Source organism: Psittacula echo (assembly GCF_963264785.1).
Source record: "Psittacula echo genome assembly, chromosome: 4".
In the NCBI taxonomy this organism is placed as follows: domain Eukaryota; kingdom Metazoa; phylum Chordata; class Aves; order Psittaciformes; family Psittacidae; genus Psittacula; species Psittacula echo.
This window is the reverse complement of record NC_137738.1, coordinates 47,068,711-47,192,200: the sequence shown is the minus strand read 5'-3', so window position 1 is coordinate 47,192,200 and position 123,490 is coordinate 47,068,711. Positions and strand designations below refer to the sequence as shown.

Genomic DNA, 123,490 nt, shown 5'->3' with positions numbered 1-123,490 from the left:
CACCTTCCTCCTGCAAGCCTCTTTCAGCTACAGCAGACTAAAATATTCAGCACGCCACACAAGAGGAGAAAATATGATACGCTGCTGTTAACAGTTGCCCTGACAACACTGACACATCCTAATCAAAGAGGGTCTATGAGTGTTGTCTCCTCAGCTGCAGCAAGCTGGCCTTGGGAAAGCCAGCTCCTGCACGCTTGCAGGGAGCTGGAAGCACCTCGGCAGCAGGAGCTGCTCATTCCTCCTCACAAGGCAGCAGGAGGATGGAACTGTGCTTGCACAAGCAGATGAGCACTGAGTGAAAAGAAGCCTGGAAGGCTCCAGGCATGAACCTGCGTTTTGCCAGCTGCTCTGTTTATTCATGTTTAGAAATATTAGCCTACTCTAAAACTAAAACAATGAGGATGAGTCGTCATCTTCTGTATACGCATGTATTGGGTGTTTCCCCTCACTTAGCTCGATCACCTTCTTATGCAGTGCATACCTTCTGCATTAGGAATGCATACGCCCACAATTACAGGCAGGTGTTGGAACATTCTTTTCCATGTGTGAAAACTTAAAAAATCAGGATTTCTAGCTTGTACAGACAAAAAAAAGGACTTTTAAAGTGAATATTCTGTACCACACCATTAATTTTATAGCACCAAACATAAACATTCACTTTGCAAAATGAACAAAACGCAAACAGCCTGGGTGGTTTTAATTAGTTGGATTTCCTTCATATGCTAGATTCTGGATTTTCTTTAAACCACTTACAACGCAGCAGTTACTCACAAGTTTTGCAATCTGTAAGTTCCATCCTTCACAGCTCCAAATGCCACTATGCAACATGCTGGATGTTTTACCTGTGAGACCTTAAACTTCATCCACTTCCACTTGTCTAATTCAGTGTGTGCTCACCATTTAAAATGCTACTGAAGAAAAACTGCAAGCTAAAACATTCCTATAATGTTAAAACCCCAAGATTTTCCACCATTATTTTTTTTTAAGAGAATCTTGATGTAACCTGATCAGCCACCACAAGATGGCACATACATTAGTAGGCAAGTCTGCAGGTGCCTCGTTGAAAATACAAGATTATACAGATGTATATGATCGCCTCAACAGCATGGGTAACAATACTTAAGAAGGGTCAGAGTTAAAACAGTCAACGTGCTATGTACCACAGTGCCCTGGGATGCTCTTTACAAAGGAGTCCTGGATCATGCTCAGCTGGCAGGATAGCCCTGTTGTCACATACCTCAGGCTCATCAGCCAGGAACTCAGTGGATGCAGAAGAACAAAGCACCACCTGAAGGCTCAGTGGACTATTTTTTCTTCTTCTTCAGCATGGGCACAAAACACCCAACTAAAACAGAAATATTCTGCAGGAGGGCATCAGTTCTGAACCAAGCCCACAGTCCACTTCCAGTATGTATTTCCTCCTGGCTACTTCCTGCCACTTGGTTACACCTTGGACTCCGGGTGTACGTGGAAGCTATACACGATGACGTTTCTTTACAGTTAAAGACACTTTGTACTAAAGGGCATAGATTGTAAACATCAAAGAGTAAGTGGAAAAAAAAACCCAACCAAACAAAAGCTCCAATACAAGCTGTTCTTTAGTTCAGTAATTTGCATTTTGGGGTTTAGAGAGACTACTACGTTGTCCTGTAAGAGAAACAGCACTACCCACTTAATGCGGACAACAAATACTACAGAGCAATACACACATAGCCACAAATAGAGGGCAGTAGTTGGTACCATTAATACTTTTCATGCATGCCCAAGACTGTTGTCAAAAGAACAAAGGTAACAGAAAACAACACTTATATGGCAGTTTAGTTAAATATCACTCTGCACCCTTTCAGTGTTTTAAGTCATTAAGAAAGGATTCCTGCCCTTTAAAACATTATGTTCAATCAATTGAACATTTTAATTGCTAAACTATTTCAGTAGGCATTTTAAATCACATAACAAGTGTCTACCAAAAATACACCTGACTGGAGTGGCTTCTGAAGAGGTTTTCATACTTAAAGTATGACACTTTTTTCAGTGTCTCCATATCTTTATTATCTGAGGAGTCATGGAGAACAACTGCAAGACTGAGAATGCCTTCCTCCTGCAATCATAAGAGTGACCTGCTCTGAGTACAATACATGACTGAGTTTGATGCTCCAGAGGCTGGTGAAGATGAATTTTGGTTATGACACACAGACAACAAGGCGTTGGTGCACATTTCTTTCTGCTTCCTAATGCAGAGGTGAATTCTGACAGAGAAAAAGGATCAACAGCACATTCCGCTTACGCAGCCTGATTTTATTTCGAGGTCTCTGTGGTTAAAAACCATACCAGCCCACATGTTTCCAAATGCCTAATAAAATGGCACCCTAGCCACCTGCAACCTATTACAAGTAAAAAACATCTATTACACTAGAACATACCACAGAACTTTAGGTACTTAAGTTTAAAAAAAAAAAAAAAAAAACAACCAACAAAAAAACACAACAAAAAAAACCCCAAACAACAAACAAAATCCAAAACCAAAACAGACCCCAACAACCAACTTCCTAATAACACTATTAAACATGCATAAAATGTACCAATCCTGCATACAACCAGACAGTACTGATAAATACCTTCCTCAATCCATTGGTTTAGGGAAGAAAAAGAAATTCCTAAGGTACCCCTAGTGGGAAAGTTTTGCTTATTTCAGCCTTGCCTCAGCTATGCAGGAGCTTCTATACGAAAACTGGAATGAAAGCAACATTCCCTTGAGGGAATGCTTGAGGAACATGGTGGATAATTTTAGTAGCAAGGCTGCTAAATTCTTAAAAAAAAAAATATTAAGAGATTAGCTTACATAGCCCCTATTAGTGATTTCCCACACCCAATCCCCCCCCCCCAACCCATGGTTTGTATGGATATTGGTACTGAGTACCAATACAATCACAGTTCAGCTGTTACTCATGGGGTCAGACTCTCTTAAGACATGAGGGCAACTCTATCTCGAGGGCACTGGGTAATTTTTGAGTTTTCCTTTTTACAACAATTTCAAACTCATTATCAGTTAAACCACTACACTTAAACACACCCACTTTCACCCACTGGATTCTACAGGTGTAATTACCTGCACAATCTGATATGCAGCAGTCTTAATCAGCAGTTCGAACAGACTATCAGGATAATTATATTGTGATCTGGGAAATGTAAATATTTATAACAACGTGCTAATTGATGTTTCTGCTTTAACATCAGGTATTAAGGCTTGATACCTCTACCTAAGAAATTGAAAGCAAGTTGAAGCCAGTCACCAGAACAGTCACCTACATACAGTCTGCTGTGGGTAATCTGATGATTTTCAGTGGCTGAACTCTAGATTTGTCATCTTCTTTCATTCACAGGATTGTTTCAGTCCCTGTAAACTATCCAGACACTACGTGAAGCTCATTACTGTGATTTAGCATATAATGAGTTGCACACGATAAGCGCATGTTCTACAGCAACTGCCTTGCAAAGCACTCTGCCAGTCTGAGCTTACTGAACTGAACCTTTTTGCTCTTTCACAGGGAGGAGTGAAGACAAAAGGCAGTATTCAACACAAGTTAGCTAACTAACAGAAAGGAAAACTATCTTGTCTTTGCAAGGCTTTATGTCTTTCATAAGAGCTGGCAGGCTGTGCTAACTAGGACTGTATGTTTTCAAGAAAAAAAACTCAAACACTTGATAAAAGATGGCTTCCAACTGGTGTTATATCCCTGGGCATGTAAGGTTATATTACAGAAAACCAAGCCAACTGAACACAGGCTCATATACTATTGCAAAAACGACAAAAGAAATTTATAGACAAATTGCCTATGAAAAGCCCTGCAAGCACAAGCACTCATAAGACATTGCTGAATCACAGTATATAGATTTCTCCCTCCCGCTCCATGAGACACCCCTATGTTTATCAAGGAATTGATAGGAATTTCATGGTTTTCTCCTGCTATTTCCTTTGCATAAGAGCAGTTAAAATACTGTTTCAAAAGAATATCATACCCAAAGAGCAAGCAACCAAGAAGTCAGAGTTTGACAGGGGAGCCAACCCTTCCCCCTCTCCCCTCCTAAAAAAAAAAAAATCCCCAATAAACAAAATCCCTCAAAACAACAACAACAACCCCAAAAAGGCAAGAAAAACCCAACCTCTCAACAATTTCAGGCCTCACAAGCTGTCAATCATAACACACAAAAATCTACTGTCTGCCATTATTGTGAAACCCAGCTATGCCCATCCATTGGAGAGATTGCTCCAGCCTTCAAGGTCCCCTTCCTCCCTGCTACCAGCCAGAGGGATTAAAAACTAATAAAGTTCAAGGCACAAATGCATCAAGCCAGCTTCAGAAGTCAGAGCAGCTTGTTCACCACTGCTCGCTCTTCTGACACTTAAGCACTCCAAAGCCTGAGGTAAGTTATAATCTCCAGCCTCAGTTTCTCCAGTTATAAGATGAAACAAAACCTTCAGAAGAATTCTTCTGAAAGAACTAATTGATTCTTGTAAAATACTTTTCTATTTTAAAATACTTCGTATGACCTTACTGTTAGAAGAGCTACCCAGCAACTTACTCAACTACTGAAACAATAGAGAAAAGAAAAGTTCAGACTGTGAAAACCACAAGCTGAATAGAGAAGTCACAAATGGTGCTTCAGTGCTTTCAGAGCATTATTCACAATCCTGTTCTTGAGTTTTATCAAAATCTGCTAACAGCTGAAGATCATTTTCTTGTAGGGTATAAAACCAAAACAAAGACAAAAAAAGCAACCATTAAAGAAAAAATCATAAACTTGAGACGGGTCTGGGTCACAGAATTTGTAAAGCAAAATAAACATTGTTTTACTTCTGTTCTTGGATGTTGATTTAAGGCTTCTCCTCAACTTAAATGCATTCTATATCACAAATTAGATCAAGTCAATATATTAACGTATGCTCCTTTCAGAGTGCCAGTATTTAATTGTTATTTCTGATTTTCTTAGTACTGAGATGTTCAGGACAAGGTAGGTATCTATCTTATATAGTGACATCAGGAAAGAATATGGCATTTTGCATTTATAGACATGTTTTCCTAGCATGAAAAAGTAAGGCTCTAGATGTTTTTTCTTGGGAAGAAAGATCAGGAAAATCAAGGTATAGTTAAAAGATTCCATCTCATTCTGCAAAAAAAGTACACAAAAAACTTTCAAGGTACCTACGCATCAAAACACACAATCATATTTTGCACGAACATGTTCAAGATCAACCATCTATGTCAAAAGTTTTTTTAAAAAACTCATTTAAAAATACATAATATGGGCAGTGTTGGATCATTGAATAACTTGAATTGGAAGGGACCCATATGTCCAACTCCTTGCACGACAATGTTGGAATATATGGACACTAAACTCCAAGCTCAATCTCTCCCTAATTTCCTTCAGGAGACTCATCTCTTTGCATTTACTTTCTGCTTCAGTAGGTTTTAAATCAGGCCAAAAGAACAGAGAAAGTAGAGGCTTTTCTTTTTTATTTGATTCATGTGAGAAACAGCTATTTACTCACCATCAAATGACTACAAACTTTCTTTTCAATGCCAATTAAATCTAGGACAGAACAAAATAACCTTAAGAAGCCAGACAGGATTCTATTTAAAAAAATAAAAAAATAAAGAAGGTTGGAAATTGCAAAAATAGCCACTATATGAAAAAAAATACTTGCTTCCATCAAGCCAACCACTATCTCAAACATGACACACACCTGAGTTTTTCTACTGCTGCTCTTCCTTCTACCTCTTATTGTCAAAAAAATGACAGAATAACCTTGTCTTTACAGAGGTTTCTAAGTCTCTCTTCAAAGATATCTCTAAGGCCTCGCTTTTATATACAAGATAATAAAGGACTAGCAGATTATTTTTACAGCAGTACATTCATTTTTTTAACAACTTTAATATTTAGTGTAAACATTATTTGGATTGATTTCTTCTTTCCACCTTCTTGGAAGTAAAAAAGACCCTTTGCATTAATCAGTAAGATTGCACATAAAATGCTAGAGAATAAGAAGGGGAACCTTCATCTTTTTGGCTAATGAGAATTCTGCTGTCAGGAGTATAGATGCACTCTGAATAGCTTTAAATAAGCAATGAGTCAACTCCCTTCTAAAAGTCAAGGCCATAAAACCACAGTAGCTTCATGAACTTATTCTTCACTCATCCATGAATTAGGTGCTTCAGCTCAAAAAACAGCAGAATCATTCAGGCTTTCTAAGCAAGCACACATTTAAATATGTGATGAGGAAAAAGGAGAGAGCAGTAGTGGATTATTAAGATTCTCCAGAAAGGCAGGTTCAGCTCTTTTCACCTTTCTCTCCAAGTCTGAACATACATGTCTTTATCCTAGTCTCATATCTCAGTATCTCCCTTTCCAGTAAATTGAATTCAGAATTATTATCCACCTCTGCATAAGAGATGGTTAATTTTAAATAAGCAAGGTCTGGAAACAAGCAGCAGACACCAGGTCTTCATTTTCCTAGTAACTATCCTGACTACTTTGGCTTTTTTTAGCTTACCCATCTGTTTATGGGACCATCATACATGTTACAAAGACTGTGCACATTCTATACTACTTTTATCAAAACAGCAAGACAATGTATTCCTCAGCTGGAGAACTGTAGGTGCTAAAAGCAGCCATGGCAATCCTCTCACATGATGTGAGAGACTTGCTCCTTCATCCCTACCCACCACAGGTCTGGTGAATCATAGACAGGCAGCAGGCCAGCAGCAGGGCTGCCTACAAGACCCTGAAGCAGGAGGCAGATCCACCAGGACACACACCTCCACACACACATGCTCAGGCACGGAAGGCTTTCTTGGAGGTGACCTCTTCCCAGTTTCAGCTCTCCTTGTTATATGTGCAGTTCCACACTATTAAGAGCTCCTCAGAAGTGACTAGACAGAACGTGTTAACTGTCTTCCCTTCTGACAATTAAACCTGCGTGCATTTCCATGCATAGGAAAAATCGAGGAGACTGGGAGCCCTGCCCTATTCTGACTCAATCTCACTCATTAGAGCAAGAGATACATGAACATGGAGATGAAAGTTTCATCATCCACAAATACTTCGAACGTATACACACCAATAAAATAATCAAATATAAGATGTACATTAACAAGCCTTGTTTCATTTCTTAATTAAATGGATTTGCATAGTATGACTAATAGTCAAAATTGCACAACACATAACATAGTGAATGAAAACATATTCAATCATTCTTAGCCAACACTATTTATATGTAACAATGATATTGGATCAGGCCCCATAGTAAAACATGTTCTGTAACTTCAGCCCATGATCAGTTAAATAAGGAAAGGTAGCAAGGAACCTCATAGGGCAGTAGGAAACAGGAATTCAGTAGAAAACAGAAATCATCACCGCTAATTACCCTACTGGGGAGCATTTCTACTGCTTGTATTTGTTAAAAAACAGTTTATTTTTTAAATACATAGTTTGTATATATGTTAAGAGAACCAAGCGCTTGTAAAGCTCTCAAAATTAAGAGTGCTTATGTTTGTACTAAGCTTTTTGCTAGAAATGTGAATATACTTCAAAGAAAAAAGCACTACGTTTTATCCTAAAAATGTGAACATACTTGAAAGAAAAGGCAATATGCCAAGAACAAATTAAAATTGCCTCCACTGTTGTATTACTGACAGTAACCGATGGATAGAATCCTGTGAACTATTTTGTGGTGTGTTCATCACCAGTGCTCTCCTAACATTTCACTTGCCAGCATGTTTCATAAAAGCGGACCAAGAAGTCTGGACTTTGGGATTCCATTAACTTTAAGGGAGTACACCTTAGGGTATCAGACACAGACATGAGAGATACTTGGGAGGCATCAGTACTTCATTTCTCCCCTCCATAATCTAGTCTTACTAGTGACTATGTCTGGGGCATAAATCATGCCATCACTTGTAACTCTGAAGAATCTCAAAGTCAACATGAGTCAGGGTTGCTAACTCCATCCATTTAAATAGTGAGGCCACCTACCCCCTATCTGTCATCTTAACAGACAAGTTAAGGTCATTTTCCTGGAACTGACAGATCTCCTAGTATACATATCTTCAATAGTTTTCTCCAAAGACACAAAGGGTATAAATATACTTTCTACTTATTTTAATGAAAGCAAAGATTGATTTTAATGAAAACAAATGTATATGACTCCAGAATCAATACTAAGGAACAGCTGTAGAATTAAATCTGAACCAGTTTAACGAATGCACCATCTTCTCATAGTCTTTTTCAGCTTAAACATGTATCATATGTCTGTCCTGCCACAGTTCCTAGCAGTCCACTGCATTTGTTTAAGTCACATATAGGAGTTCTCCTTCCTGGAGGAAAGGCAGGTGTGCAGTTACCACAACAAAACTAGCAGCATGCTGTGGCTTGTATTGTGGGTCTAGGCTTAAGCACATTTTTTCAAGTGGAAAAGAAAATGTGTTACTAGATTATACAGTACTTACATAACTGAGGCAATTATTGCACTGATGATATTTAATTACCTTTAATACCACAAATAATTTTCAGCTGTAAAGTACTAAACTTGTTTATCTGTGATAGTAATAAACCAGCCATCAATCAGAATGAACTCTGATCAGTGTAAACTTACGATTTTTACAGTTTGAAATAGCACCTACAAAATAACATCCATCTTGAATATGAAGCCCAAGTAAAATGACGATGCATACTACTTGAGCAAGACTTTAGAAGCTCTCTTCCTGTAGGGGAAGTAGCACTTATACCAACTGCTTCAGCATCATTAAACAGGCTTGATATCTCATGAACTATGGAGGCGTTTTGTGACAGTTTGGGGTTTTGCTTGTTTTTGTTTGGTTTGTTGTTGTGATTTTGTTTTTGGCGGTGGTGATGGTTGTTTTTATGTTTTATCTTTCCTTTTCTTGTGTTTTTATCTTTCCTTCCTCCCTGCCCCTTTTTTACACTAGTAGTTACAGGAGTAGGCAAGTGGAGAGAGCCTGATTTAACAATACACAATATACACATCAAAAAGCTCGTTCCACAGTGTGTAATCCTTACACAAACGTTACTTGACCAGTGATAGAATCCAAGAGACAGTACTTTAGTAGACTCCTACAGCTAAGGGATGGCATTTTAAGGATTTTAACCTTCTCATCCACACTTTTAAATTTAATTTAGTTGTAGCATTTTAACTCAACAAGCTACTGATAAATCTAAGTCTATGCACCTACAGCAAGACCTACAGTACTGATTCAGGAAAACATTAAAATTAACATAGGGCAAATTAAAGAATTGTAAAATCTGGTACAGAATTGCAAAGTTTGAATAGGTTTTAATCAGGGAGGGATGGCAATAGAACAATTACAGATCCTCAATTTATTAAAAGACAGGAAACATTCACAACAGTGCTGACATTTAAATTATTATGGATGGAAATTAAGAGTGCTCGGAGACGCTTCCAACACTTTTGCCATCAGTAAGTATACAGTATTTCCATGTTGCTGCAAGCCCCCGTTCCTCCGTAGAGCTCTGTTGTCTGGCCTCCAAGATCCGAGCAGAGAGCAGCTCTCGAAGCAGCATCTTACTCGGGTCGTGCACCGCCCGGAACGGGGAGGCTCGTCTGGCCACCCCTCTTGGTGGCGGCAGCCGCGCATACGCCGCGCTGAGGGCGGCACCCGCAGGCGAAGGCGAGTCTCACCGCCCCCGACAGGAGAACCCTGACACCGGTTCCCTGTGCCCGGCGGAGCCGCAGCTCCCCTCGCACGGCATTCGAACGTGTGCCAAAAAACCCTTTAAATTCCCTCGAGGGAAGAAGCCGCCGGAAGCCGGATGGCGTTTTAAGCTCCCACCTATTGTACCCCTGTACCCTTGTGGTTCCCCCCATGATCTATCCGTTAAACAAACAAACAAACAAGCAAACACCGCACCAAAACTCCACAGTAAGCTAAAACGTGATTTATTCTCAGATAGAGAAGTCACAAGGATATAGCAGCAACAGATGAAAAGTCTCCCCAGCTGTTAAGAAGAGACCACCTCAGTGTTTGGCTTTTAATAAGCTGCCTGGTACCGACACCACTGAAAGCAGTGACCTGCTTTCCTGCAGAAAGAACAGAATAATATTAAACTCACTTAGAAGAGAATACCAGCTAGAAGAGTATGCAAATCATTCAAGATTTTTGGAATAAGCCAAGCACCTAAGCAAGCCATCATCCATGCACGGAGCTGGCCCGGAGCATGCATGGGGAGCTCCCTCACACAGAGGCACACCAATGGTTGTGGGTGGGTAGCCCGGAAATTAGGTGCCTTAGAAGCTTCTCTGCTTGATATTCCCCACAAGACCCCTCTCATCTCGGGAATCACTGAAAAGCTTGTCAGCACTACAAGATGCTCAAGGAGCTATGATTAAAAAATTCCAACTGGTGTAAGTTAGTGTATCCCCTTAGCACTGCACCCCTTTTGCTATGTGTGCATTTATGAACAGCAGAGTAAAAAAAAAAAACCACCTCACCATGGTAATGAAACCACTCACCTGAAGAAAGCTAGTTAAGTGCAGCAGACCACCTACCCAGCAGCAGAGAGATCTACTACTTGTAACATCTCTCTGCCAAGTCCATGGTGCTGTTAAAGCTTTCCCCACCATCAGATTTGGAAGTTTGTCTATCTAGCCACAGGAGGGAGGAAAAAAAAATACTAAATACATCACAGCACACATACAGCTATTTACCTGGTTTGTTTTGCCTTTTAAACAGGAAAAATAAGTCAACCAGTAGGTGATTTCACCAAACCAGGATGGGAGGTTGACCTTCCTGAGGAGCTGGATCCAGACATGGGCATTTCACTTGCAAAGCAGACCACAGCTGAAGCCATCCACCTGGCCCTCCCTGGGCACAGACATCTGATGGCTAACAGACAGGCCAAACAGCCAAGGAGCAACTCCCCATCATGCTAAGAGGGTGTTCCTGTTTATGAACACCCAGAAAGTGGCTCCTGTGGTAACTCAGAAGAACCTCAACAGACAAGAAAGAACTTCACAGTATAAGTTTAACTTTGGTACTTCACACATGAAGAAGTTCCGAATGAACTTTGACAGCACAAAACAATTTAAACTCAAAATAGTCAACAAGTCATGCAAGCAGATCCACCTCCTGTCTACAAATATGTCCTAATGAGTAAAAGTTCAACTCAGTAACATAAGATGAAACCAAAAACCAAACTCGGGATAAATCTAGGCAGGTAAGTGCTTTTAAAGCCATGCATATGTAAAATATGTATCACTTGGCAGTTAGCCTCCAGTTTTGGTAAATTATGAAGAAAAGACTTACAATATGGATTTTAAAAAACTAAATCACATCAACAATGTAAGGTAGAGAAATTGAAAAGAGTTTGTTAAACATGGCCTTAAAAATATATACTGACAGCCAGTTTTTCCTGTGGAAAGTGAAGTTAATGTAGTTACAAACTGAAACACACAGGATGACAGATGCACATCCTTTCCAAAGCTGAACTTTAGAGTGACAGCTGGGAGTGATTTGTAAACAAGCTTCCTAAGCAAAAGCACTGCATTTCTAACTTTATTCAAGACAGCATGTGGATGGGTCTGCCCACAGTTGTTGCTTGTGACTGCATGCCCACATTATACAAAATATGTATTAACAATATTATACTGTGGAAACAGTTAATAAACCAACAGCCATATGGCCTATTCATATGTTGTTTTGACGAAAAACCTCACTCTGAGTCAGAGATAAACTTGGATGCATGTTAGAGAAGTGACGGACTGGCAAAGGGCAAGTGGAATTGTACTGTGGAAGGAGGAAAAGGAGGAAGGAAAGGACCAAAAGCTGGAGTCAGACTTCACAGTCCAGCAAGCAGCACTCCCAGTGAACATGCCAGAAAGGCAACCCCTCCACTGCCTGCAAAAGCAAACAGCATCTGTGCCTACAACAGTGATACAGCACTCGATCTGCTTGCGTAAGCCAAACTCTCCTCCCTTCACCCTCCTTGCCCTTAGGACAAAATAAATGCATCCGAAAACGCTCTTTCAACATACACCCCTCTTTAGAAGGGATGCAAGGACGACTCACTGCTTTCCTTATAGGAAATACGGGCTTGCAGAAGCCCGTCGCTTTGAAGGAGCAATCAAACTGCCGGGCTCCCGCAGACCAGGCGGCCCTACCGCGGGGCGCAGCCACAGGCCTGGCTCAGAGAGGCAGCGCGGCTGCAGGGCACCCTAACTCCACCGAGACATCCCTCCTCCCACGCCAGGGGAAGGCTTTCCTCGTCCCCGTTAGCTGGATGTTCTTCACCTTAACGGCGGGATTCCCGCTACCTCGAGTCCCTTTCGAAACACACTGCGCCGCACAGCCCGGACTCCCGCGCCCCGGCACCCTTGTGTTAGCCCCGCCGCAGTGTCGGCGCCCCGCAGCACACCGAGCCCTAAATGCCAAAGGTTTCAGAACAACAAGCGGTGTCCCCGGCACGACGGCGCGCACCCACTGCGGTAGGAGCCCCGCCGTTACGGCAGGGCTTGGGCCGGACGCGCCGCCCCCACCGGCACAGCACGACTCGGCTCGAGCACGGCCGCAGCGCCCGTGTGTGGGGCCGCCCCTGCCGCTGGCCCCGGGCTGGGTCTCCGAGCAGCGGTTCGCGGCGAGGGACACCGGAGGAAGAGAGGAAAGCCGCTCGCACCCGGCGCACGGCGGGCACGGTCAGCCGCGGGGCGCCCCCGCACCTGTTGCGGGAGAAGGAGGAGGCCGCTGCAGGGCCCCGCCGCGCTCCCTCGCCTCGCGGCCGGGTACACAGAGGCGCCCCCAGCCGCCGCTCCACGCCGCTCTCCGTCACCCCCCGCCACCCCAACCGCAGGCAGTGCCTCACCTGCGGGGCGCCGGCTCCTGCCCGCGGCCTCCGCCATGTCTTCTCCGAGCCGAGCGCGGCTGCTCCGCCCCGCGGATCCGCGGCCCCGGGCAGGTGAGAACGCCACGTCCCCGCTCCCCCGCTGGCGGCCGCAGGAGCAGGTGAGGGCGGGCCCGGCGCCCGCGGAGAATAACGGCCGCCCTTCGCGGGTACGAGCCCCCGCCGCCCACAGCGGCTGTTACGAGGCGGCGGGTGGTCCGCAAAGGGCCCGCCGAGCTGGTGCAGCCGTGCTTCCCCAGGTGTGTTTGTTTGCTGTTCCTCGGAGGGGCTCCCGCTGCACTGGCAGAGCTCATAAGGTACAGTAGGTTTGGGGATGGTTACCAACTCGCCGCTGGTGTCTCAACAGTAGGTGGGAGGAGTGGTGGGCAACTCACAAGCCTAAGCGGTGCAGTGCATCATTTGGAAGAAAACTGTGCTGCTGCAGTCTCGTTTTTGTAGCACGTGCTCTTAAACAGCCGGGTATGTATCCCAAGCTGCCTGCAGTGGCTGGCTTCTAAGAAGTGGCTCTGTGAAGAGTGGTCTTTTCTGTAAAGTGTATGGTCTTGTGACCTGAACTTGCCTGATACTGCTTTCTAGGGCATAAGTGTTACTCACAAAAGCATTCCAGGCCTGGATTAAAGCATCATTTCATTTTGCATCTGCTTGCTGGTAGTACCAATCATCAGAACTACAGCTGAAGGGTGAAGGAGTTGATACACAGCTGCAGCATGCATTATGCATTCAGCTAAGCAAATAGCGAGATGCAGCTCTCTTTGCCCGGCACACTGGACAAAGCAAGCTTCTATCACTGCGCAGTTGTCCTGGGTTCAGCAGTAGCAGTCAGTTTTTCTCCTTTTTAGTAGCTGTTGCAGCACTGTGTTTTTGACTTTCAGCCTCGGAACAAAGCTGATAACAGTGATGTTTAGACTGACCAAAGACTTTGTGAGTCTCATGCTCTGCCAGGGAGGAGGAGGGGCCGGGGGGAAGCAGGGACAGGACGCCTGACCCAAACTAGCCAAAGAGGTATTCCATACCACAGCACGTCATGCCCGGGGATGTAACTGGGAGCTACCCGGAAGGGCACGTCCTCTTTTCGGTCGGGCTCTTTTCCGGCGAGCGGTATCATATTTTCTTCCCTTGTTATTTCTCTTATCATTATTATTATTGGTGGCAGCAGTAGTGATTTGTGTTATACCTGAGTTACTGGACTGTTCTTATCTCAACCCGTGGGAGTTACATTCTTTCGATTCTCCTCCCCATCCCTCTGGGGAGTGTGGGGGGGGAAGTAGACTGCGTGGTTCTAATTTACGGCCTGGGCTTAAACCACGACAGCAGTACATCCTCCTTTCACAAGACAGCCAAGCTCAGGGAGTGAGACTTTCTAAGGGAAAGGAGGGTAAATGTTTTGGTGCACCAGGAGCCATTTGTGCTCTAAAACAGAAAGAGCTGGGGCTTAGGTGATAAATGTGCCCTGTGGTTTGTCGGCAGGAATGTGTATGTGTGTGGTACAAAAACAGGCTGGGCTCTACACTAAAAGGCTCAAGAGACTCCAAAATCAGAACTGCCTTGGCCAAGTTTTCACTTCTGCATTCTGCCTGGCTCTCTTAATGGAGGTGGAAAGGTGTCTCCCTGTCAGCCTGAGCCCTGGATTACTACAGCACTACTCATGGCTCAAGAGGCCATCCATGCTCAAAGTGAATGGTATGCCCTATAGTCAAAAGGTTGCCTTCAGCAATGTTCTGCACTAAAACATAATTTCAAATCCCTCGCTTGTGGCCCCTGTAAGTACCTATCAACATATTCAGGAAGCCAGGCTAAGCAGATCCCAGGCTGAGTTGCTTGATGCATTCTTTCTCAAAATCTTTCTTCATGTTCTGTCAGAGGATATAAAAAGTAATGTGTCTGGCACAATGTATATGAAATGGCCTAAAGTGGAGAGATTACATAAGCTTTTGTGCATAGATCTAGTACAGCGATGGATAAACCGTGCTGTTCAGGGAACCGTATTCAGACCAGTTCATGATCTTCCCAATAACATATACGTGGCCAAGCCTAGGCATGGATCAGACTTGATATAGTCTTACCATGGAGCATTCAGAACTGATTGCTGAGCAGCTCTGCAGAACCCACCTTGCATTTGGAGAAGCCAGCAGCAAGCTACAAGAATTAATTCCCAGCTGGTGCCAAGCTAGGTCTAATGGAGACATTAAATTGATTCCTCGATCACTCTACTTTCTTTTACAAATAGCTGGTATTACTGAGTCAGAGAGAACAGGCTGCAGGCTTTCAAAGAAACAACACACACATAAAACAATGCAATTACATTCTGGTCTATCCCTGCTGTATGAAATAAGAAGGTTTCAAACTGTAGTCATGGACTTATAAGGGATCATGTTTTACACAAAAAATCAAATCAGAGGACTTGATTGTCCAAGGGTCTTTTCCATGGGTGAGTTTTACAAGTCATTCTCCACTACTGGTCTTTCAAGTGCTGAAAAACTACCTTGAAAATGTACTTTTCTGCTGTAATAGCAGTAGAAATTGTTAAAACAGTAGCTATGTTTCTCCTGAAGCATAGTTTACATTTTTGGAATGAGTTGAATCTAGCTGTGCCCAAACATCAGTGGAACCATCTTCAGAGTAAAAATATCTGACTAAATTTATTTAATCTGCTGTTCTTTGTTCAGCTTATTCTTTTTATACATAATTGTTGGGGTTTAAGCAGCAAAAATTATTACATGCATGTTAAAACAACATGTTTGTGTTTAGAAAAAATATTTAATTTTCTTTGAAAATACTTGCTAGACCAGAAAAATTCAGGGCATAAGCTCTTCACTGATTACCAAGGCTTATGAAGAAAGAAGGAAGTTCTTGTCCAGGCAAGTCTTACTCACAGTGGAAGTTTTTACAGCTGCCCCATAGGATCTGATGATAACCCATGCTAGAATGCTGGATGGACAGGGAATATCCACCATCCTTTTTCATTATACATGAGGAAAACATATCGCATAAACAAAAGCAGAAGAAAGCAACAGGCCACAATGACTGTTTAATGCATGGAGGCAAGACATTCATTTCTCAAGTCGAGTAGATCACTCAGAGAAGAATTTTGTTCAGCCCTGGATTGTGAGTTAAGACAGAATAGGAAAATATTCAATGCCATGATTATCAAACTCCAAACTTTAACATGTGTCAGAAAGGTTCCCCTGATAATCAAATATGACTTTTTCCTCTTTTTTTATTCCAGTATTTTCCAGTTCTACACCTTTATTAATTTAAAGTAAAAAAAAAAAAAAAAAAAAAAAAGGAAAAAGTAAGTCTTAGGTTCTTTTTATTTTCAACCGTGTATGTCAGAGATAGCTTTAGAACAAGCTAACATTACTGTGGTTCAGGTGTATACAACTGGTACAGTTCAGTAGTACATAAACAGCTCTAAAACAAATGCACCATAGAACTTAAATTACCAAAAATAAACAATATTAAACTATGTGGGGTAGTAGGTAAAAACAATTACCATTAGGTCTTGCACACTAAAAGAAAAATACCTAATTATGATTGAAATTATGAAGTTCTACTACAGATTATAGAGATATATTGCAAAGAAAGAGAAACTTGAGAAGTTGTTGTCACATTTTGGTTTTGTTCCAGTGATGTATAGTCACATGAAATCTTACATCAGTTTTTCATGAAATTAACATCTGGTTACTTTAACTACAATATTTCATGAGTTTATTATGGTGGGGTTTATTTATTTATTTTAGTTTTCGAAAAACTTGCATGTAAAAACATCTGAAGTAAAATAATGTTGCTGGTTGTTTACAGATTCCTTATGGATTATAGGAGTAAAAGCAGTCAGGAAGCTGCAGTGTTTTTAACATTGGTAAACAAATACTGGATTAAAGTGCAACAGTCCTTCTGACAGCACACCTGCCCTGTGCTGAAAGGAAACCACCTCCTTTCTGCAGAGAAGTGAAGAAAAATTTCAGTGTCAGGCATGTTTCCCTCGAAAGTCTGTGATGGCCTTCCAGAGCGTGCATAGCATTCCTCCTCTGTAAAGGAAAATCATAAAGATGCTCAGGAACAAAGATATTCTCTAGCCTGGAAGCATTCCAGTTTAGCTGCCTTCTGATTTTCTTGCTCTGGTTTTGACCAATTATATTCAGTGGGAAGGCCGATCAAAGGTAAAATTCAACATGCAATACTCAAATAGAGAACAGAGTCCTTTTCTGATTATAGTACGGGGCAATCTTTCCACTTGTCAGATGCCCACTTTCTGGAATTCAGACTTCTGGGCCAAAGGTCCTGCATAACCCACAGCAGACTTCCAACATTATGAAAAAATCTCAGCACTTGCCATATTTTTTAATTATTATTTTTATTTCGTTGTTTATTTTTAAACTGACTGGGACCACACAGAGTGTTTGATAGCTTCTATTATTTCTACTTAAACTTGGTTCTGCAGTTACCCACACACTTGGCATGATTAGGGGAAGTCTAGTGTTAGTTGCAGTCCATGATTAGTATTTCTGAAGTTTGATGATGAACTACAGAAGTTTTGCTCTCTCTACTTTTTTAAATAAGCGAAAGACTCTGATGGGTTTTCCTGTCTCTCCAGGCATAAGGTAAAAGCTTTACTTTAAAATTCTCTCTTTGCTGTCCTTTAACAGAAAAGCTTATTTTAAACTAATTTAAACAGTATCAGCTGTCATCGGGACTGCATCAGTATACAAAGACATACTGGAAAGTGTTCCTTATTTTAAATGAACACTGCACAATACAACAAATAGAGACTTAGTATCACTTATTTTCTCTTGTAACAAAACGCAACTCCTGCTCAGCACAGTTCATTTAACTGTGAAGACTTACCTCAGTCTCAAACATTTCAGATCATCTCGTGTAACATAGCAGAGAACATCCATTAATGTGTAGTCTTCAGCTAAGAACTGCAAAAAGAAGTTTAAATGAACAATTTGTTAGAATTATAATTAACTTTCTATGCTTTATATACCACCTGCCCTTAAAATTAGAAGCTTAGAAGAAACATAAAATTGGGCCAAAATGTGGTATATGTAACAGATTCATCCATATTATTTCTAGAAATACATTGAAACTACTTATTTTTTGTATTGTATACATTGGCATAACAGGCACAACTTGTCATGCTTTTACAGCTACTTAAAACTTTTGTCAGCTGGCATTTCTGCTGTTAACACTGCTACCTCAGTGTCATAGACTTGAAAAAACACCGATTAGAGCATAATTAATACCACATTTCACCCATGAGGAAATTGAAAACAACAGTTAAGACCTACCTTTTCAAAAGTGGCCATCTAAATTTGATATATTTGAGTTTCAAGGAACCTTTGATCTGATCTGTAGGCGTGATAACTACATGCAGGTTTTCTGAAGTCAGCCAAAATTCTGCTCAACATCTCTAAGATTATGTAATTTGTTGCAGAGCAGACCAATCTACTTTAGGAAATCTCATCTTAACACAGTTAGCTGAGGGTGAACATGTACCCTATATCTAGGGTATAATCAGCAGGAACTGCTGCAATGTGTAAAAACGCTGAAAAATTATGAACCAAGGAAATTCTTCACTGTGAAGGTGGTGAGTCACTGGAACAGGTTGCCCAGAGAAGCTGTGGGTGCCCTGTCTCTGGAAGTGTTGAAGGCAAGGTTTGATGGGGCTTTGAGCAACCTGCTCTAGTGGAAGACTAGAACCCCCATGGTAGGGGGGGTTGCAACTAGATGATCTCCAAGGTCCTTTCCAACCCAAACCATCTTATGATTCTATAACAAAGCTATACTGTCATTTTATTCCCTTATTCCAAATCAGATATAGGAATTATTAACAGTATTCTATTTTTATGAAGGCCTCCATATTCATGGCTTTCTTCTATTCTCTGAAAACAAATTAGCCTCTCCATGTGCTGAAGTAATCAAAAAGGTTTGATATCATCTTGCATCAAGTCACAACACAGTACTGTAACTGTAAAAGACTTAACAGAACCATTGCTACCTTGTTTATCGTGGCCTCATCAGCTCCTTGAACAGTCAGCCAGCTTATGAGATCAGGGTCTTCGGTCCTTGTGCCAGTGGAATGACGATGACAGAGAGACAATCCAGGAATATCTAGAATAAGCATTTAAAAAAAAAGGGTTTTGTGTTGCCAAAGCAACCTCTTGTCATTTTTGACTGCTGAAGCACTTTCTTCAGTGAGCTTTCCCTTCAAGCTTAAAATACCAGTATCCCCATAAATTAAGATAAATGTCAATTCCCAAGGCACACACTTAATTACAGTTTATAGACAGTTATGCACCAATTACTCTACTTGGTTAGAGGTACAGTTAAAATAGTGTGAGCATTGACACAGATCAGGTTTTTCTGTCCTCTTCAGAAAATTATTTTACCTGTACAAAGCACATCAATCACACTGTAACTATTTCTACACTAACGTTGCTGCATCAATTTATCTGAAGTGTTCAGCATTAACTCATACAATTGGTGTGTAGGCAATGCCCTAGATCAGCTGCTTTCGGAAAACACTCCTTTGAAGCATATTACATGGAAACACTAGCACTTCCATCTTCTTCAGGGCAGATATGTATCAAAAAACTTTCCTCAGTAAGTCTTAAGTAGTATTTACATCTCGCCAATTAAATCCTCTTGAACTTTCAGTGTAACAATTGGAACAGTCTGTAATTCAAAGAACATACACCTAAACATACTTGATTATCCTCTTTAGAAACAGTATTTACTCTGTAGGATATAAGCCTTGTACTCTTCCATATAATCACAATCAAAAATATTTATATCATTCCTTGTACTGTGATTAACAAATTCAGTAATTTGTTTCTACGCTGTACATTCTTACTTCAAAGCAAACCCTACCAGCAGCAGCATAATAAAGCAGCTTTGCTGGGACTAGCTCAATAAAAAGACCAGTTGAGCTGCCACTGTCTTCATCTGCAGTCAGTATGAAATTTTTCCTTGAAAATTCTTCTCACTTACCTATTGGCTGTGACCTAAGCCGTAGGTTTCTGATCTCTTGATCCTTTTCTTCTATAGCTTGATGTAAGAGGACTTGAAATTCTCTCTCTTTTTGAACCAACTCCTCCAATAACCTATGAAATAATGGAAAGGAAGCACACATCTCCTTAAATAGTTTCAAATTTTCAGGAAAGTGAAGTTCTTAATACACTTATCTGGAAACCTTCTTGACAGAGACAAGGACAGACTTCTTCAACTTTCATAGGAGTTTTGTCTCACTATAAATTTATTATGACCTATAGCAAGACATAAACATTCACTGGTTCTTAAAGCTACAGCTCTTTAAAAAGGAAAACAAAACAAAAAGCCCCAAACACACCAGCCTCCATATACTCATCCACCCACTAAACAGGTGGCATGGTACAGAGAAATTTCAGAGAAATTTCTACAGCCAGCATTCTGTTTTAAACAAAACCGTAATTGATAAGAACAAATATTGAAGTGTTTCATAAACCAAGGGCTAAACTTTGTGACGTAATCTTTGGTACAGAAAAATGCCAGTTTCACATCTCTCCAGCAGACATTTTCAAAGGTGTGGCAAGGCTGGAGCTGTGATGAAAATGTGCTGAAAACCTGTGGTTTCATTTCTTAAATTGGGGAAATATATTCTCATGCACACAAGGGCTGTCCCTCACATACCAGGTACTTAGTGCCTACCCTTCTATGTTATATGAAGAGTGAGAAAAGAGGAGGCAAAATACCTTGTGTCCTCCCTTAAGCAATTACTTTTGAGAATGTCCAGCAGAAATAAGCACTGCAATTTTTCTGGGACACTGAAAAGTGGAGACATTCTGGAATTCAGCTAGAGAACGTGCCACAAAAACACCTTACCTGTATCTGCACAGAAGTAAACTCCATCCCATATGATTGCTTGTAAAAACATCAAGCCCTGCTTTTAGCTCGCATACAGGCCCAGCAGCAGCATAGTTATATTTGAGTGCTTCCACACCTGAGCTAACAGTTCTTAACAAGTCCACAGAGCCGCTTTGTGCCTCTACACACACCCACAGCTCAGTTAATCTCAGTGCAGATTGAAATTCTGTCCAGACAGGTGTGCAGTCACTCCTCTGCTAATTTTTGCCTCTATCCATTCTGGCTAAAAAAAGGCCTTTGGGGCCAACAAAGTATCCCACTATTTTCTCTTGAGAACTGCTTGCTGATTATGCCAATAAAGCTTTAATTAATACTTAAACAATTGCTCATATATTTACCTCAAAATTTCTGTATGAATGACAGGGTGTGATTATTTGGCCAAAAGCTTTGCATTCAATAAATTTACAAAAGCAAAGCATGAGAAAATCCTCTACAAATGGATCACTTCTGATGCAACTTCCATCATGAACTTGGGAAGTGAACCAATCTAAATTATTTCTGTGTTTATTTCAGTGTATCAATAAGGCAATCAAAATATCTCCCACAAGCAAAATATTAATTGTAACATAAAAAAATCAAAAATACCGATACTTTACTAAGAACAATACAGTCTAATGAATTACTCTAATTATGGCAAAATTCTTAGGCATATTTAAAAGTAAAGTGCAATTTAACATTTTAATTCAAATTGGAACAGTAACTACAAAGAACATTCCAGAAGCATAAGAACTGTCTTATTGAAGACATGTTCTTTTTCTATCAAGGTCATATTCAAAATATACTGAGGTCAGTAGGAAATCCAGTGCCATAAATGGGATACTGCAAAAGCTAAAGTATCTACTTCAAACAGACTATCTGGGATATTTTAGTGAAAATAAAATATATAAAAGATTATTTGGGTAAAAGAATGGAGAAAAATTTGTCTCTGACATTACTTAAGCAAAAAGCCCAAAATAACCACTTCTCAGGAACCACTTCTCAGGTTTAAAGTGGAATATGTGTATTTCTAGGGAAAAAAAAGAATAAAAAAATTAATATCCAAACTTCTGGCTTCTTTCTCTTTTTTTAAACAACACACCTGATTTTCCCCATTCTTCTGAAAAGAATTAAAAACAAAATAAAATAAAAAGGTAAAATTCACTGCTGCAGTGAGTGCTGTGCATAAAAGCAAGCCTGCAGTAGTTTCCTGGTAGAGTTCATATGTGGCTGTCAAGTAGCTTGAGTTCATTCCCCAAGAGTAACTATAGAAAAGAACAGCAAGTTCTGCCTTAATGGAAAGAAAACATAATACCATTCATCAGCCTCACACAGCATACAAAGGAGAGAAAAAGCAGAAGCTCAGCAGCAAGCTCAGTTTTTTCAAACCTTTCTTGAAAGGCACCTGAAATCAAGACTGACCTTAACTTGCATCACTATTGTTTTGAAATGAATAAAACTAGTAGAAGTGATCAGTCACAGCTAAACAGTGACCACCATTTAAATGAACAACTTGCAGTAGTATAGAACTTTGATACTGTCACTAGAATTCTAGCACATATATTTTAAACGCTAAGCAAACACATTGTCACATTGTCCTGATGTCCAGATTTACCTGTTTGTCTCTAATTTTAGCCTGCCCAGCTGGACACTCAGTGATCTGTGAGCAGCCTGGGACTCATGCGAAACCGTAGAGCTGAGTGTGCTTACACCTGAGGTAGCTACTGCATCTTCCATAACAATGCAAGGCTGTTGGATAGTTTGATTCTGAGGCTGCTCATCTTGATCTTCAACTTCTACATCATCTTGATCTGCTGTATCACTTTCAGATGCAAGGCTAAAATGTGGCCTCAGTTCTATTAGTAACATGAAAATACAAATGAAAGAAAAAAAAAATTAAGGATGCTAAACATTACTTAAACATTAAAACAAAAGTGGGCCTAAGTGACTATATAACAAATCATCCTACAGCTTTGGATGAAATTTCTGTAGCAAGAGGACAGATGAGACTTTCTACAGGTGTAAGGCCACTCAGACCATAACAGCATCTTGGTTCACACTGGTTATTATTCAGCCTATCAAATGTTTGAAAGCTATAAACCCCTCCAAAAAAATCTGGATGAATAGGATTCCAGATTTGGCTAGCATTTCACAACAAATTGTGCTGAAGTACTATGTGAAGCAGAGGTACTTTCTTTTGCTTAATTCCATTCTCAGTGGTTTGTGATTTCTCACGTGTCTGACCTGAAATGTTTTATTAAACAAATAACCATTATTTCCTTTATATCCAGCTATTCCTGTTGTTGCTATTCCGGCATGTGTAGCGTTCTCCCATTACAAGAATTCTGTATTTACCAAAAATGGTTTCCAAAAATATAGAGAGGAAATAACAAACAGACCCCTCTACCAAAAACTATATGTAGCACACTTCCCTTCTACTTATAAGAGAGAATGTTGCTTATATTGAAATGATGTACATCCACAAAACTGTGGACACAAAGCTGTATGTGTGCTCTGGCTTCTGTATTCCCTATTTAGCCTATTTACCAGAGCTTACCAGGTATGCAAGATATGTACACAAGAACTTACACTCCTACATAACCTATTACTGCAACAACACCTGTTTGTTAATTCTAACCATTTAATATAAATCTTCCTTCCTTCCTTCAATTGTGGCTTCTTACTGCTGAGCACTCCCTTTAGTCTCCTCATCAAAATACTTTTTGTTCCATGAATCACACTTGTTTTTTGTCCTTCCTGCTGCAGAACTAACAAGTACATTTCTCTTCTTTAGAAAAGGGACATTTTTTCCTTGATCCATTAATCTCTTCGTTTCAATGCTACATAACTATTTCAATACTGAACATACTAAGATCAAGACAGTTATGCTTCTAAATTAAAGAAAGCAGATGTATTATATAGCAGTTACCCAAATATTGCTAGGCAAATATGTCTGAATTTGCTTTGAAATTCTGCATCATGCTAATAAGAACAAGCTCATTTTGCCGTTGTTTACCACTAAGCAGGCAGTATAACTGTACATCTGCTTCATATCATTCCTAAAACATCCCATAATTTTTAGAAGTGTTAAGGCCAGAGATAAATTTTCATATCATTCATGGAGGGTGGGAGGGAAGAGTAAGGAAAGGCAAGGAGAAGCAATCATAGGTAGGGTAAAGCAATTAGGGAAGAGGCAGATGATCAGTGCTTGAAAGCTACTAGGGCACAGAAGCTTTTGTTTAAGCTTGACCATGTACATCTAATGGTGATACTGAGATGTATGGGGAAGAAGAGTCTATTAACGCGGAATTCTACAGCACTCTTATTATACAGCAGTAAAGTACATGCCTGTTAAAGGTGCTTGGCAGTCTAACCAAAAGACAGGTTTTCCTTATGACTCGAAACTAACACAGAAACCCTATTTATGCCTTGCTGGTTGTGCTGCTGATACGTCAAATATTAATGAGAACAGGAAGAGCTGCAACTTTTGTTGGAATTTTCAGATCCTACTGTTGATAACTGAAGACAACCCACTGCAGAAAACAGGAACATAACTATTCTGACTTCAGATTAAAGCATTAAATCATATGTTTGAAAATTTCACCATTACTTCCGGTGTGGGGAACAGGGGAATCACAAGCTTAGAAGTTAAGTAGCTGCAGAGGAAAGTAACTCTGGTAGTATCAGAATGGGCCACAGTTTCTTCTACACAGACTCCTTTCCTCAGCTAAGCCTTCTACAAGGTTCTTCTACTTCCACAACGTTCAAAATACAATATTCAAACTGCAGGCACTGCAGGTTTGTTTGTTTGGTTTTGTTTTTTTCCTCTTTAGACAGCTGCTGACAAAGGAGCCAAGGAGACCTTCAAGTACTCCAAAGAACACATCATTAATCTGCACTTTGTAAAAACACCTTCCACAATCAGCATGTGCTGGCAAGTGGTCTGTCCTTTAGATTACAAGGGGCAGCACTGAGCACCTCAAAATTAGGCTCCAGAGCACCTGAGCCCACTACTGCGCACTGTGTTGCAGAATTGTTTAGACTGCACATTCTGGAAAGATGCTTTCCAAAATAACTTGGACAATACACTGATTAGTTCTGAAGTTACAAAACAGACAGTGAGCAGGAAAAAAGCTGCTGCTAGTTTCAAAATCTTAAGTGAAGTATCATAATTCCAACTCTAAATTATGTTTAAAGAGATCAACTAATAAATATTTGCTAAGTATTAAGAAATTACTCACCTGGGACTAGAATAGTTATAGCAGTCTGCACAGCTTTTCTGATTATGCTGTCCAATGCAAACATCCAATGTGGCTTGATGTTATGATTTCGGAGAACTTTATTGACCTAGCAACAGAAAATTCAGTTTAGATATTGCATCCTGCCTAACTTAAAACTGTAATATATGTCAGCACTATATAAGGTGTTTGAACGTATAGATACTGTATCAAAGCAGGTGATTAAAACTATGTTCTCATGTTCTCATTAAAAGAAGAAAATGGCAATGTCACCAACTTACATGATTTTATTACAAGTTGTGCAATATTTTGTATTTTTTATCAAGAAGTAGTTCCTGTGTTTGGTGATTTTATGACTGCAATACTGAAGTTAAGAAAACTTCATGGGTGTGGATGGACCATATAATGAAAGGCTTCTAACTTCAGCTATTTAATCTTGTTACTGTTTTGGCACTGCTTTCACTGCTTTCTCTGAGCAATACTTTTCTATTTTAAAGTACAATTGTAGGAAGTATCAAAGAACTAATGTAATGCTGCTCCTTGGTTCAGAAAATAGTTAATTAACACTAGTTTAAGTAGTCAGGGGACTTTATTTGTGTGCTGTGCCCTTTTCTCTTTCCTCCTACCTTTTACTTCATATAATCAGACAAGAGCAACCCAGTGTTGAAAACTAATTGTCCACAGGTCTGCTTTCAAACTGCTTTTCGGTATATTTCTAGGTGTCTCTATGGATGCTCCATACCACTTGCAAGAATTATCTCTACCTTGGGGGAATTGTTTTCCGACTCTCAAATGACAGGGAAGAAGAGGTGGGACAATAATGCCTAGCCACTGTAAGTGGCAGTATCACAAACCAGACTTCGTGCTGGTTTTCGGGCATGAAAGCAGTCCAAAGCAAGGCTTTGTTGAAGCAGAACTCAAGTGATTGCAGGAAGAAATAAGTTAAACTGCATTTAGAAAATCATTAAGTTTCTCCAAGCCTTATCAAAAAAAAAAAAAAAAAACAAAACAAAGGCAAAAAAAAGAAAAAAGGCAAAAAAAAAAAACCAAAAAAACAAATGCAACTTCTTTAGTTTACTAAAATAACATGGCAAGAAGATACTTCACTCTCAGGTCTCCCTACAAATGGGGTTAGTTTGATTCTCTCACACGGTGTTAACCCCTCTGTAAAAATGTCTGAAGTTACACAAACAATGGCTTCAGAAGATGTGTAAAAGTTCATAAAGTTATCAATCATACTATTTTCACTGTCCCAAATAAACAGTATTCAGTAAAGCAGTAATTTATGTTGGTACCTGTACTGGCTTGGCTGTGATGGAGTTAAGTTTTCTTCACAGCTGCCCATACGGTGCTTTATTTCAGATGGGTGACAAAACAGCCTTGGTAACGCACTCACGTTTTAGCTGTTGCTAACCAGAGCTTCCACACTGTCGGGGCCTTCTCTGTTTTTTACGCTGCCCCATCAGTGAGAAGACTGGGGGTGGACATAGCCAGCAGAGCTGACTCAAACTGACCTAAGAGATACTCCCTTCCATATGGTACCATGCTCAGCAACAAAGCCAGGCAGGTGATTTTTCTAAAGGAGCAGTTGCTCAGGGACTGGTGAGGCATTAGTCTATTAGTGGCCAATGACTGCCTTTGCATCACTTGTGAAGTCTGTGATTCAAGTTTTTTTTCCCCTTTACTTATTAAATAATCTTTATCTTCACCCACAAGTTTTCTCACTGTCTGCCCTTCTGCTTCTCTCCCTCACCCCATTGGCAAGGAGTGACTGGGTAGGGAGGCTTTCCTGCACCTGCCAGCCAGGGTCAGCCCACAGCAGTAGCTATCTGCTCAAGTCTATTGCCAGTGACCACGAGGTGGCACTTGGACACTGTGGTTGGAGTTGGAGAACTTTCAGCAGTGCCAGAGGAGCCCTCCCTGTGCCTCAGGGACTCAAGGTCTTGCCTTCTGAGGCAGCATAACTCCTGTTTGCAAGCACTCTGCACCTTCCCATACTGACTCCTACTAAGACATTCACATGTGCAGCTTATTTAAGAACTGAAGAAGCACAATGTAACTTTGCAAGAACACAACATGTTTTCACTATTGACATTTACAGCACAAACCTGTTTTTTCTTTTTTCTTGGTTGCTTTGATTGAGGATATCGTGACTATTAAACCTGGTTACCTGAGGTTACCTTATTTAGTCCTGAGAACAAGGGAACTACTTTCCCTCACTTTTAGCAATATCCCAGTCTCTGAAGTATCTGAGGTCCTGATACTGATCTGGATTTCAGTGTTTTACTGTAAAAATGTACTGTATGTCCAAAAGAATTAGGACTTGGCACATATAAAGCAAAGATTTTCTTTGAACTTTCTGTGGGTTATCTTGGTTAAACAACAGAGAGATAGTAATGACAGATATCTATCAGTTAAAGCTCAACTTGTAATGATGAAGTTAACAGAAGAAGGTAAATTTTTTATTGAAAAGAACACAAATCAGGCAATTACTACTTAACAACAGATGCCCAGCAACATCTCTATCAGAAAACCAACCCAGATATTTGTACTTCCCCCCCACCCCATTTTGTTCTTGACTTTGTATGGTTGGGATACTTTCTTCCAAGTGTCAAAACAGTATTAATATGAGGCCAAGTAGAATGGAGAGTGGAAGTGACTCAAAGGTGAAGACTCAAAGAGAAAACTGGTTTGTGGAAGCCTCTCTTTTACAGATTCACTTCACACATTAGGTTTTTGTTTGTTTGGGTTTTTTTGTAAACAGCATCTAATTCTTTTCAGTGTAGTCTATGCAACAAACAGGTTACATGCTATGCAGTCCTTCCCACAAGCTCTCTTCCTTGTCAGAGTGCCCCAGGTTTAAATGCTAACAGCATCATCCACCACAAATGCCTACTTAAATTGTCATTTCATTTTTACTACATGACTTCAGTTTGAACAAGTGATGCCTAGCACAGCTGCATCCTCCTCCCATGCTGGTTATTCTTCTTAATCATTAAGCCTTATGAACTAACATTTAAATACATAGCTTAACAATAAAAGAACATTTGCTTTTGGTAAACTACCTCTTTAAAGGGTATCCATGTGTGTATTTGGTTCCTCACTGTAGGAAATCATAAATTTTGCATTAATTATTGACAGGAAAGTAACCTTTTTTCCTTCCTTATCTTGCTTACTAGAAATTGAAATGAAAATGTTTAGCTTGGCAGAAATCTGCTGCTAACCAACAATACTAGAATAAAGCCTCAATGCAACATTATGAGGTGAACAGACAACTACTGGGGCCAGAAAGTGGTTTAATGTATTAGTTTGTAAGAGAACTCAAATTCAAGAGATCTGCATTTATGAAGGCTAAGCCTGACATTCAGTGTTGGTCTTATTTACCCGAAAACCCTCCAAAATGAGATAACATTTTTCTTAAAGGCTTTCCTGCTTCAGTATTATGACATATTGTTCACACAACCACGCTGAACCTTCCAGATCTTTAATAAGCAAAATCTCAACAGTTGTGTTCAGGGTCTGTGTCCTGCCAAAGGATCGCATGGCTGTGTGCTGGGTTTTTGTTATTACAGTTTCAAAGCCCTCAAATATTATTGTTTCAGTAACTTTGGGTTATGAAGTTCTGTTTGCTTTTAGCTTCCCTCCAGCCCACCAGCAGTTTTGGTGCACAAACTCCTTTGTAAAAATGACAACTTACAGCATCTTGAAAACCAAAGAGCACAAGCTGCACTTGACTGATACCATGACTGTCGAAGTCTAACTCCAGTTTCAGTTTTGAAAGAGTGGTTGCGATGATTTTACGATCAGTGGAACGCACAAACTCTCTGAGGCTGGAAACGAGTGTTGTGATGTGTTCCCATTTTAGTTTGGGTTCTTCAGCTCCCTGGTAGAAAAGACAGGAAAATAAATAGTTTTGATAGCCATCTTTTGAGACGTACACACAGGCCTTATCAGGATTTAGGCTTTGATAGCACTTTTTCCTTCACAAAACCTTTTCATAAGAACAATTTCAACAGTCACTGGGTGTGGAGGCTAGAGGAGGAGAATAACCCTCCTAAAACTGGTCACTGTTTCTCATTAGGGAACCATACAGGTTGCCCTGTCCCCAGCATGCCTTAACAGATTTGCATCTTCTAAGTCCAGGGCTACAACGTGTCATGTGTCCACCTATCTGCCCTAATAGCTTTTTAATTATTCACATGAAAATGAGATCAGCTACCACAGGACAGGGTGAGGGATCCACTTCGGTATAGCCAGTCATCAGGTGAATTCTCCAAATCGAAGTGGATCAGGATCAGAGGCTAGGATCTTTTACCTCAGAGATAAGTGCTTTGGCCAGTAGAATGCTTGATTGCTCTAGAGCTTTTTCTTATTTTTAGTTTCTCTCTCAAGTAATCAAATAATTTTTCCATCTGATCAGCATTAATTAATTATAGTTAAAACCTCACTGTTATTGGCATAGTTCTTGATGAATGGCCAGCTGTAACATTCTGGCATAAACCTGGCAAATGCAAGAGAACCAAACACCATATGTCATTCTGTGGTGGCAATCAGTATTAGAGATCTTTAGCATATATAAATAATTATTTCCTTCAGAATAAGCATCTAATACTTTATGTTGAAAAACTTAACATGGTTTTTTATCTTTGACTTAATATTTGAAATTGAAATTTGTATTCAGTTGGTATAACTTTAGAGAGTAAATACTGTCTTTTGTTTATACTGCTTATTCTGATGAATGCCTTTAAGCTTTTTGCTACTTTGGTAGCTCATGTAAAAATACAAAAAAAAAAAAAAAAACCAAGCAAGTCAGGCTTCCATCTATTACCAACTTCTTGCATTTAAGCAGGACGTAAGAAGCCAACTCAACTTCCCCTTAACTGCAATTACTACCACTTTCTGGTGGTTTGCGCAGGTTTCCTACTCTCTGAACAAGATACCTCCTTCAAGGGAGAAAGCACTGTTTGGGGGTCAAGGGTTCTGCATCCTCTTGAAGGACAGACAGTCCCATGCATGTGTGCTTTGAACTCTTCAGCTCTACAACTCTCTGCCCCTCTGCTACCTTCTTGGGCTGTTGCAGCCCCAGCTGAGGAAGGCATGAAACACCAAGCACCCTCTCCAGATTTTGTGATTGAGTTTCAGCCTCTCACAATCACTGATTATTCCTTTCACACTGTGTCTTTTATAGCAACACTTTAGCAAAGCACAGATCATGGGCATCTCTCTTAGTGTCTTCTATTTTAACACTTTCTATAGTTACCAGGACAACCGTGGGTTCCTTCCTGCCCCCACCAAGAGTTAGAAGCTCTTTTTATTCGTATGGCAGCAATTTCCAATTACATTAACTGTAGTACATGTGTAATAATCATATTGGTTTGCATCAGTTTCTAAACAGTGCTATCTTTAAAAGATTTGAAACAGGACTATCTTTAGAAGATGAGTTGCCACATTCTATACAAAAATGCTTTAGACCAGCGGTACTTAGCCTTGAGAATGAAGTAAGTCAATTAACTGCCAACACACACACTACAAACAAGAACAAAAAATCAAGTCATCCAATTACGGTGTTGCAACATTTAGCAGTGTATTCATGACCTGTAATTTACTCAGTGTCATCCTCAACTGATACATCACTGTGAATTGTCCCACAATGGAGTGCCAAAAGGTCATTCTGCAATTATTTTGTTGTTTGCTGTAGCTCCCACTGTTACTCCATCTTTCCTCCCCTCCATATATGCTCCTAACTGCAATTTATTTTCTCCCTAACCTCCTTCCCCTTTTGCAGCTGTTGGGTAGAAGGCAATGGTGAACAGTCAGCCCCATTTTTTCTACACAATAACCTAACATAAGGCCAAAACAGGCCAAAAGAACTAAATCTCCATCAAATCACTCAGCCAGAAGACAGAACTCTAGAAGGGGGAAGGTAATCACTTCTTGTGGATGATCTGCTTTACATGAGTTGACCTGACAGCCTTGATCCCATTGAAAATTCACTGTCAAAATATACTATCACGAAGACATGTTTTTCTCTTCTCTGGTCAGCACTACTACCCAGGTATACATATACTATTTGCAAACAACACAAGAGTCATATGTAATGCAGCATAAACAATCTTAAAGCCTACTTTTAATAGCCCAAACCCCCCAATGAACTGTGAAAGCTTACACAGTATAATTTCAAAAGTTCCAGGTAACTGCAGATAAGTCTTAAAATTCCATAACATTTTTGCTGCCTTCTGAAATAACTTTACCTGAGCCAAAGCTTCCATCAAGTTCCTCACCACCTCCTCTTGGTCCTCAGTTAATATCCTGTGAAGGGTGGCTCTCCTTTCACTATCCTTCTTTAGCATGAAAAACCCAGAATCTTTCTCTTCAGGTGAAGGAGGTGCACTGTGATCCTCAAAATTTTCATCTGGGATGCTGAATGAAAGACACTCAGTAAAAAGAAACTTTATAAAAGCCACCCCAAAACATACATTTCTAATCTACCATGTAACATGAACACCAGACAGCTCCTTACCTCAGAAAAAGGGACCGGATTCCCTTCCCATCTTTTTCTCCACAGGATTTGGCTCTTGTTTTGAAAGAGAATGGATCAATTTTTAATTCTGTATCAGGTGAGACAGAACCATATTCACTGCTGCTACTTGTATCTTCCACCAGAACAGGGACAGGTAAGGATATACTCCGAAGATACTCTGTTCATAAAGGAATATTTAGAAATTAGAACAGTGCCATTGCAGTTCTGATGTGAAAAGGTTATTCTCTCAGAGGAAACAGGAAGACCTCAGCTTGCACCCACACCAGCATACAATATTAAAAGAAAATTGACAAAATCTCCTAAAGCTTACTCTTCTGGAATAGAGTTATCTTTCAGTTATGTTTTTATTCAAAAGCTTCCTGAGAATATGGAAATGCTGAGCTCTTTGCAAGTTCCCTTATGAAATTTCACCATTGGCATGAATCATAGAATCATAGAATAGTTAGGGCTGGAAAGGACCTTAAGATCATCTAGTTCCAACCCCCCTGCCATGAATACGCATCTTTTATTATCAGTTAAGTCAGAAGTTTTGTTTTTCAAATCCAGAGCACACATTACTGCCGCCAGAAACTATTCATACCTATTTCATATGTGTATATTTCAAAATGCTCTTTTGATAGTAACTCAGCATGAAAGGAACTATGTGTTTGTTCAGTTCCTCCCACCCACCCTCAGTTCATTTCCTGAAAGAGATGAATATCCTTGCACCCAGGCCTGACATGGGGTCTCAAATGCCACTTTTTTCAGTTCTCGAATTTAGCTTAATAAAAATCTGTTATTTTTCACCACAAACCTTGGCTCTATTGCTACTATAAAACAACCATTTCATTTCCTGTTTAGATTTCCACTAAATGGCCCTGTGACAACAATGCAGTTCTTCAAGCCTGCCTAGACAATTAAGCCATAGTCTGGTAGGATTACAAATAGTAATTTAAATTTGCACAATAAATTAGAGGTTCCTAACAGAGAAAGGTCACTTATTTTCATAATTATGCCCACTTGTGTTTCCAGCATTTTAGTGTGACAAATTATACCAGAACAAGTGATAACCACATATCTACACAATTACGTTGTGATAGAGCAGTATGTTAAAACTCACCATTTGTGTTAGCTGAAAGAACTGTAGGAGAAAAGCAAAGAAAAAACCAAGTTAAATCTGCTGAAATGAACTGAGAAAATAAGCACAGTCTGAAGGTAACTCTCTTCCCATTTCTATGGGCTACCTGGACTCTCCTGTCTGCATGCTCTAAATGTGTAATTTATTGCAATTTAAAGTTAATTTTAAGCAGGGGTGCGGGGTGTGAAAATCACATTAACAGTGATCATCCAATGCCATCTCCTTTACATGGTCTTTTTATTTCTTTTAGGTATCATGCTAAAAATATGCAGAAAATATTTTCATATTATATATACATACATGTAGAATATGTCACTTAAACTTTCAAGACTCCTTTTTTACTCTCCGTAATTCCATAATAACGTTAGAGGAAATGAGGACATGACACAAGAGTAATGCAGTGCATGCACGTTCGCTGTAGGAACAAAGATTATTTTTCTCATGTAGAAAACTCCCCTGAGGCTCAATAGCAAGTTCTAACATAATACAAAATGTACTCTATGCAAACATCCTTTGAATTATAACATATGCTAAACCATAGAAACAAAAAACCCAACAACCACAAAAGCTGCACAGAACCATGAACAAACTTTTAGAAACCTTATTAGAACTGTTTGTATGAATCACATCTGTGACAACATGATAACAGAATTCTGCTACAACAGTTTCTGCAGCAACCTGCTGAAACAGAAGGTTACAACAGAACTTTCACCTGGGATGGAGATGTGCTCTGTTCATCTTAAAGACTGTACCAGCAGTTTCATTGACAAAAGAAAACATCCAAACTGAGTTTAGCAATGCTTACCTGAGAGCTTTGATGGGGACTTTCTTTTTTTACTTGAAACCTTCAAGAATTCATCTATAAGTAGCTCATGAGCAAAAGCTCGTTTATCAGGATCTGGTTCAAAGCAACGCAATATGAAAGCCTTGGCTTCTGCAGACATGGATTCAGGAATCTCTGGGTGAATTTTAAACATTCCCACCTGAGAGAAGTCAAGGGAGAAACAATGTCTTACACTGTTCTTCTCCCAAACACTACACAGCATCAAGAAAAAGTGTTTACATAGTAAAAGTGGTATACTGTTCTCAAGTTATTATATTATCATTCTGTAACTAATATATTAATTTGCAGGAAAAAAACCTACTGCAAACTGCATAAATAATTACATTAAAACCCCCAGAATTGCAAGTAGAGGCTCTTGAAAAGCAGAAAACTTTGACTTTCCTCAGGTTTTCTTTTTTTTTAAATACTCAGGCTGCTGAATAGCTGCTATTGCTCCATTACTCTCTAAAACAACACAGCACTCCCACTCAGTGAATCAGCTCATTCTTCTCAACATCCTCACTAATCGAGCATTTCCTTTATCTTCTTTTCCTGCAATCTCTAATTCTAGCTTCTCCAAAACAGTCATAAGATTTCCTGTGTTTACAAATACTGGTGTGAGTGGGACAAGGAAGGTGACTGACCTTAAACATAGCTGCTTGTGGTTCTCCCAGTTCATAAAATGGGGGCTTCCCTGTAGCCATCTCAATGATTGTGCATCCCAACGACCAGATGTCTGCAGCCTTCCCATAGCCACGTGGCCCTTTGTCTATGATCTCTGGTGCCATATACTGAAGGGTACCTGTTTAAAACATACTCTTTGTTTTCACTTAGGTGGACTAATGCTTCAAACAGATAGCAAAAGGACAAAAGGGACAAAGTCACTGAGGAGTGAGCAGTATCAGAGGAGTTAAAAATACTCTGTTATTCAAAATCCACAACTTTTCATATGCAGTCTACATAAAACTCAAAATACCATTCCAAATATTACTTGTTCTAAAAGCATCTGAAATCATCTACTGATCTGATAATATAGTTTTTCAAAGTCAATGAAAATTAAGAGGCTTCAATGAGCTTTGGATCTGACCTAGTTTTCATTTAGTGTATTACAGATTAAGATTAAAATAAGGAAAATAACTCTGAATTGCATTCAGAGAGGAAAAGGAAGTGAAACCTGAAATCTGAACCTAAAATAGCAGGTGATATGAGCATTTTTTCTGAAGTAGGGGAATCAACCTGACACATCGTTCTGCATTCTGCTCCATTTAAAGCAGAAATGGAAGAACAGAGCATGGAACTAAAATAACAGTCACTTCTCATTTTGTATAATTATTTAATGTACTGCCACTACATGATTTAACATTCAATCAAATTATCAAGCAGAATGAGGATCAAGGCCAGGCTGGATGGGGCTTTGAGCAACCTGGTCTAGTGAAAGTTCAAGTTAATGACAGGCTCTATAGATAAGCAGTTCTGGAAATGAAGCCACATGTCCAAGGCAGTCATCAAAGAAAAAAAAAAAAGTTATCCTTATCAGCAAAATAAAAAAACCATGCATACAGAAGAAACAAACTCAAATACAGCATAGGAAAGACAGAGCTCTTATGTTTCAGAGGGCTTTCATGTCTCAAGCTGGAATTCCAAAACGGCATTCTCTTTGAACAGTGCATACAAGAACAGTGTATAGCTTAAGATGAGGTTTACAACAAGTTATTCTTGCAGCAAGCTCTAATGTTGATTTTAAGTAAATGAAAGTTCAGCAGCTGTGGATTCTGACCCTACATACACAGATCAAGTGAGGAAAGAGTCTCTCCTCTGGGAACATACCAGTGAAAGTTTCAGTACATGGATTGATTCCTGCAAGTCTCTTTGAAGTTCCAAAGTCCGAAATCTTTAACACTCCACTGTACGTGTTGATAAGCACATTATCACCCTGAGGAACAGAACATTCAGAGTAATTATTTTTCTCTGCTGACTCTTCATTTAAGACTATTGCACAGCTTGTTTCTACAATGCACTCTTTAGTAATAGTTACCTCCTAAGGCTCTCAAGAGGGGACATGAAAGAGGAATCTATAGTGTTCCTACCTTATGTACTTCTACTATCAAAAACTTCATTCTCAAAGTGAACTCCTACTACAAGAATTCAGTTAAAGAATACTAAGAGAAACAAAAAAGGAAAAAGTCCTTTTTTTTTTTTTTTGGGGGGGGGGGGCGGAATCTTTTCATCTGCAATCTCCTTAGAAAAGAACCTGACAATATCCATTACACAATATTCTTCACTTCTAATAAGCTTTTATGAAAGTTTGATCAGCCTACAAGGATGCTGGAGAGGGGCTCTTCATCAGGGATTGTAGCAATAGGAGAAGGAGTAATGGGTTTAAACTAAAACAGGGGAAGTTGAGGTTGGATATAAGGAAGAAGTTCTTTACTGTGAGGGTGGTGAGGCACTGGAACAGGTCGCCCAAACAAGTGGTAAACGCTCCATCCCTGGCAGTGTTCATGGCCAGGTTGGACAGAGCCTTGGGCAACGTGGTCTAGTGTGAGGTGTTCCTGCCTATAGCAGGGGGGGTTGGAACTAGATAATGTTAAGGTCCTTTCCAACCCAAACCATTCTATGATTGTATGTCATTGAAAACAGAAATAAAAATACCCTTTTTATCACATCTTCAGTGGCTGTATGTCAATTCTCCCAAAATAAAAAAAATAAAAAATAAAAAAACCACCAATGTATTTTGCTGGTGCAAAATCAAATCAACAGTGGTTCAACTACCTAATGCACAGTTCAGAACAGCGGAGAGAGTATGTGATAACAAGAACTTTTTCTGAAAGTTTTTAAATTACAGGACAAATAAATGGCTATGCAGTGACATAACACTGTCCGGCTTAATTCTCTGCAAATTCTTACCTTTATGTCTCGATGCACTATTTGATTATCATGGAGGTATTTTAATCCTTCAAGAATCTGCTTGGTGTAAAAGCCAATTGTCTGCTCATTGTTTTTTAACGGTCCCCATTTTGATCGTAGGAGAGCAGAAAGGCTGCCTATAATTTTGAAGAGTAAAAATCTAATTAAATCCTGCTTTCTCCCCAAAGGAAAAAAAAAAGTAAGAACAAGCATCAATCCCAAACCAAGTGTAGGCTCCTCTTCCATAACCAAAGGCCTCTCCAGGTAAATGCTCACTTATTATCACCAGCCTGAGTAATTAAAAAGAGAGTCTCAGTATCTCCACAGGCCTCAGCTGCAGCAGAGAAACATACGCTTCCTCAAGCAGGCAGATCAGAATCCACTTAATCAACGTGCTCACCTCTGTCCTATGCCTGGAAACAAGCTGTCCTAGGTGAACGTTGCAAAAGAGTGAAAAAGGGTGCATGTGCATGTCTTCATACATGCACCAGCTCCACAGTTTCTCAAACAGCCAAGCTCAGGAAGTGGGATATTTGTTGCATCTGACTGCTGTGAGTTCTTTGGTCTCAAACAGAGAAAGTGAGAAATCACCATCACCTTTCTCTTGTGTTAGGTACCTGAGGAGGGCTCAGACGTGAGGCTCCAGTCTTTCTAGTAGAACAATCACAGATCATGTTTGATCTCATCAGGCTTGTGTGGAAAGGTTTTAGTAAGGGGTGGCTACAGGGGTAGCTTCTCCCCAAGCTGAGCATGTTTTGGCCTGTGGCAGTAACTGGTGAGTGACCTCCCCCTGTCCTTATCTCAACCCATGAGACTTTTGTTGTATTTTCTCTCCCCTTTCTCTCTCACTTGAGGAGATGAGTGATAGAGCAGCTTTGGTGTGCACCTGGTGTCCAGCACCAGATCTGTAGGTAAAAGGAGTTCACCTGCCATAGCGATGATCTGAGCTTTAACTGTAGCACAGGCTGTCTAAATACTGAGAGACCTGAGCACTTTGAAGACACAGTTTTTCCCATTAATTTATGAAAGAGACATTAAAGAATATTTTATTTGCATAAAATATATCTTGTTGCAGTACTTCCATTTTTTTATACTTTTAAAATGTTAAAAACCAACCAACCAAACCAACCACCACACTAGTTTCCCTCACAACTTACCACCTGGCACCTGTTCCATGAATATCTTAATGAAGCCGTTCTCACTAACAGAACCTAAATACTGGACAATGTTCTTATGTTTGAGATGCTTATGCAAAGCTATTTCTTCATGCAGAGGTTGGGAGTACCTGGAAAGAAAAAAGCAACTTATTCAATACTGAACTTCAGGAAAAAAGCCTTGTGTTTACTCTAGTAGCTGAAGTTCTAGTTTAGGTCCCATGAAATACGTTTACACTGAAAATAACTGTGGTGGTTGTGACCACCACATCCTAAAAAAACATGTAATCATATATAAATATACATAACTCAGATAAAGTAAATATAATATTGTGTACTCATACACACATAAAACATTATAAATGTACACAAATAGACTGAGCAGAACAAATTTTGTGGAAAATTAACTGTTCTCCAGCCTAACCTGAACAGCATAAACAGTTGTGCAAGCAGCTGGATTCAGATTAATGCCCAAATGAACTAGTAAACCATAAAGTTACTGTGTAACTAAAACTGCCTCAATAATGGAAACAAATCACCATTTAATTTTTGATTAATTGAAGTAGAAGTCTTATCTGAAATCAAGAGTGGATAGCTATCAGAGTAAGAAAACAGGAATAATTTAATGGGGAGATATTCAGAAGAACTGATCAAAACAATTTCATCAAATGCAATTTAGTCCAAGGTAAATATTTTTCAGACACGTAAGCTTTTCAGCAGTCTTTTTCCAAAAAACATTTCTGGAGTTTGGAACCTTCTCCAGTGCAGATCACCACCAGAACTCCAGTGTACTCCCTGGCCCAGCCCTAATGCTCTTCTTCCAACCCTGGGTGAGCTGAAAGCAGGTCAGCTGCCACATCTTGTGTATACTCTGGCAATACATATACAATATGCTGAGAGTCTGGTGGCTACTTTCAGTAAAGCACTAACATCTGCAGTCAGACTTTGAGAGTAGCTGAAATAGATGAGGGACACACACCTCCTGTCAGCAAAGATGTGAGATGGAGCTGCAGAATCTTCAGCAAGTAGAAGACACGGTCAGATGCTTATACTGAGGGAATGCTAAACATAACAGCAAACTCAACTTTGCAGCTACTTGCCACCAAAATGAGTAGTTTAACTGCCACCTTCACCAGGTTGTTCTCAGCATAACACTTTCACACCAATACTGGTACTTTCTTATCCCCTAGTGAACTGGTAGAAAACTTTGATTTTATTTATTTATGAGAGAAGGGGTAGCTTCCTGCTGCCTCAAGTCCAGGAGTTAGCTCTCCCTGGACCCAGCCAAGTGCCAGTGCCAGGAATGCAATCAAAGCACAATTTCAGTTGTCAGGGACAGGCAGCTATCAGCTCACCCTAAGAACAGGATGAAGCTGCAAGTGGAAGCTGAACTCTTCAAGTGGAGTGGGAAAAAAAAGGAAGAAAAGTGGGCATCTGAAATCTCTCTGGAAAACAACTGCTGCAGGAATCAAGGAAAGTATCTGGTTAATGAAAAGTGTGATTATGTAACTCAACCCAACCTATTTACCCAAAACGAGTTTGAGTTTTGGCTTGCCTCTCCACACGACTATAAAGATTCTGACTACACTGTTAGTCATCCAGAAATGCAAAATCAGAGATTATATTCCTGAGTTCTATTAATGGGATATTCATTCAGAGCAGCAACAGCAAGACCATTATAATTCTCCCTGCACTCGTAAACTGCAGAGTTAATTGAGTCTTGAGCAACTAAAATAATTTAGCAAATAAAGCTGTAAGAAAATTCTCCAGTGGGATGAAACATAATTTTAGAACTTGGCCATTGAGCAACTTTAAACGGTATGAAGAAAGACAAATTCTTAATCTTAGAAAGCTAAATCTTATTATCATCTAATATGATTTTTACTTTAACTTGGAAACTTCATATGGCCACTGGTACTATTTTGTAGCTATGAAAATGCACTTGAGGGCAACAGCACTGCAGGAACGTTTCCTTTTCTTTCAGAATACACTTCCATATGCATTCTTAATTCCTTAATTCTTAATTCCTGACAGTTAAGTAAATTATTCAGTAGCTTATATTTAATAGACTGTATCAAAGACTTTCTGCTTTTTGCACAGAAATCATTGCCTTTCTGGCCATTGCATGCTCTGACTCAGAACTTAATTATTTCTTATGAATCCAAAAGATGTATTTTTACTTTGAAAATGGTGAGAATTAGCTTCAGAGATGATGAAATTTTCTTTCTATGGATTTCTATAGATTCCTTTCAAGGTGCTAGGATCAGGTTATAATTAATCAGAAATTAATTCATAATGTTAATAATATTCTTTTACTCTGCCATTAAAAGAATAATACTTGAAACTTGTCCTGGAAGCCTGTAAATATTTTTTGAAAGTCCAGAGAAAAGACTAACGGCTCTTAATAATCTCTTTTCCAGTATGCTTTGCACATTGAACCTGAAACCTTTTCCACTGGAAATTCTTTTAAAATGTGTGTTGGAGAAGAAAAATCTGGATGATCTTGGGTTTTTCTTCCTTTAAAGTAGTTACTGCTCTATTCCGGCTATTCTGTTAACCACGGTTGTTACAAACAATTAATTTCTTCTTAGTACATACAAAACTTTCAACTATATTTAAAGTCAAAAAAGATTGTTATATGTAATGACGCCATAATTTCTGAGAAATTGTAACAGATGTTGAAGTTAAATATACAATAACAATATAGAGGATGGAAGGATTTCCCTTTCCATAGTTATGATTATAGAAAAGTTGTTAGACCACACACATACCCATATCGAACAGTCAGTATATGCATGGATTCAAAAAGACTTTGAAGTATTCATTTCTTAAATGACAATGAAGAGAACAGCAAGTGAGGACAGAATAACTGAAGGAAGGTCCACAAAAAAGACTCAGGAAAAAGAAACTAAAGCCAGGACACCAGGTGGCATTACTAATTTTCCAGTTTGTAAATGACACAAAGAAAATTTTACAAGACTTATCACAATGTCCTGGTAACATCTAGGCTCCAATACAATTTAAGTTCTTGAGATTGCACAGAATGATGCTCCTTTTTCATAAATGGTGGTTTTACCCACAGGGACATACATTCTAGATAAAAGGGAGAAGAACAGCAGCCACTCTGGTGGGTTACAATAGCCTCTTGTATTTACTGTTTTGAATACTAGCTCTCTCTTGAAGATGACTACTCTGTAGGGATGGGTAAAACTAGCTTCGCTCCTGGTATTAGTTGTAGATTGAACACTGCACAACAAGGATACAGTTATTTCCTCCTAAAGAGGAAATGGAGCATGCCAAAATATGGGAAATCCTGCTGAAGGACAAGCTATTCATTTTCATCAACCAAAAAAGCCAAATGGGCAGAAGATTATGCTTATGTTCATTTAGTATGTGATTACTCCTGCTACTAAGCAGCAGGAACCTGTCTTTGTCAGAAAGCTTTCCTTTATAAAAAATATTTCCTTAACCACTGGGAAAGGAGTGATTTACCTTTCTGTTACCAACCATGGCGATGACTTTATTGCCTACTTTTCATAGCTTTCCTGAACATAAGCCTGAGTTACAGTCTTTGACAATATTTTACAGTCTGAAAGGCACTTCAAAGATCCAGGCACCCCACTCACCTGTTAAGAAGCAGCTGGTACAATGCTTGACTACAAAAATTAAAAACTAATGTAGAGTGTAAGAAGAACTTGGCAGTTTAACACAGTCAGTTTCATTTGAAAAATCGTATCTTTAGAGTTGCTATTACTTTTATAATGGCATTTGTGGAAATCTATGTATTCAAAATACTAGATGCCTACAGATATACAAGTACTAAGAACATGAAGTATCTGGTCTTTATTTGGCAACTTTTAGAAATGAGAGAGGGCAATAAATACATATATAAAGAGACTGCATTAAAAAAAGAAAGGACAAGAAGATCATTCCGTATTATTCTAATGTTAAGAGGCTTCATAATAAATGATGCACAAACATTAAAAAGGAAAATGTCTTTCACAACAATTCACTCTCAGAATTTTAAAGGAAGCTGCAAACAATGAATTTCAATAGTTCTTTTCTAAGGACATGCCTGAACATGTCTAAATAGATAGAGCTTATCACTAGGTGTTTTGAGTCAGATTCTGCACTTCAGCAATATTTCTTTTGGAAATAAAAAGTACTCTAAATTCTCACTTGTGATTGTAGTCTATTGTGCAACTTGGAAATAACTAGTTAGAAAGACAGAACACCATCATATACCACAGACAGGTAATTTATTGACAACTTTACAGAAAAGGTACTCCTTGGTCAAACTGGTTGATTATGTTACTGAAGAAATTATGTAATGCACAAAATTTGGAACTATCCACAGTTACTATACCTGCTGTCTCTCTCTGGGATTTCTTTAATAGCAATTCTGACTTGATTGCTCAAATCTCGGCCTGCATATACAATGCCGTAAGTTCCTTTGCCCAGGATGACTCGCTCGCCATTTTCATCATATTCATAATCATACTGCAAAGCAAACAACATTAAATCAAACAAAAGGATAAGATTTATTCCATCTGACCTTGTGCTCATAACTAAGGTAAGATACTAGTTTAAGATACTAGTTGCTTTCTGCAGACCATGAAGAAGGAAAGAAAAACACTTCAAGAAGACAATTCTGATTCTGTGCAGACATGCCTGTATTTCTCCACTGACTATACAAGAAGCACTGGCTTCTAAGGTAGCCATTTCAGATGAGTGCATAAAGCTAACCTAGCCTTTACTTGTTCTGTGTAGGTACCCTTGCATGTGTTATTCAACAGTATCTGCAATTCTGCTGGCAGGTGCTGGGAAAACAAGACGACAGAGGGCACTCTGCGCCAAACAGAGCCTCGGCTCCCAAACTGACATATAAAGCAAGGCAGGATACACTTAATTCATTCCAGATGCTCTCCTGACCTGACCACATCTTCCAAAGCCAGCATAACCTCAATTTTGCCAGTGCCAGGTCAGCCAGCAGAGTGTGCCAATGGAGGTTAGTCAGGATTGCAGCGTATTAAGCATGATTTCGGCTGAATTTGAATTTCAAAGAGTTTAAGGCCAGTCCAGAAATGGTCATTAGATAGATTATCTGGCCTGGCCTCTTGTGTAACACAGACACGTAATTTCACACACTCACTCATCCCATGCTAAACTCAGCAGTTTATGCCTAGATAGTTTTTATTTTCCTCCTAATAAAGACTATCTTCTATTAGAAAGAATCCACTACTTCTTTCATTACTTTGTTTCAACAATTAATTACTCTCATGGTGAAGTCAGCTTCTTAATTCAGATTTCTTCAGTGTCACTGTTTAATTACATTTTTCTTCAATAGAGTAAAAAAGACTATTAGCACATCATAATTTTCCTGTAAAAATACTTACCCATTGTAATCAAGTCAGCCACTGCTTTTCTTTTTGCTAAGATAAACAAACTAGGCATCCTAACATTCTCATTATAGGATATTTTTCTATCCCATAGGTCACCACAGTCTGTCCCATCTCCAATTTCAGATGTGTTATAAAATGCCAACATCAAAACGGGGACAAAAAGCAGTCTGTATTCTTTATGTGGCACTGACTGCATGCCTCTAGAACTTCGGGACACCAGATTTTCATGTGGGAACACATGGGCTTAGATATTCTATCCTGTTCCCTGCCTGAAAGAAAGCCTAAACACCCTAAGTAATGCATTGCACCCAGCAGCCCTGTACTCCCTTTTCAATTACGTGTGTGTTCAGATAGAAACCCAAAGTGAGAATACAAAGTGTAACAGCAAGCTATAACTTAGCGAAGAGGGGTGCCAGCAGAAGCAGGGCATCCTAAGCTTCAGGGTGAGTTAGTGGGCTAAAGGTATAAAACTGTCTCCCAGCAGCACCAACATAATCGTCTCATTTGAATTTGCTGTTCATTGCCATGTTTGCCTACAGATGGCAACTAGCAGGGACAAGCCTTCCTTTACCACAATTATATCCTTACTTGTTGTGCAGACAATCTGCCAATAATGTAAGTGCACATGATTCCAGTGATGCATGAAACAGACAACAAACAGTCTTTAAAATTTAAACAGATGCTAATGCTGCCTATGATTACACTCTGAAGTAACTGTTACAAGAGTCACTCTGCAATAAGCATGACTGGAGAATTCCAGATCTGAGTAAGCTTCTTAAGTGAATATGCTACCTGAAATGCAAGAGATTTAGCTACGCTGGTTATAAAAGCTACATAAAGATCATTAAAAAGAGTAATTAATTTATAAACAGTACAGCATAAAATTTTGAAAACAATAACTTGTCTAACTTCTTCCAGAGAACAGTAATATACTCCCGTCAGTGAAATGCTACACTAGAAGCCCCAAATTCTTAGTACATTAGGAAGTGGAGGGGAAGCAGAACATACCTCTAGAGAGTCCCCATCACACTCCCCTTCCTCTGTAGTCTTCCCTAGTTCTTCAGTGATACTGTTCACCATGTCAAAAAACCTGTAAAAGGGAAAGAGAAAAGGAAAGGAAAAAAAAGGCAAATACACACCTAAGACAGTACGTGGACAAAAGGAATGCTTCTCTCTCAAGTAATGGATGAACCAAAAGAGGACTTGAGTATAGTAAGTATAAACTCAGTGGAAAAGTTTGTTTGTTGGCAAGTTTGATGTCTGAAATTAACGGAATTCAGATTTCAAAATCTATGTATCCAGTGAAATTCTCATCCTATACCACGATTTCTTTATGTCCAACAAAAAGACTGAATCATCTTGACAAAGGCCTAGAAATCTTGCCTACATTGGGAGAAGTTTTTGTAGTGCAGGAAGGCTAGCTTCAAGTTTTTGTCTGAATGAAAAGGGGGTTTATTTTACAACTTCCCATAACAAAAAACCCCAACCTGTCACATATGACTTCTACCCCTTTGAAAGAATGCAAGTATATGTCATGCTAAGGTATTGCTTACTTGTCTTCTAAGAAATGCTCAGATATGGAGGGGAATGAACATGGTAAAAGAACCTATATGAACTAGAATGAATGAGAGAATAAGCTCAAGATTGGGCTGGGAGGTGGCCACAGCTGTTAATGTGGAGTATTGCAGTGATATTTGGTAAAGCTGATCCATTTTTTTAGCACAAAAAGACAAGAAATTTCCTCTGGAAATGCCTTCGAGATCAATTCAAGACCACAGCCCTCAAGCTTATGGTGCAGAAACACAGCACAGAAAAACTGAAACACACCTAACTTTGTGCAACAAACCCTTGCCAAGTTTCCTGTAGGGATACTGGTACAATCTTACTTACATGAACATGTTGCTAACATAAAGGAAATAAAGTGTGTGATTCTTCATATTCATAAAATTTTAGTTACAGTAAAGGAGAAATTTTGACCAGACCACAAATTTTAACCCAAATATTCCCACTTCAGAAAGTCCCTTTGAAGTTTAGGATGCTTTGTTGGATTGGGGGCAATGAACACTTGTACTAAGCCTTAATATGACAAATATTAGATAAATAACCCCACAAGGATGTTAAAAAATAATTAAATTTGTAATCATATTTGTTTCTAGCATTTGTCTGAGCTTGTACTTTCACCCTCCAAACTTCACATCTCCAGGATACTGCAGTAGTAAGCTTTCACTTGAAAGATGGTCACCACAGCTCTGAAACAGTCGGTCCCTTCTGCGCGTGTTTTTGTGCATCTACTGCATCACAGGCCATGGGTTTTTTTTTTGAAATAACAAATGACACACCTTCGGCAATGAAGTTCTGTGCAGAAATAGATTTGAAAGTCATCTGAGTTGTGCAGCACATAAAGGAAACAGCATCGTTCTTCAAACTTCGAAATGCTGAAAGAACAGCCAAAAGAACATGTTATTAGAAAAATACATCTGGACTCCTACCAGCTATGTCAAACCACACAGATCAATCCATTTAATATGTGAAATCACCAAATTAAACCTAAGAAACTTTTCCTTATTGTAAAATTATACTCTTGTGTCCTTCAAAGTTTTCATTTTGTTGTTTGCTATCATTCAGCTTGCCCTCACAGTCCACGCATTGCACAAGAATGAGTAGGAGCAAAGAAGTTAATAGGATTACTTCCATTGACCTGAGACATTTTTGTCTTAAGTGCATTTAGGTAAGGCCCTCAAATTCCACTCCTGCAGCCAAGATGAAACATGGTTTCAGGATCATGTTAGAAAGCTGGATTTCAACCTCAAATCATGAGCTCATCCTGCTTTAGAAATCAGCCACAGCTCAATCCTGAACACAAAAATTTCCCATCAGTTCCTTGTGAACTGGTACACTGACAGTATGTATCAATGTACCAAAACTTTAAAATTAAATCAGCGTCAATAAATGAGGTGAATGACTTTATGGCCCTTGCCCACTCATGTCTTTCTTCAGTTTTGACTTTCTTTGCTGTAACAGAACAAAGATAATGAGGAAATACGCATGCCATGTTCTCAGGGACGCATAGATGTCTCAACAGAAGAGCAGAAGGAGTGCAAACTCTGGTACAGTTGTCAGTGTTCTAACCCAAGTAGGTTGCTGCAGCACTTGCAAAGATATTCATTCACCAGAACTGTTACATATACATGTCATTACTGTGCTCCTTATGTAAAATATTAAGTGTTATTTGAATCTTGTAACTTTGTCACATGTTGAGTGCCAGGTGTCAAACTTACGCAGTATAATTTATTGTTACCATATTAGAAAATATAAAAAACCAAGATGGCTAGGGTGTTACAAGAGAATATATTGCAGTAGTTGAGAAACGAAGACAAATTAAGTCTCCTTAACATTCTTATGACAGGGGAAAAAAAATCCACAGTCCTAGTGAAATCAATCTCTTATCTGGATCAAGATAGCCACCATGTTTTCACTTAATTTATACCACAATAGAGTAGAATGATATTCTCCATTGTGCCAAAGGACTGATGATTTGATAATGTTTTTTCTTTCAATATCGGGAAATACTTGTAATTTTCCACTTTTAACAGGTGTCTGTGGTTGTCTGATCCTTGCTTCCTTTTATGATTACTCCATGGTACTCTAAGGTTTGAAAAATGGCTCTTTAGACAAGCTGGGAGGCCTGCCTTTCATAAAGCTGCTTATGAGAAGAGAAAGCTTAATTATAAGAATATTTGCCTTTGGAGGTGATGACTCATTCTTATGCTAGGAAAAATTCATAAGTGCTAAGTAATGTACACATCTGGGAAGACAGTCACTGTCCCCAGTTTATACGCTAGCTTTTAATTCAACATTTTAAAGCACACAGGTAAACTCTACAGATATGGAGTAACTGGTATTAACAGAATTACTCATTCATTTCAATTGAGTTTCATGTGAGTTTGAACATTTTACTGAACACACTGTCAGTTTAAACCTGACGTGCACAGAAGCCACTGACTAACACTGCAGTGAATGAAAGGGTAAGAATGTGGAGTGTACACAGAGGGCAGGCAAATTCATAAATATTTAAGGCCTTTAAGTGAACGTTTACAGTGCTTAAATGCTGCTTTCCTCCCTGGAAAGGACAAAAAAAAAAAAAGGGAGACTGAAAAATACCAAGTTATAAAAAGAGACAGGATAATTTGCTCAGGAAATACCTCATTTTGACAGTTCCCAAGCACACACAATACCCACTGATTTCTGTGACAGCAGGGTTGGTGCTGCACTTGTGAAACTCTTAAGACAAACAGGGAAGCAAGATGGAGCATGGCTTATGACCAGGTCGTGTGCATCCAGAACTCCCTTTAGACAAGGAGAAATACTGCAAATGCTGTAACTATGGCTTGCTTATACTTGCAGATGAAGCAGCAGATAAAACAGCTGAGCATTGGCAGCAATCACAGAAAAGCAGCTCGGTGAAACTTTGGCCTGTTTTCTGGAACTTGGGATGGAAGATAAACATCCCTGTTATCAATTCTTAAGTTGCAAAGAAAATTGGGTGCAGATCTGAATACAACTTTTTCACTGCTTCTAACACTACATTCATCAGCATGACCTCTGAGGCACTCTCCCACAGAAACACCACAAGTAGCAGTTATTTCATAATCCAGAGCTTGTCCCAAACACTGCGAAAAAGCCAACTTGTAGCCTAGCAACTTCAGCCTGCTACTTTATTTTTTATTTTTAAATTGGAAAAATAAAGCTGGTATCTTTTTTCTTGTATGATGTCAGCTCTGCAGAGCACTAGTAACTTTCTGGATAACCTAAGATGCAAATCACTTTAGGGTAGCAGCCATGTTCAAAAAATTCTGATAAAGCATTTAAGATTAACAATATATTTTGGCCTGACTCAATCATACACATTTGTGTTTAAGAGGTCAAGAAAGCATATGACAAAAGCAGACTTACTTACATCAGTGCACAAATCACTAACCAATGAGTTTATTAAGCTAAACCAAATTACTATGACTCCCTGCATACAGGGTGTGATTTAGCACTGTGCAGCTCAGAGTGCACTACATGCTTTCCAAGTCCCTTTGCAATTCTTGAGAGCTCAACTCTATTACTCATGAAATAAGGCACTCACTGCACCAGCAATCTGGGAAACTTAAATGCTGGTACAATAAACCTGTTTGGTGTTAAGAGGTAACTTGTGTTTGTGAACAAGACTAAATTGTATGACTGCCTGCATTACTAGAAACTAGACCACAGCAAGCCAGGATATTTCTGTTATTATATGTTCTTAATATTCGGTCTTCTATGGGTCTGCATTACCAGCTTTCTCTTGATTTGCACATGCTTTGATACGTATTCTCATTCTTTTGCTCATTATATTATCATCTTTATATATTCATAATGGTTTTGGTTTAGTGAAGCCTAGAAACCCTAGTGCTGGGTTACACAGCGCACAGAAAAAATGATCCCTCAGTCACTTCCTTGAAGTATTTACCAAAAGCATTAGCTATTTCAATGCTAGATATCTCTCACATCTGCTCTTTACTTATGTAATATAGTAAATATTTATGGAGGCTTTTGTTGGAAAAGCCTTCAAGATGTACAAAGACCTGCCTTGTACATTAAGGTTGCACTTACAAATCTGGCTCTTACTAGTCTAGAAAGGTTGAGAATCCTCATAAAGCTGAGAACTCCCCCTTCCTAGACCACTTTAAGTCTAGGAGCTTCAAAGGAGCCAAAAGTAGTCTTGATACGAAAATATTAGAAGCAGGCTTGGTTCTGAAGGCTGTCCCACTCCAAAGAATACCTGCCTTCATAAAAGAAGGAAAACCCATGAAAAACTGAAAAATTCAGTGATCAGAAACTCACAAATATTTGGAAGAAGAAGAAGAAGAAAAATAAGAAAAAGTCTTCTTCGGTTTTATACTTGCATAAGATAAAGATTTCCCCCTGCAGCTCCTCATGGAGACAGCCAGAGAGTTTTCTAAGAATTCACAGTGACTCTTGGCTCACTGTCAAGTCTTTCAAGTTGTTTTTGACATCTGTCCTGATGAACAGACTTGAAATTCAATTGACAAAGTAAATGACAACTGACAGTTTAAATAACAAATGCAGTAGTGTACACCAGAAACGGTACTGACCACACACAGTTTAATAAGGGGTCGGGGAAGCAGAAAAAAAAAACCAAAAAGGACAATAAATAGTTGGGGATTTTTTGTCTTTTTTTAGAAGCACACAAAAACATACTGTAACCAAAACCCAAACCAGACTGAACTAAGTATCATTGCAATTTATGCCTAAAATAAGCTGAATCCCACAGGACTGAATTTCTGTGCCTATTGATAGTTTATTTTTTTAAGTTACTTTTTGGAAAGAAAAAGAATCATCCATCTGTGCAAAAACGTCCTGCAGACATAGCAACAGCCTTGTGTGCACGGAACAGTTATTATTAGAACAGAGCAACGACTATTAAAAAAATGTAAGATTTCTGGACTTCTTTCTTTTTTTAATTACACTAAAAGCAAAAAAAACAAAGTGGAAAGTTGCAGGATGACAAAGTACAGATAAATCTGAGGGGAAAAAAAGAGAAAGAGACTTCAATGAAGAATTGATCCAGAAAAGGTCACAGCAGTGTTGGAACACTACTTTCTTACTATCAGATTGCACAGCTGGACCCTGACAAACAGGGTTAAACGTGGGCTAGCAGAGCAGACCCATTAGCTCGGATTTGGCTGTTCTCTATTGACAATATGGCACACAATTCAGTGAAGAATTTTCCCTAGAAGAAGTCTCCCTAGCAGACAGAAAACATTTTGCTGAAATTAAGCAAATAGATGGAAACATTTCCTCCTTTGTCACTACCTCACAAGTCCCGTCCCAAAGAGAGAACTGTGCTGACAAAAAGGAAGGTGGCCTTGAACATTGTTCTATTCTAATTCAGTTAAGCCAGTCTTGCACATATCATTCCTCATCCTATGATTTACTAAATAATGTTAGCCTACTCCACATGAACCCTTGGGATTCACACTACTACTGTGCATTGACAGACTCCTTTCCTTATGGGCCTTCTCTGAAAAGGTTTTGCTGCCATAACCATAAATAGACACAGAAACAAACAAAAAAGCCAACCCCAAATGGCACTTTCACACCAAAACTCAACAACAGGTAAGCAATTAGAATATTGCTAAAACACCCTGATCTTGTCAGTTCCTCATATCCTCCTGCTCTGCATCCACACATTACTTTCCGGCTTACTGCACCTGCCTATGCTGTGCAGTTCCTGGCTGTGACAGAATTCAGGTAAAATTACATAAAGCACTGGCAGTTATTTTAATTAGCATAAAGAAACTACCAACTTTCAGGAAATATAGTTCTTTAATTCAAGAGGCTATGTTTGCTAAGCTTTACATAATGAACTCTGCAACTGGTGGTTTCTGAATCTGGAATAAGACTCCTGGGGCTTCACTTAGTGCAGGGCACCTGTGAAAGTACCTGCAATACTCTGCTACAGTTCTGCATCTGTTAACTCCACCAAGGTCCACAGTAGCAGCTTAATACAATACTCATTCAATCACTCATTTCATTTCAAAATCTGAATGGAAACAACTTACCTTACTCCCCTGATAGAAGCAGCACTGAAGTTCCACTCGTGGATACCTTTCTGTAACATGCAGAAAAAAATAAGTGAATGAAACCTTCCTCTTTATGAATGAAGCACTAGCAGCTGTATCTTCTAGACTGAAACTCCAGAGGTAGAAACAGAAAATCTTGCATTACAACCGCCTATTATTTTTTAACAGCTATTTTTTCCAGGGAATTATTTTTTTTCCCCACGCAAAACAAAAGCAACAGAAGTTCTAGACAGAAGCCTTCAGTTGTTTGTTTCTTCACTGTTTTCTCTGCAAACACAATATACCATTTTAGAAAGCATGCAAAACAATATACTATTTTAGAAAGCTGATAAGAAGGGCTGCCTGTATAGCTTGGTCTGGGTGCTGAACCTGGGGTCACATGTGATCCTCTGGAAAGTGTTTGTGTGTCGGGGAGAGAAATCCACCTCTGAGAATAACAAGAGCCTGCTCCGCATGCTCAATGCCCTAGCATGTGGGAAGACCAGGCAAAGACAGCTACAAGCAGGAAGTCTGATGTTACAGAATAAAGTGGGAAGTTTTTGAAAAGCAGAAGAAATTGCTCATGGAAGGAGCAAATCTGAAGGCCAAACGTCCGAAGAACAGTGTCTGAAGAAAGGGGTCTATTTCCCTAGGAGTCTAGAAGACAGCAGGAAAGATGCACAAAACCCCTAATTGCAGCTGGAGTAACAAACAAGGCTGAAGAAAGAAGCCATCCTACGAAAACACAAAGAAAGGCTAGGCCTCACTTATTTCCAGATCTTTTAAATTTACATCTGTCACATTCAGCAGAACTGAGTTCTCTTTGTAGACAGTCATACTGCTGCATGTTTATGTTCTAATAAAACTTTACTGCAAGAAACAGAAGCCTTTTGTATCTTTTAATGCAAACATTCTCCTTTCAGGAAAAGGTAGAACCACACTCTGTCAAAGTCCTGGCAGCCTTGGGATCCCACCACAATGAGCAATGTACTTGAAGAACCTCTGCTTTCTAAAGCTGATTTTCATTTGGCATTTTAGTGACCTGAGCAATTAAAATGCATTGAGACATTTCTTGCTGAGAGGCAATTTACAGCAAGGGCATAGTGTCAAGCACAAAAGTGATCAAATGAATTCCAAAAGAAGATACGAAAACGTGCACCTTATAAAATGTTTCATGAACAGTGACATACAGAGAAGTTAGAACTGATACACTGCCAAAATAGTTGCGCAATGCTGCACAATGTGCAGGAAATTATAGTGGAAATTATTCTCTCAGCTATAACAGCTTTCTATAAGGCTTCCTACATCAATTTTCTCCTCTTCCTCTGTAACTCTTTCCTTCGTGCTCCTATCACAGTAAAGTTTGTGATGATAGTATAAAATGCCTAACACAATGTACCAAATATACAAGCAAACATGTTTCTTGAAGCACAAGCTTCACACTATCATAATTGTAAAGTACAAACTGGTAACCCCAGTATCTCTTCAATGTTAAATCGTGGGAAGGGTTTCTCCATTGGTGTACTGAGACAAGAGAATAGCCTGATATTAGCAAAAGGTGGGGCTGCCTCTTGAAGTGGAGGTACTAACTGATGCTAGGATGGAGTGTTTGTGAAACTACTATTCGAGTTGCCTGGTTCTCTTACACAAAGAAAGATCACCAGCTCAATCCCTGTGCTAATAAGGAAGGTGTACGTGCACTGCCCTTTACTCTTCCCTCCATACACAAGCTCTGCCACTGTCCAACTTTCCATGCTTGGAAACTCTCTTCAGAGCTCTGCTACTGGTACTCGTCCAATTCTCACTGTTGGGAATAATCTAAAATCTAAATAAGTTAAAGTATACATCCTGACAGGCAGAAATGCTAAGAAGCAAAACAAGAAGCATAAGTATTGTGGGTTTTACCTGTCACCTACCTGCAACTAATCTCTCACAGATTCATACACCTTTCATTTATCACACAAAGTTCTCAAGCAATGAAATAATATAAAAGTTATGTCCCTCATGATCTTGCCAAGTTTTGAATACATTGGAGTAAATATATCAGGCATGCTATCCAAATTCAGCATCTGTTCTTTGGTTAGGCAAAAAAAACACCAACCACCCAAAACAAAACTCAAAATGGATTCAGAAGCCAATGTGAAACAGAGACAGGCTGTTCTATTTCAAACTTGCAAACAGCACTGCTACATTCTTCTAACCCCATGTGGAAAGAGCTGCTAAAACTAGGGAACTGCAAGGCAAAGCTTATATGGATTATACAAATATAATGCTATCTGAATTTTATGAGCATTTGTTTATATTAAACTTTGTATTACTAAACGCATAAATGTTGAAATATGCTGCTAAAAAAGCTACAGAAAAGGAAGAGGCCATGTTATCTATCCTGGTATTTACTACAAAAATTGCCAGCTGCAGGCTCCACTGAGTTCCAGATTGGATTCAAGACAGAAATTCAGCTTTTTTGCGCGTGAAAGGAAGTTCATAAACTTTGTAACTCACAATTCTTATTCTTAGCGCACTGACTGAATTTTGGAAAATAAACAGAACTAAAACCTGAAGTATGAGCTGGTTAAGCTCTGACAGACCTATGGCAGGTAGACTGAAATTGGACAGCTGAAGAAGCTTCCAAACCCATCTAATCTGCCCTTGCAGCAGGTGGTCTTTGCTTGTTAATCGGTCTCTAAAATGCCTGTTTTCAGCTTAGTAAGGCTCAAAGAAAGAGCCTTCCTCTTTGCAGTGGGCTGACAAATACATCAATTCCCTTCACAAAATCTCTTATCAAAGACAACTATTGCACTGGTTGAATTCAACTGAAAAGGAAGCTGGTGTCTCCAACTTTCCCTAGTCCCTTTTCTCCCTGTAAGATTTCTGATGGATTCTAAGGACTTTGACAAACTTGCAACAACAGACTAAAATTATACAGCTGAAGAGGTAACGATCAAATTGCCCATTACCTTCTTTTGATGGATATTATGGCTTGCAGGGTAAGGATGCCTGCACAATCAGATCCTGAGCTACTGAATAAGCTCACCATGGTAAGGATTCTGGCCAGAGCAAAAATACTATGGAATGCATTTAAAACTGAGTTTGTCTAATGCTAATGATTAACACTAGGGCAGCAATCTAATCTGCAGAAATACAGAGATACACTTCCCAAATCAGGAAGGGGAGAGAGAGGAAAGGTATTACATACTATAATGAAACTTTAAAAAATGGAATAACAGAATTACAATAGCAGAAAATGCTACAAAGCAAAGGTTATAAACTCTGCAAAGACAAAATACCTATCTACTGACACCAAACAGGTACAGACTAATACACGCAAATCCTTCTCCCATTCGCAGGATGACTGGGCAGTCAAATGACACATCTAAGAAAGAGGCCATGACTGAAAGTATCAAGCAAAATATCCCAGTATGTAAAAGACATATGAATGCCATTTCTGGAATTGGAATGCACATGCTCAAGTTAACTCAAACTAGAATGTAAATAGTCAAGGCAATATGATGCCACATATGGCCAGTACACTAAGCCCGCTCTTTTGCCTAATAAAAAACCCCAAACCCATAAAACAACAATAACAAAAAAATAGACTCAATTCTGAATACAGAAATACTTTCAGAATAGATACTTTACAATAACACGGTTTACTCTGTACTACGTACAAATCATTATTTACTGCGTGGCAAATTTTGTTTTTGTCCAAGAGTTGCATAAATTTATTTTTTATGTTATTCTCAGAGGCTGAGCCTATGTGGAAAAACATTAGTCAGAACAAACCACAAATAAATAGAAATTCAGTGGTCCACGCAAACATTTTGGTTTGTGCTCTAAATACACTATTTCAGCTACTGTTCATTTACATTTTCTCATGAACTCACAACAAAAATTCTAAGCAGTATGGCCTCACATATTTGGTATGCAACAAATGTTTCTCTTTTAACACACTACAAGTACGAAAGCTGAAGGATGAATTAGCTGAAAAACAGGTCTTCACTGTTCTATCCACAGGCAAACAAAATGCTGCCATGGAAGAATTAACAGTGCTAGTTCTTACAAACAGCACCATCTCCAGTGTTATGCCTCCAGCTCAGTCAGCCTCCATTCACTCTTCATATACTCTCCCCCATGTTTCCATGCTCCCATCCTTCTCTGAGGTTCTACAACGTCCTCTCTGTCTTCACTCTTACCAACGCTATGCTTCCTCGGCATCCCAGAATGCAATAGCCCTTCTAGGTTTTCCTCTCTCCTTGCTTCTCCAGATTTTCTAAACTGCTTTCCAAATATGCCTGGCTATCTCACACCTTGACAGACAGACTTCTCAGTTTTTCTGATTTCTAGACCCTCTGAGCATCTATCTATCCTTCTGCCAAATACTCCTCTGGCTCTTGATTCATTCCGCTCCTATTTTAAGACACCAGTCTCTATTACTCTCATATTAAGAGTATTTACCACAGCTGACAAGCAATAATGCAAGTACAGAAAGAAGATAGTTCTGTTTGCATAAGTAAGTTATGCTACATTATTTGTATGATGACAGTGTACTGTAAACTACTTAGGAAGCAACATACTTGGATATTATACACTGCTGTAAAACAACATGAAAGTAGCTGGAAGTTTTTTAAAATTATGAGGATAAAAGATCCATTGAAAAATAGGACAAATAAAGAAAAAAAAAGAGAATGCCATATTAAAAAAAAAGTAAAAAACACATGGCAACATATATCCACAGAATCTTCCTGTGTGTTACTAAAACACTTCTCTCCTTTGCAGAATCCATCATTAGATGCAACTGCTTACATGTTATATGCCTTATCTATCATGCATATTTTTAAATTGTGAAAAAAGTTACAACTACAGACATCATGGTATACCTTGTCATCAGGCAGCACATGCCAGATAGATACGGTCTTCTCTTCAGCTTCACTGTTGATGGAGAGGTATGACGGCTGATAGATTTTTGTTGGTTCCAATATTAAAACCTTGTAGAAAAAAAACAATAAGCATTAGTACAAATTATGTAGAACTTTAAAAATTATTAAAATCTGTTAAAAGTATTTCTGTAGTCATACCATAGCAAGAAAAACAGGGGAAACAGAATGAAAGGTAAAATTTTACAGACTGAGCTAGCTTAGTACGGTTGACAGCAACTTAATATTTTTAAAAAGGCAGCTAAATTTAGGTTTTTTATATAAGGCCATTATGTGCCAATTATTAGCAGATGTCATAATTTTCTAAATTATTTCTCTGACAACTATCAGATTTTGAAATCCTTCTGTCACAATTCATTCTCTTACAATGCCATTCAAGAATCATCTCCCATGTGAACAGGATTCATGGCATACTTTCATCATCTTTTGGTAGAAGTGCTTTTGGGTAAAACAGAAAAACACCCCAACCTAGAGCTAGACTAAAGTGCTTTTAATTTAGATTATTGTGAACTTCAGCCACCAGATCAAATAATTTTTTCAAAAGCATCAAACACCACTGCATACGGCTGACAGCTAAAGGTTATAGAAGATTTCTTGGAATAAGTGAAACTAACTAGAACCATATTGTAAAGAGATGGGATGCAATGCAGCAAGATTTAGTCTAACATAACCACTTAGTAAATGAAGGCAGCCACTCTGCCACTTTAATAATGTTCTGCCAGCACTACTTCAAGAACTTTAAAGCTTCCAGCAATCAAACAATCAAACTGTGCTGTCATTGGGTTTATCTTTTGGCTTATGCTATTGCAGTGATCAGTTTCAATTTGTCTCTTAGTATTAACAAAAATCCAAACCATTTGACTTGGACAGTTTCGTAAGTCAGAGCCTATTTTCAACACCTAATTGTGCCATTTGATCATTAAAAATCTAAGAACAACGTGGCCTTGTCTTTTGCAAAAAAATGGAGGCTTCAAAATATTATTTGCTTCTCTGCAAAACTTTATGCCCATTCTCCTTTGAGAAGGAGGACCAGACTCCCTAGAGAGTCTCATGTTGCTTTCACTTTACTGCCTCAAGCTGCTGCAGTTCAGCACTCAAATCTTCCTTTGGTTTATTATCCCATCTACACACAGAAGCCAGAAGAACTGTACAAAACAACCAGTGTGCACTTCAAGTATTTGGGAGGCAACTGCAACTGCTATTTAAAATAAGAAACTGTATTTGCTAATGGTTAACTGAAAGGAATACCCAAGACATTATTCCTCGTACATATATAGTGAATATGACAGGGAACAAAGATCTTTTTATAGAACACTTTCAGGACATTGTTCAACACCAGGGCATCTAATGAAAATAATCACCAAAACGTTTGTGGAATAAATCTGAAAAGTATATATACATACTTACAGTTTGATCTTGTTAAAATACATTGTCCAGTAGCTGGAGCAATGCATTTTTGACTGCTTGGGCTGATTTTCAACCTCTAACAGAGCATGGGTTTAACTGGCAGTAGTTTATGTAAAGCCTGCAGAGCTAGAATGAAGCTAAATATTTTTTCTTCAGAACATGATATAGTTAATACAGTATCAGTTGGAATATACTGCAAAGGTTTGCTTTAGAAGTAAACCCATTGGTAGCAAACTCCAAATAGCAAGTTCTATCTTGACTTTTTTCCTAATTACTTTTACATGGAACACACCATGCAAACCCATTGTAGCCATGTGCAATCAATTAAAAACTAATCTAATATGCAGGCCAAATACATTTCTTCTGAACAAGCAGTTTATTGTCCGGTCAACTGAAAGCAAGCAGTGTTTTGTGTTCATTTTCTTCGCATCACATTTTATCAAAAAAAACCCCCAAAAACCAAAAAAAAAAAAACCCAACCCCAAAACAAAGCCAAAAAACCAACCACTTACTGGAAATCGAACTACAGACACATCTGTCTTTGTGGCTTCAACAAGGAAGTCCATCCAGAAGTCCACAAGTTCCTGTTTGGCCATATGCTGTTCTGGAGTCAGTTTCTTAAAATGCTGATATATCAAAATAGTCTCTACAATAGACTTCAGGTACCTGTGATCATCCAAGCATATATAGACGGTAAATTTAGTACAGCCTGTAGGTAATAACATCTCTAATCACAACTGAAACATTCACCATTGCAACACCAAGGCAGCCAATAAGATTTTGGTTCTCTAGGACTGCTTTTAATAATAACAATTCCTCATTTAGAACTGGCAATGTAGCTGCTATATTAGTAACCTGAACCACAAATGAGTTCTGGGACACTTCTTCCTGCATATATTCCTGATCCCATATACTGTCTCCTATCCTAAACCATGAAAGGATGGGACCATGCTAGGGAAGGACAACAGCAGCACTGAATGTCTCCTCTAAATCCAGCTCATCCCTCTCTCTGCTATTCTACTTTCCCAGGCTGACTTATGGGGCTCCTCATAACATTGCTTTCTCTTGGTGTGTTTTAAAAGAAGTTGTAAACAATCTTATGCAGTTCTTATGAATGCTACAGCAATGAGATATACATGCTTAAAGAGGATTTATTGCAGCTGCAACCTTACTGCAATTAGACTATTCATGGAAGTGTTGCCTGACTTATGGGAGGAAGGTATAATGTAAACTTTGGGAATAGTTCCATAGCTGTGCATTTTCCAGTCACCCTTCTTAGGCCATGGGGATATCTACTCCCCTTTGCATCAAGCAGGCTCTGCTGAACAGCAGGCAAGAGACTGGGAAGGAATTTTTCACAGGAGCAATCCTTCCTGAAGTACAAATGAGTGTGCTGTATATTCAGAATTTAATCCACAGACTTAAACTCCAAAAGCACTGGTACATAAAATCTTGACAACCAGGCGTTCATAAACTCCAGGAAACTCTACCAGGAGACTTGAGGGAGCACTATCCAGCTTCTCAGTAAAACATGCACACAGTAGAAATTGAAAACCTTGCAGATAAACACACTGTAAACAGTGTTTATAAAATATTTGGCCAGAAAATGAGAGTTTTTAATTTTGATAATTCCTATGTTATGCAGATATAGATGTTTAGCATTTCCATATTTTAGCACATCTACATATATTCCCATCTGATCAGCATGTGGAAACACTAGCCTTTACAAAAAGGCAAAAATAGACAGGCTGAGACATATGCACTCTTTCAACTGAAATAGTGACAACCTTTTTGGTCAGAAAGGAGTCTTGGTTCTCCCTAGCTAACAGGATCCCAGCCCTTTACTGAGTAGGTGACCAGTTCCTAGCTGCTGCCTATACCCAAAGCAGAACAAGTGCTGGGAGCCCACTGTCAGAGCACACATCTCTTGGCCTTTATGTAAGAGCTGTTGACTCTATAGAGTTGTCCCTAGACAACCTAGATTTATAACCTTTAACTCTAAATTTATAACCTTTCTGTTAACTGGACTTTACTCTGCATTCTTCTCAATCATAATGAGATGCAACCTGCACCATGCTGAGCTGATTCGTGCTCAAATTCCTAAAACAGCCGGTATGCACAAGTACCATCACAGTATTCCAAGGTTTATTCATGCCTCTCTAGCCAAGCTGTCTGCATTACCAAAAACTTTCAGGCAGTTCTGACTAAACCCACATGCCACTACCACTTCTCTTCAGCAATGTAACTGCTCAAGTATGGTGCCCATAAAGCAACTCCTCCTTTTCCCCTTGCTCTCAGAAGAATATGGAGCCAATGTTGAATCTACCCTTTTCAGACACCAAATTAAAGACCCATAGCGAATCTATTTCTGAATAAGGGCAAAACGGGAAAGAGAGTCCCTTGTCCACATAAAAGTACAGTGCAACCATATACAGACAGCAAAATTTGTTAAAAAAAAACCCCACACCAGTCTCTTGTCAGTAAATACGATGCCAAATGTGAAAGCTGAAGGACTCCAATATTTTAATACATAGCAATGTACATGATCTCATTTATGACCTTACCATGCTGGTGCTTTTAGCTTAAACAGCTTTTCTGAAGCCTGGATCACTCTTACATGGTCATTAGCCAACATACTGGCCCCCAAGAAAGATCCCACTTCCCAATAGCTTTGCAGTTTCTCCAAGCTCCCCTTTTTACCGAGCAGGCTGCTGATCTTTACTCCTGTAGTAAAAAGAATAATAGATTACAGGAATATATTAATGCATTTTTAAAATAACTATTTCCCTGATTTGAAATCTATTGATTGTTTAAATTACTGTAGCCTCTCCATTTCAATAAAGTAAGATGCAAATCATACTTACCAGTTAATGTTATGTGCCTTCCAAACACCCTAAGAGGTAGCAGATTTTTTTCTGTCCCTCCCCCTCTTCCTAAAAGCTCTTCAAGAAAGGAACTTTAAGACATCACTGTCAGGACAAGGCCACAGTCAGATTACCTATGTTCTTGCATGGACCTCATCTGTAAAGGTAAATTGGGGCCTTAGGCTACACAACATAGCTGTAAAAACTTAACAGATGCTGAATAAGGCACCTATTATGTTTTTTTCTGCTTTGTTTTTTTGACTTAAAAGCCCCAAGCCCCAAACTTACCTTTATAGACAAGGTCCCATGCAGAAGGAACAGATGATCCACTGGGCTTCTTCCAGCAGTGATGTTCTTTTAATTGCCGCAAGTCCTACCCCAATGAAAGACATCTATTAATATTCGTAAGTCCCCCAGCAACTCAAGACTACGGAGAGCCTCAGGTTTCAATTTTGACTTGCTATGTTTTCTGAGAACTACAAATTCCCCTGTGGCCTTCAGGATGATTTTTAGTTCCTATTAGCTGCCACATATTTATAGCTAACATGAGATATGCTACGCTATCCCTCACAAATAAAACAATTTGCAGTTTACAACACAAGCCTCTTCACTACCATAGTCTTTTATTCACTTTTCCCACTACTCCATTATGACATTTTCCCTCCCACATCACCTTCCATTGTCCTTGATATTAAAGCTGAGTAGTCACAAGAAATTTCAATGCAGCTGTTGATCTTTATTTTTTCCTTGAGCAGATAAGTAGACTAAACTTCATACTGGAAGCAGCAATAAATCTATTAAAATGGGTATCATTACATTAGCTACATTTCAGTCTGCAAAATTCATCTTGTTTTCTTACATTGTTCCCATTTTTATGTTATCAACAATAGACAATGTTTTTAAAATGCGAAATTTTAAGTAAGTGGTCTATAGCCTATTTCACATCTATACTTCACACTTTGTGCTCTCTTACTAACAAGAAATTGTTGTGCTTGGGTAACATACAGAACAAAATAACACTTAAATCGTATAAAAAACATTATTTGTTCACTTCTCAGGAAAGAAGTTTGTTTAGTTATTCCCAAAGAGAAAAAATGCAGCAGATTTTACAAAATATCACGGATCTACTTGAAACATGATACAATGTAAATCACATCCACCAACTCCACAAGGTGCAGCAGTGACCATGTTTGTCTATCACCTCTGCAAGGGTTTAAGGCAGGGTGCTGTATTACATTCAAGTTGTCAAGACATGGCTTGAGGATGTATACACACACTTGGTGTAGGATAGGAAGAGGGAATTTGCGTTAAATGTGTTCAGCTTCAGTTGAGTTCTAGAAATCAAGACCTACACACTATCCACACAACACAGTAAACAGAAAAAGAAATCTCCCCCAGGACCCTAGAGTAACACTATTCAGCAATATCCTCAAAGGCTGAAGGGCTCTGCTAGAATAAAACATTTGTATGTGCATGAGCAGCATACAAGAGCAGACAGACACCCACTAACTTCTACCGGCTTTGCATGTGACCTCATTGCAAGGGAAATAAGGAACCGGTATCACCGACACATGAGTAATTTCAAACTAGTATACTTTTGCTGGGAGGAAGGGGAAAGGGAGCAATTTAGCTTTATGGAGTGTCCTCGCTGAGTACTAGGTGATGGCACTACACAGTTGCAGATGGCACTCACTGACAAACAAGAACAAGCTATTTGTGACAGTGAGCAGCAGCACTGTTTCCCAAGCTTACACCCTTTGTTGTGCTTCCCTGCACTTTCAGGAACCCACCCATCAGAACCTCCCAGGGCTCCAGAGGTGGGAACAGAGGCAGACCAAAGCACAAACTCAGTGTTTGGTTTTCATGAAAAGCACAACTCACATGGGGAGGAACTGGGACTACTGATGTGGCAAGGAGAAGTGTTTGTTAGGAGGGTAAGGCTGGTGATAGCTAAGGCTCTTGAGTTCCAGCTCACAGAATAAGGGAGATAAATGGTGGGAGAAAGGATAGATGTGTAGCAGTGATGATATCAATGGACACCAAGTTCAGTAATCATTACTGTTATGTAGCCTGGCTGAAACGGAAGTTTTACAACTGTTCTGTGAAGTGGGTCCTATTACCTTAGAGAAGACAACATCAGCCCCTCATCAAAGCCTTCTGAGAAAGATGAGGTATGCAATGCTAAAACTCACTCTAGTTTGCAGACCTTCCTCTACAAAACTCATCTACAAGCTTACTTATCACTGTAAGGCAAGCTGGAAAAATGCAGATGCAGTGTGGAGAAATTAGCAGTATGTCTAGAAGACTATAGCTCTAATCTATAGAGGTGACGAGGTTATATTTTGTTTTCCAGTGGGTTTGGTCCTTCTCTAGTTCATTTTGATTTCATCATCTTGAAAAGTTTTTTGAGAGTGTAAGAAAATCCTGGCAAAGTCAAGCAGTCTTTCTTTCCATGAAAAACTTGGCATTCACAGCGGGAGAGAAAAAAAAAAAAAAAAAGCAGCTGAATTCCAAGCATTTGCCCTTAAAAATAAATGAGACATAACAGAGGAACCATTAATGCCAAAAAAAGCCATTAATTTTGTAATACCAAGAATATACCCACAGCTGGGGAAGAAAGTGAGATACAGTAAGTAGATATTACCAGTTAATTATTACTATAAAGTTTTTATAAATAAACTGATTTCCTTGCTCAAATATTGACAGAACAATTCATATTACAGGATCTTTTGTGTGTCAGAGTTGCACAGCCCGCAGAGATCATTATTGTAAACACAAAGCACTGCGTTTCTGGTTCTGCAATTTTGTACAGTTAAGAGATCAATACTATTCAGAAAATAGGATTGCCATTAATATTTGACATGATCATTTAGTATTAACTATTAGCTGACAAGCAGAGGAAGGAACTTTCAGAATGCAAAATCTCTGATCTGACTGCAGATTACTAAAAATTTTCTTGGCTACTGGACTTAATCATAGTTTTACTGGAGTTATTAAATTATTGCCAATGCAATAAGATATGCATCTTCTAATTACAGCCTCACACAGCCTCCTCTGAAGTGCTGTTAGGGACCATATTCTTCCTTAGCCTTTCCCAGCCTACCAATTTAATTTCCATATAACCTAGACTGAACTTCAACCAGCTTGCTCTAGCCTCTCTCCTCATCTCCCACCAGAAGACAGACTTCCTCTAATTTCTATGTGCTACAGATAATGCTGTGGGTGGACACCAAACTGAAAGCACTGGCAGGCAAATCTCACTACTGTGAACAAATGGTCTTGTACGCACAGATCTAAACAGGAGGAGACATCAAAAGAATGACAGACATGTAAGAGATTCTTGGGATGCGGGGGGAGGGAGACATCAAAACATTTTCCCACACAACCTCTGTAGTTTTGCTTATTTTTGTTTAAAAGATGAACATTAGCCCAAGGCAAGGAAAATAGTAAATTATCCTCAGAATCTAGCACAACTCAAGCCAGCTCACAGTACAAACCTCATAGTACAAAGATAAATGTAAGGTGGTGCACCTGGGAAAATACAGCACAGGCCAGGATGTGCCCCCCTGCGGAGCAGCTCTGTGGAAAGGGACCCGATATTTCTCCACTTAATCATTCATCAGCCATGGATGAAATATTAAGTAATAAGGACCCTTAATTTCTGTAACTTCCTCCATACAAACACCAGCGAAAACAACACTGGACAAACTCATGACAAGATGATACCAAACATCTGATCCCTGCAAGTAACACCCAGATTTCATCAGCACAATTAATTTATCTAAATATGGTTGGCTATGTGCCATTGAAAAGTTTCTTTAAAATGGAAGGATTTGAATTAAACTACACACTAAATATAACCCAGCTAAGTTATCTAATACAGAATTAGGCCAGCTGAGTGAATGTTTGCAAACGCTATGTAGAAAGCAAAACATGTATTTTTACCTCCTATACTGGCTCAAGAATTCAAATTTCAGTGTAGGAGATGGAAGTATTCTGACCCAAAAAACAAAACCTCAACCACTCACAGAAGGGCCAACATAGTAGTTGGGGAAACTCTATGCAGCCTATCACCTCCACATGAACACCTTCATTCACACCAGAGAAGTAACCATCTCGCCCTGACCTTCACACTCAAAAAGTTCTCCATCTAGAGAATGACTTCAGACACACAGAGCACACCTAACTTCTAAATTAGAGCAGAAGCAGAGTGCAGGAGCATTCTATAGAATGAAGGATGTTGTTTCTTCCTTACTTGATAATCTCCTCAGGAGACTAATAAAAAACCAAAAACAAAACCAAAAAAACCCAGAAAGTCAAGAATTATACTAATGCATGAAGATGCATGTCAGTTGCAAAGGATATGTTAGTACATATTACAATATTCAGTGCTTTCTCTCCTACCTTCCCTAAAAGTATTACATATCAGCTACTAGGAAGAAAATTAACTCTATCCCAGCTGAAACCAGGACATCTTGACTTTGCATTCCCCTCAAATCCAGAAAAACTCCAAAATCATGAAAACAAAATGGACACCTTAATTCTTCCTTCGTAAGCACTGAACCAGCTTGTGTGGGGAGGTTGTGAATGCCCTGTCAGGGGAAGTGTTCAAGGCCAGATTGAGCAACCCGATCTAGTGAAAGATGTTCCTGCCCATAGCAAGGGGTCTGGACTAGACAGTCTTTAAAAGATCCCTTCCAACCTAAACCACTCTCTGATTCTATGAATGCAGACATTCAGGAAACCTTAAAGAAAACATTGGAAGAGAAACTTCCTTCTCTCAGCCCATCCCAAGCTCAAGTCAAGTGCATTTTTCCCACTCTTAGGATAGCCTTTTTGTCCATATTTCCTACAGTTCTACAGGGGGGGTTGTTTGCTTGTTTTAAAGAATGCTAGCTGGAATTCGATTCCCTCTTTGAGTGTTCCTGTTTCACACAAATGACGCCAGTGCAAAGAAAGATTGTCAGTTTTCAGTAAGCCTTAATAACCAGTTAAGACCTTGAAACTGGAACCAGGTCTTCATGACAGCACTCACCCATAATCAGGTGGGATCAGTGGTGATGTGGGAGACATACTTAAGTATTCACATAGTCATTATCAAAGCATTTGTATACAACAATCAGATTTTCCCCCTGTGACAGCGAGTGACGTCACACTTTCATTATAATGTGATTTTGCTGTGAATTCGCAAGCTGTAATTACCAACTTTCCGCAGCTCAAAAGAAGTATCAAAGCAATGTCCAGCTGCCAGGAGGAGTACTGCATAGTTAATTCCTGACTGTAATGTTGGCTCTGACTCAAACGCTTTCTTGAACCTAGAAAAAACAAACATACAAGTTTACTTTCTAAATAATGCAATCTAGTAGGGACATAATTACACTTTTAGGCACTTTAAATACTTATCATCTGTTTACACAGCAAGAATCCATGGAAGTAAAAATATTTTACCATTTTCCACACATGTTTTGGGGTTATTTTTAGGAGCCCATTATTTATCCTCCTCCCATTTCCTTTTCTATTGCACAACAAGTACAGACCCTACTCATCCATCCCAGTGAAGTTATAGTATCTCACTAGATTGCCAATTTTGAGATGAAAGAAAAAAAAGAAATACTATCAGTTTGTAAGACACCTGTTTCACAGTTAGATTTATTAATAACCTTATTATTTTACTCTTAAATGTATGAATTTTCACTGACTTAAAACCTTAGATTCTATTGTGGATCTGCTGCAGTGATGAACAAGCATGTCAATACGCATAAGCACAAAAGCAAGTGATACAAAACGTACGCTGCATTTAGCTATGATTTCAGCTACTCCAAATCTATTCCTTACCGAGTAGCCTCATTGACACTGTCCTCATGAGTCTATTCATATGAAAATCAAGTATATCAGATTTTATTCTCCTCAAGAGGAAGTGAGTGAGCAAGAAGAATGGCAGTGGTATTCACCTAGCCTAAATCGTGTCTAAAAGAGAAGGGGATTCACACAAACAGAGCACACACTATCCTCATGCTAGTAATGCAAGTCACTGACAACAGCAACAGCAGATCAACAGTGCTTTAAACTTGTCCTACAGAATAAGAACATGTTTGGCTGCATATATACACAAACACACATGCACTTATACACCCTACTGTAAGGAGGAGGCAAACAAGAATATCGTACGTGATTTCAAGAGCACAAGAGATTTGGTCAACACAACCCTGCTACGATAAAAGTAGAGAGTTTAAAATTACTTTCAAAACAATAGGAAAAATCTAGACAAAGAGATGGATCACATAATAAAAGTTAAGCAGGTTGTAAGATTAATACATAAGGAAAGAAAGAAAAATAATCTATAATAGAAAACAAAGGATTTGTCTTCCAGACCACACTTTGACATGTAAGCAAAGCTAAGGCATTTTGATCCTAGCAGACCACAAATAATGTCTGGCCTCGTTTCAGGTTTTTGTGAATCCAATGATTCAGGACTTTGCATCCTTTAACATAAACTCTGCTGTCCAGAACTTCAAGACAGGCTCCTCTTCAATCTGCTACATATATACTCTTTCTATACTCCAGTTGCCCCCCTCAAAAGAACATAATCATTGGACAAGAGTCTAGCCCTATAAAACAAAAACATGATGAGCAAAGAAGTCTCAATTTTGCCTTTTCTTTCCAAATTTTTCCCTCTTCCAGGAGAAACTCATTTTTCTAGCCATCTTTACATGCTACTCACACCAAGAAATACTATTACCTTAGATATCTGTAGTCCTATTTACCTCTCCTAAATTGTTACAACCAAAAGTGTAATTTCATATTTGGTGCAATCCTGTGCTGACATTCTTAAAACCTGCCACATAAATATAAAAAAAATAACCTGCATTAATTAATTTTGAATAGATGAAAGTATTCATGGTTTCCTAAGCAAGTCACAAGTCACGTCTGTTAACTGAACTGTTTTAAATTCAACTGCTGCAGCTGCTGACATTGTCATGCCCCCAGTATCACTGGAGAAACCTGTGCAGATTTGTAGAAAGGTGGTAAGGTTTAAAAGTCTGCCTATGAAGTGGAGGCTGGCTCAGCTGGTATAATTATAAATGCCATCAAGAAATTGAAAGATGACATTTGAGAAAATGTTGCAGTGCAGACACTGAATTAGGGAGGTAGCAGTGAAAAGATTTGAATAAAGACTTGATAGCTTTGGTAAGTCTGATTTACACTGTCAATATGCAACAAGAAAGTGACAGTTAATTATCAATCTTTCATCTCTTCTCTCATATTTATATGAAAGATGTCTTTTATTCTGCTTTTTAATTGGCAGGAAAGCATACTGCCTGCTTTTTCTTTTTTTCCCCCCTTCCTTCTGGAATAGACCAAAGTACTTTGACATCACCAGTTGTTGCAAAAGCAACGCTTTGGTTCTGCTGCCAAATCCTCACTATATGCAATTCAATATAGTTTTCCTACATGCTCATTACTTTAGGACTGAGATAACAACCTTTATCTCAACAAAGTAACACTATCATGAAGGCATTGTTCCTACACACACCTTCTTCCATTGTGGCCTCCTGTAGTACTAGAGTAGGTCTCCTTCTCAACGCCTTCCAATGAGTTATGAGTCAGCCTTTCAGCCATGTTAAGCCTGCTGGATGACTAACACTAGAATTCAAATCAATATCCAGCATATAGTACAAACCAAAAGCAACTGGCCCATGCAGCACAGTTTCCAGCCAAACTCCAGCTTGAACCAGCAGAGATTCTCCTTGTCCTATGGCAGAGTCGTCTATATCATGTCTTACTTGCCAGAGACTTAAGAGATTACTTAGGAGCTGGAGGGTCAGCATCCTACCCTGTTGAAGGAGCTGCCAGCCAAATCCTTTCCCAAACTAGTGTGCCTGACTGTAATCACTTCCCCTCACTCCCCTATATATGAATATCATGAATAGATGCATTCTACGATGCATCTATTGAAAGTGTATTAAAACAGCTACATGAAATTATCACTATTATAATTGTTCTTAATCCAACTAGGTTCGAAAATCTCAAAGTTTATCTGTTCATAAGGCACTATGAATGAGAAAAAAAGCAAGATGTACAATAACAAAAGTAATATCTATTCATACTGTTTAGCCTGTGATAATGCTGAGTGTTTGTACACAGGATCACAGTTTCTTTGTTGTATTAGTTCATTAGCAAAATTTCTTTTCTTTTTTTTTTTAAAAAAAAGGATCTTGAAAGTTTGTTATGGGCTTGCCTTAGAACAAATAATTTTCTTTTTAAAATACAAAATTATGAAGGAGGGGAATGACGACAATACGCTGCATTCCTGTTATTTCAACATCTTTAAAAAAATCCAGTAAGCATTGCAAAACTTTAAAGCATGACCAGCAATTATAAACTGTACTTGTATTCTGAGGCCATAAAAGGTAAACAGTTTTATCTTATCTTTTACCAAAGACAGTTCTAATCTGTTTTATTGAAAACAAGCAACAAATGATGAAAGGAGAAGAAAGCTTTCCATTGAAAGCATTTACTTCAACAGGCAGCTGATGAGCAGAAAACCAGGACTATGATCTGATGTGCAGGATACATAAACACAGATTGTCTGTATCCTCATCTGAATCATAATGAAGAAAAGCAGCTCATCCTCACAGAAGTCTAGGATGGCATTCACTGCTTCCATTTTTTAAGCCTATTGCACATTACAGTGTTTTAGTGCACTTCAAAAGCAATAAAAACCATGACACTTGCTTTTAAAATTAAGATAAGAATATGTCTAGCCTATTATGTGCTTCTTTGTCTATCAATGGTACTGTAATGCACTGTAATATGCATATGCTATATGGTGATGATGGGGTGATAAATGAAACTTTTGCCAGCATGAGTTTGGAACAGTCACAGCGCTTGTGAACAAGGAAGCCAAAAAAAAGAAAAAAAAAAAAACCACAAACAAACAGAATGGTACATCCTAAGCCTCAATGCAGAGTTAAACCTCAGCTCTCAGCACCTAAGAATAATAAGATGATACAGTAAACAGGTGACTTCACATTTGGGAAGGAGAAAAATACACTCTGATGAGAACTACCTAAACTTCCAAGGCTCTGAGGTACTTCAAGAACTTTGTGGAACCAGATCTGGATCTGTTAACAACATAAATATCTCATTCTTAACAAGTAAGTGAAGAACTTAAGTGAAGAACATTAGAAGATTCAGTGTATCCCTTAAGGATGACAAATGAATGGCATGAAAAAAAACCAGCTGAAATATATTCCTGTTTAAGGAATATTTCCCCAAAGCTAACAAAAGGACACAGACTACTAAAACAGTACTCACCAGAACGTCCCTTTGTCCCTGCTTTCCGTATCTACGAAACCAGATTCCAAAAACATGTCCTTGTAAATTCGGCCAACTAGGCAGTACATATCTGAAGCTACTTGGTCTTCCTGTTCTACCAGGGGAATCATAATTTCTAGAGCTTTCTGTCTGTCTCCAGGCAGATTTCGCCTATTGAAAAATAAAAAATTGATTAAAAATTCAATAAAGTTAACAAGAAATACTTTTTTATTACTATGTTTGAATATATATGTATGACTTCATCCATGTAAATGTGCTTCTAGACACAATGGACTATATTAAACATATACTCACTTCCCCCCTCCTTCCTTTTTTTTTTTTTTACTTAATATCACTGACCACCTTTACACCAGCCTCCAAATACATTTTCTCTCTCATGAAGCATCAGCTAGAGCAAAGCACTGACAACAGGAACAAGAGCCTCAAGGGCAATTCTTAGAAAGATCACGTGTTACTTTCTTACAAAACAGAAAGATACAAACCTTGGTTTCATACCTAACATTTTTTCATAGTAATTCATGTCTTACAAGTAAAAAAAAAAGATTCCAACTTGTGTCTGTGATTTTTTTTAATATACATTTTGAATGTGGAAAAAAAACCCAAACAAAACCACAACAAATCAACAAAAAAAACAACACAAAAAGCACGAACCAGAGTGAATTCCCATGAAAGGGAAGGTTAGGAAGTGAAGCCAATAAGGTAATATTAACAAAAGCACATCAGACAAATAAACCACGTAACTGCAAGTATTAGACACTTCCTGGTGACTCACGGTTTGGATGCGTGTATCATTCGGTATCAAGAGTTTATTAGAATTTTCTACATATTTGTGTATTGAACAAGCAAATGACTCCTTCCTCTGCAAGAACTATTCTTTGACGTTTTGGGGAGAGTATTAAATTCTTTTGAAGAAATTGCTTGTAATATTTGAGTGGCTACAATTTGAATTGGGGGAAATACACAAAAGTCACCTTGCATCTGTCTTGCAAGCTTTGCACTTAAGAAGCTTGGAAGACAAGGCTACTTCAGAAAGAAAACCCACCACATCAAAAGCCACAGCCTTCTTAAAAGACACTACTTGATCAGAGGTTAAGTAATGGATTTTTGCTTCCCCCTCTACAAGAACATATCAAAGTTCTGATGCATCTGCACAAGCAGTGTCAGTGTAAAACCTCAGAGATCAGAGCATGTGTACTGTAATTAATACCTGTAAACTCATGATCTCTGAGCTCATGAATGCAGCTCCAGAAGGCGGTGATGTGGAACAAAAGGTTTAGGTTGAGCAGAACGGGTAGCAGAGGATGAATAACAACATGACAAAGATAATTACGAAAACAGAGCAAAAGCACTTTTTTCGGCAGATAGCATAAACTGCTTTACCAGAATCAAAAAAAACAAACACTCTGTGCAAGTCTACGTGCTGGGGCAACCTCTACTTCTGACTCAGCCTGATGATAAATGAAATCCAGTGCCATCTCTTCCCAACCTTCAGCCCAGTCAAATTCTAACAAACTAGGGCAAGTCTCCTCAGACTGCAAAACTGCAGCAGGCTCCCAAAATACTTCTAGAGTGGTACAAAAGGCTGGTGTACTCATCAGAGATGGATAAGTGCTTACAATCCCAGGCTCCAGGGAGAAAAATAAATTGCTCCTGGATGAGCAAGTAACAGTCTTCTTCAGGTTTGTGTTATTTTAGTTCCCCTGACAACTAATCATTTGCCCAGCTGCTGAAGGTTTGCTTCTTTATGTCTTCTCATATTGATCACTCAAGTAAAGCAATAAGAGTAAGTCTGCAGCTTCTTCTTGTTTTTTTATCTGGCTTTCATTACAGAAGGGCAATTTTCAGAATGGAGTTTGAGATAGATAACTCTTCCGTATCTCATATTGACAATCACTAATACAGATCAAGCCAATAGCAAGCTGAACTTAATGAGAACAAAATCAGTAAGGCACAGTGGTTTGTAATTTAAGCCATTTAGAGTTTGCTGGTCTCCAGAGACAAAGGTCCCTACTTTTCTTTCTGCTTACTCTTCCACCATCAATGTAGTCACACATTTTCTTGATTTAGGTCAGACTAATCCTGACTAATTGAGCTGCTCCATCCTTCCGTACTAGTGACCTGGATTAGAAGCATGAGGGACAGTTGCTTCCACATCAAACACTCAGATGTGAAGAATATTTGACACCTGCCTCAGCTTAGGAAATATCCTCTATATTACCAATAGAAGAAAGCTACAATAAGCCAAGTAATTCCTTCTTGGCATACACCAGAGCATGAACATTTTCATGGCTGTCATGGATTCCAGTTGCATGTACAATCTCGAGAAAAGAGGAAGAGGAAAATCTGATTTTAAATCCTTTGGAGGTACTGTGTAGACTTTTTGTATGACAGATACTTGTCATCAAAGAGAACAAGTACAGACACATACCTCAAAGGCTACATCTTACAGTCACATCTATAAAAACAGACTTTTCAGTCTGCAAAGAGTCCCAGCAGAACCAATGAAGTATAATGATCTGCCTAAGAATATACTGCAGTTTTGCAGGTTTTTCAGTGCCCCAGTGAACTAGTTGAGTCCTGTTTTCAAAGGTGACTTTATTTTAGAAAATTATGACCTTGAGGTCTAAATAACTTGTTAAAACTTCAAGGTACAGCTAGTGACCTTTGCAAACGCTATGCAGAAGTGACAGATACATACTGGATTATTTAATCTGCAAAGCTCCACATATTTATGACAAAACAGAAACAAAAGTGGCACAATACTGATACACTATACTGATACCTGGTATAAAGGAAAAAGAAAGGATGGGGACATTTTATTCGGGCGAAACAATGCTGAGTTTTATTTTTGTTTTGGTTTTTCATTTGCTTCAAAACCAGGTACATTTTTTTTTCAACTAACTACTTGTGACATATTTTGACATGATATGCTGTTTTGAGCCTCCTCAGAGAACCTGAATTACAACATTCAAATCTGTGAGAAGCAGAAAGATCTGCAGACATATTCTACATTTGAGAATTTCAATGCCTGCTGGCACCTGGTCTACTCCACTAAATGTTAATAGCAAAATGTTCACTGTGATAACATCAAGGGAGCAGAAAACCTTTTTAATTTCCACTGAAAAACTCCCCTTTTAGTGCCTTGCCTAACTGCCAGTATCCTACTGTCGTGGTTTAAGCCCCGGCTGTAAATTACAACCACGCAGTCTACTTCCCCCCTACCCCCCAGAGGGATGGGGAGGAGAATCGAAAGAATGTAACTCCCACGGGTTGAGATAAAAACAGTCCAGTAACTAAGGTATAACACAAATCACTACTGCTACCACCAATAATAATAACGATAAAGGAAATAACAAGGGAAGAAAATACGATACCGCCCTCCGGAAAAGAGAGCCCGACAGAGAAGAGGACGTGCCCTTCCGGGTAGCTCCCAGTTACATCCCCTGGCATGACGTGCTGTGGTATGGAATACCTCTTTGGCTAGTTTGGGTCAGGTGTCCCGTCCCCGCTTCCTCCCGGCCCCTCCTCCTCCCTGGCAGAGCATGAGACTCACAAAGTCCTTGGTCAGTCTAAACATCGGTGTTATCAGCTCTGTTCCCAGGCCAAAAGTCAAAAACACAGTGCTGCAACAGCTACTAAGAAGGAGAAAAACTGACTGCAAAAAAATCCAGGCTTGGCTCTCATTTAACCCAACGAAGTAGTGCATGTTGCTCCATGTGGCACATTTTGTGCATGTTATCAGAGAACATGAAAATTAGTTCATTATTATAATATAATGGAATCTTCTGAAGGACATATGATCAAAGTTCTCCTGTCTCCTGACTACTGAAACTCAAGACTTGAATGAGATTATCCATCAATGTTTCAAGGCCAGGCTGGATGCAGCTTTGAGCAACCTGCTCTAGTGGAAGGCGTCCCTGCCCATGGCAGGGGGGTTGGAACTAGAAGGTCTTTAAGGATCCTTCCAACCCAAAACATTCTATGATTCTGTGTCTAAGCACAAATGCTGCAGCACTGCCACTCATACAGCCATACTTACAGTATTTCTGCAGAGGTAAAATACTGTTAGGTATGTATTTGTCCTGACTTAGGTACTGAAATGAAAAAGTGATGCTAACGCATAGAAAGACAAATCAAACACTCCTGCTAGAGAAAAAGAAATGGAATTTGACAGTGCAAGAGGTAAGGAAAGCTTAGATTGATCATGAATATGAGTCCCCAGAGTTGCTTCAGCGACAACCCTAGATCTGCATATCAAGACTCCAGTAGGGAGCTTCACCCAGGATTACCAACTCTGTCTAAAGTTTTGAGTTATGATTTACTGTTCAACAGCAGAAAGAAGGGTAGTGTCTTACCTGCTCAGTGCAAACGCATAATGGAGCCTCACATGGTGGTGGGAAGCCAAGTCAAAGGTAGGTAGTTTTTCTAAAGTTTTCACCAGTTTCACAATGGAATCATAATCCTTCCAAAAGAAGGAAATAATGAAATTTTAAGTGGCTGTACCGAGTTATGCCTATATGAACTCCTCTTTGACCTATTATTTCATACTAAAAAGTATTCTCAGTTCATTGTAAGCTTTACAGATTTCAGTTTCCTCAGTCTCAAACTGTAAATAGCCTAGCACTCGTCAGAAATGTGAATATGCACAATATTTAGCGGGGAAACATAGTCCTGTACTGAGTGGTTCAACATGGACCTGTGGAAATTTTAGTACATCTGTTTCATTATTAAAATTAGATTCAGGGGCTGAACACTTATCAGAGTTCATATAGTACAGACATTACAATGCTAACTGCATCTGAATTGAGGCATCCTAAAACTCTGAAGTAGGTATGTCTTACGCACCTAAACAAAATAAAAGAATCTTTTAACACCACAGTTTTTAAAGGAGCTTACTTGCTGACCTATTTAAAAAACAAACAACCACAATAAAAAACAAACCACTTCAAAATGTTTAAGGAGCAACAGATGAAATTACATATAACAAAGTAAGCAATTACTAGCACCATTCCAGAAGCTGAAATGCAGATGGACATGTTATGTTTTCCTGAGTAGTGTCACAAGCATGGTGACAAAGAATACATATACATATCAATAGCAGAATGCTACCTTAGCCTTTAAATAGGACACACTAGGTTTGCTGATCACATAGCAATGCTGAGATGAAGAAGAGCTGTTGTATACCTTAGGTGCTGGTTATAAATCAACAATACCTTTCTGCTATGTAAAGGCACACTATAAACAGTGTAACTACAAAATAAAGTAAAAAGCGTCAGTGAAGATACTATACAAGATTTTTAGTAGTGTACATTATTCATTTAGTTTGTTAGTAAATCTGTGCAAAATGCACTAAAAATTTCACTGAGAAGGTAATTTAATTTACTGTGGTTAAGATGATTTTGGAAGACAGGATTCATACCTGGATGTCTCTATAGGACAGCAGCAAGTTTATTACAATGTCAGCAGACAAGACTTCAACATTATCCACTCGCTGTCGAATCCTTGCCAGCTCTGCTGCAAGCTCTTTGCCCGTGTAGAGAGTACGGGCCTTCCTGATGTCATTCAGAATGGATTCCCGGAAATACTGGCTGGAGAGGAACAACTTCACATCAGAAATTTGGGACAGGTCCCTTGCACTTGTTTTTCAGGCTCTGCAGCTCTCCCAGAACGTATATGTGAAACATTTATTGATGGAGCACTGTCAACAGGGAGATTTGGTGAAGCTAAATTATTAATTATCAATTTGTCTCTACAGAAGGCAAAACACTGCATCACCTTGAAGCAAGAGCCTGACATTTATATTGTTAGCAGGAATATATGAATTTTAAACGGGGGTACAAAAATACAACTCACCTTGAACTGGCCTGTGCCACCTTCAGTAGCTGAATAAATCGATCCACCAGAGGTAAGCATATAGGCCCAAGCAGTGACTCAAGGCTGGGCTGCATCAATTCTGTTAGTCCCTTCATAAAACTGCTATCACAGCAGTACACCTTGTTATGTGGAGTTACCATATAAGGAACAAATATGTAGTTACCAGTGCACATCTGTAAGGAAACAAAGCGCAAATATTTAAGGAAGTTATGGTTTCACAAGCCTAAGCATAAAGCAATTGCATAGAACACCTGCAGAATTTCACCTGTTAAAGTCATAGGGAGATGTGCTGCTTATTTAAGCAAGACCAAGACTCTGAGACCTATGAAGTCTAGGATTATGTGTTCAATTTTCATCTCAGAAGTGATATACAACCGAAATGTATTCTTTCAGATTTCTGAACTACTTCCTGTAAGATGAGTCTTTTCAGAAGCATCACACTGACATTAAAATAGCCATTGGCTCAACAGAAAAACAGCGCTGAGGGCACACCCTGGTCATCCCAAAGCAGCAGGTGGACTCAAATGAAGCTGACATACACTCTTTTCAAGATGACTGATGTTCAGAAGGGAACAAGCACTCTGCAATTTAGTATAGTTAGGCTCATAGATGTTGAAAACAACAACACAAGCTAGTTGCCTCACAACAGGAAAACTGTAGAGAAAACTGATCCTTATATGAACTGCAAAATGTCTCAAATAGTTTGGCATAACAAAGACAAAAAGAATTCCCTGCTAAGTAGCAAAACTTCCTGGCCAGCGGGACAACAAACCATACATATTTCAGAATAATCACTAATGGAACATCTTAGCATTGCTATACTGTATTGATTTCTATATATCAATATATGACAGATATTTTACCAATACTTCAAAATTCAGTTTATCTTCCAGGAAAGACGGAGGCGAGACGTCTGGTGCCGGTGGGACGTGTGTGAGTACAGATTTATGCACATTGAAAGCTTGCTGATTATTTGTGGTTTTGAAGTGTCTTAACTATGAGACAGCACACCATCTAAATCAGGAGTTCTGCCATTTGGCTCTCAAAGCTCAGATTCCACTATTTAAGTGGCCAGCAGCCTAGCAAGAAAAGCCTTAAGGAAAGAATCCTTGAGATCCATCATTTTGGTACCCCCTAAGTTACTTCCAAGGTTAATTGCCTTCTGGTCATATTCCTCCACTTTCCCAGAAGTCAATACAGCAATGAGGACATCACTTCAGAGGATCCCCTTTCAAGCTGAGCTCCAACCATTGACAGAGCACTCACTGAATAGTTTGCAAATGCACAATACCAGCTGTGTGCTTAACGCATGCATTTTAACACGCATTATCAGATTTTAAAAATAGGGAAGGATTGAGTTACTTTAGTCTGTACTAATGTATGTGTACAGATATGTCAGTAAACATGTTTGTGTACAGATCAGAGATTCATGAGTACATGAATTACTTTTTCTAATTATTCCTATTATGCTATGAAACTGTAAGACCTTGCTATAAAGGCTATCCCACCACCACTTCTGAGGGATATAGACACTCTGTGAAATTTAAAAGTAACAGATGCAGGCATTTACATGAGGTTCATTGAGCAAAACTAACCCAGAACTTGGTTGGAGATTGCATACATAGACTTGCACAAGGATTAATTTAGTCTTCTTCCCCCAACAACTGCAAATTATAACAGCTGAATAGCTAGGACACATTCTTCTGTGCATGAATGTAGTGACTCCAAAAGAACCTTGAACTGGAAAATGTATGACAATACTTTTAACAAGCAATTAAGGAGTGTGATGCTAGAACCCAAACTGCTCATCTTTGCAATGGAGAACTAAATGGACACTTTGGCTGAAGAAAACTGTAGCATGTAAAGCGATTACACATTTTCAAGAATGAACAGATGAACCTTTGACTCTGCTAAAATCTAATACGCCCCACAGTCAAAAGCAGAGAGGAAATTATGAATTTTCTGGGAATAGTTTCAGCAATTACAGGATGAGGGTGGGCAGTCAGTGGCACAGGAGCTACTATTAAGCATAGGCAGACTGTTCCCCAACTTTCCTTTTTTAAATAAAGAGGAAAAAGTTTGGGAAGTCAGAGCCAAGAGAAAGGATGATGTAGCTACAGATATCCTTGGGGAAGCATTTTACTTCCTAATGCTTATTCAGTGCATTAAAAATAAATTCAAGACTGCTTGCAGGAAGGCCTTCTCAGACCTCTGGCACACTGTTTCCAAGGTTCAGGTCTTAATTAAAAATCAACTCTGAAAAAGGATGTTTCCAACTTTTGAAATCCACAGAACCCAAAGTTTATCCTGGCATGATGGTCGGGCCACCTACAGAGACAGTACTGGAGTCTTCATATTTAATCCTACAAGCAGGAAAACTACTCTTCCTGCAGAGGCCAAGTGCCTGAGTCCATTACTGAGCAAGAGCTCTTATAAACTGATCCTGAGCTCACCTTCTTACAGAAGTAGGTATCTATCTCAGTGGAACAAGAGAGCCAGCAAAAATAGTTCACATGCATTTTTCCTGTTACCCGAGGGGAAAATAAAGCTAGTTATATAGCCTGCTATAGGAGACACGCAGACCTGGTAGCCTTTTGGAATCAATGGACAAGGAAGAAATTAAGTGTAAAAGCCAAGAAAAACCACTACATGGGAAGAAAAGAGAAGAAAACAAAATCAATTTACAGTCATTCAGAGGGCACCCAGGGTCCTCAGCAATTGTCTCAAGGTAGAATCTCACCTTGATCTTTGGTGGCAAATTGTGTGAGAATGCAATGGCCTTTCCCTCAGCCAGGGAATTAATTTGGTTGTTAACCAGTTATGTGGGGAGCTCTGTATCTCTGAAAAAGAAATCTCTTGGTTTTGGCTGAAATTCATCAGACAAACAAGCAGATAAAGAGGGTGAAGGATGAAAAAAAAAACCAGTACAAGCTCTTGAGTTTCGTTTCCTTAGGAAATAAGCCTAAAAAAATAAATAGAAAAACCCACGTGCAATATAGCTAAGAAATATTGACCTCAATTTCACTTTCCTAGCTAAAGAGTACATTAGATATTTAACAGCTGAACCTAACAAAGACAGACTTGTAGTAGCTTTGGTGACAAAGAAAGTAAATAATCTAAAGTTATATATTATTTACTAAAGGTGGTGGTGGAATAAAGATAACAGTGACGGCAAAACTGCTCTTGTATAATAAAGAGTATGGTCTCCCACTATGGAGAAACATATTTTGTCACCATCTCAAATTCTAACTATGAAGAGTCCAACCCTGACTGCATTTGAGCAACAACAGCGATAGAAGCCTAAGAGGACCAGGCTGTGGGGGCAGCAGCTGAGGAGCTAATCCAATATCAGACAGCTCTAAACCTTCTTCCCCAAAGCAGAGTGCATGACTTGGTTCTCTCCTCATTCCCAGGCTATGCAACCTCTGTCTCAGGCACTTTCACTTCCTTTCTCACTTTTCTTTGTCAAATATAAGCTACATTAACCTCAGTCAGTCAGAATCAGGTGATCTTCCCAACACACGCTTCCTTTCTGCTCACATATCGCTTCACATTTTGACTTAGGGCAATTATTCCACTTGGAAGCTTAAATATCTTCTATTTATCCTATCAAAATCTGACCTGTAATACTCCATCCCAACTCTGATGTCATAAACTCCGATAATCTTTCCTAATGCTATTCTAAGTTTGCTGAGTACTCAAGACAAATTGTTGGTTTCCTTTGATCCATTCCTCTGACTTGTCATACTGTGTACAATTAAAGTAACACAATCAAGCCACTGAAGAATGACCCAAGAATGGGCAATTTTTGAAGGATTAATTAAATCCAATTGCAGTATTTTCAGTTATGTCAAAGCCTTTTAAAAAACGCGCATAGCAAAAAGAGGCTTCAAAAGTGGGTGGGAATAGACACCCTCCTCCCCTCAGTCAACAACAGGTACTGGAAATTTCATTTTCCAACCCTCTTTCTTTATAAATCCCTCATTATTTAAGGTTCAAAAGCTCAAATTACATTAATGAAAGTTCCAAAGTGATTGCAGGTCACACGAGTTAAAAGCTGAAAAGTATTGCTGCAAACTTCAGGGGCTGGGACTGCCATGAGTGCAAGTACAGATAGTTACTATGGTTCAACCTGATGCACAAGAACTCGGGACATTAGATAAGGTAAACTTGGCCTGAGCAATCACATCAGCTGAACTAGTTATATCTAGGAGACATAAACATACATATCTTTGAAGGCTTTGGGCCAGCACAGTCAGTGCCTGGGAACATTAGGTCACCTTCTGAAAGACTATCTGTGTGATAGCCCATTTCATCAAATCAGTCAAACTAATCAGAAGGCAGTAGTACTGGCTGGAGCCAGCCATTTACACGTGTAAATGCTTACTGTAAAGTGACAAAATCTGTAATTCATTTTTGCAAGTGTTTATTGGTTTATACATTTTCAATGTCCCTTCCTCACAGTGGAAAATCAAACAATTCTAGAGGGTGTGTAATTTCAGTTTAAATACAGCCATAAGATTGTCTTAATAGCTCTACAGTTACAGAATTTAAGACTAATCTAGCTCCGAGCTAGACCTACTGGCCACTGGAATGTCAAGCACTTCCTTCTTGTTTGATCTCCTTTTTCAGCTTCTGAAAAGAAATTAATATGGCACCTCTTTGTATTTAAGATAATAAAAATGCATAGCATGTAGTTTTATATTAATGATCACAATGAGAACATAAACCAGCCCTTCTTTCAATATCCCCTTCTAATACATAACTGTTACTTGTCAAAAGGGCAGCCTTTTGGGACTTCAATTTGGAGATCATCTCTTCTTAGAACATCCATAACACAGAATAACAGAATGGTTTGGGCTGGAAGAGACCTTAAAGTTCATCTAGTTCCAACCCCAAATAAGGTAAACACAATAAGGTTTTATAAACACAATAAATACTATGCTCTCCCCACAAAAAAAACATGTGACATAGTACAGAAGATCTTTCTGTGAAAGTAGTCAGATTAAGAAGCTATGGTGCTATATATATGAACATTTGAGTTCTGTCCAATTAATTCTCAGGTCTTGAATTTTACTACAAAAGGAGGGAGAAAACCTGCAAAATCCCAGGAAGTCTATGGTGTGTAGTCCTCTTGATTCCCTGAGGCTCTTAACTAACACTGCTCTGTTGGAATCACTGAACAGTCAAATACCCACAAACAGAAGAAAGCTGCTTTCAAAGACAAGAAGTGTCAATGAAAAAAAATACCCCATAACAAGCCATGATGCTTTTCACAGGGATAAGAGAATCTAGCAAATCCCATCTACTTGCCTAAGCTTCAGGACAGCATCCAATGTTGGTTTTGTTTGTTGGTTTGTTGTTTGTTTTTTTTTTTAATAAATAGAATTCAGCAGAAGTAATAACAATAGCCATTATTTCTCACAGTAGGAATGATTCTTCCCATTGACTCTCCTCTAAGTAAGATCAGCTTTTTTGCATTTCTCCTACTAGTTCTTTTGAAACATATCTGCTCTTATTTCAACTCTTCTGATGAGATTTCTCTTAAAGGTAAATCTCTGACTGTACATGGTGTTACATGTAGCAGATGGCAAAATCTTAAATCAAGTTATTAAATCCATTCCCTCCACCCCCAAACACACAGTAAATCAACATGTGCTGATGTGTTAATGAATACAGTCTCAGTTTGGGTTTACTTCAAATCCCACTCACATGAAGGACAGTCTTGCTACTGATTTGGAAAGGAACATAACTAATCCTCAAATGAACTGAAGCACAGAGACTGATCTACTCTTAATACTTCCCATTTTCTTTGAGAACATATTCTTTCTTTATATGCCCAGCAATAACATCTACTGCAGCCATGCCACATCCTAAATATTTGTTAAAAATCAGCATATACTATATATGGTCCTTTCATCATATTCGCATAGAAAAAAAGTTCTAACTTCGTCCGAAGACAACATCTGCCAAATATATCAAAGAATTAAAAAAAAATATTAAAGAACAAGCAAGACATAGTGCTATATCATAAATAATGACAACTGTGGTATTTAGTGTTTACTGAAGGTTACTACATAGCATTTTTACATACTTGGATACCAAATATCAAACTGCCCCCAAATCATTTGTCAGCTGGATGACAAGTATTATAATAATTAATAATTAACCATGCCAAGTGCAAGGTCCTACATCTGGATCAGAGCAATCCCAGGCACAGCTACAGGTTGGGCAAAGAAAAGATTCAGAGCAGCCCTGCAGAGAAGGACTTGGGGGTGTTGGACAATGAGAAAATGAACATGAGCCGGCTTGAGTGTGTGCTCGCAGCCCAGAAAACCAACCGCATCCTGGGCTGCATCACGACTGTGACCAGCAGGTCGAAGGAGGTGATCCTGCTCCTCTACTCTGCTCTTGTGAGACCTCACTTGGAGTATTGTGTGCAGTTCTGGTGTCCTCAACATAAAAAGGACATGGAACTGTTGGAACGAGTCCAGAGGAGGGCCACGAGGATGATCAGGGGACTGGAGCACCTCCCGTATGAAGATAGGCTGAGAAAGTTGGGGCTGTTCAGCCTGGAGAAGAGAAGGCTGCGTGGAGACCTCATAGCAGCCTTCCAGCATCTGAAGGGGGCCTACAAGGATGCTGGGGATGGACTATTCATCAGGGACTGTAGTGACAGGACAAGGGGTAATGGGTTCAAACTTAAACAGGGGAAGTTTAGATTGGATATAAGGAAGAAATTCTTTACTGAGAGGGTGGTGAGGCACTGGAATGGGTTGTGAACGCTCCATCCTTGGCGATGTTCAAGGCCAGGTTGGATGTGGCCTTGGGTGGCATGGTTTAGTGTGGGGTGTCCCTGCCCATAGCAGGGGGGTTGGAACTAGATGATCTTAAGGTCCTTTCCAACCCTAACTCTTCTATGATTCTATAAATTCTCCCTGTTTCCACAGTGAAAGAGACTAGTAGCTAAACATACCCTATGGGATCTACAGTTTTCTAGCAGTATCTATCTGGAGGCTCCAAGCTTGCAGATGCCTCTGGCATGCCTCATCCAGGGTCACCCATTCTCCTGTTCCTGATGAAGGAGCACAACACCAAACTGTCTCCCAAGCTACACCTTAAACAGGGGGCAGTTAGAAAGGGCTGTGGAAAACCAGTAAAATTTATGATCTCTGATCCCTCCAAGTGTCAGGAAAGGAAAATACCAATAAGAGTCCCTAGCCATAAAACATTAACCCTGCTGCTTAATCGGTAATGCCTGCAAGTCAGGTGTGCAGCAGAACGCTTCCTATCACCTCCCCATCGCCCTTCTGATGGGGCCAGCAGCCACACTACCATCTCACACCCCGGGCAGCTCCCAGGGCTACCCATTACTCCAGCCTGGTGCAAGCAAGCAGCCTGAACTGAAAAGTGACCACTGTGTGCAGTCATTACTGCAACTGGTTGCAAAGCGTATGTATAATGCATGCACATTAAACTTCCTCAGATTCAGCAAGGAGGGAAATTTTTTTAAAATTGAATAAATGGCCATTTGGAACCTGACTTGCAGCTTTTCTCCAGTGTTGGTAAGATTCAAACTGGGGGAGATCAGGATGAAGTAAAACCTGTTGTGCTAAATCAAGCAAAGTACAGCCATGAACTGTAACCTTTATATCAACATTTCCTTGTGACTGAAACTCTTTACTAGTAATTTCTAGAACGCCTCTGCTGCTTGGTTGACCTCAAAAATCAGATAACAGCAAAAACTAAACAAGCTTTCAAATATCAAAGTAACTGCCTCCCATCGAAGTATCACTGCCTGTAAAAATGTACGTTTTTGGTATTACTGAAACATTTGGAAAAGGTCCAACTAAACAGCTATAAAACCACATACAACAGGAAATCAGCCTATGTTATCTTGCACTGCTCTGCCCTGACAGGCTCCAGGCAGCTTATCCTAGCTATGCAACATTGTATTGACTATTATTAGGAAGTACAAAAATCCAGTCAGAACAAAGAACAAAAACAGCTGGTAATGGATTTTTTTTTCTTCCCACTAGTTTTAGGGATACATGGTTCAGGAAAAGCAAACACAAGGCATTTCAGTTAGACAGATATAAATATAGATACACACATACACACACACACGCACTTGTTTTGCAGCCTTTTTAATCTCCTGGTGCCAGGGATACCATTGTCCTGTTATGGCTGATGTCTGTGTGATATTAAAAAAACATGTTCTAGAACAGCAGGACTAAACTCCCGGTTTATACATATGTGAATTTCATTTTTTCATATTTGCAACCTCACATAACCGTTTGTATGACTAAAGGGCGGGCATCACAGCCACATCCTCTCCAGAACAGCACCTTTGTCGCACCCATTATCCAAGCATCTTGCACTTTATGAAGAAACATCACTTTCATGAAGCAGGAATTGTATGATTATATTTGATAGTTAGACATGCACCAACATTGTGAAAAATCTATTTCCAGGTAATCTGGCTGACACCATTACAAAAAATGAGGAAAAAGGAGAACAAAAAAAAAAAAAACCCAAACAGTTGCAGAGTTGCTAAGCCAGTTTCACTGACTTCCCTGTTCTAATCCCCAGGAAAACACTTCCTCACTAAAAGATGTTATGTGGGTGTGCTTGAAAACATCTAAGGCTCTCAAGGAACACATTCTTTTTGTGGCATACACTGAAACATTTCTAGAAGTGATAAATGACAGTTTCACAGCCACCTAGACAAATTTAATGGAAAACAACAATCCTTTCTCAAACAGATGAAGGCCAAGTTATCATACCTCTCCTTGAGCTTCAGGGACTGTCATTTAAAAACAGGACAACAGACAACATCTCCTCTTTATTCTACTGTACCGGTCATCTCCTGCTGTTTTCTTGCTAACAGAGCTCTTCCCCTACTCTCTGGACACATTATATTAGTCACACATAATTTTCCCTAGATCCCGAGTCACCAGAACAAGAATACAGAATGCAATACATTCATTTACAAGAAAGGCCTTACTGTTCTCTTTCATTTTGTGTAAAGGCCTAACTGATCATTACCCCACTTTCACTAGACAAACGCAAGAGATTTTTGGCCTAGCACATCATGCACAGTGTTCTGTGTCTCTGGAAAGCACTTTCTGGTTAAGAGTTATACAGAAACTCTATATGGAATCCTTTTTTTTTTTTTTTTTTTTTTTAATAAAAAGGTAATATGTAACTTAAAATTCAGCGTTACGGCGAAAGCTTGCACTGGTTTTGAAGCCATCTTCAGAAACTCTATCAGCTACAGTAGATAAGCACATCCTTTTCAAAAAATCCTATTTCATACTGGCAGAAGTCAGTACGTAGTCCATTAATTCACTGTTAATAAAAAAGTAAACCACAAATGCTGTAGTTTTTATGGCAGTTTTAACATTGTGGAAAAAAAAACCCAAACCCTGAGCAATTTCTAAAATTAAATACTTCATACACCCCTTCAAAAGGTTTATTCAAATATATGGAATTGTACAGCATACACATAGCACCTCAGGATATCAGCACACCACTAACCACTATAAAATTATATCTTGGCATATATGGCTACCAGTAAGTCCCACAATGAAGTCAAGAACAACTCAACATGACAGACGTATACTCTGACTGTCCCTGCTGCTCCAGAAAGAGCTGCACTGAGAAAGTAATGGGTGTAAACTGGAGCATAAGAGGTTCCATGTGAACATCAGGAAAAACTTTGTGACTGTGAGAGTGACAGAGCACTGGAACAGGTTGCCCAGGGGGGTTGTGGAGTCTCCTACGTTGGAGATATTCAAGGCCCGGCTGGACAAGTTCCTGTGTGATGTACTCAAGGTTACCCTGCTCTTGCAGGGGGGTTGGACTAGATGATCTTTTGAGGTCCCTTCCAACCCTTGGGATTCTGTGATTCTGTGAAAGCAGTGTTCTCACAGTCATAGGTCTGCCTCCCTTGAACTTGGAGTGCAAAAGGAAGGGGGATTTGCAAGGTCAACCTCAAAAACCAGGGGCATGCCAAGGTGCAGAAACCTACAGTTTAATGACTGGCAGTCACAGACAGACTACTGGGATCTGCACTGCACTAGGACTAACAGGCTCCAGGACTCAACCTCTAGAAATAAATAAACACACACATTCTGTCTTTATAAATGTATGTATTTTCATAGCTGTAGCTATGGGTTTCTAAAACAAGCATCAGTTTCCAAATAACTCTCCTTTTCAATGGAGTATTTTTTAAAAACAGTGAGGAACAGTGAAGGCAACAGAAAAAAAAATAAAATCAAAATGACAGATGTAAATGTGTGTGAAAAAATATGACAGACAAGTAAAAGCAGCAAGGAAAATACCACTGACAGATGGAGGCAAGGTAAGAAGTGAGCCTGGTACCTAGCAACAAAGTGATATACACAGATCTGCTGCTAGGATTTCCAGAATTCTGCATGTAACTCTAAAATACAGTAGAGAAGTGTTAAATGATTCAAACAGAAAACAGACAGTAAAAAACATCAAATGGAACAAAAGTTTCTAGAAATCATACTTACATTATTCTTCTGGCAAATAATTTCCTAGAATGAAAAAAAAAAAAAAAAGAAGAAAAAAAGAAAGTTGATAACACCGAACAACCACGAGGAAAGATAGGTGATCAGTATGACTTGCTAATATTAACATTTACAGATACTTGACAGGAGAAGGCTGGTTGTTAGGTGCTTCCTAAGCCTGTCAAATCAATATAAATCAAGTACTGTCTCAGGAGAAACAAAATAACTATGGAACCAAGTACATACATACATTTATATATACACAGGAGCATATGTACTATGTGCATATCTACGTATCCCTCCCTGTATAAATTTTCCTAGGAGGATGCTGTCCAAAAGTTGACTATTAATACACATCTACTCATATTTGAGAAGTTAAATATAGTAAGTAACATTTTGCTGCCAGCAGAAGAAACTATGAAGAATTGTAAGAGCAGTATTTCTGTAAGGTTTTAAAATATTCCCAAACTGGTTGAAATTCATGTTCATGCTCTAATAGGTCTGATGCAAAGAATGTATCTTCACGTTTAAAGTGCAAAGTTTCAGAGAACAAGAAGTCAGACCACACATGGATGGAAAGAGCTGGATCTTTCACACTAATCTGGGTGGTACAGCCCAAGTGTGAACCACTTGCAGTCAGTGACCTTTCTTTCAGAGATATTTGCCAACTTATTCTGATCCCAGCAACTGATAACCCTGCCAGATTTATCAGACAGCTACACTACACCTCTGCCACTGGAACCACTGAGCAGCTTCACCTACACCACAGCACTAAAACCAAACACAATGTCAAACCAAGGGGCCTTGTGCTTTCCATTTGCATAAAACTGCTCTTCAGCCACTGAGGGGGCATGTTTTACATACGACTGTTGCCAGCTTTCAAGCATGGGACATAAATATCTAAGTCAATCCTCCTGTCACAGGCAGGGACATCTTTCACTAGATCAGCTTGCTCAAAGCCCTGTTCAGCCTGACCTGAATGCTCATATAGAAGAAAATTCTACCAGCAAGAGTTTACCTACATTGCTTTGTACCCCAGGTAAATCAAGTACTGCAGTTTTGTATCTCCTACATTTCCACGATCATTTTCAGTTTTTCACTTTCTATGCACACACACTCCTGCATTGCTTCTACTGTATCTGCTAGCTGTAACAAACACAGGAAAAACACTGCCTCAGAAGATGCCCTGGCATGACCGTAACTACTTTTATTAAGGCAATTATTAAATAATACAGAAAGGGTCTTGCTCTCTGATGACTTTGCTGCACACTCTCAAAAGGAGAAACATCAGCTCAGCTCAAAGCTAAAGGAAACTGAAGGGAGTCTTTCAGTGGGCATTGTGCTGGTGGCAACTGAGACATGTAGTCTCCCAGCATAGAACTGGGTTTCCACTGGTGTCTGTGGGAACCCTGCATGTGACCCATTTGCAAAGTCTAGGTCTTAAACTAGTAAAAAGTTGTCCCAAGTGCCTAAGGAAACCTGGTGCCTTACTCCAAGTGATCTTCAGTAGGAGTTGGGTATTTGGCTCCTTGCCCCACACAATGAAATTCTGCTGTGCTTATACTGTAGATCATTGTACTTTCATAATTGAACTCAATTCACAGATAGGTCTTTTGTCATTGGCAGTTTCATTTTTAGGGCTTTTATCTGTAGACTCTTTGTGTTGCAAAAAGAAAGGAAATAATTAGATTGCAGCCAGTCCAGTTGGCTGAGCAAATCTGGAGGGAAGAGCAGAGGGAAGAAACTGAGTTACTCAAGGCATGTCCCTTCTAATAGAGGGCCAAGCCGCAAATAATGGGAGAGAATCAAACCCAAACAGCCTGCACTAGCCAGAAGCATTGGAAGCAAACTCTTCATGAGAGGTGGCAGTGCCCAGATTGCAGTCTGACTCACCAAGCCACTTATTTAAAATGCTTCTTTTCAGCAATGCCTAGAATGAAAGTGTAATAGCATAAAACACCTCCTGATCAGAGCCAACGAATCTGAGGGAGGGGAAGTAATTGAGAAGCTTGCCATCCAAGTTGTCTGCCCTCCCCCATCCCCATGGAAGTTACTACATCTTGAGTAGAGTTGCAGGAGGAAGCAAGTATCAACAACTCCTTGGCTGGCAACAGTTCACAGCCTCATAGATAATCTTCAACCACCATCTTGCTTTAAACCAACCTACTACACTGTGAACTACAGCCCTGAGAATTAGGCACAAATTTTGTTTTACTAACTCTGTTATGCTGATGGTAATCTCTAGCACAGCAATCCCGCAGGTACTTGATGCAGACAGCTGTAACTAAGCAGGACATATCAGAGAGCATCTGGGGCCCTTTCAGGTTTGGCAGAAAACTGCTACTTTACACAGGAGCTAAAATTGAAGGATTAATTTGCTGCCATCCTACACACTACCATTCTCACCTCATTGAGAATTTATTGAGAACTGTAACAATCTACCCCAAACACCACTAATTCCTTTGAATGACAAAACAATGTATTTCATTTCTCATCCCAAGTTTGTCAAACTTCTGTTTCTGTAAAGAGCCATTTAACACTTAGGTATTTAACTGTCTGCAAGAAAGTAATCTAAATCTTTCTTTTGAGAAATCTAAACTAAGTTTTTCAGCATTTCACTGTGGACATGTTTTCCAGGCCTCAGAATATTTTTGCTATTCTTTTGTGAACCCCAAACGGCATCTGTATTTCCTATAGTAACAAAGAACCTATTTCAACAGCTGGACCCCACTTGTGACTTGCCTCCACACACCCCTCCATCTTTCCATTCAGAGATACCTTCAGTGACTGCAGAGACTCTGCATTTGTATCACAGTAGAGGATAATGTTGTTAGCCATGCTGAAGCTCTCCCTGACTCCCAGGTGGTAGAACAAGGAAGGCTGACGGAAGGCATCACTCATCTCTACAACAGCAATATCTGCGGAAAGAAATGAAAGATACATTTTCAGTGCCACACACTTCTGACAGTCAGATACTTCTTGACCATGTCTCTTCACACAATTTGCTTTGGTAAGAAGACCCAACTTTAAATAGGAAATAAGAGATCTAGAGGGATTTCCCCACTTCAACTGTTACGACTGAATTTTGAATAGTCAGCAGGATGTGGTTTAATTTTTCCCTCTTTTCTTTCTTCCTTCCTCCCTCCCCCTTTCTTTTATTTAAATGAGACCTTCATTTCTTCAGGTATAAAGGTGTAAAGCATCACTAATCAAGAAAAGGCAAAATGTTCATTTGGTGCCTTGAACAACAAAATCTATTCGGTTAACCTGCACATGATGACGGACGAACTTGGGGTGAGGTGGGAGAAGAGAAAAAAAAAAAAAGAAAGAAGAAAAAAATTACATTTCATGTGGATCTTTTTCACCTTCTGTGCAAGTTGTACTAAAAAAAAAAAAAATCATGCAGTATATGTACATCACTGGAGAACATGCTGTATAGATTCTGCATTAGAAAGTTGGAAGAAAACATCTGTGAATTGGAAGAAAGGCAAAGGTAAGGTTCCAATATAAATTACCATACAGATCTATTTTGATTCATATATAAAGACTAAAGAGAGAGAGAGAGAGAGAAAAGGACAAGATACAGCAAAAGAAAAGGAAAGAGGGAGCGAATATGTAAAGTCATACATAAGAACTTTGTTGTGGAGAGAGCTGTGTTCATAATAACTTTTATCAGCATGAATAAAATTCAACACATGCACAAATGTTTATAGAACAAGGAATTTCTCTTAAAACATGTGTTTCACTTGTCCTGGTTCACACCAATGTAAAACAAGAGGCAATTACAACAGCAGAAATAGTTAAGGCTTCTATTGTAACAAGCAGTGTATTTCCACTGCGAAAGTCTTGTGGGAACAAAACAACTGACTCATCTCCACCTCTCCTGCAAACATCCTTCTGACTTTTCACCTAATTCAGGGGTTTTTTCATTTCTCCCAGAAAAAAAAAAAAAAAAAAATCAGAGAAATATACTTCTGTTGAGAGTAGAACAAAAAAAGCAGCCTGGTTTCCAGCATCTCTCCCTATTTTCCCCTTCCTGCAGATGCTTTTATGACAGAAAAAGGAGATAGCAAGACAAGCTCTTCAGGCAAAAAATATATGTGCTCTCAAGTTTCTCTACTCTAATTGATCTAATAAGAGATTCTACCTCTATCCACAACTCTTCACCTTGCTCATCAAAACTGTAATGATGATATTCAACAAAAGATAAGCTTTGTGACCATGCTCCCAACTGGAAAGGCAGAAAGGGTGTCTCTTCAACTTGTTGAAATGTAACATCTTTGTGACACCTATTCTTCAGTAATATCTTACTGTAACTGGCCTACAGGCCTAGAAATTATTAAAAAGCTGAAGACAGGGATAGACACACACAGGGGGCTGAACAGGCAAAATCTGCTCTTCAAGAAACAAGATTAAAAGAGAGGAGAGTAATATGGTATAAAAAAAAGGGAATTTTCCTTCTCCCTGAAAAAACTAATAATAAAGGCATATTTTCTAACATTTCACAATTTGTGTTCTAAGAACCTCCCCCTGTCCAATTTCACACAAATATTTGCAGTGCGGACTCCACCAAATACCTTTATTGATGTAAAAATTGCTGTGAATTGCTAAGACCATACATGTGCTGAGTTAATTTCAGGAAACTGAGATAGCACAAAAGCCAAACAAGAACGACAATATTGCTACCATGTTTTGCTTGGGTGAGATTAGGTCTTATATGTTTATTTTCTTTAGGAAGTTGCCATAATATAAGCTCTATTTTTAGCTACTCGTACTCATGTAAAAGTCTAATCTTGAGCAATTGTAATGCTATGGTACATTTCTGTTACACTGAGCAGGAGGAAAAATTGTGCAACATGCCATGACTTAATTCTCAAATCTTGTAAGCTAACATGCTCTCAGTTGCAAAACAGATTAAAAGATAAATATTACTTTAAAAGGAAAAATAAAGTGATAGAGCCTGATCAAATTCAGAATATAGACAAAACTGGAAAAATCCTATGTTAAAATGGCAAGTTTCCAGGATCATGAAGGAAAGAATAGCTAAGAAAAACATTACGTGTGTGCATCTATATATGTGTGTGTGTGTGTGTGTGCATACATACATTCAACACAATCTGACTCCATGCCACACTAAGAAATGTTCTTGGGTCCTGTCCTATCCCCATCATAGGAATAAAAAAAACCAAAAAAAAAAAACCAAAAAACCAAACCAAAACCCCACAAACAAAAGCCTTGAGTTAGTTAAACAGAGGAGAAAAGGACCACAAGGAAAGATTTGCATGAAAAATTACTCTAAGATCCAGGTACAAACTCTGTTGCGATACTTGTATTTCTTACGTAACTATAGAGAATCTCTTTTTCTTTACATGTTAAGACTTCTGTGAAATCCAGGTCTTCTGGATAATCACATTTAATAAAGCAGTATCTTCACCACAATAGGTCCAATTTCTATGAAGTCTTCATTCTCACTCTAGCAACTACATATTTCAAGATGAAGTTGTCACTCATGACAAAGGTCAGATTTCTAAAGTCCAGGTTAGCCCTCTGGGCTGGTATATCAGTTTTCAAAGGGAGCAATCCAAACCTTACCTGCAATTCCAACAAGCCACAAAAAGGATGCACACTTTTGGGGCCAGGTCTCTATTCAATAAAAAGCCCTATATCTTAAATCCATTTCTAGCATTTCTGAAAGACCCATTTCTGACTACCTTCTTTCACAAGATCAGGAGAGAAAGTCCTCTTACCAAAGGAGGGATCAGCGTATGGAGCACTGGCCAGAAGTCAAATACAAAGCAGCAAATGGAAGCTCATTTAAAAAAAAACAATAAAAAAATAAAAAAGAAAGGAAAAGGGTAGTAGTAATGATTCCTATAAAGCACCTGAAACATAATATCAAGTGCACTATAAACAGCTAAATATTCAGTTACATAAAGTATTGTTAGAAGTTTAGCAAAGCTGAGCAAGACTGATGGCTTTCAAGAAAAATCTAAGTCAAATAAGCATACATCAAAATTCTCACTAGTTTGGAAGAGCCAGGATTTAGCTAAGTCCAAAAGAATTGTTTGGTCATCAATAAACAAACTATCAGAATCCCATTTATCTGGCTTCCACTCTCATTTCCCCCAGATTAAATTACTCTAACAGCATGGTGCAATGAAAAATATGCTTTCCATTCACTGCAAAATACAATTTCACAAATGCCAAAATGTATTTCAATAAAAATGGAAGAATTATTTCTGCAGTTATAGAATAAAACCCACTTATGAAAGTATTTGCAGTTCCAGTTTCAAGGAAAGTAATAATTGATCAAGCACAGGAACCAGAGTAGAGCTCTCTCAGCACCAAAGTCTTCAGGATAAAGCACTCTGAAGTCCAGGGATTGACAATTCACTCCAAATGCTCTTGCACATCTTTATGTTGTAGCAAGAAAAGTCTGCTCAGGCTCTGGGAGACTAACAAGCAGGATGGGTATGGAACCACCCTGCAAAACAGTGAACAAGAGACAGGGAAGCAGCAGAACTGCTATTCTTGCAGCCCCACGGGTTGCAAGAAAGAATAAGGTGCATCCCTTTGGCCTTAGGCACAAAATGAAATTTCACTTTACTTTGTAAAAGTGAACCTTGTTACAGATCACTGATAGTATTTAAAGAAAACAGGGACAGTATGGTCTTTATTTTTGCAGGTCATCTTTGCACATTATTGTTAAAAAGCCTTATGATAAATCTTACAGCAAATTATTGTGTTTTGCTATTTTATGAACAAAAAAGTAAGTCTAGTCATAACCTTCTCTCCCATCTCCTTAAACAACTGGCATGCCTACATGGATGTGACTGAAGCGTATCATAAGCATAAAACCAGAGCGTAGCTCTGGCCTAGGTAGCAGAAGCAGCGTAAATGCACCAGCAAGCAGTTCAGTAAGCTCTTAATGTCCATTTCCTAAACCACCCGAGCTCTACCCACCTGCTGACAGCAGCCAAGCCACCTGTAACGAAGCTGCCTACCTACACATTAGCTGGTTAACCACACACAGAGCTGCAGACACAGCAACACACTATATTATTGGGCTAACTAACATCTATACCAACACTATCTGGAAGCACACCACCACACATGCAAGACAACAGAATTGTCTGTTAGACTGGGAATTGGTTTTTTAACCTTGGGAAACCATGTTCACATGATGTAACTGGAGGCAGTCACCTTGACCCTTCTTGCCTGAGAGCATGGGAAAAGGACCCATCTCTGAAGCTTGGCATGTATGGCAGCTGTGTTACTGACAATTCTTACCTGCAGTATATATCCACTTATCTCTTTCAAAGTTATCTGTGCAAAGACTGAGAACTTCACATATAAAATCTCTACTAATTAACCTTTCTTAAGAAACAGTAAAAACTCAAGACTATACATGATAACATGGTCAAGAAGAGTAAATGTTCATTAATGGGTATAAAGCCCTTTGCTCTTGGCTATTAGCAATACCTTTAGTCACCAAGAAAGCAATAAATGAAATGCAGTGGTCAAAGTTCATCTCCTACTCATTGTTTAAAATGTAACAGGGCAGAGAAGAATATTTTAAAAAATGCTCTGAGATACCATATTCATCCACAATACTTTTTGATACTACCTGCTTACTACAGTGCTGCCAGGAAAAATAATGAATACAAACAGAGCAGCTATAGAAACAATGACTGTTTATGTTTGCTATTATCTTCTGATTAATTGGCATTAAACACATGGTCATTCCCCTATATGCATTTTCCCACAGTTCACAAGGGCAAAAGGAAAGCTGAAAACTGTGACTTCTGAGACAGACCAGTATTTCAGGTTCTTTTCCACTTGGGAGTTAAAAGGCACTCTTCTGAGGGAGATATAGGAAGAAAAGTGCTTGCAACAAAATTTCTTTCAGTGCAACTCTGAACAGTAAGTGTTTTCCATGCCATGTAACAGCTCTGCATTCAGCATTAGAACAATGGTTTTGACAAGTCATGGTGACATTTACTATAGGGCTAGCTTTCAGAAATGAGCAAACAACATCCTTAGCAACTTCTTCATGATTCTCTATATGCTTGGCATGGATATCTTCCTCTTCCTGCTTTGGAAATCCCAGCACCACGTCAGTACAGCTCGGTATTTCTGGTTCAACCATGCAAACCACAATGTCACTGACTTGTCAGCGCCACTGGAATCAGATATTTCCTGTCAAGACAGTCCTGTGCATCTTCAAGACCGGAAACAATTGATGGGAGCCACTAGGGTCAGAACACCTACACACAGCGGAATGGCTGACCTCCCAGGAAAGCCATCCAGCTAAGCCAGTCTGTTGGGAGAGGCTAGCCAGAAAAAGAACTTTAAAAAAGTGCCTGAGGCTTGGATACAGGGAAGGAAAAGCTGCTAATGACTGTTCAGGCAAGTTAATTATGCCATATACTAGAGGAAAAGCACGGTGTTTGTAGAAACTCCAACCAATGTGCAAAGAATAGTCAAAGGCACTAAGACAAGAGATATGCGCTAGTTCTTACCCAGTGTAAAGCGCTACGGTTCAGGATCCTTATAGTAATCCCGGCTGAAGCAGTCTCATTTTTATGAAATGGAACAAGAAATCCAGCATCACTGAAGTACAAACCAGAAGCAGTCCTGCAGTCTACTCAGAGGGGAATTTATGAGCACACCCCAGCACATGCAACACAAGCCCAGCAGTCTGGTAAGTCTCCCTTTCTGGATGCTGTGTAGCACAAAGTAGGAAGAGAAATAATTAAGAGCACCTAATACTTACCCAAAAATCAACATGCTAGCTTTAAATACAACAGTACCATATTGCCCTCAAGCTGGTACTACACTCACTGCTTCCTGAATAGCTAAACTGAGCTGAACTGCTCTTGAATTTCAAAGTGAACTTCTGCACCTAGATTCATAAGCAACAGGTATGATAACACTTCTGATAAACTCTTCAAACAGCTACCTGTTACTGTTAAAGGTGGTCCTGATCCTCCCCCGCATGCTTGTATCTTATCTAGCATGGTTCACACCCAATGAGACAACTGAAGAAGTCTATCTGTAGGCTTGGAGGGGTGGGGTGAGTCTTCAGGATCAGCTGCCTCCCGGATCAGTTAGAACATCTCGCTTTCCACCCACATGATCATTAGGTCCTATACAAAGAAGGCACCAGACCCCACAATATCTGCAGAGATGCAATTGAATACCTTCCTACTTCTGCTCAAGTCACCTGTTGTTCCGGTGAGTAAAGAAATTTTATCCCCCATAGGCACGGATGCAACATCCACTTGTTCAGGAACTCCAGATGTATCACCACCATAGAAGGAAGAGTTCTTTGAAGCACAATACAAAATACAACCCTCATTACAGATACAAATTAAGCATATATACCTATACTGAGACTTTGTACATGACTTAATTTAGATCTCTAGGAATCTGCTTAATAAAAATAAATTGGCTAATAATTTAAAAAGCAACCTTTCCTCTTTTTAAAACATTGACAGTTGCTGATTTCTGCTGATAGATAAGGTAAGAAAGAACTAGTTAAGCTGAAGGATGACACTGTGGCATAGGAGCAAATGCAAGCTGCCCCTATATAAATTTAAATCAGAAATCACAAGAAAGTCCATAACCCACAAGTCACGATGTTCTGGAGCACCACCCCAAACTTTTAACTGATCAGTGGCATTTGCTCTGCTGTTACACAGGAGCATTGCAAAACTTGCACTCTCTCCCACCATACATTGAGCTGCTGCTTAGAAAAACCTGTGTAAATCAGTTTCTGCCAACTTTTGTGGCTAATTGGCTCAGATCATTCCCATAAAAGTAAGCGCAAGACTTCACCAAGCAGAACTACCCAGGCAAGGAGGAGAGGAAAAAAAAATAAACACAATTACTTGGGTTTTTTATACAACAGTATTCTAGACTGAGAGCCTCTAAGTAAAACCCTGGCCTTGTTGATTGCACTATACTTCAAGGCTGTGAAGGGAAAAGACCCTCTTGCTGCTGTAATCCAAGGCCGATGGGAATAAAGAGGGTACTTACCTGAAATAAAGCAGCATAAACTGGCAACTAACTGGTAACAAGAAGGAAGTTCATACAGGTGTTAGAAAAGGAATGAGAAGAAGGGAAAAATGTAGATGACAGACAGAGGGAAGCATGTAGGAACTAACACAGCAAACTACATGGTGAAATTTAAATGACTATCAATAATCTGAAGACAACTGTAACAATATACAAAGGATTTCTGCTGAAGGAAATAAAAATAAAAAATAAAAAAAAAGCAAGCTTGAGATTCAAAAAATACACTCTCTCTTGGCCCAAGATAAAGGACTATGGTGTTATCACATGATTCCAATCCCCAAAAATTGAAAGAAACCCACTCTCAGCTTGATGCATGTGGGAGGAACTCAGAATTAGGCAAGAACAAAAGATGACAAGCAAACGAAGAACCAGTTATTTAAAAATAACCTCAATATGTTCAGGCTCACTGCATCTGTATCAATCCCAATGAAAGAGGCTCCCTGGTGCCAAGAACACCAAACACTAAATATCATCTGAACTCTAAACTTTGTATCAGAAAAAAACCTCAGTGCTCAGAGAGGTAACTAATGAGGCTGAAGCCTTGAGCATATTACAGGGCTAGTAAGTATTAGGACCTGTACCAAATATTAATGTGTTTTTAAACAATCCACAAACACAGCAGCAGAGAGAGTCAAGGAAACAAGGCAAACTGTAGCAACTCATTACTTCTACATTTAAAAGTTTTGTCCAGAGGATCTACACGACTGCTTCCCTCCCACTCCCCAAGGAAGACCAAAGCACTCCTCTGGCCTGGACAAGGACTTAAGTAGGCAAAAAAACCCTCAAACAAATGAGAGATGTGATGGTATCTGTGTGATTATTTTGGTTTATGTTTTCAAGTTATGTGCCTTTAAGACATGAGATGAAGGAGTGATTATTGATTCTCTGGAGAAGTTACTGAGACTACTCAAGAAGAAAGTACTTGTGGGACCACAGGTGTGCCAACAGACAAGCTCAGAGAAGAAAGAAGAGTCCTATGAAAAGCAAACAGCCAGGTCTCAGAAGTGATGGAAACATTTCCTAGAATCTAAAGGAACTGCAGAGAGTTTCCGACAGCTCCAAAAGGCATAGAGTTCATTAAAACCAAGGCAGGAAACAACAATCCATCTCACGGACAAGATGGGCAAGAGGAAAAGTGACCAAAAGTTTATTCCATTCTGTTTATTTCTGCCTTAGTGACCTGAAGTTTTCTCCACCCAAGACGTATTCTGATTTTTATTCTAATGAAATCTGACTATCTTCATTTATAACATGTTTATACATTTGGCTTGTTCAAGCAGCTCACTCTGACAAGAATGTCTAATTAGATCCACTTCTAAGTTTCAAAAACCAAGTAGCTAGAGGGATCAGATCAAAGCTCTGTTTAGCTCAGTATCTCCTCTCTGTCAGAAGCCAGCTATCAATGTTGCAGAGATCGTGAGAATAGGCTAAATAAAGACTGACCTTTCGCAGTCAGCAATAGCGACATTTTCAGAAAACTCTTGAACTACCTAACAACTGATTTAGAGCTTATATTGGGCGAATGATTAGAGCTGCTTTTCCTCATGTATGTTACCTTGCACACACTATCGCTGAACTTCAGCTGTTCTTTACCTGCCTATTTGCCTGGTATCAAAAGACCACCTGCAATTCTCTACAGCCTATTTTTTACAGTTCTGACTGGCCTACACATCACAAACATTGCCATCATGCTGTTCATTGCTCATAGAGCAATCCTTTCACCAGCACATTCTCTACTGGCAGCTTTGCTTCACTGCAAAACTGATCTTCTGTTCCATTCCTTTAAGAACCCATTCATCTGAAGGGAGCAAACATGTCATATCCAGTCATTTTGTCTATTAAAGATCCTTTGGTAACTTTTCCTGCTAAAAACTTTTTGACATCCCAATACACTTTCTTGAATGGATCACCCTTAAGTATAGGCTCACAAAAAAATGTGATTTTCTTCCACAATAAAAGCCATAACAACTCTTCCCTACTGCCAGACTTTATCCATGTGTCTAAAAATGTATTATTTACATTTTCAGTCTAGTTTTCCTACTGGTATTTCCTCTACTGCCAACAACAACTAAAATCTGAAGTCACAAACCATAATTAACAGCTCAGCTTGTTTCAGTCAGAGCTCCTTGAGAACTCTTGAGTCATCATCCCATAGTTCCTATAAGTTGTTACACTTCATTTTATCAGCTTATTTTAAAACCTTTTTTCTTGTCAATTTAAATCTGAGGTAGGTCCTCAGCCTTATCCCTTTCTTAAATTTATAACAGGAAAACTGCATCTTTCTCAAGTCCTCCTTTTCCATATTGATTGCATAGGATCCTCACGTTGCTCCCTGCTGGCGGAGCATTTGAGAATACTTTTTTTGGTACTCTGTCTTCAGCAAGTATTGCTCAAACACTTTTGGAAACTGTCTTAAAAAGGCTTACATTTATTTTGCCATATTTGCTGTGGGATTTTTTTGTTGTTGTTGTTCTTTGGGGTTTGTTTTGTTTTGTTTTTTTAAACTTGCTTCCTCTTCTGGACAAAATTTCTCCTTTCAAAGGGCATCATCCCATTCCTGCATTCTCTTGGCAATGCCACCTTCTGTGGGTTACTTTAAAATTTCTTCTTGCAAGTAGCATGCATTTTTTGGAAGCAATTTTCCTTAAGATATCTTCACATTGTCTGAACGCTTTTCCTCTTTTTAGTTACTCCTTTCAATTTTGTGTTAAGAAGCTTGCTCATTTTTACACAGGTTTTAGTAGAAATGTGGTCTGCACCAAGCCAAACTAGAAGTCTAAGGCAGACTGAAGCAGAGAGTGTAAACTCTTCTGAAGAAGACCACAAACATGCTCATTAAGCTCTTGAAAAAAACTCAAGAAATGATTCTAATCTGAAGATGTACAACTACTTCATACATTATTCTGAAGTCATGTGAGTTAAAATTTCTCAATCCAATTATACCAAAAATGGTTTAAACATAGAAGACTCATGAGCAGTGACCACAGACTCAAAAATACATAGTATTTCAAGAACGTGATGAACAGCAGTTGTGCAAAATGGGGATCTTCCCAGGCTTCTGAATATTTGGAAGCAGAAGTATTCTAAGAGATGCAAGCAAACACATTTGTTAAATGTCCTCACTTAGTCAAGAAAAATATTTCTGTCCTAAGAAAATAGCTCTAATAAATAATACAGTATTTGAGAATTTTACCTCCAAAGTCTCAACACAATCAAAAGTATAAAATACTTCTATCATTCCTGCTTCTCACAACACCCTCCACTAAAATCTCTACATTGTAGCATTTTCCCTGCTATGTCCAATGTTTTCCCAGTAACAGAAAGACATTGAGAAAACTAAATGCCTAGGAGTCTCAGGTGCCATGTTTTATGACAGAAAACATCACTATCTCTTAAAAAGCACACATTTTTATTCATTAGACTTGATCCAGAAAGGAGTACATTCTTAGTAGCCCTGCTGCAAACTAATCATAACAATTCATATTCTGTTAATAAACTGGTATGAGAAGTATCATCTAAAGTCCCTGATCATAACTATTAAGCTGGCAATATGCTGTGTTGCTTAAACTTAAGGCTTGATCCAGGACTCGAGAATTTAAATTACTCACTCACTCCTACTTTTTGCAGTTTGCTCTTGCACATTTAAAGATAAACCAGGGCATTAAGTCAGATCAAGAAGTACATCTATTCCAGTATCATCTCTACCAATGCCAACAGCAGTTATTATGGAAAAGAAAAGAAACAGAGCAACTGCAGAGCTACCTTGTAATCCTCAAAGCTTCTGGATATTCAACATCCTAAAGAGTTTCTAAGTCATTTCATGTGTCCACCACACATAATAGCTCTCAGCAAACCCATCCCTCCTGAATTTTAGTCCTTTTGAAGACTATTTAAATATGCCCTTGTATGGAAAAGTGCTTCCTTTAGCTTCTTCTGAAGTTGCTTGCAGATAAGAGCTAAAGGCAGATATTAAAAATGAGTAATTGTTTCTTAATCATTCTTTCTTTCCCATTCCTGATTTTAAATTATGTCACTTCTCCTATTGTTTTCTTTCTGAAGAGACTGTATCTATTCAGTCTCCATCTGCATGGAAACAACTCTATGAATTCTTCTGATAATACTTTTTTTTCCCCTTGTCTGTATCTTCTACCAAGTTACAAATTCAGTGTTTGAAATAAGTAGAGATGCATGCAATTAGAAAGCTATGACACATCACAGATTTATACTCCAAGTGACTTTTCTAGTTTTCCTCTGCTTCTTTCTTAGCAGTTCCTGATATTTTTACTTACTTATTTACTCCCATGGGATTTTCACAAATTTATTAGTACAGCTCTAAAATTTGTTATCATCCTAACAGATTAGAAAATAAGCATGCACAGCAGCGTGTAGTCCTTTCATTTGTCTGTCCATTCATTTGCTTTTAAAATTGGTCTAGTGACCACACTTACGAATATCTCTCAAAGTAAACCATATAAACACTAGTTTAACAATTCCTTCATTGCCCACAGGTTTTCAGGTAGAAAAGCATGTTCTTCCCTTACAGGCACTACAGTAAATTCCCCATCTCTAGAACATCACTTTATTCTGATTTATTGTCTACGTACAGTGTCCTAAATACATTGTTTAAATTCAAAAGATAATTTCTAATTTTTCCTACTCATCTGCACCTTACAAAGCATTTTTATGTCCCATTTCAAAGAAACCTTTAAAAACAGAAAGATATATCAGTCTCCTCTCCCATTGCCCACATACTTTATCCATTTCCAGCTTTCCCTTTTAATAGAAAAAAAAAAAAAAAAAAGAGGAGAAACCACCCCTTTCTTTCAGCAACAAAAGCAAGATACAGAATTACAGTTAAGTTGCTTTCTCCACTTAATACTAGTCCTAAGGTTTCCCAAGTCAAACATGATATAAAAGCAGGTAGGAATAATATTCCCAGGGTTTGGTAGGACCTTACTGATCCATAGGTCATAAACAGAAGTTTTGCATGCAGCCTTCCTTGCAATTTAGCAGGGAAAAATCTGAATCCTGTACACCAGCTGCAGCATTCAGCCACACATATCAGTTTACTTCAGTCACAGGGAACGTGCAGAGAAAACTCCTCAGACCTGATTAAACTTAATCTGAAAGGTCCCCTGGGCTGCGTAACACTGCATAAAAGTATCTACTTCACAAAAAATAAGATCCCAGGCTTGAAGATGTGAGACTATAGATCGGAGTATCCAGAAATTTAACTCAAACAATCTTCCATCAGAACCTGACATACATGGCTAATGTGGCACATGGCACTATTAGTTACTTCTATCACAACAACTCATAAAAGATACAGCCAGAATCAGTGTCCCACTTTGCAAAGTGCTCCACAGTGAGGACTTCAGTAACCTTGCCAAGTGACACAAAAGCCTTGAATCCTTTAAAAAATTTAAAAGGCCTTGTTAGAAGCTAACAATGACAAGTTTATCTCCAGCAGAAAGAAGCAACGTTGCAGCCTTATATACAATTGCAGACATACAAGTTTGATTACAAAGCAAATACTATTGCTAGCTATAAGACAGTCTGGGCTGGCTGTCCTTTTGTAAACCTCATCTCTCACTGGTTCCTAAGGACAATAATCACAAGAGTTTTCAATAAAATAAAATGTAGCCCTCCTCTAGGAAAAAAATGGAAAACCTGAAATTTTGAGAATGTTAGGCTTAAAAAGTTTAAATTAACTTAGAAGAGTTACTTGAAGCTGAAGTATACTATTTTTTCCTGCAAATTGTGATTCTGATCCAGCTTCTTAATGTCGGAATATAGTGCACAATCACTGGATGTTTGGAACTGGTGGCATGACAGCTTTATTAGAACCAGAACGTCTTTAAGTTCAGACAGACAGGGATTCATCCAGGCTGCTTTATTGAGCTTAAGTTCATCTCCCTTTTACATAAAGTCTGAAATTAACTTCAGAATTTGAGATAGGATTTAGCCAGCTGGAGCACAGATCCACAGACCTCTCATGTTCCAAGCCTGTTAGGCTAAGAGAGAGTATCAATAAAGGGTAGAGGAGGAAATACACGCCTTATTCTGATTGAGAAGGACGAAACTTCACACTAGGTGCTCTACCAAAATAACTGTGCACAAAAGAAGTTACTTAAAAATTAAGTTCCTGTATTTTCACACTCAAATTTCATGAGAAACAACTATTAATCCACAAACCAACACAGAAAATACTATATACCTAAAATTACTAATGCTCACACCCCACACCATCTGCCACCAAGGCAGCACCGCCTTCCCATCCTCACAAGTAACTGCACTATTGCATCCCACAACAGAAAACGGATATGACTCATTCGAGTTAAATTCTAAACGCTTGACATGATGGCTGCTAATTGCAGCAAAAAGAGATTAAACAGGTCTGATAAGCAGGTCCCCATTTGGCTTTGTCAATGGTAACTCCAGGTGGCCTGTGATAGCTATGACTTCATTCTCACTCAGTTCAGTTTTACAGGAAAAAGAATACCCTTGACTTACTGTTGCTTGTCACTACCTGTATGAATATATGAACACTCAAACTTTACTTCCGAAGGCAAACCATCTTTGCATATGATTCCAGTACCAAAAGCCAGTTTTTATTTTGCTACAGGACTGATTTAGAATTACTGGAGTAGAAACTAAAATCCAACCACTGGGTAAGAGTTTTTGAAACTTCTCATGTGATGTTACAGATCTTAGATGTTTTTCTCTGCTTATCAGAAACGAGTCATACCTTAATCACCAGTGACCACAGCAGCAGCACATCAAAGCACAAACTCAGGAGTCCTCTCCAAAGCTCTAGCTACCGCCTACTGCCAAGCCTCATGTAAGTCACTTAACTCTCTATCCTTCTGGTTTCACTATCCTTTAATATTATGAGTTTGCTATCTGTTCCCTCAATAAAGTGTTTTTGTACCTGTAGATGAAATCGACAAGCAAACCTACAAATGGGAATGGCCAGCACTGTAGCTGGTAGAAGCAATTTCAAGATAAAAGACCTGGAGCACTGTAAGTGTTGAATTTGATTCTGAAGTATTTATAAATGGACATTGACCAAGCTAGCACAGCTTCAAATTCCATGATTAGAAAATAAAAAATTATTGTTCCAGTAGCAGTTTTTGAAAAAGCACTAGCACCATGGCTACAAATGAGGTCATACATTAAAGTGTCTTGCATAGCGTCCTATTTTCGAGTAAGAACAAGGACCAAAAGATCAGGAACACAGTCAAATATTTTTCTTGAGAAAACAGATTACAAATTAATCCATCACCTAGATCTCTTGAATCACAGCAGACAGCAAAAACTTGTATTAGCTAGCCCACAACTGAACCAAGGAAATAACACTAGGAGAAGCTTATGAACTCATCAACTCCAACAGGCTAAATCAGTGTTCCAAGAGAAAGTTTAATGACTGGCATAGGTGAGTAGAGCCAAAATGGTAGGAATGACAATCAGCATAATTAACAGGTGATTTATTTAATTTTACATTTCCATTCCTTCTGTATCCTATGTACAGGTAAAAATGTTTTCATTACAAATAATTTCTGGAATTCAATTAATATTCCAGTGGCCTGGTACCAATTTACTATGATAAGTTAGTATGCAAGATCTAACTGTAAGATTCAACACATGCTTCAAGCTCCAATCAAACTAAAGTGATGAAAGGACAAGATAACAGTCATTTATGCCAAGAATAGAATTCTTTTTTCCTACTGATGTGAATAGGAAAGCTACTCAGATGCAAATCTTTGAATAATTGCCAGCGAAATAGATATTCAGCTTTACACAAACTAAATAGCCATCACAGCTGGTAAGAAATGCATCTCAGCTTACACTTGTACAGTATTAACACTTGGATTCTCATGCTTCAGCCTCTTCAACCTCTAAAAAGAAGAAAGAATTATTTAGGATTAAGAAGCACTTGAGACACTGAAAAAAAAAGTGACAATAGTTACCACTTACTCACACATTCATTTTGAGCAGAGTAATCACTCTTTCACTCTGGGGAATAGTGAGACTTGCCCAAAAATACCTGGACACAAAGGCCAGCACATTAAACCATGAAAATTAGGAACCAATTCTGACAGCACTGCACAAATAATTTGCAATAGCATAAGTACAAATTAAGCTTTTGAACCTTCATTTGTTTCTTTCATAGTCAACCTTCTTAATTTTCCACACTGTCGGCTTTTTAGTATAAGTGCAGTAATGCAGAGCAGTTATATTATGCTGAAATTAATCACTGAAAATTACTGTATCTTTTATCAAAACAGGATCTGAGATGTACTCTCTCAGTTATTCCTTACAGTTGGTCTGAAATGGAAAAATCAAACTTTTACATCATATTTAGTCACAACTTTTGGCATGTTATACGCAGATACAAAAGGAACTGGTGATCCATGCAGGAAAAGACACACAAATGCTGTACTTTCAATATAATTCTATAAGGCGTTTTTTTCGAAAGATTCCAACAGACAGCACATATTAGCAGATTATTTATTTGACGACTACTGAAGCCTAAGACTTGCAATAGCTATGTACTGCCCTTCATTCATTTTAAGGGCTCCAAGAAAGACTGAATTTGGAAGCTATGATAGCTGCTGGAAGTGTACATTATCTTTAAACCATCTTCCTGAATAGATACGGCACTGCAACTCTGCACACCCTCAGCTGGCAACACAAGCTTCAAGTCTCTTCAAAGCAGCACACTTGTTACATCTAAATTAGGAAACCAGTAAAGCAATCCTGATTCTTTAAATGTGCTCCAGACCCCACTTCTGCATGAGGGCCAAGTGGCCTGGAATGGCTTACATCCCATCTTGATGTTGCTGTGTTCAGGCTGGCCACTGGGAATACTACTGACACTGTACTAGTTGGCCCAGGCCAAAAGCATGCCAGAAGTGTTAACAATTTAACAGCACAGGCAACTAAACTCTGGAACCCATGAATGCTCTTATTTGCTAGCAGACATGGTCACAAATATCAGTTCAAGTGGCAGAATCTTTGAACTTCCAGCTGATGAGATGTCCTGAAGTTTTTTGTTCCAATACAAGGCAAAACATGCGCAATAAACTGAAAGTTTCTGAAAAACATCAGGCTGAGAGCACAAACAGCTGGCACAGCAAACGTGAAACATGCTCCTTAGCCAACCTTACCGGAAGATGAAAGGATATGAGGCAACCCACACTGAGGCAGGATCAAGAATAACGTGAAACCACACCTTTAGGCAATATCAACTCAGGCTGCTGCAGTCCTTCATTTGGTCTGTCCTCTGGAATGCACACTCAGCTCAGAGAACTTACTCAGTAGAAAGCTATACGGGGGTAAGTGAGCAATCAGATCAGCTACCTGACCTACCTCATCACTTAACTTTCAATGCTGAAAGCAGCACCAGGGAGAACTGTTTTAGTCCAGTTTTTCATCCACTTAAGACACCATGGGACTGCACTTCAAGGGGATGCAATATACTCAATTCTTCTAACAGTCCTACTTACTGAGAGAGCAAGTGCATACAAAAATGGAATTTAGTTCTCACCCTATTTAGCACTGCAGCTACAGAGAGGCAGCAGTATACTCTTAGCAGGAGGATAATTCTCTTTTCTGATATTGATATACACATTGCAGTAACTGTCACCTTACCTGTATTTATTTATCAGCATTAAAGATTACTTCAAAATATGCCACGTAAACTAGGCCTTTCAGTGTTGGAAGTCTAAGACAGTTCTACTGCAAAAGTATAGCTAGAAATTACTACGGCAGTAGCTCTAAATCAATAGCACCAAATCATAATGTACAAGGAATAAATAATTTCTCATGTTTCTTCTACTGAAGACAGGCACCTGCCAGTTTGCAGCCAGCCACAGTGTACACTGAAATCCACTAAGGCTTGGCAAGTCTGCCTACCAGGAAATTTTTCCACTGGAGCTACTACTAAAGTACTTGATCAGAGAAGAGGGAGACAAAATATCAGGTTGTCAACACACTGATCATTCAAAGCAGAGACACTTCTGGGACACTGCAAACAGACCAAAATGCAAGTGGTTAAGCCACAAAAGGGACTGGAAGTTTTCCAGTTACACACCCAACTGGCAGGGATTGGCTGAAGCTCTTGCTTTAGACTAGTCCATTTTCCTAGCATTTTTAATGGCCTTCTTGCATCAGCTGGAAAAGGGAGATCATGGGTTCTAGTAAGAGAATTACTGGGAAGAATCCTTATTTTCTTGCTTCTTTTGTGGAACACTTTCAGAATGCATACTTCCAGCACTTTCTCCATTTTCCTCAAAATTGTGAAATATGCCCAAGTGTCTTGAGGTATTTAAACCAAGTTAAAAGCACTTCACGCTTAACTGACCTCCACAAACTTTTGCTCCTATTAACTGTCAAAGAAACAAGTGCATTCAAGTAAAGCTTCAATACAAGCTCTTTCAGTGGCAGAGACACTTGAAAACTCATCTGCAAACAGGGAGTTCTGCCACATACCCTGAGGCTAGTCCAACAAAAAGCTGCTAGCACAGCTGGGTTGAGCTGCATCATGCAGTTTCAACCCCGGACAATGCTGCACATACAGAGACCAGCCTAGGAAAAGGCTTGGGCAGAACACAGCATGCACCACCCATTGCCAGCTCTACCGCAGGCCAGAGGGCTTGCTCCCTCATGCTTAGAGACTCAGGAGGTACTTTCTCTACAGCTCTAGATCTGGACTCAGCAATGCCACGTCAAGTTCAGACTTGACCAGCAGAGATAGCCTTCTACGGCTGTAGTAAGTCAGGGCAGCACCCATGTGCTACCCTACCCTAGATCTGTAGAGCAAGTAGAAGAGGAAAACAACCAACCAACCCACCCACAGTACTCTACTCACTCTGATCTAGGGGTAGCAAAGAATGTAATCCTTCAAGAACAGGCCAGAAGCACACAGTGCTGCAAGATCACAGCATTTCCTCAAAGACAATAGCACTGGCTGCATCAGCCTGCTCCAGCAAGAGTAATGCCTTTTTTCCCCTCCTCCCTTGAGACGGGCAGCACTGGGGAACATGTTCCTTCCTCCTCTACACAGGCATCCTTTAAAAAAACAAAAATTTGTATAACAATGTTATAACTGTACAGAGTATTTTGGAAGTGCCACTTTTTTCCTAGTTTGCTCTGCAGTCTCTCCTATGCTTCATATGTGCAACATTCACTAGAACCAGAGTTGTTACTCCTGGTTAATAAATCATGAAAATCCCCAAATTCAATGACAATGGTAAAAGACATAAAAGAAATAAAAAAACCCCAGCAGAAATAAAATGAAACTAGAACCACCAAGGCTTTGAGTCACAGTGTCAAAACAAACAAATCTTTAAGAAGTTCTGTTCCTCTCCAAATTAACATACAGTCATAAAAAATAGTTGTGGAAAGTAGATTCACATAGTCTTCACAGTCTTGAAATGTGAATAATATACAAATATTGAAGGTATTCATCAGGGAAGTTTACTTTCTGAAATAAGCTTCATCATCATAAGCAAAGCAAATAAGTTTATGCACAGCAGTTTGCATGATTTGCAAGGTCACTGAAACCCCTTGGAGCAGAACACATGTTAAAGGACTGCAAGTATCACAAGGCGGACACAATGAAGTATATTTTTTACTATATGAAGTAACAGAGGAGTTCAGCTCTGCAGAAAACGAAAGTTGAAACTGACTTCAGAGAAACAACAGAACATAAATAAACAGGACTTCAGTTTATTTACACAGGTAACAACTGCTTTTCCTAGTGAAAGCGACTGGAACAGTGTCACTGAGCCTTTTGCAACTGCACTGGACCCAGGAATGATGGTAGTGTTCAGAACTGACCAAATTCCACTCTCAAGGAGAGTTGGAAGAATTCCCAGTTCTTCACACCAACCACCTGACAAAAATTTCTCATTTCCAACTGTGATCTGGAAGACAAGGTTACGTTCAGGAGGCAAATAGCTTCTTTCCCACAGATACCACATGTCATTTCCACTGATGGCATGGGCTGCAAGGAGCAAGTGAAGACAGGATGCAGCACACAGCCAAAAGCCTGGCTTTCACCATCACGCCACATTATTGCCACCACATGGAAGCAGAACCAGTTGTCAGCACACATGCTTTCGGATTAAAGTCCACCCATTTTCATATTGATCACCTATAAAGGTTCCTGGAGGAAAGCTGAGAAACCTTATCTTAGATACTGCATTGAAAGGCTGTAATAAACCAACAAAACTCAAAATTATGGCACACATCTATCATGTTTCCCCTCAGAGATATTTTTATAGAGAGAAAAAGCAGTACTATCACACTTTAAAACTGTGTGTACCTGTAAAAACCATATTGAAGGTGGAGCAGCGGAAGTAGAAGCTTTAATCTTATGGGTGTGCCTCTATGCTAGAGTTACATGAAGCACTTTGCTATTGTGTCAGCATAACTGGATAAATTTATTCCAAGCACGAGCAGCCCCACTTCAGAATGAGAAATGAAATCCTACAGTGGTACAAGTGTTCCTGTCCTCTTGCTCCATTACTGACTCTTCCTTGTTCACACCCAGGGCCGCCTGTGCTTTGGTGAAACGACTGACATGGGCACTCTTGCACGTCACAGAACACAATTCTGTTTGAAGCGTTTAAGTCCATGGGAAGGTGCTGGAGAACTTTCAACTCTTGCAATTATTTAATCTGCATCTCCACACTTCACAGACTGAAGGTTTCAGTCTATACTCCCTAGAAACCAGAAAGATTGTACTGAAAGCAGCATTACACCTGTATCGGGCAGGTATTGTGCAAAGGGAAGAAGATCAGACAAAACTCCCTGCAAGAGCTGCGGATAACTATTCTATGAAGACATCACTGAAAAGCTGTCTTCACCACTGAAAGCACCAGCTGCTCACTCACCCAGAGTGCACTCTCTGCAAGAGACATCCACTGATGCCATCAGCAAGTCCCACAGCAACTCATTTACTTTATTACAGTATGGGAGAAATGCAGAGCCAGATTTTTACAAGGTTCCTAAATCAAAATGTACGTTTCTTGTGGGATTTGAAAGAGTGCTGATTCCCACTGACTTCAAATGAGTCAGTCTGTGGGAAATCTTTATGCTCCATGCTGCATCTGAATGCATCCCAAAGGCTGTGAATAAAGGCGGACACAATTTAGAAGAGAATGGAATTCTGGCATGCCGTTATTAGCTGATCAGCAGTTCTTCATAACTGAAGGATTATATCTGCTCCAGTCAAGGCACAAATTTGGTCTCGGAGGGAAAAAGAAAAAAAGTAACATACACTAAAAAGAAGCAGCCTGTGCTTGCATGTCAAGCTCAGCCTGAGGTTCATTTTCTGTTGGAATACAAACAATTACAAGCTTCTTACAGAAATCCACCCATCAGTGATTATCAGAAAATTTCCCAATTGTCAAAACAGAGTCTGCTGTCATCTATCACACAAACACCATGCTGTACAAGATGACTTCACTGACTGCTTCATATATCTTTTCTAACAAGTTCTATACTTCTCTACATGCATCTGTATCACTGAATATAAACTCCCTGAGAAGCCATACAAAATAAGTGGTAGCAGACCACTATGGATGGTGGATGTTCTGGAACAATCCAGAGCAGGGAGCCTGCAATGAAAGATGGGAATCCCAGCAATAACTTCCGTTTTATTATCCACAAATGTGCAAAATATCTAAAATTTTTGCACCACTGAACTTATTTTTAATTATTTTCTCTGGGTATAACATACAAATACAATTTGCAGGTTAACTATGCATGCAAATACAGCAATTCTAAATTGTGACTTTTCAAAAGGCTGGGGGGAAAAAGGAACAAGTTTTAAATGATCAGCACTACAAAATACCCTTAAAACTCAAGCTTTCTCTACTGAGAGACAGAAGAAAATGAACTGCCATAAACCTGAATATTTCAGTAGCTTAACTTGATTTTATATAAGATCATAACAGACAGGAAAATTTACTGTAGATAATGGTGCTCAATTATGTACCACTATGCTTTTTCTATTTTTCCCTTGATCCTCTAGGCTTTAAAACCATTTGTTTTATTCTGTTGTCACTTGCCACATTTACAGCTTTTTTGTATTTTGTTTCTTTGCTTTAGAAAGCAACTGAAAAGAGAAGTCAAATTCTTATCATGGCTGCGGCAAATTCAGGAGTCATTTCTGTATGACACATCCTGTTCAGAGCTACAGAGATGCAAACTGCAGGAAAAAGAAATAAATCAGTCACAGGCTTTCTTCTGCATCACTCTCAAAAAGCACTTATCTAGCTCCATTCAGCCTTTTCTCCACTGAGGAATATACTTTCATGATGTCTACTCAAACAGTAGGCTCACGATGAGTTTTACATCTTTACTGTATTTTAAAAGACCCTAATAATTTCATAATCTTCATTTCTCCTGAGTATTTGAAAACTAGTTCTAACACCTTGTCCTGGGTTCAGCAGTAGCAGCCATTTTTGTCCTTCTTAGCAGCTGGTGCAGTGCTGTGGTTTTGACTTTCAGCCTGGGAACAGCACTGATAACACCGATGTTTTTAGTTACTGCTCAGTAATGTTTAGTCTGACCAAGGACTTTCTGAGTCTCATGCTCCGCTCAGGGAGGAGGGGAAGCCAGGAGGAAGCAGAGACAGGACACCTGACCCAAACTAACCAAAGGGGTATTCCACACCACAGCACACCACACCCAGTATATAAACTGGGGGCAGTTACCCAGAAGGCCCAGATCACTGCTCAGGTCGGGCTGGGTATCGGTTGGTGGGTGGTGAGCGGTTGTATTTTCTCCCCTTGTTACTTCCCTTATCATTATTATTATTGGTGGTAGCAGTAGTGCGTTTGTGTTATACCTTAGTTACTGGACTGTTCTTATCTCAAGGGGTGAGAGTTAGTTACATTCTTTCGATTCTCTTTCCCATCCCTTGGGGGGAGGTGGGGAAGGGCGACGGGAAGTGAGCAAGCTGCTGCGTGGTCCTGAGTTACTGGCTGGGCTTAAACCACAACACACCCTGATGCACTTAGCAGAGGAGGTAGTATTTCAAAAGCCTGCAATTTCCAATAACCCAACAAAAGCCTGGATGTGGACCATCTATCCAAGTGTCTCACCAATATCGCTGGGAGATATAGTAAACTAGTACTGCAAGATCACTTATTATTATTATTTACATTATAGAAATGGCTGGAAATTCACATTAGTATCATGCATCTGTGCTGAGGGCACAGCTAGATGCTCTGCAAGCCTTTCATCTCAGGGAGAGACCTGAAGAAGCTCACACTCGGGTGTTTCAGAATGAAATAGTATTTTATGTTGAAGATGTGCCAAGTATTTGTTTTAGGTTTCTAATGTCTTTTATTAGAGTCCGCGATGAATATCCAGAATCAGAAGGAGGTTTATAGCCCACCCCATTTAAATGTTACTATATACACTACATGTTCAGACACAAAGACTTGGTACTTATATACTTCACTTCCCTGACATGTATGAGTATGGCTCTCATCATCAACTCTATTCTGCACACCATCTGCATTACTAAACTACATGGCCTTTCTTGCTCCGACTCATCATTTGCAACATAGTGCTGCTGAAATGCAACTCCTTCAACAAGAGTTATACCGATAATGAGACTAAACGTTTTTTTTTAGTAGATGCCTTTGACTCTGAAATTGGATAAGAATAACACATCAGGATAACTTCTGCTGTCTTAAGGAGAATTATCATTTGGAACAGGGATTCTCTAGTTACAATGCTATAAAAACAGTAGTGGTGATTCAGTAGCACCTGGAGAAGTGGGGGTTGGGAGCACCAGAAAGGTAAAATAACTGATGGATGCAAGTGCTGCATAATCACAGAAAGCATGTGCAGCATTTCAAGTGTCTGACAAAACTGTGAGTGAAATGAAAATAATTATAATCTGGAAGTACAGAGAAAAAGAGGTGAAACACACCTAATCATTCTGAGATACAACATGAGTAGAATAAAGCTTGCAGTTACTCTCTCTCTCTGGAAGTGATTTTTTGCTCCTAAAAACAGTTAATATGGTAGGAAGCATGCTGCTTTTTTTTCTTCCTTTTTTTTTTTTTTTTTTTTACCACAATTGCTAGAATCAAAAACATGAGTTTTGAAAGAACATCACCTCTTTTGGGTTTAAGAGGAGAGCCTGCATTATCATGTCAGAGTCAGAGAACTTCCAGGTAACTTACATAAAGGCACATATCACTTCAAAAAACAATATAGCATCATAGAATTCAGCATATAAATTTAACATAAAAGGAAGAAATCGCAAGAATGCATTTCAGGCCTGGTACTGCTTTACTGCATTTCTGTGTGCCTGTAAATGTATATATAAATGCACTATTCACAAATGTTCTGTAAAGTCTGCAAAAACAATTTAGTTGTGGAGCACCTTCCAAGCTAAGTTCACTTTCACACAAGTGACTGTACTGGCCTTCTGAAGATTTTGTCCTTTTATATGCCAAGACTCTCCTCAAGCACATTCTACAATATGTTTCTAAGCCCAGTAAGCTGACACTGCCAATTTCCAGCCCATGCCTGCATGAATTCTAAAAGCAATGATGCTGAATTCCAGAAACAAACATAAACTAAACCTATTTTACTATCTCTCATTTGATGAACTCCATTTTAGTCAATCATTGCTGTTCTGGGGAATTATCTCATTGGCCCCACACAACAGTGTTAGTATAAAATACTCTATGGGTCGCTAATTTATGAAACTTGAGCATAAGAAGCTGAAGAAAATGGAATCCCCCAATATAAGACAACATTAAAGTTACAAGGAGATATTTGTATGACTTACTATGCTTAGCTTGAGAACCATCCTAACACAAGTGACTGCACAGACGAGAACACCTAGATCCTCCTCAGTCATTCTGTAATCTCTCTCATCTTCCATCAGTCCCTCTGAGATCATTCACAAAAGTCAGAAAGCTTGACTCTGTGCTTCTGACAAAATTGCCATTCTTCCAAAAATTTAATTTTACATCTTTGCATGATGAAGATATTCCGTAGCTTAATCTTGCAAGGCAGACAAGCAGGAGGAGCACACACCTGAAGAGAATAAACTAAGGAGTCTTCTATCCATGAACTGAGTCAATGCGAGTTTCTCCAAGAAAGGATTTAAGTTACTTCAGAATAAGGCAAATTTCCAATGAAGTTTCTCTCTTACTACTTAAGGTATATCTCCCCCAAACATGAGATCACTAACCTCTTCAAGAAGAAAAAGCACAGCTTTCACCTTTACAGTACCGTACTCTGCAGGTCATTCCAAAACCCTCTTTATTAGTTAGCCTGGTTTTAACACTTGCACACCACCTGTCTTGCTAGTCAACTGAACACTCACCTCTAATTTATCCTGCCTTTTAAAATCAATACAATTTAAAAGTAAAATGCCAGATTACAAGATAAATGAGACATTTTTTAAATTGACAAAAATCTGATTAATCCTAAAAAGCTTGTGTGAAGAAATTACCTTGACATAGAGCACCTCCCTCCCATGAAGAGTTGACCCAGATTATCAATTCCTGCTTTTCTTTCTTTTTATGATAATTTTTCCTTTTTTATTTATTTAATGCACTCTGTTCAGCTAGTCCTTGATGCACAGTCCTTGACTGTGCAAAAGATCTGCAAACAAAAACAAATCATCCTAATTCCAACTGCCTAAAAAAGATGGGAAAGAAAATTAAAAATGCTTACCCAAGCCAAACAAAGTCTAAGTACTCGGTACTCATTTATGGCTCAGTTTTCAAAAGGAACTGAGCAACTAAAGGAAAAGAAAGGGAAAAAAAAAAAAGTCAAATCAACAAGACAGACAGATCTGTTCATTATAATGTAGAGAAAATACCATTTAATTACCATACGAATGGTTAGTAACTTTTAAAACACCATGACTATCTACTACACTGTAGAAAGGCTTCCCTGCTAGTTGTTGGCATGTCTTTAATTGCCTGACTCTTTAAATATTCCTGAATTGTTGAGAAATTAAGCTGAATTTAAGAGAGACCTGCAGCAACTTAATACAACTGGAGCGAAAACAAGCAAATAAAACCACCAAAACTCTAAGTATCCTCTTCGTGAAGCAAAAAAAGCCCTTGAGACAGTGGATCAAACCCAGATATACTGAGTTTCGTAATAAGTTGGGCTAGATTTTCCCCTCCTCACCTTATTACCTTTTTAAGTGGAGGAAAAGGTGATAAATGTCTGACCAAAATAGATGTTTAAACACTTTTTCAACAGTTTCTAGGGTTGATTTGACGCTTCTCAAGAAGCAACTTTTTTTCTCTGAAATCCAGCAGAATTTAAACCATGCAAGCAAAAATACTAAATAGGCTCATTCGTAATAACTGATGCTTGAATAGTCCAATTATACATAGCTGAGATCTACTCACTAGTCATATGCACTACTAATTATGTCTCCGCATTTAAGGACCATTGGTTGGCTGAAGCTGGCAGATTATTAGTAGGCTAATCTACATTTAGAGCAGATGATGAGTATTTACATCTGAGATTAGATTTTATTTAATGCTCCTTGAAGCAGTGAAAGGCATGAAGTGAACCTACATCAGAGATCACCACGAGTTCACAGTACTTATACAAAGCAGAAACAAGATATTAAAACGGGAAGGCTTGATGACTGACAGATGTTATACTGTAACTCTTCCCCCCCACCAAATCACAGTTGATTTATATGCATTATGAGAGTTGAGGTTTAATTCACTCAAACAGTTATAAGCTTTATTTTCCAAACCTTCATGAAATCAAATCATTCCTTACTCTTGTAATTTAGTTGGCCTTTACATAAGTCCAGTAAGACTTAGTATCTTGAATATGACCAATTAACTATCACCTAATTTGAAATTATCTTTACTGCTAACTTCTTATATGACATTCAGTCATGCTTGTACTATTTTCCCACACTACTTTTTATTAAATAATGTAGTGTGTAGACATTTTTTAAAAGTATTACTAATATCCTCTTTGATCACTGAAAGCAACACAGCAAGAGAGAGAACAAGAAAGGTAATATGGAAGGAGTCCAAGTCACCTACAAATGCACTGCCCTACACCTTGTTAAAGCAGTTAAAAAGTAAAAATAATGAATCTGTGCAAAAAAAAAAAAAAGAAAATAATGAATCAGTTACACCCTCCATGACCTTTCTGGTTTTCTTCCATCTTCATTCTTCAGCTTACACAGCTTCTACTCTTTAAATGCAACAGGATTAAATAAAATGCAACAGGAATAAAGAAACAAGTATGAAAACCTCACAGTTTCTAGACCTACATCCAGCATTAGAGCCAGCAGCACAATGCAGTTTCAGGATTGCAGCTGGTTTATGACTCCTCAGATCAAACAGTAGAAAGTGGAGCAGGCACAAACTTCTACATTCCGCTCCCTTTAAGTCCAGAGGCTGAATATGATGAACCCTCTTAGTTCTTAACATGTTTATGGACTTTGCTGCTAAAGCAGAATGGCAAAGTATTTTTCCTGTTTTGCAACATTTGGATTACATTCCCACAGCTAAACACCACTGAAATAAAAAGTAATGTTTTCACATTTACACAGTTTGCTCAAAAGCCATTGAAATAAGCAAATGATATTACATAAGTGTGCAGTTATGTAGTACTATATGCCAGACACCTACTGCCAGAATTAAAAGGGGCCCACTTCAAGTCAAATCTCCCATTACAAAAAAAGCCTCCATGAACTGCCGAGACTCCGCCTATCGCACAGCTCAGAGTCTAAAAATTAACCGACCTAAGAGGCACAAAACCATCACGGATAATTCAACTCTGTGGCCTCACTATGCGACAGCTTCCACAACAGAACCAAGAGACTCTCAGATTTCACCCTCCCCGGAATGAAGAGGTGTCAGGGTGCCTGAAATCTTAAGTAGTTCTTCTCCACTTGTGGAGAGTATAGGATCTATACAGAAGCTCTGTGGCCTTCCACCTGTGAAGACAGCTCCTCTGACTTCCAAGAATACTACCTCAAATGAAACAGCTCCGCTAGAGGCACAAGAAATAGGTTGTGACTGCATGCTTCAGAATCACCCGCCTCACTGAACTGAAAGCAACATTCCACGAAGCAAAGCTTGAAGAGTTTCAGGGGGATGACACCCATATGCATGTCCATACTCAACAGCCTTTTGTGAAAACTGGCTACAATATCACCAGGGTTGGTTTTGGGTTTTGTTTTTGTTGGTTTTTTTTTGTTTGTTTGTTTGTTTTCGTTCTCTTCCCTTCTCCCCAGCAGAGGAGGAAACTACAAGATCAGCCAAAACTTTTTAGATGCTTTTTCTTGCATCTATTTCACACACGCAAAACCCACACCACACAATAAGCTTAAAATTGTAGGTCAGGTCAACTTCCTGCTTTTGATTTAAGGCAAAAAGACACTAATTCAGTACTGTGACTTTGGCTGCAAGAAGTCTTTCCAAATCTGGTAGGGAGGCTTGTTTTTTTTCTTTTTTATATTCTACATTCACACCATATATCTGCCGATAACGTAAAAAAGACAGGGAAGTTTTTTGTTACAATTTTTAAAAATGGGGTCAAGTAAATCATAACAGAACCTTGGGTCACACCACACCTTCAGATGGAGCTATGACAGTTCTATAGCACAGAAGCTTGCAAACCGGGGTGAGAGGATGCAGCAGGGGGGGATTTCTGCCAGCTAACCGGATTGGTGCGTGTAGCTCTTTGTTCAAGCCAATCCATCATAAACGTTTTATGCAACCAGTACCAGAGGCATAAACTTCCAAGTACAAACACACGGAGCGCCCCTGACACTGTGTCAGAACCAAGAAACTGTCGAGCTACAGCTGGTGCCAAATCTGCTTTTCAAAGCTCCCGGGGCCTCGCAGCTCCTGCCTGTTTCAGGCAAAGCTCAGCATGTTCTGGTAAAAACTCGCATCCCTGCGCTCTGCTGGGAGACTGTGAGAAAGAAACCTAGGTCATGTTTAACCCACGGGGAAAAATCAAGCGCTGACAAGTGCTGATTCACAGTGCGCTTGCTGACGGAGTGCTTCTCCTCAAAAACATATTAGCGGAGGGGACAAAACCAGGCTCTGACTCACTTTTACCTGTCCACGGAACCGCCGTGGCCGCCGGAGGTGTCACCGAGGCGCGACGGCGGCGGGGGCACCTCGGGTCTCGGCCCCCGGAGGACTGGGCGGCCGCCGCTGACCCCTCAGCGGGAGAGGCACCGCGCCTGCTCCCGCGGCCCCGCGGTGAACTCCGGCTGGCCGGGACCCGAACTCTCACGGCACCGATCAGCCCCGGCAGGTCGCTCTCACCTGCGTTGTAGAAGCGGTCCAGCACGGCCGTCTCGCCGAAGTCGAGCTTGCCGAAGTGCAGGGTCTCCAGCGCGGCGCCTACCGCCTCGCACGCCTCCCGCAGGCTCTGCAAGGCGCCGCTCTCTGCCGCCAGCAGCGGCCCCTGGCTCGCCTCGTTGATCACGTAGGTGACGGCGGTCCGCCGACCGACACCCTTGGCCCGCGTCGAGATGCCCGGCCCGGCGGTGCCATCCTCAGTCCAGTCGGGCAAGAGGCTGCGGGCGCCAGCGTCGGCTCCCTGCGCCCGCCGGCCCAGCGGTTCCTCGCTGGTGGGGCTGGGCACCGGCAAGCTGATGACCCCCTCGCTGCTGTCACTCATCCCGGCGGAGGAGCCGCCGCCGCGGCGGGTCCCGAGCTCTGCAGCGCTGGCCAGGGTTAGACGGATGCCATGCTGTGCCGCCCGCCCTGGAACGGTCCCGCCGAGCTGTTAGGGAGGGAGACGCGGCCGGGCTGAAGCGAGAGGCCCCCCTTGGGCGCTAAGGAGGGCTGCCGGAGGCGGGGAGACGAGCTCAGCCTCCCTCGGTGTCTGCCGCCGGCACCATGACGCGCCGCTCCCGACCTCCCCGCAACCTACAAGGGCTGCCCGGCGAGCAGACCCCCAGCAACCCAGCCTCCGTCCCCCGCCTCCCCCAGGACCTCGTTCTTCCTCCAGCCGCTCCGCTCCCCAGAGCGAAATTACTCGACCACGGCGAGGAACCACTTGTGCGATCGCTCTTGGGCGCCCCGGCTTTTGCCAAGCGGCAGCTGCAAAGCCACTGGCGGCGCGGGCTGAGGCGGCCCCAGGGCCGGACGCCTCCCTCCGGCCCCGCCTCCGGGCAGAAATACCTCTCCCCCTTCCTTCCCGCATAACGTACGCCGCGTGCCGAGTGGGAGCTTTCGGGGCGGGTGAGCGGAGCCGCGTCCCCACGGGACTTTTCGGCTCCCTGGGAGCCCTGGGAGGTGACAGCCGTTGGAGAGGACCGAGGGTGCCTGGAAGCTACCTGTCAAGAACAACTCGAAACGTTTGATAATTAGTGAAAATATCCCTTCTACAGAAAGAAATGAAGAAGTTGGGATAACTAGCACGTAGACAAGGCTGAGCTAACTTTGTAGGGTAGGCCTCCTAAGTCAAGGGAGAGGGGAAAATCCTTTGACACTTGAAATAGTATGTGGTATGAAGGGAGAACATTCCAATCTTTCAGATGATTTGCAGGCGAAGACTGAGTATCTAAGGAATTCAAATGGGGCTGGAGAAGGAAATGATATTGAGGCATTTGAAGTGTGTTTTTAAACAGAAATGCTGTGAAATTGGCTGACTTACTAAAATTTTTAAATTCTTTGGGGTTTCTATTAAATATTACAGGAGAAAAAGAAGGAAAAATAGTACTCTATATATGTATAGTCACATTTGTATGTCATATCACTAGCTCTGTCCTGTTAAAATTGATGTTGATAAGACTAAGCAACTTGTTGGCACGAAGCCTGCTCTTGTATCATTGTTTTCCATTATCTCTGTAGACAAAGGATCAATTCTGGAATAATTAGAAAATTAGTCACTGCAGTACCTGCAGTTGCTCTGTTTGCTTTTGTGTTGAGCAGTCCCCTTTTTTGATGAGATATGCCTGGTATTTGCGTCTGCTGATAAGAAATGGGTAGAAAGGGTGGGAAGATGGCAAGGAAACCTAAGACTCATTAATTACAGGGAAAAGTTAATATTTGCTAATCTGCCAGATACAGTAGGTTATTGTTTCTTGCTACAGTCTGAATGGCAATCAGTGTTTTTCTACATTATGTCCTTTTACACAAAATGCAGATTCAGTGTTAATCCATTCAGCATTGCGCTTACATCACCTTACAGGAAGCAAGAACAATATGTCCCTGTTGCTCTCGAGAACAGCCCGTGTTTGTCAACTACAGAAGGAAGTCATGAACTGAAAGGAGACGGAAGCAGCATGCTATTCCACTTAGCATTACTGGCTTGTGAGGCCTGCTTCACTATCAGCACCGTGTCTATTCCAAGTTCAAGTTAGTTTTTCTGTTGTTTTGGATGGGAGTGAGGCTTTACCGTAAACAGGGGGGAAAAAAACTTATTCAAAATGCTTTTGAATATCAAACGCAAATTGCCCACGCTTTTGTAAAGTGAAAACACATCTTTTAATCTGTAAGCTCTCTGAAGTAAGCGATCAGACATTTAGGAGCTCTTGTGTTTTAATGTCTGATTAGATGGTAATTCCAATGATTTTTTAAAAAAACGAAGTAACACCTCATGTTTTATGAGAAGTACTCTTACCTTGTTCGCTTGTTTCTCAAGGGCTGGAAAATTAACATCTTTAACACCGGATGATTTGCATATAATCACAATTGGGTATCGCACTGTTCCAACTCTTGTTTTTTTCCTAAGGACAAAACTTCCAGTGGGTAGCTAGCTGGAAATTTTTTGAAATAACAACTCTTTCTTCATTATGTTTTTACAGCTATACATCACTGGCGTCTAGGTTTAACCACAATTATAATTTTAAGATCCAAGAATTTGCCAACTTTCTTAGTTGCAAATATAAATGCAATTTTTGATGAGTGACAAAGAACATATGATGGATGACACAGGCTTGATTTAGTCACTCAAACTAGTGTAAACAAGACCCAAGACCAAAAAAGGTTGTTCAAATGTATCCTGATTTATAGAGGTGAAATCTAAACCATACATACACTTAACATAACTCTACCCAGATTATATTTTTTCATGTATTATGGCCATTAGTGTTCAGTTAAGGGAGAAAAATGATTCTAGATTAATCTGCATTTTGAATTTTGTATATGGTAATGCTGGTAGAGTTGACAGAATGGACGAAAATACATCACTACAGATACTGGGTTTAAAATAGCCGCTAAATTTCATCCATAATTTAAGGGCCTCTTAGTTAACTACATTACAAATAATATATAGGAATATAACTAACATATAGGAATGAGAGATTGGAGATGCACTGTAAACTCTTCACTGACAAGAAGGCCAAAGAAGTTTGCAGGAGTGAAGGAGTGAAGTCCAGTATGCTTCAATTATGGGTGAAAAAAAAAGTCAAGAAATTTGCAGATACAAAATCCAAGTGAGATCTTGAAAGTACTTAAACTAATGCAATTTCTGTAAGCTACTGACCAGAATTCTCACAAGCAGCAGAAATTATTAAACTGAAATAAAAAACTTGTTTCTAAAAAGTTAGACTAAAAGTTAGGCTAAGTGTATCACTGTAGACAATCAGAAGTAGCCTTTTTGTTCACTAGAGAGAGGGTAATTTTGTTATGAGGCAGTCAGCTGCCAGTCTTTAGAAAGAGGTAAATCCATGATTACACTGGACATTTAAAGAAGTATTTAAATATCACAAAGGGTCAGGTAAATAGAGACTGCTGGGCAGCAGCTGATCATGGAACAGTACTAACACGATCAAGCTGTTTACCAAATTATGGCATGGTGCATATAAATGGCAGTCAGCAAAAGCTGAGGGAGCTACACAGATACATCATTGGGGATGGGTATTTCATCAGTCAGAACTGTCCTTGGAGCCCTTGTCCGGTGAGCATGGTGAAGAATGTGCACAATTCTTGCTTTATATCCTTTTCCCCCGGAACAACTCTCATGTTTCTTTCTGAATCTCCTCATCTAAGTCTTCCTCTGCTCTAGTGTCTTTCCTCCTCTTGCTTATTTTGTTCCTTTAAACTTCCAGAAAAGTCTCCATGCTAACTGCTTTTTCCTTCCAACTTCCACAACCCTCATTTTCCCTTTGCATTCGTTCCTGCACCCCCCTTGGTTAATTTCATTTGTTTATTTTCATTGTTGCCAGTTTTGCAATCTCATCGTGATCCTTGGGAAACTAAAAAAAAAAAAAAAAAAAAAGCTTCAGCTGATACAACTTTAATGACTATATGAGAATTTCAGCTGGGAACATCTCTATGTTTCTGTTAGTCAATAAACGCTCACTATTGTAGAAGAAAATATTGATGGCACGAAGCCTAATGAATGGTTCTATAACTAAGACAGAGAAATGTTTACTGCAGTCTGTATTTTCAGTTTTTTAAGCTACCTGTCCCTGCATGTGAGTGACATTGAGCTCACAATCTGGTAGAATTCTCTGGTAGAAAGCTCTTTTATATTTGTTTAAATACTTGGACTTGAGCCTTCCTGATTACTGCTTGTGTGGCCCAGCAAAGCTTTTGGAAGGATTTGTGTATACAGCAGTGATGGTCACCAACTCAACTCACACCTAACCTAGCTGTCAGCTGGCAACCTGAGGAAATGAGGGACATGTTAGTAACAGAACAGAGCTCATTGGACTTAAAAGAGTGGTCAACCTGGTGTGAGGATATTGCTTTAAGCGTCTCAACTACCGATTTAATGCTAACGAGGGGTATGAATGTGAACTGAAAAGTTACAGCCTAAGCAACTTTATTTTATTTTTGATTCGTTGAAGTGATACTGGGTTAGGAATAAAATAATCTCGGTGTAGTTGGGGCATTCCGCCCCAGAACCGAAGGCTCTCGGTTTGTACGTGGAACGTGGCTGCCACCTACCGCTGCACGGGGGATAAACGGTGTCGGCCGGTGGCGAGGCCGGTTTCAATAGCTGCGTATAAAATAATAATAAACAATGAAATAAAATGCTCCTGTGGTTGCTGGTCCTTCATGTTTCTTGAATTTACTCAGCTGCTCAGGGTCTGAGAAGGAAACGCTGTCATGTTTAGCAGCTTTGTTTGTCGGGCCCTTCTCTCGTTGCTTGGAAGATCTCTTTTGTTTCTTTAATTGTTATTCTCTCTGCATTGAAATCTTCCTACACAAATACTTCCACTCGCTGTTACTACTTTGCTTCCTACTTCTAAAGGTCTTGGAAGCCTGAATTCACAGGTTTGTCTCTGAAAAACATTGTTTTGGGCACTAGTCCTTCTCTCAGGACTTCCTTGTAACCTTTCATCCACTTCCTGATCTTGATGTCTACAAAAATTCTTTTTAACCTGTCTTTAAAACAAAGCTGGGCCACTGATAAGAACAACTTCCTGTTTGTGTAACCTCTTTGTGGAATTTCACTCATTACAAAAGATCAACTAGATTTGAAGATGGACTTGAAACCTTTACAATACTCAGATCTATCGCCAATAAATTGTCCATAAACCAACTGGACTTTACACTACCATCAAGCACGAGACTCCCAAACACTACCTCTCAAATGGCCATGTCCAAATCAACCTACCGCACCACAACAGTGGCTATGATTCTTTCCAAATGTTGTTACTGGTACCCCAGCCACAAAGGGCAATTACTTTTAAAAAAAAACCACTTTCTCTAAAAATTGTCAAAAAATTTGGATTTTGAAAATATACATTGATTAAAAAAAGATTCCACAGAGGCTAAAATCAGTGGAATTTGGCCTGTAGTAGCCAATTCCGTAAGGTGTTCCATTGCCCCAGGGTTAAAATAACTCATATCGTGTCTGTCAATAAATTAAGCCTATAAATTGCCAGTTGTGAGGCTTTGGGAGCTGCTGTGATAATCCCAACGATACCCTAAATTGAGCTTCACTTGCAGTGGGTTTGGATTGATTTGATTCTAACATCCTGGGGACTGTTCGATAGCATATTTGTTTTCATTTTTACCATGAGATCAAGAACTGCCTAATTAAAGGATCTGCATTTGAGTGCCAATTTAAGCAATTTGTGTGGCTTTACAGTAGATTTTGTAGCCAAGGTTTAGTTTTAAATATAAACCTGAGTAGCAAGAGTATGTAAATATCCTCCAAGCTCCACGACGTAACCTTGAGTAAGTAGTCTAATGTGCCTTTGCTGTACCTTCCTAATGTGTAAAATAGTACTTTTACATTTTTATCTTTACACTTATGGGTGGGTCACTAAAACTAATTAGGGTAGTCTGTGTCCAACTGGAATAATTGTTGTATTTTAAAGTTCTGTAAAGCATATGCAGGATAGAATGTAATAAAAGCTGCAGCTGATGCACTGCTGAAATACTTGTTTCCTAAGCCTGAGCACCACCCCCTACCCGCTTCCTTTCAAAGCCAAAATTGTCACTGGCTTAAACAGAATTTCTGATGGGTGTAAGAGATCTTGAGTTTGTTCATAAAAGGGCTTCCATTTAGCACAGTTGTATCATAAGATATGCATAAATATGCAGATAAAACATGCAGGTCTATCCAAAAAACTAGAGAATGAAACAGCTTACAATGGTTTTTTATAAGGAAAATGACAGGTAACATACATACTTATAATTGAGACATCTCATGTTCAAGCTGATGTACACACAACAAGCAGATGTATGTCTCAGCTGAAATACAAAAGAATGGATTATGTCTCTAGTTTGGAAGTCATCTCCATCTCACCAGACGAGTGATTTTGCACAATGGTTTATGATGAGAAACTGCCGGCTAGTGGTCGGGGCCATGTGACCTTAATCGCAAATCACGCTGTATGACAATCTAAGAGTACCAAGTGATGAATTTCTCAGTAGCCCTCC

At 39.4% G+C, this 123,490-nt stretch overlaps 1 protein-coding gene across 1 annotated transcript; it reads right to left on the bottom strand.

Moving 5' to 3' along the window:
* Nucleotides 1–16,824: 16,824 nt before the first annotated feature.
* On the bottom strand, nt 16,825–117,320 carry MAP3K5 (mitogen-activated protein kinase kinase kinase 5; the record flags this gene model as incomplete). Its single annotated transcript, XM_080615535.1, has 30 exons — nt 16,825–16,958; nt 17,776–17,852; nt 18,932–19,044; nt 19,924–20,036; nt 22,427–22,667; nt 25,053–25,158; nt 28,747–28,932; nt 31,301–31,469; nt 31,570–31,747; nt 32,690–32,710; nt 33,513–33,690; nt 34,175–34,332; nt 35,358–35,463; nt 36,438–36,574; nt 37,595–37,722; nt 41,958–42,091; nt 44,002–44,083; nt 45,333–45,428; nt 50,604–50,653; nt 55,481–55,588; nt 57,457–57,610; nt 59,509–59,668; nt 65,011–65,123; nt 69,127–69,297; nt 73,503–73,609; nt 74,567–74,735; nt 75,001–75,194; nt 85,563–85,586; nt 88,338–88,477; nt 116,963–117,320. The coding sequence occupies 30 exons, from the start codon at nt 117,318–117,320 to the stop codon at nt 16,898–16,900; spliced, it is 4,032 nt and encodes a 1,343-aa protein (XP_080471661.1). The 3' UTR covers nt 16,825–16,897.
* Between the last annotated feature and the right edge of the window lie 6,170 nt (nt 117,321–123,490).